Genomic DNA, 139,443 nt, shown 5'->3' on the forward strand with positions numbered 1-139,443 from the left:
AGAAATCGTCCCATCCCCAGACCTCATGTGTCCTGGGGTCCCAGGGCCCAGCTGTGAGGTCAGGAGGGAGGCGTTTCCTCAGGGACAACACTGCTCTTTCCTGCCAATGCTCCCGCTGAGGCAGAGCCCGGGAGGGGGGCAGGCACAGGGCAGAGAGAACTTGCTGTTTAGTCAAAATCCCAGAAAGGCAAACCCCAAGGCCACTTCCTGCTCCTGGAAACTGTTCAAGCTTGTCTTCAGGACTCGGGTGCAGAACCCGAGGGCATGACCAAACGTCTCTGAGAAGCAGAAGCTGAAGAACGAGAGCAGGCCTTGTGGACCTAGGGACCGAGTCAGAGGCCAGGACCCCGCTTCCCCTGCCGGTAGCTGCTGGAGGGACAAGAACAGTGGAGAGACCCGAAGCTCCCCAACCGCAAGCAGCTGCCAGTCCCACCTGGACGGCGTGCTGGCTTCTGCCTGCCGTGGGCGCAACTGAAGATCAGGACGGTCACCCCGGAGAAGGCCAAATGTGGGAGTCTTTCTTAGCCGGCCACTGTCTCACGCAACGCCCAGATGGCTTGCAGGAGGACAGCCCTGAGCCCAGGGTTGCAGGGGTTTCTATACCATAAGCAAAGCATGTCGGTACATCAATCATTAGTGTCTGTGGCCACGATTCAGAACTACAAGCTGACATCACGAGATCTGAAATCATAAGCAGAAAGGGAAGTGGGTCAAAACGACCTTCATCGGGTCCAAGTTAAAGAATGGTCACTAACATCTAGACAATCACTGTTGACAGGTACATTGATTAGGAAGAGTAGGAATTAAAAAGAGAACAATTTTACCTTATATAAGAATTGCCATTTTGTGTTGCCAAACCTGCTATGCTAAGCGACTGTTGATGGGTACAGAGGCGGGTGTCCCCCTGGGAGAAGCATTTCCTACAAGACACGGAGTCTCAGGGTAAAAGGGAGTCTGTTTGGTCATTGCCCAAAGAGCCTGGCCCACAGCACGCCAAGACCCCTGGTCACACCCAGGCAGCCTCTTTCCCCTTTCCCCAGGGCCACTTAAATCCCCCTTTACTGACCAATCAGGGACACCCATTCAAGCACGCCTCCTGTCTCCTGTCTGTCAACCTCGGATAAAACTCGTTGTTCCGAAATCTAGTGCCAGAGTGCATGAGGGCCAGGAGCCCTGGATCCGTGTCCCCAGCAGTCCCAGATAGCACCGCCAAGTGTCAATTCATGGCCCAGGAGCAGCAAGGGGCTCCTCAAAGAGCCAGCTGAGAGCATGGGGGGATACCCAGGCCTGTGCAACCCAGGATCTGTCCCGTCACCCCTCGGCAGTGTGACAGACGCGTGACCTAGACCAGCAAACGCAGAGCAGGCAACCGCTCCCTCCAGGCACAGACATGGATCCAGAGGTGGAGCCAGAGGTGGGCCATGGGGACGCTGATCTCTAGCCCTCCCAGGAGGCCAGAGGGCGGATGGCTGTCCCCCAAGCCCAGGTGCAGCCCCAGGACACAGGTGGAAATGTGAAGTCCAGGCAGGGGTGTTGTGGCCCTGCTGAGACAGATCCCGGTCAGGACTAGCGCAGCGGTTCTCCAGCTGTGCTCTGCGGACCGGCAGCAACCACATCATCCCAGGACGCGTGAGGGGTCCCCCTCTGGAGACGGCATGTAAGCGTGACCTCAGCCCAGCTCTCCACACTGGAGCGTTAGTGGGACACACCACTAGGGTCGGAAGAGCAGGGGAGAAAGGGAACCCAGGGCTCCCCACCTCGTCCCCCCGCACTGAGACACCTCACCAGGTCCTTTGTTTCCAAACATTTATTATGAGACAGGGTGTCCCTAAGTTGCTGGGGCTGGCCTCCAACTTGCAATCCTCCTGCCTCAGCCTCCCAAGTCACTGGGATTAAGACACAGCCCTGCACCTGGCCTTGGTTCTCTTTTCAAGCTGCTTGCAAGGCCTGCCGTGCCCAGCCTTCTTCTTGATGCTTAACTTCCTAAGGAACGCAGGGCCAAGACCTGTGCAGGCTGCCTGCCCCACGCCTCCCTCCAGACCTGGAATAGAGCGGACCCACCTCCACCGGCTGAACCTCAGCACCCATGCTGAACTCCCTCTGTGTGCAGCTCACCGTCTGCCCTTCAGCCTAAACCTCCAGCCAAATAAATGACGGAGGAACAGTGAGTTGGCATGACCTCATCGGCATGACCCCCGAGGAGCATATGTTGGGGCCTGGGGGTTGCTGGATAGTTTTACCCTGGCCACAGTGGGAGGAAGCCAAGCCAGTGTCTTCCGTGTAGATGGACCTTCTCCAAGCCTGACCTGAGAGTGTCAGCCGGCAAGGGAGTTGGGGGTGGGGCTCCCTGGGATTTTAACAGGCCAGAGAGAGGCCTTGCCTTGCCAGGTGTCCCTGAGAGCAGCAGCCACCCCGAACAGCCCCAGGACCCTCAGGGAGGGCAGAAGGCACCAAGGGCAGAGGTGGGGGTACCCTACAGCCTCAGCACCCCGTTGGGCTCTGGTCAGCTCCTGTGTCCCATGGCTGCTGGCTCTTTCCAGATTTGCTGTGACTCACAGCTGGCAATAGCCAATTAGGTACGGGAAGCTCGGTCTCAGGAGCCACCACGGCAGGAGGAAATGCAGCCGGGCCCCTGGCTGTGCGGGTGCCTGGCTGCGACCACCCTCTTGCTCCTCTCTGCTTGACCCAGGCAGCCCCGATCTGATCCCTGCCCATCCCAGCCAGGCCCAGGACCCTGCCCACCTCCTCACTGCCCCAGGCCCCCCGGGGTGGCGGTGGAGAGAAAAGAGTGAAGCAGGTAACGTGCCGGTCATGATGCAGCAGGCCATCAGCGCGGGCTGGGGCAGTCTGAAGTCTGGGCACCGGGTAAGGGGGTCCTGGAGCCCGGCCCTTGCTTCTGCGGACAACTCCTGGAGGGCTTGGGATAGCTTCTGTGCTCCCTGGGGCTGTCTTCCGACCAGCACTCTCGAGGTTTCGTGAGCAACGAGTTCATTCTCACAGTCTCCATTTTGTCCATCATGAATTCCTGGGAAGGAACATCCATCTCTCACCTGACAGGCCTCTGGCCCCTGGACATCACTTCCCAGGGACCGGAGCACTGTCCAAGTCTGACCCACATCTCCCATAACTCTCAAAAGGGCCCTTGCAAAAGACATGGTGCCAGTGCCTCTCAGCAAGTGAGCAAACTGAGGCTCAGAGAGGTTATGTGACTTGTCTGAATTTGCACAGCCTAGTAGCAGCAGAAATGCCTTCCTGAATATGGCCACCTGCCCCTTCTCATGGTTTCCTCTGAGATTCCCACCAGACTGTGCCATCTCCCTCTCTGGAGGAAATTCATTTCTCAAGACCAGATGAGAAACTACCTATCAATGCTAAGCGCTCTGGGCGACTTCATTAGTATTGGTTGAGTGACTGAGAGATTGGTCCCCAGGCCCGATGTGATAGTTACGGGAGACCCCTGGGGCTCCCTGACGTCACCATGTCATTTCTGCTGTTTTCTTGGAGAGAAAACCAAGTGAGTGCACTGTGGGTCTGTAGGTGAGCATGCCCTTACTCAGAAATGCCCTCCTGCTGCAGGAGGAAGCGGCCAGGGCAGCCAACCAGATAGACCAGCGTGGAAGTGCCCAGCCTCGGCAGCCTCTATTTGGCCTGCAGGACTCTGGTGGTGAGTCTCTCTTGGGGGACTCAGACCTGCTGGCTGCTGTCGACAGTGGGCACTTGAGAAGAGACCTGCCCGGAGGGGCCCAGGGCCAGGAATCCCGGGAGTGGCATCTCCGCCCAGCCTGCCTCAAAGGCTGAAGCAAGTCGCGGCTGAGGATGAAGCCAGAGCCGAGGAGGACCGGCAGGAGAGCGGAGGTCGGGTCCTGACGGTGCCCCGAGCCCTGGCACCAGGCTCGCAGCTCAGGCTGGGGGTGCGCCAGAGGGCCAGCCTCCTTGGCAGAGGACAAGGCTGGCGCTCCCCTGCTGCCCTTCAGAGCTGACTCCAAGGGCTGGGCCAGCGCCCCCTACGTTACCACAAAGCCACTGCATCAAAACAAGGCCATACTGACAAGAGAGACGTGCAGATCAACGGCACAGAGCTGACGTCCAGGAATGAGTCTCATGCACACGGTCGATTGCCTTGCCAGGGTTACAAGGCAGTTCAGCGGGGAAAGAATCGCTTTTTCCAAAGGTATCAGGACAAGTGACTAGCCTCGTGCAAAAGCTGGAGTGGGACCCCTCCCCACTCGGGTAAAAGTCAGCAAGCAGGCTGATGGGCTGGAACCGAGCTCGGGCCAGCCTCTCACTAGCAACAGGCGCGTCTCCTGACCTTGACTTGGGCACTGGCTTCTTAGACCCGACCCGCAGAGCACCGGTAAACACGGACCACCAAGTGAAGACGTTGGATTTCATCAAGATTTAAAACTTGTGTGCTTCAAAGAACAGCGGAAGGTCAGAAGATAGTCACAGAATGGGAGGGAGTAGTTTCAAATCACTCGTCTGCCAGTGTGTATAAGGAATTCTTATAACCAAGCTATAAAAAGACGAATAGCAATATATTTTTGTAATGGGCCAAGAATTTGAATAAACATTTCTCCAAACAAGAGACTCGTGGCCAATAAGCACATAAAAATTACAAGCTCAACGTCATCAGTCAATCAGGAAAATGCAAACCGAAACCACAGTGAGATTGCCCAACTACACAGCCGGCAATACCAAGGTCCACAGGGCGGAGAAATCGGGGCCTTTGGGCTTCTATCCCGGGTCATGGAGTTGCTCAGACACCTCAGCACTTCCTCAAAATATTAAATAGAGCAAAGATGGCAAGTCCCCTCCTGGGCATGCATCCAAGGGCACTAACAACAAACTAAAACCTGTCCGCTATTCAGAGCAGTACCAGCCCAAAGTGGGAATAGCTAAACATCCATCAAGTAATGAATGGACAAAAAAAGATGTGCACTGTCCACACAATGGAATATTACCCAGCCATAAAAAGTGATGAAGGGGCCATCCATGCTATGATGTGGCTGAACGGCAAGAGCAGTGTGCTAAGGGGAAGCCCCAGGTGTCGAGGGCATCTTCTGGGGGAGATGAAAGTGTTCTGGAATTTGCCACCATGATGATTGTGAGATTCAGACTATTTCGCTAACACTGAAGTGTATACTTCATTTGGTCCCTGCGGGGGCCACCAAGAGAAGAACCAGAGTGAACCTGGTTGAACTTGGCAGGTCCCTCAGTCCCCGGAACACCCCCTTCCCATGCACTCGTGTGTGTAAATACGCAACCCTACCTGGGTTCGTGTGTGCAAGTGTGCAGGCGTGTCTGCATGTTTCACAAGTATTGTTGGTGTGCAGAAGGCGACATCGATGTCTGGACACTGTGCGGACAGGGTGCGCCGGCGGCTGCACAGAGAGACCAGGCAGGACAGGAGCTCCTCTGCACCCCACCCCAACCCCTCCACCTGATGGTGCTCGAGTTCTCTGGGAGACTCCAGGAGGCCCCAAGGCCCTGTGCACCACGACCACGCAGCTGTGGAGGGAGGGCGGATGGGGGCCGGGGCAAAGGCCAGGACGGGTCAGCCTGCAGCCTGCGGGGTGGGGCAGTGGCCACTGCCGGCCTCACCTTAATCAGATCGAGCTTGGAGAAGAGGCCCCGGCTCTTGGGCGCCCTATGGGCTGCACGGCTGCACTGCTGGGCCATGTTGTCCACAGTCACTTGCAAGTAGTCGAGCACCTTGCTCTGCAGGGGGACAGGTGCTCAGTTCCTTCCCAGGGGCCCCTGTGCCCTGCCCCAGGCATGCAGGCCTGAGGAGTGTCCAGAGCCAGGAGCCTCCTCTGCCTCTCTGTATTTTGCTCCCGGGGCTTGGAAGAGTGTCTCCCCAGGGAGCCCCAAGGTCCTCCTCTCAGAGGAGACATCAGCAGGCCTCCCTGGGCCAGGCGGGGAGGCTGGCAGTGGGTGTGGAGGAACCCTAGCCCTCTAGCATCACGGTCAAGTGCAGCCTCGCCTCTGAGCTCAGAGAAAGAGGCAGCAGGATTCATAACCGCCCTGTCCAGCTGCCCTGCAGCCAGCCCTCAGGTGTGACAGGCACAGCTGGTCTAGATGTCCTGCGCGCACTCAGTGACTGTATCCTGCCAGGGGAGGGTGCCCGGCACAGCGCTCAGCCCAAGCCTGGGCCCCAGGCGGCCTCTCAGCAGTCCCTGAGGCCAGAAGGGTGCAGGCTGCTGGCTCTGGCTAAGGGGAGGACCCCGGGGCTCTAGAGGAAGCTAGTCCCTGTCCCTGAGGCTGGCAGAGGGCGGGGCAAACCCGGACACCCTGCCTGGCACCTGGTCAGGACTTTGGTCCTGTGCTAAGCATAGCCAGGTCATGACCAGAGAGACACTGGGATTACCCAAGACAGTGCACAGTGACTCACTTAAATGCCATGGTTAGCCAAAAACTATCATGTAAGGTTTGACTAAGCACCTGGCACAATTCCAGGTCCTGAGACAAGGCCAGCAGATCCCAGCCCTGTTTCTTTGCAGAGCTTGGTCCTTAACTATCTGTGTCCTTGGTTCCCCCTCTGTAAAGTAATATTGCCCCATCTTAGAGAAGTTGAGGAGACTTAAGTGGTGTGTGTGTGAGTGTGCGTGTGTGTCTGCGTGTAAGCGTGTGTCTTTTTGTGTGTCTGCCTTTGTGTCTGTATGTCTCTGTGTGTGTGTCCATGTTTCTTGGTGTCTCTGTGTGACGGTGTCTTTCTGTCTGTCTGTGCTGGGGTGATGCTGGTTGGGGAGGCGACAGTCCCCGCGTCCCCCAGGCCAGCAGACAGGACTCACACTGTAGCTCCGGGTGTGTGGGTGTGCGTCCAAGCCAGAGTCTTTCTGGCAGGTGACGTCGTGCTTCAGCAGCTGGCTCTTCCACTGCTTGCTGTGACACTTCTTCTGCAGCTGACACAGCTGGATCTTCAGGCTCTGTGACGAGAGGGCTGGGTCATGGTGGTGCAGCATCTGCCTGGCCACCCCCAGCTCTGCCCAACACGGTCTGAGAGGGGACGCAGGGAGGACCTGGGCAGTACAGGCCCCACGTCCCTCACTTGAGCCAGGGCTGGCAGGCTGTGTGCTCCCTCTGGGGACTGCTGGGCAGCACCGGACCTGTTGGGGCCCAGGCCTGGCCCAGAGGGACCCTGGGCTGTGAGCTGCGTAGACACAGGGCAGACACGAGGGGCTTTGCTTTTCTTGCCTCAGAGGTGAGAATAGCATGGCTGCAACTGAAGGCAAGAGCTGAGGCCCCCGCCCCCCAAAATTGAGGGATTCAGATACGGCATGTTTTCCTGCAGTGTTCTGAAGCAATTACAGTTAACAGGAAGGGACACAGGAACAGAACTTCAGCCTCGAAAGTGAGGACAGTGCATGACCCGGCACATGCATGACCTCCTCTCTCACCTCTCCCTCACCCAACAAGTGACAGCACCTGCCTGCAGGTGTGGAGTGAGGTTAAATGAGATAAAGCTCATGAGGTGCAGCTCTCGGTGCCCCTCACAGTGTCCCCCCTGTGAAGACATGGAATCTGTCTTCAAAGGGAAAAAAAAAGCTACCAAGTGGTGTAGTTTTGCAGTGCTGCCACCAGGGGGCAGACTCCCCAATCATCCTGCAGAGGCCCTTTTGGACACACCAGGCAACTGGTCACCCTTCCTCCTGTGGCAATGGCAGGATACCACCACGATGCCTTGCCTTTGCTGGGTGGGCTTCACCAAAATGTCTCCCCTCTTCTGGCAAAGGTTCCATTTAGTGCAAGACAAGGAAGGAAAAGGAGCGGGGAATGGTGCTTCTGAGCACTTCATGTGACACAGTTTGTGTTGGGTGCCTCACTAGAGGTATGTCGGCCCATTTGACACACATGGAAACTGAGGCTCAGACAGGGCATAAACAAATCATGCAGCTGGCCAGTGGTGGACTGGATTGAACCCCAGTCTGTCTGCGTCCAGAGCTCATGGCTTTTCTACCACACAGGAGGCCCTTGAAGCACAGCAGAGTGGCGAGGGACCCCAAGTCGGTCAGCAGAAAGGGAGAGAGAGGGAGACCAGGCCCAGGCCCAGGGTGCGCAGGAAACGGGCCCAGTGGCAGCTCCGGGCCTGAATGGCTTCAGGTAGCACTTACTGGCACAAGAGCCCTGTGGCCCTCCTCCAGGAACTCCAGGCTCTGGAGGATGGCCTGGTTCATCTGGGAGAAAGCCTCCAGGCACTTCTGGGCCTCCTGGCTGGCGGTGAAGAGTCTCCCGTAGTGTTCCACCATGGCCTCCACCAGGGCCTCCTCTGGCTCCTCCCGAAGGCCTGTGGAGACAGGGCGCTAGCAGGGCGGGCGGGATTTCTGCTGTTGCTGGTGCTCTGAGTTGAGAGGGGCCTGACTGCCGGGCCAGTCCGGCTCCTGGACAGCAGCAGCAGGCCAGTGGCACTCTGGTATCCTTGTCCATCCCTGCTCTTCCAGAGAAGTCTGGACATTGGCAAGGCCACACAGAGGCTGAGCGTGGGAGACAGGGACTGTCCCCGAGCAGAAACAGCAGACCGGGGGAGGCTGAGGACAGGGCTAGGAATTGTTGCCATCTTGGGCCAGCAGGTCTCCAGCCCCACTGGCCACTTACTCCGGGAGCTGAGTAGAGCTGAACTGCTGAACCCGGGAGGCCCCAGACCAGGAGGCCTTTCGAGCTGCACTGGGGGCTGGTTCTGCTTCCAGCTCCACCTCGACCTGCAGCCCTACGCGGGCTCTTGGCTTGGCACGAGGGGCCCCGTCCCAGCCCTTCTCCAGCAGCCCCTGCCAGCTCCTGCCCACGGGAGCGGCGCCCAAACCCGCCATTGCGCCCAGGGCCCCAGCCAGGGCTCTTTGCTGAATTCATTTGAGCCCCATGAGCAATCGCCTCCTCTGGGAAGCCTTTTCTGACCCTCAGGCAGGGTTAGGGCTCCCAGGGGCCCTGGCCAGTGCCTTCGTTACGGCACTGAGCACAGTGGCTGCGAAGACAGAAGAGTCACAGGCTGTGCCCCACCCACCCCTTCCTGGCTGGGTGACCTTGGGCAGATTACTTACTCTCTCTGAGCCTGGGTGGCACAGTAGCCCAAGGCAGTAAGGAGGTATAATGAAGATTTGCTAAAGAGCTTAGCACAGAGTAAATACTTAATGCATGTTAATAATTATTTTTTTATTTTTGATAATATTTAAAAAAGTAATAATAAAAAATTTCTCTCCCCTTTTCTAACGAGCTTCCTGCACTTGTAACTCTGGACTCTGGTATGAATTATGATAAGACAAAATAATAGTAAATCCCCTTTCAGACGCCCACTCTGGATTCACAATAGCAAAACCAAAAAGCCACAGACAGACAAAACACAGTCGTCCATCAGTATCCTGGGGGCAGGTGTCCAGAAACCCCTGGGACAGCAGGATGCTCAAGTACCTTATGTAAAATGAGGTGGCGTTCACCTGGCACCTGCCTGTCCTGCGTGTGCTTGAAGTCCGAATGCTACCTGAAGCAAGGTGAGCACTCCGTGACCAGGTGCTGTTCTGTATTGCTCGGGAATGACGACTCGGCTGGACAAGTCCGGCCCGGGACAGACCTGATCTGGGGTTGGCTGGAGCCGCCCACTGTGGTCATCGACACGGCTAAGGGTCTGGCTGTGGAGAGTGGGCCCTGGGCTCCAGGCCCAGGAGAACCAGTTTATTTGGTTGACATAACTATAGCTGTTTCATTAGCAGGAGAACCAGGTGTGAGGTGGGGCCAGGTCGGGACCAGGCAGTCCAACTCGGGGGCCCAGGCCCTGCTCAGTGGTGGTGGCCTTTGTGCAGATGAGCTGCTCAGAAAGTCCCGGGCCATGGAGACCTAGGAAGACACATACCTTTGGGGATTTCCTCAAGGACCTTCATCAGATAGTCTTCAAACACCTTGTGCTTCTCTACCTCTCTCTTCAGCTTCCTCTGCCTGCAGGGCCAGATGGGAGAACATGGCAAGGAGGCCATGGGTCCCGCAGGCCCCCTGCCAGGGCCACCTCTGTGGGTCTCCTGCTAGGTCCTGTGCTGGCTGGCCACTTCCTGCCTATCAGCCTCCCCTCCCATCTAACTGCTGAGCAAACTGGGCCACAAACAGGTCAAGGAGCGAAAAAGGGCTGCGGGGGGGGGGGGCGGGGGGGGGACCACCGCCTCTTTCTGGTGCTGGAGGCCACAGAGCCCCTCCTGGAGGTGGAGAGGTGGTGGCCAAGGCCCACCCAGGAGGCAGACCACCCCTCCTCTCTGGTGACCCTGGCCAGGTGCCCACTCTCTGTCCCGGGTTCTCCATCTGAAATGGGGGTAGGAGAGGAGCCCCCACAGCTGGCCAGGACCACATGGGGTGTGCGGTGGGCCCCCGTGCCCCGCTGTGTGGACTCTCAGAGGGACTCTAAGCAGGCAGTTGCCTACTCCGGGCCCTTTGAAGTCAGCACTTGAGGGCAGAGGGCAGGACAGGGCCCAGTATCTGCCCACAGGGGCTGTAGCAGCCTCTTGGAGTGACCCCAGTGACCCAAGCAAGCCCCTCTGCCTCTCTGGAGCCTGTCCTCTTATTTATGCAAATCCTGGGGAACATGGGGAGAGTCTTTCTCAAGGGAAAACGCCCCGCGGCCGGTGAGCTGGCCCTTCCTGGGGCCGCAGGCCCTTTGAGCTCCGATGCAGGGCTAGACCTCTGCCTCAGAAAGTGCTCACAGGCCCGTCCCTTGCCGTCTACTCTGGCTGTTACAGGAGGGGCAGGGCCCAGGGTCTCCACTCAGAGCCGGGTACCACCTCACAGACGGGCTTCCGAGGGGTCCAGCAGACCTGGATGGCCACCTCAGCCCCTCGTTCATGAGCAGGAGACTCAGCCCCGCAGGCGGGGACTGGCCAGGACCTGAGGTCAAGGGACTGTGGCCGCCCCTCTCATCTCTCCTGCCACAGGACTAATTTCAAGGCTCTGTGGGGCTGTCCCGCACGTCCCAGCCCCTGGGTGGCACTGGGGCTGGCCAGACAGGGACACGGCAGGCCCGGGACAGCGCGTACTTGTACTGTAGCTGGCAGAGTTCCTGCAGCAGCCCCTGCAGGTCCCCTTCCATGTCGCCAGGACTGCTTGGGCCAGCTCCCTGGCCTGTGTCCATGGCCACCAGCTTTGCCCCCTCACCCCCCGAGGCCATGCTGGAGGAAGGAGGCACGTGGGCTGCAGGAGGGGGAGTCGCGGGATCGGATGATCACAGCAGCGGCTCTCTTGTCATCTTCCTGACAGTCGTCTGCAGCCGGGTGAGCAATCCCACTTCAGAGGAAAGGAAAGGAGGCTCAGAGAGGGGCTGCACCCCAGCCAAGGTCACACAGCAGAACTAGGTTTGGATGCTGGGCTCACTGAATCTGGTTCAGGGCCTTTGGGATATGGGACTCAAGAGTGCTGCTCTGTGCGGCCCCATCACCCCAGATCCTCCAAGGGGTGCTGGGAAAGAGCCCTGGGGTGAGCGCAGGCCTGGCTCAGAGAGCAGCCTGCGTGGGGAGGGCCCTTTATCATGGCTCCACGCCCCCTCGCACCTACCCCTGGGGCAAGCTCCGAGGGTCTGCTCGGAGAGCTGGGCTGGGGACCGAGACCAACACCTCCAACAAGCCGCAGGCCAGAGGGGACGAGGGCGAGCCAGCAGGGTCTCAGCACAGCATGGCCAGCAGGTCCCAGGGGTGCAAGGGCGACTACCTGGCCAGCTGCTGGGCCAGCCCCAGTGCACAGGGAGCAGAGAGTGGGGAGGGCTGTGCCCAGCCTGTCCACCCCCTGGCATTGGACATGGCTTCCTGAGCACCAGGAGGAGGTAGGGCCCAGCCGACTCACCCACCGTCCCAAGCACACAGCCTCAGCCGGGTGTGACATCACAATGCTGGCTCTGTCCTCAGGACAGCCCTGTGTGTGGCCCTGTGTGGAGGGCCAGAGTCCGCACGTCCTGCGACCCCCGCCCCGCCCCGCCCTCCTGGCTCAGTTCCTTGGAGAGGCGTCTCCCCATGGGGGGCTCGGGCTCTGTGGCCTCTGTTTCAAGGCTGGTCACTATAGTCAAGGTGGAGGTCCTGATGGCCTTGTGGCAGCCCAAATCACACTGGCCTGGCCTGACACTCTCCCTCCCACCCGCTTCCGCCTGATTCTGGCGGCTGATGCTTGGGTGTTTCCCCAGCTCCCCGGCTCACTCGCTCCCCCAGGACTCAGGGCCCAGCCTGCAGGGGGCAGGCAGGAGGACTCATCTGGGACCTGCCCCTGCCTCAAGGGGATGGCCTTGTACCCACCGCTGGGGCTGCTGGGCCCATGCTAGGCGGCGAGGGAGGTGGGGAACGTGGGGTCCTCTCCTGCTCCAGAGCCCTGGAAGTAGCCAGTCGACGCAGTCTGGGTCACAGCTGCCCGCTTGGCTTGACTGGCAGCCTGTCCTGGGAGCCTGCACCCGGGTGCAGCTTTCCCAGAGCGAGTCCCGGGCTGCTCCCCAGGAACCAAGGATCCCTGTGCGGCAAAATCCACAGGCATCCACCACGGGCGGCCGGGGAGCCAGGCCCAGGGCTTCGCACGTTACCAGAGGGCAGCAGGAAGCTGGCAGAGGGCCGACCTGGTCGCACTGGTGCAAGCTCCCAGCTCAGGGCGGCTGGAGTCGAGGAGCCCAGTGGGCGGAGCGTGGGCAGGGTTCCAGCACATTCTGTGTGGGGTTGCTTTAATCCTCAGGACCCGCCCACAAGGTCGGAGATGGTATTTCACAAATGGAGAAACCAAGACTCAGAGAAGTTAAATAACTTGTCCGAGTTCCCACGGTTAGGGAATAGCTCAGTTGTCCATCCACGGAGTTGGGATCCAGAACCATCTGGGAAGTCGAGTTTCTAGGACTTGGAAATTGATCAACAGGGTCCCATCAACCATGATATAGAGCTGGGAGGCTGTTCTTGGGGACTCCATCAGCACCTCTGGGCATCAGGGTCTCCACCTGGGCAATAGACGTCTGACCCTCCTCTGGCCAGAAGCAGATGCTGGAGCAGCTGAGCAGCCACATCCCTTCCCAGGCCCCAAACCCCACAACTCACTGCCCAGAAGCTGAGGTCCCTACTGCGCTTGGCCCCTGAGAGCCATAGGCACGAGGCTGGGGTGTTGGCAGAACCACGTGCTTCCCAGGGAGGGTTTATTTTGGACTGAAGTGTCCCTCAACGCCCTCAGAGAGCGCACAGATGAGGCTAGGAGGGGGCGTTTCCCTCGGCAGCCCCTAGAGGGTGCCGGTCCTGCTTACCAGGGACGGCCTGTCATGGGTCAGCACCCCGGGCTCCGTACCTGGAGGGCACTGTCCTTCCGTTCTCAGGGAATGCCCAGGTGGGGCAGCATGGCTCCGTTCTGCAGATGAGAAAACTGACCATGGAGAACAGCTTGACCCGCCAGGGTTAGGACCTGGTAGCAGGGCCGCCACATCAGTGGTGGGACCCAGAGCAAAATGAAAACGCCAGGCTCTCCTTCCAAAACCGGGAATCGCAAGACGTGACAGCAGCGTGTAAAACCGACGTGAGCTCTTCCGAGCACAGACCTGCGTGCAGACCCTGCACGAGGATTTGACCCAGTCCAGGATTTCAGACCCGCTCATTTCACGCCGCCCGGCTCCTCCCAAGTCCCCTGAATTGCCTCAGGGACACTTCAGTGCCAGCTTCCCTCTCTTCCTCCTGCAGAGAGGCACGGCCAGCTACGAGGTCCCACAGCTGGGGAGGGCCGGGGTCTCGGACCTCTGCTCAGCCTCTATGCTCTGGGCCTTGGGTGATAAATCCAAGGCAAGTCTGGGAGTTTAGGAGCTGGGACAGAGCTGTCAGTCAATGGCAGTAAAACCAATGAAACCTGCCTTTCCAAAAGCCTGACCAAGCAGGGCTGGAATTTGCCTTTAGGGCCTGGATTATTAGGTGCATCAGGGGAAAGGACCAGATCACACTTCCCCTGCTCAGAATTCCAACCTCATCCTCTCTGCAATCCCAAATGTCCCCAAGAGAGACAGAGTCAGCTTGTCCCCAGCCAGAGAGATGCTCAGGATGCAGAGTAAGGCTGCAGCTGTGGAGTCAATGGGCTATCAGCTGTGTGACGTAAGGAAAAGCACACAGCCTCTCTGAGCCTCAGGTTGCTGAAAGGCAAAGTAGAGATACCAGCAGCCCCTGGGACTGCATGAGCCGCTCCTGCAGAAAGTCGTTTTATGAAGTGTGTGAGGGGCAGGTTGGGGGATGGGGAAGACAACTTGGCCTATTGATTCTGCCTAAATCTTGTTGAGTCTGGCATTTCTTGCCTCCTGCCCTGCTCACTGAGGTAGAATCTGGGCAATCCACCAGCCCTTCCCTCCATCCTTGATACAACAGAGCAAAACCAGGAGCAGCCGGCCCAGGTCCTGCTCCTCTGAGCTTCAGCCTGGCCCAGTCCTGGGCCCCAGCTCCCACGCTCATCCGGGACCAGGAGAGTTCCAGGTTCTGGAGCCGGGGGTCACCCAAGAAGGTCCTGGGATACTCCGAGGCCACCCTTGGCCCAGCTCTCCTGAGACACAGCCCTCGTGAGCAGGAGGATAGGGGCCCTGGCTACAGCCCACCGGGGGGATGGGCTTTCCAGGGTCCAGGAGAGTGCGTCGTGATTCTTCCCGTCTTGCCCCACCTCCCTGCAGCGTCTCAGAGGAAGCACCCTCCCTAGGAGGGAGTGGGCAGCTGTGAGGGCAAGACCAGACCTGGTTGTGAAACGGAATCTCGGAGACCTTATGGTAAGAGTCCAGTGCCTGCGGAGGGTCGGCGGCCCTCCCCTCGGCCTTCCTCCAGGCAGCCTCGCTACCAGGTCCCTCCCCTGTGCACTGTCAGAGACTGCCTGGGTCTGACTCCTCCTGAGGTGGGAGAGGCGTCTGTGGAGAGCCTTTCTCCTCCTGCGCAGGCCTTCAGCCGCAGAGATTAGGGATCGTTTTTAAAAAGGAGGAAAGAGCCCCAATGATCGGCTGGGTCTCCGCTGACCTCAAATAACCCATAAATATTGCAAGAAACTGTGGCTCAGCGCTCAGAAGTTTGGAGCGCTAACCTCCTCTGCGCCCGCCGGCGTAAAATAAAGCTTGGGTTCTCCTGCTTTCTGGGTGCCCCCTTGTCATTTCCATGACACAGGTAGGCTGACCTCAGGGGCTGGGCTGAGGGGCAGCCAGGGACATCACTGTTTCCTCCTGTCTCAGAGCCTTAACCCGAGGTCTGGGGGACAGAGGAACTGGGCCTGCAGACCTGGGGTTGAGCCCCGTCACCTTCCTCTCTGAATCTCGGTAATGCAAGTTGTCCCTGCAAGGCCTCCGTTTCTGCCTCCAGGATCTCTAGACTCCAGCCACCTCTCTCCACTGACCCACCATGGTCCAAACCGCCATCTCCCCACCCTTGACCCCCAGCAACGGGCCTTCCTGCGCTGGCCACCAGGGGGAGCACTTCTTAAAGAGAAACTCAAACCTCCCCATTTCCAGGCAGAAAACTAGTGATGGGCAGGTGACAGGTCAACCCCACCTGTGCAGGAGGAAAGGCGTACCTGTAGCACTCACCAGTCTCCATGGTGGGAATTCTCCCACTGCGCTGATTTCAAGCTCCTAACAGCTTAACAGTAAGGTGCCTGGAGGTGCAGCCCAGGTATCTCTGGGGCTGGTCTAAGCTGCTGAAGTGCCACTGGCCACTGCTTTAAATCACAAATGAAGCCAAATCCTGCTTAATGGGACTCTGAGTGGTCTGGCCCCGCCTTCCTATCCTGCTCACGTTGGACTTCCTGTCTCCTTTCCCTACCACAGGGCCTTTGCACCTGCGGTTCACTCTGACCACCTCACCCTGCTCCCGGCTCTTCACAGTGCTCTCTTCCTTTTAGATCTCAGCTCAGAAGCCGCCTCCTCAGAGCGACTCCCTAACCAATCACGGTCTCCCTCGCCACTCTGAGTCATCTCCCTCCCAGCTGGAATGTGATGTCCACAAGGGCCAGGACCAGGACTGATGGGTCCCTGCTGAAGTCCCAGTTTCTAGACTCGTACTGCACACAGCCGACACTCAATAGACGTGTGGTACAAGCCGAGGTTTGGAGGGACGCGGCTTTGGGCATGAGTCACGACGCCCCCTCCAGGGTAGCCGACGCGAGTCACAACCTCCTTGAGTCTCAGTTTGCTCGCCTGTGTGCTGGGGACACTTGTACCGTACGAGGGAGCGTGAGCACCTTGTGGTGACGTAGGCGAGAGGCTCAGGACGGCTGCGTCATTGCTGGGACCTCGGAGATGGAATGGCCTCCCTCCCTCCAAGGTGGCCTCGTCCGCCTTGGGCCAGTGCGCCCGCCGGGGCCTCTGCCTTCTCTGTTTGAGTCCAGACTCGCCCCTCACAGCACCCCCCAGCCCTGTCCAGCTGCTTCTCCATGTGGGGACTCGGCCAGGAGAGCCTCTGAGGTGTCACCTCGGAAAGAAGAGGCTCCTTTGGGGTCCCAGGTGTGGAGGGTCCATCGGGCAGACCTGCTGCTTCTGGGCCTTGGGATGGGGCAGCATGGCGTGGCGGCTGCCCACCGCTGGGCAAGGCTGCTGCCTTCGAGGTCAGGAGGAGAGCGAGAGAAGGAGGAGCCTGGGTCCCACACCCCGTTGGAGGCCTGCGTGACTCCAGAGGCCCCACCGCCCCTGGAGGGCCGCGCTGGGCCCAGCCTGGGAGCCTTTGGGGAACATTCCCGATCCAACAGTCCCGATCCGACAGCCTTGCCGCAGCTCTAGGTTCTGGCAGGAAAGGAGCACGAGGGCGGGCCCGTCACCTGCTCTTCAGTCACGAGCCCTCTGACCTCGCCTGAGCCCTAACCTCACCCAGCCTCCATTTCCGCCTCTACGAAACGAGGCTGAGGATGCAGGAGTCCTGCCTAGCCCTGGAGGAGGCGGCCGGCGACGCCTGCCGCTGCGGGGAGTGCTGACAGCCACGCAGACTGTTGCTTCCCAGACACGCATACCTGTGAAAAGGTTGCTTTGTAAATCAGACAAATGAGTAATAACAAAATAGGCCTGGGAGATAGCACAAGGCCTGGGTTCAATCCCCAGCACTGAAAAATACTACTACTACTAATAATAAATAGAGCAGTGACAACAATGACTGGAATAAAACAGCCAGCAGCACTACTCTTGCTTCGGGGTCCCTAGCAAGTAAGAAATGCGCTCCCTGAACGCAAGCTCTGTGGTACCACAATGGTCAATCTGATGAGACAGCAACTAAGTGACCGACGGGAGGGTAGCACACACAGCATGGACACACTGAACCAAGGGGTGACTGGTGTCCCAGGCTGATGGAGTGGATGGCCAGGGTCTCATCATGCTACTCAGAAGGACACGCAATTTAAAAAGTGTGAGATGCTTATTTCTGAAATTTTCTACTTGATATTTTAGGACCTTGCTGGCCACAAGTAACTGAAACTGGAAAGAGAAACTGCAGAAGTGGGAGGTACTGTGGCAGCTTCCTCTCCAGCTGTGGTGGACATTAAATTAGTCAATGTCCACAAAGCACTGAGCATCAGTTGCTATGATCTCTATTATTCCGCATCCCGCATCCAGCTCCTGTGGCTGTTCTTTGTCCACAGCCATTTCTGGTTTAGGCCAGGCCTCTCTTGCATGCTTTCCAGCCTAGCAGGGTAAAGGGCCAGTTCAGTCTGGGTCACCCACCCCGACTTCACCCCGTCCCTCGGAGCTGTCCCCTCATAGCCCACAAGAGGGCGACTTGGCACTTTCCAAAACTTCCCACAGGCATACCTGACCTGGGTGGTCCTCCGTCCACTGGGTTTGGAGGGAGAGGTCCCAAACACCTCCGGGGCAGGGGTGGGGACGACTGAAGTCTCCAGCTGGGGTGTCTCCGTCAGTTTCCTGGGTGGCCTGGACCCAGCCCTTTTTCTTATGTTTCCAGGGATCCCGATGTTCTTAAAAATGTTGGCCGAGCGGGAAAGTCAGTGAGGAGGGAGGGAACCAGGAGCGCGTGGTGCTGTGGAGCCACAGACGGAAGGGACCAAGGAGGTGGCCAGGTCCCAGGTGCCCTGTAAGTGACAATACTTCGCAGCTGTGCCTGTGAGCATGTCCTCATTCAGAGCATCAGGGACTGTGCAGATGTCATTGAGGTCACGAATCAGTGGACCTTGAAACCCTCCCCTGCTGGGGCCCTTTAAAGACAGCGTTTTCTCTGGTAAGATCATGCGGTGGGTGGAGGGATCTGAAGTGTGGGAGGGACTCCGCGCTGAAATGCCAGGGGTCGTGGGCAAAGTCCAAAGAATTCATTAGAGTTAAGACGGTCCCTGGCCAACGGTCAGCAAGAAAATGGGACCTCGGTTCCAGGGCTGCAAGGAACTGAGCCGGCAACACTGGGAAAGCTGGAAAGTGGCTTCTCCCCAGAGCCTGGAGCACAGCCTGGTCCTTGACCTTGGCCTCATGAGGCCCTAGAAGAGAACCCAGATGAGCCCTCCCAGATTCCTGACCTACAGCACGCCTGAGTAGGTCCAGGAGAGACCCCAGGAGACACAGGGAGCGTTCAAGGCCAGATCCTGGCCGCCCTCAGGACCCGTTGCATGAGAAGCAAGGTCAAGGTGAGTTTCAAGCCATCATTTGACTTGTCCCAACTCTGGCCAGGGGACTGTCAGCACTTGGATGAACCCAAGCGGCAGGGGCAGGAAGGCCAGCCGCAGGCTTCGCAGAGCATCCTGGGTGCCAAGAGCGTGTGTACAGAAGCCCCCGCCTCTGAGCAGCATTCGCCCTGGGGAGAGGCTTGGGACCCGGCACCTGGTACCCTGGGTGGCAGCACGCTCTGGCCCCAGCAGGTTCGTGGATGTCCCGGGCGTCACCCAGCAGCCTGCTGTCCTCGTCCAGTCTGTGCCTCTCATCCTGGGGCCCAGGCCACCAATGCCTCTGACCTGGGAGAGGGTTCTGGGTCCCAGCCGAGGTCCAGGGGCCAGATGGCCCTTTTGAGAGCTATCTGTTCTACCCCCCAGGATCTGCAGCTGCTGCCTGACTTCTCAATGACTGGAGGATGGGCCTGGTCCCCCCCAGCAAGGGGGCATTGGTGGTGTGTGCATTTGACCTTGCTGCTCTTTTCCCGAGCCACCCCCAGGCAGCCTGAGCACAGCAGTTTATGGAAACGTTTGCAGTACCTCACTGGCGCACAGGCGCACGGGGCCCTGCACTCAGAGGGCCCAGGTTTGGCCTCCCTCTGTCGCTGCCTTGAAACTCGGAATCGGTTTAGAGCCAGGGCCTGCAACTTCACTGTGCGCTGGTCTGCAGGTTCTGGAGGCGATCCTGACCTTGTGTCCTGGTCTCCAGCGTCTCAGCAGTGATTGTACCCATTTTCCAGACAGGAACCTTCGGGCGTCTCCGACCCAGGGACTGCTGCACCAGGCACAATATTCTGAATTCACCCTGGGGACTGGGCTGGAAGTCCTCCTTTTGGCCTTTCTAGGCCTCCACCCCACTGGTTTCTGCAAAGCAGGAATGACCCAGAGCTGCGCCCATCTCCCTTTATGTGTCGTCCATGCTGTGAGCCTCAGCGGGCAGGCCGTCTCTCGCCCCCAGCTGTATTCTCAGGACCAGCAGCAGCAAAGCCACAAATTCAGTGGTGAACAGAGAATGGACCAAGGGGAGAAAAGGAGAATCAACCTCGGTCTGGAACCGGAAGGCTCAGCCCCAGGATCCAACTCAGGTTTGTGGACTCCAAGACAAGCACTCACCCCGCGGCCACACAGTGGTCTCCTAGCTCTGTGACCCTGCTTCTGTGAGTCATGGAACAGGGGCGCAGGTGATGGACATGGCACAGGTTGGGAGTTGATGCTGGCCTTGACCTTCCTGGGACCAGTTGAGAGGGAATCATGGGTCCTCTGCATGAGATGACTATCACAGATCCTGGGGGTCCCTTTCATGTGCCCTCCCCACAACCACGGGGCTTCCACCGCAGTCCCTGCCGGCCTTGCCTGAGCCTCCTTTGCTGGGTATAGAGGCTGCGGTGCCAGGCCCAGCCCTCCACCACCAGCTGGAGCTTTGAGGCCCCAGCCCGGCCTCCTCAACGGGCAAGTCAGAGGCACTGGTTCAGGCCCTCCGTTGGCCTGACGCGCTCCTGTCAGCTGACTCTGCTTCCCCGTCTCACTTCTCTGTTCCTTTGCCATGTTTTGTGGGGTCCTGCTATGGTTTGGGTGTGACTTGTCTCCAGGTGTAGCTGTGGCAGAGGCTTGGTCCTCAGTGTGGCTGACTGAGGGGTGTAAGAGGTGAGGCCTTGTGGGGGTGCTGCCCTAGGAAGGGACTGACACAGTTCAGGGGACCCCAGTTAGTTCCATGGAGAGTGAGCTCTGGTAAATGACAAGCCTGGCCTTGCACCTCTCTCTGGCCTCTGTCGTGTCATGCAATCTCTCCCTTTTGAATGCTCTCCAGCTATAATGTCATCGGCCATGGAGTAACCCACCCAAAGGGCCCTCACCAGAGGCCAACCTACGGGCTTCCCAGTCTAGGACCTTCAGCCTACTAAACAACCTTGTTTTTTTTTTTTTTTTTTTTTTTTTGCGGTGCTGGGAATTGAACTCAGGGCCTTGTGCTTGCGAGGCAGGCACTCTACCATCTGAGCTATATCCCCAGCCCCTCCTTGTCTTTATAAGTCACTCAGCCTTGGGTATTTTGTTATAGCAATGGAAAATGTACTGATACAGATCTCTTCTTAAACGCACAATCAGAACTCAAATTCTCATCTCAGGGCCTGTTTCTGGGGGACCTACTCTGACACTGTCTACATTTCACCATCGTGACCTCACTTGGGGACTATCAGGACTGTCCTCCTCCTGGGACTTGTTACGCTGGGTGCTGTTAGTAGTGTCAGTTCCTGGGTTAGGAGCATGATTGAGTCTGCTGGCTGCCACCAGACCCATTGTCCCTTCTTCCTGGGAACACAGCTAGAAAAACTCTTGCAAGCTGTCTGGTTGGAGGTGGCCACTGCCCGCGTTCTGGCTGGCATGATGTGGGGGGTGGTGACTTCTACCTCTTCCAGGCCCAGGTGGTGGAAAGGCCCACATGCCATCTCCACCCTTTTTCCGCTTCCAGCTTAACATAGATGAAGACTGCAGCCTTGGGGGACACATTTATAATGGCAAAGTTGCCCACGGAGGCAGCCTGGACCCAAATCACCAAAGGGAGGAGAACCATTTGCTGATCGAAAACACTGGCTACACGCAGACCCTTCCAGAGGGAGGAAAACTCTGCTGTTTGAGCCTTGGGGTTCATTTGTCACAGCAGCAAGCTTTGGCCAATGCAGAGGGCAAGACACAGCACCTTGGTGCCTCCTCCTGCTCATTGTCTGAGTGTCCTGAGCACAGTCCCTTTAATCTCACTGCAGACTGCCTGACAGGAATCATTATCCCCATTTTATGGATGAGGAAACAGAGGCTTAAAGTCACATGGCTAGGAGGAAACAGAGAGGGAATTCAGCCTGACTCCAAAGCCAGTTTGCAGTACACATAAAGGCCCACATCTTCCTAATTCCCTCCCTAAACATCCTTATCCTGGATCCTAATCCCTTCACACCTCTGCCATGCCACTGCCAGTGGCCAGGACCTGCCTATGGACCTATCCCTGTGGCCCTGGGGGCATTTGGGGCTGATATCAGGAAGCTAGGGAGCTGCCTTGGTCAATCTCCTCCCCGCCTCTTCTTTAGACCATGGTTCCTGCTGCAGAGAAGACTCCCACTGTCCAACTGAGAAAGAAGCAGTTCAAACCCTTGTCTCTGTGGCTCTTCCCGTGGTCAAGGGCGGCTGAGAGGCATGTGAAGGCACCAATCAGGAGCCCTGAAAGGATTGTCCAATTGAGAAAGAAAACTAAGATGTGACTTTCAGATAAGCAGCAAGTAATTGTGTAGTTTAAGTGTATTCCATGCAATATTTGGGCATTACCTATACTATAAATAGTATTTGTTATTTATCCAAAATTTAAATTTAACTAGACATTCTATATTTTATCTGATAATCCTAGGTAAGACATGGCAGGCTTATGAAAAAGGCTGACCAAAGAGAATTTAAGGAAGGGCAGAGGAGTAGGCAGGGTCAAGGGCACCGAGAGAAAGGGGGCGGGGGGAAGGGTGACCTTGGAGCCTGTGAGAAGCTGCCCTGGGGCTGTAGTCGTGGGGGAACCTGTCAGATCCACGGCCCGAGCAGAGAAGGTAGAGCAAGAAATGCCCTGGCCTGTCCCCAGTCCTGCCACCAGAGCCTCCCATGGCCTGGGCGCAGGCAGCAAGCCTCAGCCAACACAGAGGGCATCCTGAGAACAAGCTCGGGCCACACCCCACGCAACCTGCTGGGCACAGAGGGCGGAGCCTGGGCCTGGCGGCACCTGGGGAGGCCAGCATGGCCTGGAAGGGGAAACCAGGCCTTCTTAATCCTCCTGGGCTCTGTCCCCCGATGCTACTTGGAGCACTTTCCCTGCCAGGTCAGGTGCAGACAGGAGGTGAGGTCAGAGTCCCAATGCCACACGCAGACCCAGGTTCTCAGCTGCCTCTGCCTAGCAAGAGGCAGAGCCAAGGCCCAGCAGGTACAGCCAGCTGTTGAGGGGGGCCTCTCGCCCCTCAAGGTCTTGCTCTGTGGCTGTCAGTGCATCAGGGTTTTGGGTCCTTCTGCATCCAAAACCTCTGCCAAGATTTCTACCAACTTCCAGGGTGGGTCTCCCCACCCGCGGCCCCTGCCCCGGGAGCTCGTCTCCACAGGCTTGTCCCACCCACGAGCTCCCAGACGCTCACCCAAGCCTCAGGTCCTGCTCTGCACCCGCCCGCTGAGACACCGTGCACCGGGCTGTGGAAATGAAAGAAGAGAGGCGACCAGTTCTGACCTGCTCAGGAGCTGTCCCTTGCCTCTCACGGGACAGGGCCCAGACCCCTGGCGACCCAGAGTGCCCGGGCACAGCAACCGCCTCCTTTCAAGCCCCGCGAGGCCGCGCCCCGCCCTCTGCGCTCTGGCCTGTTCTAACTCCTGGGGAGTTGCCACAGGCCTTGGCTTGTGGGCCTCGGCCTGGACCTGCACCCACTGTGCCCCTGACGAGGGCAGCCTCGCAGCTCTGAGCCTCCCAGTGCCCACTCCACTCCCGGCCAGGCCTCCGCCCCTCCCCCGACCTCCCGCTGCTCCCATCCTCCTCCTCCCTGTGCGCCTCACCCCTTCCTCCCTCCGCCACCCCCCACACTCCCTGCGCCTCTGCACTGGCTCCCCTTCCCCACTGGCTCCTGCTCCTCCTCCTCTGCTCGCTGCCTCCGTGGGCAGGGGCCATGCCTCGCAGCGACACACGGCCTGGCTCTTGTAGGGCTTAGGACGTCTCACTTGTGCCTTGAGGAAAAGATAATATAGTTACATTTATGGGGCACTTGCCTGGAGCAGCCTCTGCCCTGAACTTTTCCCTCATTTTAGTCCCATGGCACCCTGGCGGGGTCAGAGGCCGGTGCCGGGCCCGGACTCCTCTCTTGCAGTGAGAAGTTGGGTGCGGAAGCATGGAGCAGCCCACCCAGCAGCTCCTGGGCATGGCGGGCAGGTGCAGCCGGGTCCTGCACCCACGGTCCCACCAACCTCTCCCTGGGCCAGCCCCTCAGCACCAAGGGACAGGCATGTGGGGCACGGGTGGAGGGGCGAGGGAGAAATCAGGCTGTGGAAGGCATTTGGGGCTGACCCCAGAGTCTCAGAGTCCCCACAGAGGAGCTGGTCAACAGGAGCCTGTTTTTATTTTCCTGAGACCGGCCATTCCCTCTGGGGAAGCAGCAACCCTCGGCCAACAGGCACCTGGGTCAGAAACCAGGCCACTGGGCATCGAGGCCTGCAGATTATTCCAGGACGTGTGGCACAACAGACACTTGAGCCTGTTGGGCCAGAAATGACACTAAATATAGGGACAGAGGCCCTGAGGGCAGGGCAAAGTCTGCGAGGCCAGCTGGCCAGCTCAGAGGGCCCAGGACGGTCAAGCAACAGCACAGTCAGACTTGTCCCAGGAGTCCAGGCTGGCGGGGCCTCGCGGACGGCACCACATCCACCCCAGAGCACGCCCGGCTGTCGCGGGCGCTGGGCCTGGGTGCCTGGGTCACACGCTCTTCAGGGCCAGGCCAGGAGCTATGACGGTGCAGTTTGCGGGAGACAGCCGGTTTCAGTGGCACCAAGAAAGTCGGGAAGAAAGGGAGGAGAGGAAAGAGGGGAAGAAAGAAAAACATTTCAAAACCCGGCCCCGGGCTGGGGAGATAGCTCAGCTGGTAGAGAGCTTGCTTTGCAAGCACAAAGCCCTGAGTTCGATCCCCAGTACCGCAAAAAAAAACAAAAAAAAACAAAAAAAAAACAAAAAAAAAAAACCCGGCCCCGCGTTAATCAAGTGAACCCGGAAACGTGAGCCTCCATCTCCAGGATGGCCTGACCACCTCAAGCCCCCACCCTCCTCATCCAGTGGCAGCTCGCGCCAGGGTCCCTGAGCTTCCTAGAGGGCAGGGCTCACTGGCGTGGGCTCTGGACCAAGTGTGTGCACGAGCGTGCTGTGTGCATCAATGGTGGTTAGACACAAGCGCTAACCGGACCTGTGCAGCGAGCAGTTATTCCTGAAATTATGTGTGAAGGAGCTCGGATTCCAAGATTCACAGACTCTTCCAAAATAATCATCCCATTTTCAAATTCGTGTTTTTGAAAATATTTAGGTAGGCTGATTTGAATTCCAACTGATTTCCAGCTAGAATTCTACTCTCAGAAACCAAGGCTACACAGAAGCAGCTTACCGCGGTTCGGCTGGTTCCGGGGCACCGAGTTTGGAGTATATTCTGTGTTTTTTTATCAGCTCCTTGGTGCAATCTTCCCTCCATTTCTCAGGGATCAAGAGAGGGGAAAAGTTTGCATAGGTCACACGGAACTTTCCAGAAGGGCTCAGACCAGCACGCTGAGTCAGGCCCAAGGGCTTTCCTTGGTGCCTGTCGTGTGTGTGGCTGTCAGTTTTCAGGACCCACATGTGCACACATGGGCACGATCCAGTGGCTCACACACACACACCTGCAAACCTGCACCCAGGATAAGGTGGAGAATTCCATTTTTAGAAAATAAGGGATTTGATCTGATGCTCAAACCCTTTGTAAAATTGATTCATCCATCCGCTGTCCTGCCAGCAGGTATGGATCCCCACCCTGTGTTCCCCTGGGTGTGAGGCCAGGGCGTCCACAAGAACCACAGAGCACAGGTGCAGCAGCTGAGGTCCCTCGGCGTCCCCCTCTCCAGTCCAAAGGAGAACCCCCAGCCTTCGAGGTGATCGCCTTGGCTGGTCCTCTGTTGCTCTGACGGTGGAGGGAAGGTTCCCCTGCCGGCCACCTGCGGGGTTCATTTAGGAGGAGTCGGTGAATGCCCAGCCTGTAACACGGCAGCCCATCAGAAAGGCAGGCAGCCCACCTCTGAGCCCACCCTGTCCGTGTGGGAGGCAGCGTTGGCGCTGCCTGCAGAGGACCTCAAGCCGTGGCTGCCAGGCCTCACCAAACTCCTCGCTCTCCAGTCTCAGTTTCCCCTTCCTTGGGAAAAGAACAGCACGCGACCTGTGAGGCCCTCCAGCTCTTGGCTGCCCGCTCCCTCAGAGCTCCATGGGACGGAGGCCGGACGCTTGGGGTCTCACCACCACTGAGACTGGCCAGGTCCCGGGAGGGCCTCCATTCCTGTCTGGAACATCAGGATCTATTGTCTCCCTCTCGGATGGCCTGGCAAGAGCCCAGACACCAGAAGAGGGTGAGAAGTGAGCGCCCTGCCTGTCCCCACATTTGTGAGACAAAGGAGCCAGCCCTCCCTCAGGACCTCGGCTGGCCCCTGCCCTGTGTCCAGCCCTGCCTCGCACCCAGAGCCCTGTGCCCCTCAGTAGAGCAAGCCTCTGCCTTCCTTGGACGGACAGGTCTGGCTGACCCTCTGCAATGCCATGTCACTGGCCACTTAGGGTTCTCTAAGGAGCAAGGCCCAGGGCAAAAGCCTGAGAGCTGTTGCCCTTTGGTGGCTGTCCCTGCAGAGGTGCCAAAGGGGTAGCCGCCCTGTGTCTGGCGCAGGCTCCAGAGTGGCTGGGCAGGGCCCGCACCTTCCTTCCCCTCCCCCAGCTGCGTTTAGGGCCTGAGGAGGCAGGACGTCACAGCTCTGCCCAGAGGCCAGGTGCTGTCACATCCATCAGGAAGCGTAGGCCCAGCCCGCAGCGAGAAGGAGGCTGGGACTACCACATCCTGGGCTTGGGGCCTTTCCTCCTAGTTGAAGGACAATAGAAAGCTCCCGGCTCCGCTCTGAACATGTTTATGTTTCTGGAAAAACTGTTTGCAGCAGTTAACTTGGGCCTGTGAGCCACTCAGGGTTTAGTGTTGTTCCCAAGATTTCAAGGTGATTCTGGGATGGCAAGATGCAGCCTTGGAGGGACCAAGTGACTGGGCTGGCCACGGGAGCCAGCCGTCTCTGCGACAGTTCAGCCGCAGCCCAGGGGCTGTTGAGCACCCCTGAGTCCTGGCCAGTGGGAGGTATCTTTCCCTTCTGCAGGTGGCCCCAGTGAGCAAGAAGCATGAGGAAAGCATGTCGCTGCTGTGTCCCGCGGTCGGTTTGGAATCCCATTTAGGATTCAGAGACAGGTTGCAGCTGGCGTCCCACAAACAAGGGATGGGCTGGATCCCCAGACTCCAGGGCCTGTGGGGGCACTGGGGTGGCATGTAAGAGTCCTCTTCAGCAGAGTGACCCCACCCGCTCTGGGCTGGCCGAGCATGGCCACCAGGCCTGGACCATTTCCTGTTGGACACTCTCCAGGGGCAAGACCCTCCTGGGAGGAAGTGGAGGCTCATTTGGCGCTCCTGAGGTGTGCGGGCGGGTCTGCTGCAGATGGGTCCTGGCCCAAGGGGATCATGGGCAGGGACAAGGGCTCAATTAGACGCTTGGGAATTGGTGCAGCGGGGAGCAGGTTAGAGCAGGGGGCCGTGAGGTCAGCTGAGGTCAAGGCTGTACCTGTGCTTCCAGTCAGGGCTTAGGAAGGCGCCAGCCAGCTGAAAACAGCCCCCTGCCCCTGACCCCACAATTGGGTTTTCATCCATTTACCTATGGGTCCTGGGGACGGAACCAGGGGCGCTTTACCACTGAGCTATATCACCAGCCCTTTTAAGTTTTAATTTGGAGATAGGTCTTGCTAAGTTGCCCAGGCTGGTCTCGGACTTGTGATTCTCTGGTCTCAGCCTCCTGAGTCCTGAGGGACTACAGGAGTGTACCACCGTGCCTGGCTCAGATTCTTATGAGACCTCACCAGACCCCACCGCCTTAGCACACATGTGCGGTATTGGAGAGAATGGGCCAGGCTCAGAGAGGCCTTGGGGTGTCCAGGTGTGTGTGTGGGACCCCAGTGCCACCCTGAGCTAGCTGCATGACCCACCCCAGGCCAGGTCCTACCAGGCACTGCTGGGTGGCGAAGCCTCATCCCAGGTGCCCCACATCTGGGTGTGGAGTGCACGTGAGTGTGCAGGTCACGGTGCCACTTTGACCCTTGTGGATGGGGACACCAGCTTTCTCCAAGCTCGCCTCGGGCCCTGAGGTGCGGGGGCACTTGGCAAATAAGACCCTTACCAGAGCATGACAAGGTTCCTCTGGAAGATGCTTGCAAGGTCTCATCAGAAAACTGGGTCCTGCCAGGAAGCCATCTGCATATTCTGGGGTTTTCTGTGCCTGCTGTTTTTACTGACATATTATTCATTGCAGAGTCTCTCTCATGGAATAAATGCATTGGGGGATAAAGGGAACACAACTTTATTAAATGATTTATTCAGGTTCCAGACAAATGATACCTATGAGACTTGTGCAAAACAAAACTCTATGGGTCTTAGGGTGAAAAACATTCTTGAGCAACCGTGTCCTGTGTCTTTTTCTTGGGAACAGTGTTTTGACTCCCTTAGGATAATTTCTATTACAGATTTTTCCCAGGCTTCTAAGGCAAAAATAAAAACTCCTTTAGCTCATTAGTTACATCTAGTCCTGTAGAACATCAGCTGCCTCCCACAGCAGGAACTAAATAAGGATAAGCTTTTCAGATCAAAGGCAGGCCCCAGTTCCCCCAGAAAAGAAGACCTATTAAAAACATACACTTTGATCTCCCCTTATCTTCCACCAGGTGACTTGATATAATACATATCTAAGAAGACACTGGCCTAGAGAACCACAAAAACCAATATCAGACTACAAAGACTGAGTATCAGCTAGTCTATAACTTAAGTGGCAGTGTCAAATATAGGTCAAGGAGAAGTTAGACTTTAAATAATATTTCCACGTCTAAGCTATGTTCTGAAGGTGTCGGGTCAAAATAAGTTCATTATATTTGTTTAATGTTACTTAGGTTAGCAGAAATATGTTAGTTAATAAAGATAAGATATTACCAGATGGTGCCTGTTGGCTAAATGCCCAAATCCTTCTTCTGTTATCTATTATCTATGCCCTTGAAACTTCCCCCTTTATTCTTAGTAAGTTTGTAAAGGGTATAAAAATTGCTGGTGAATTCAGTAAACTTGTCAGCAACCTAACACTGACCTGAGTCTGTGTGGTTGCTGTCCATCGCCGACGCTGCGCCGTCTAATCACTCGGGGCTTTTGTATTTCAGGCCATCAAGGACCCCTGGACTCTGCTGCTTGGGCTGGTCCCTGGCACTGAGGCTTGGATTACTCCAGAGGGAAGGTGTGTTTTGAAGGCAGGAGGAGGAAGCGTCTTGCTGGTCCCCTTGTTTCCCACCTCCCTGCCCCCATAAGTGCCCCTTCCTCTTCCCAGGGCTTGGGACCTTTGTCTGCCCTCCCTCTCCAGAATACTGCCCAGGGCAACTGTTCCTCTTCATCTTAGTTACTTGAAACCAAAATAAACTGATATGGAGCGGCAGCCGGGGCTGGGAGCCAGGATGCCAGGGCCCAGGAGTGCTTGAGGTGTCGGAAAACGTCCCACCACTGGGGCAGCCACCCCAGGGCGTGGCGCTGACCTGCGGCCCAGCTCCCAGGACTGCCTGGGTGCCCTTCCTTCCAGTGCTCTTTCACTTCCTCCTTCCCGGAAGAGATGTCACTGCCATAGGAAATGGCGCAGGTCTTCATGCCCCCTTTTGGATCTTACGAGGGGTGGGTCTCCTAAGCTGCCTCCCTGGCATGAGCACACACGCATGTACACACGTGCACACACACACACACACACACACACACACACACACACACACACCTTTATTCATGGGAATTCAGATTAAAATAAACATATAACATGGAGGGACGTCTGGAAGGAGAGGCCTGGGGAGCGTGTGTGTGTGTGTGTGTGTGTGTGTGTGTGGCCAGCGGACCCTCTGGGATTGGCAGACGGCAGCCGTCCCTTTCCAACTCTGCCCACACAGGGGCTGTGTGAGCACAGGCACACCACTGTAGCTTACTGAGCACCTACTATGTGCCAGGCGGTACTGCAGGCAGTGAGCAGAGGGATGAAGTATTTAGCTTGGGAGAAACAGGCAATGAAAGCAGTGCAGATGGCTGTGTGATGGGGAAGGGCGCCCTGGGGGGACCACGGGGCAAAGTCAAGCTATGTGAGGCTGGAGAGCCGGGGGGAGGGATGCTACTCAGGGCCAGGGGAGATCACCCCTGGGCCTCCCGAGTCCTGTGGGCGTGCCCTTCGTGGCCACATCTTCCTGCTTCCCTGCAGCCTGGCCAGTTGTATGGCTTCTCTCTCTGCGTCTCTCCCCCTACTGCTCCTTTCTGACTCCACAAAACCTTCCCTGGAGGACAGTTCCTAGCACCACCTCTGAGCCTCGTGCCCAGTTGGGGACCCTGGAAAAGCTCCAGAGACTGCCGAGGCCAGGCCTCCTCGGATGTTCACTGGAATTTGTCATCGTGGATGTTCAAGTTAAAACTGTCCCTGGATACCACTGATGCCCATCCATTCTGATGGATGATGTGGGAAAGCGGGAAGACCAGGTGTGGTGGCCGAGGAGAAACTGGGACTCCGGTACCTGGCTGACCAGATGCAAGCGGGCACAACGCCTTCCTGAGCTGCTGAACCCCACACAGGTCACGGCCAAGCCCGCGGTCCCGCCCCAGGCGTGTGCGCGTGGGAGCGGAAGACGTGCTCTGGGGTGGATGTTCACAGCCTCGCCCTTGGGCATAGATGCCCTGTCTCAGGTTCATAGTGAGAATACTGCGCAGGAGTGGCAGAGAGCATCCGCAGCTCTGTGTGGCCTGTGGGAAGACCTCCCTGGGTCCTGCTGAACCAAAGAGGACACGGATTCCATTCATGAGTTCAAAACCATCAGCGCTCAGCAAGGATGGGGTGGCCCAGCCTGGGAGGCGGGACCAACAGGCAGCTTCCGGGGTGGCTGAAATACTCTTTTTGATTCAGAGCCTGGAGCGTCCCATTTATGAAAATATATTGAGCTATACTGTGGGCCTGTTAAACTTTTAATAAAAGATTTAAACATTCGTGCTGTTTGGCCTCGACTTAGATGAATTGGATCAGGATCTCGGGGGGGAGGCGCAGGCGTAGGTAAGCTTAATGCAATTCTAATGTGTACGTAGGGCTGGGCTCACCTAGTCAGCCCAGCCTGCTCATTTTGGAGATGAGCACCTGTAATTCAGAGAGGGAGGTGACGGCCTCAGGGACAGGACACGGATCCTAGCGCTGTGGCCCAGGCCTGGATCCTAGCACGGTTCTTCCTGTGGGCCACACTATTGGCCTTCCATGTTGAATTGGTGCCCAGAGACGGCCCCGCCTCCATCAGAGAGTACCTGAGCTTCAGGTACTAGTATCTGATGCTATGGGCCGTGGTTCCCACTGGCCTAGTTTTCAATGCATGAGTTATTTTGTACCTTAGTTGCTGAGTGACCTGAGAGAAGTCACAGCACCTCTCTGGGCCTCACCTGGGAAATGAGGGCACTGGACACCAGGAGAGCCTACAACCCCTTGAGTTTGGAAGGATCAAAACTAAGACGTAGTCTAAGATAAGCCTATGGTCTGAAAAATTCAGAACTTGGAAAAGATTTAGGACTGTATTCTTCCATAAACAGGCAAAAAAAAATGTATATTGAATCCTTTTTTTTTTCTCATGGAAATGAAGACAAGTGGGAATTTGAGGAAGCCCGGGGATCTCCCACACTACACCCCACTCAGGAGAGCAGTGTGGGAAAGAGCAACAGCTGTCTTCTCAGCAAATGTTGCATGAAGGGTCTGATTCTTGCGTATATCAAACGTCCCCAGTGCTCAGTGGCATCGAACAACCATTTTATTATGACTTCGTGGGGCAGGGACTTGGGAAGGGTCCTGCTGGGTGGTTTCTCTCTGGTCCACACGTCCTGGGGAAGCTGCAGGAGGGAGACCCACCGGGTAGGCTTCACTCAGACGTCAGCCCTGGAGCTTGCTGACCCCTCTTCTCACTGGTGCCTCAGCTGCCAGGGCCCAGCAGTCCTGCTTGGGCTTCCTCACAGCATGGCGGCCACATGTGGGTTATGACCTAGCCTTGGCAGTCTCAGCATCCCTTCCATGCATTCTGTTGTCAAGGAAATTGCTAAAGCCTGCCCAGATTCAAGGGGAAAGAAGGAACAGACTTGCTCTTAGCTGGGGCTGCCATGTGTATGTGGGGGGCGGGGGGGAGAGTGGTGGGCTGCCATCTTGGAGATCAACTACCAAGATACACTGATGCCTGTCTACTTTCCCCTTGATCCTTCACCCACTCCAGTCTTAGGGAGCTTGTTGCTACCAGTAAAGGTTGCAGGCCTGTCTCTTGACATCTTGAGAATTAATGAAAGAGCCCCAAGGGGGACCCTTGTGAGTGGTCCTTCTGGGTAGGAGCTGAGGCCTATGGTCTAGCCAGTAAATAAAATCCAATTGCTTTTTCTACGTTGCGATTGTTGAAAATTTTGAAACTGTAGAGAGAGCTATAACAACACAGTGCCTCCCTTCATGACATTAGTCTGTGCACAACTACATAAAAGGAGGTGGATTTGTGTGACCGTTTCCTTGTGTATTTCATTTTAATTGATAAACTCTGTGTGGTTTCCCCTCAGATTTTGTTTCAATATTATCGTTTTAGGAAATCCATATATAGTTTGGGGTACAGTTCTGATCTTGACTCACTGGGGGTTTGAGAGGCCACAGATGTGGGAAGGTTTGGCGTGCCATTGACTAGCACTTTTCCTTCACCGTGGAGTCCTGGATCTGGGGTGTGCTGAGCAGGGTCCAGGGTGGCCCTCCATACCCGGCAACACCTCTGAGTGTTCAGTCCCTCCTGCGCAAAGGCTCGGGTGGGGCATGGCCCAGTGAGGGAGGTGGGCTGGGAGTCGGGGCTTGGGGCTCAGGCGTTGGCTCTGCCCCAGTGACACGCTTGATGCCCTCATCTGGACACCGGACCTAGTACATCCATCCTGTCCCCTGATTGCAGATGTCACAGTCTCAGATGGGAAAGGGAAGGTGGAAGACCCCAACCAGGTTTGTTTGTTTGTTTATTTATCATATTTTGATTTTTTTATCCATTGTACACAAATGGGGTACAACTTCTCATTTCTCTGGTGTGCACGAAGTAGAGTCTTACCGTTTGTGGAATCATACGGGGAAGGAGAGATCATTGCCCGACAAGGTCTCAATCCCCATGCGCACACCTTGCAGGGATCCTTCCTGCTGCAAGTGCTGGCCCTGACTGAAACCCCAGCAAAATGCCCGTGAGCCCTAAGCAGGTGGACGCACAGCGGGACCTGGTTAGGCCAGATTCCTTGGTGTGGGGCAGGGGCAGAGGGCTCCCTGGTCGAGAGGAACCGTTCTGCCAGTCTGCAGGACACTGTGTATGTAGGGTGATCTTCTAGTAGGTTCTTGTCCTAACACAGAAACACAGAACCTCACCCCTGGGAAATTTTCCCATGCTGCCTTTCAGAGCTGCGACTGAAAGCATGGGGTTTATCTGAGGCATAAAGCATTCCGAGGGCTAAACCCTTGTGAATCAGTTGTGGGCTGTGACAAACTGCCCGAGCCTCAGTTTCCTCAGCTGTGAAATGGGGAAATGGCAGCACCTGCTTGGCAGGTTTTCACAATGGCAGCAGAACAAGGTTCTCTTCTCTTGGCAGTGTGTCCAGCCAAACCCCTGCCCTTCTGTCCACCCGTGGGCACTTCCTGTCCACTGAGACTCTCCTCCCAGAACTTGGGTTCTTGATCTTCCTTCCCTCCCTCCCTCCCTCCTTCCTTCCTTCCTTCCTTCCTTCCTTCCTTCCTTCCTTCCCTCCCTCCCTCCCTCTTTCCCTCCCTCCCTCCCTCCCTCCTTCCTTCCTTCCTTCTTTTTCTTTCTTCCCTCTCTATCTCACTCTCATTTTTTAACCAGAGATTGAATCCAGGGGAGCTTAGCCACTGAGCCACATCCCCAGCCCTTTTTTAGATTTGATTTAAAGACAGGGTCTTGCTGAGTTGCTTAAGGCCTTGCTAAGTTGCCGAGGCTGGTCTTGAACTTGTGATCCTCCTGCCTCTGTCTCCTGAGTTGCTGGGATTGCAAGTGTGCCCCGCTGCGCCCAGCTGGATTCTTGGTTTTTCAAAGGCTGAGCTCAGGTATAAGACAGGAAGGTTTGAAGACTGAGTTCCTCCAGCTCTCTTGGGTATGAGAAGCTTGTCTGGACTGAGTGGGCAAAGCAGGGGCGTCCTGCCAGGGGCCTGGGAGGCGACCTGGACCTACCTTCTCAGGTCAAATCTGCAGAGGGGGCTGGTGGTAGATGTCAAGCAGAGGAAATTGTGTCTCACCTCCAGCAAAGAGCCCAAGGAAGCAGCAGGACCCCAGGGAGACGTCTCCAGTCTACTAGAAAGTCTTACTGCCGAGGGGAGTCTCCAAAAGTAAGGAGCCCCTCCCTGCCCTGCCACAGCACATGGCCTGCAAGGATTGGGCTTGAGATCACCTTGGGACAGTCCCAGCTAGTGTGGTGCCCCGTGCAGCAGGTACCAGAGCAGCAGGGACGGATGGTGCCCTGCCCACCCTCAGCAGACCTTGGCTCCACCCTGGGCACCTGGCATCCACTGAGACTTATTTCCTTGTGGAATCCTGGCTGTGAGGGTCTAGGCAACCGAGTCCTCCTGAGTTTGGACTGAGGAATCGTGATGCCTGTCATAAGTCCACCGTCCTCCAAGGGGAAAGGGGCTTTGACAGGGAAGTCATTTTCCATTCGGAGGAACAGACCCCTCACAGCGTTTCCCGGCCCCCACTCTGGGGCCTGTGATCTGACATGCCTGTGGACGTGTGAGCGCCTGGCAGTGCCCAGGCACGTCCTGGATGCTCCCCGAGGGTGGACATGTGTGCACTCTGCCATCATCTGCCTCAGGGGCAGCAGTGTCCCTGGGCCTGGAGGGAGGGGCCCTTCCTCTGCGAGGTTCTGCCCAGAGCTGCCCACGTGCTTTACCTGTGTTGGCTGCTTAGTTGGTGCCCTGCCTCCAACCCCCTGCCCCCTCCCCAGTGTCCAGCAGTGGGACACCTGGCGCCTCCAAACACCAGGCTGCGCCATCTGCTGCGCGCTCAGCGCCGATCCTCGTTTCCCCAGAGGCCTTTGGTGCTGACTCCTGACTCCCCTTCGTGCAGCCGCCCCTGCGTCTCTTCCCCTCCTGCCTTCCTCCCTCCCTCCCTGCCTCTTCCCTCCTTCCCATTCCTGTGTCTCCTTCTCCTTCCTGCTTCTCTGGGTCTCACCCGCTGCTTCTCTCTCCTCTCTCGCTCCCTCCTGGGTCGTTCCAGAAACATACCCATATATGGCCTCCATGTCAAGGATCACAACTGGTGACATCACGTGAGGGCCAACGCTCCGAGATGCTCTCCCAAGTGAGTCCGGCTCTAATCCACCCGGCCGGCTCCTCCATGCAGCCTTCGAGCAGGAAATCTGAGATTGGGAACATCGTATAGTTTGGCTTGTCATCCATGGTCATGAGGTGGGCCCGAAATAAACTCCCTACTTCAAATGAGCACGTCACAGAGCTGCCTGGCACAGCAGCCAGAAGCGCCAGGCCCGGGCAGAGGGACAGAACCCAGAGCCTGTTCTGAATCCACACACTCAGGGACATTCTCGTCGTTGCCCCTGGCTCGATCAGTCCCTGTTTCCAAGCCTAACAGGTAATGTGTGCATCCAGCCTGCCCGTGCAGACCTGGCCAGCTCTCCCGCTGGCTGGGACTTCTTGTCGCTCTGTCTGCTCCTGTTCTCTGGAGTCCTGCAGCATGCTGGCGACTTTGGTTTGGGGTCTGGGGGACAGAGAACTGGCCATTTGCATGTGCTTATCCGTTCTTCTGGAGGAGGCTTGCTTAGCTTGTCACTCTGCTGTGCACGTCTAAAAATGGAAATGGAAAAGGAGTTGTCACTGATGCTTCTGCCGGGTCCATCGGTCTCTGGCAATAGCTGTCTGACTGATGTCTTTGGGGACTGTTTTGAGATTAGGTGAATAGATACTTCCACACAGGGGAGTCAAGCGGATGAGCATCCCCAGGGGGCTTGTGCCTGCACAGGAGTGTGGGTCATAGCTACCAAGATGCCGTGGGCTCTACCTGCAACTTCATGGGGTTCAGGAGAGGAAAGGGGGAGAAGTGTTCCCAGGTGAGGTTCAGTGGCTGTGGGGTAGCGAGCCAGCAGACTGCGTATGTGTGTACTCACACGCACACACGAGGGCACGTTTAAAGAGGTGATGTCCTTTGGAAGTACAGGTGGGACGTCATCAGGGTGGGGTGAAGGCCAGGGGTAGGAGCAGCTGGGGCACAGCAGACAGACGGGGACCTGGAGGATGGTGGAGGGGCACTGGGGCTGCTGAGAAAGGCGTCCCCAAGGTGAGAGGGGGCGGTAAAGTCCACAGGAGGCTGGAGGAGGTGCTCCTTCCAGGCCGAGCGAGAGGACAGAGCATATTCTAGAAGTTTTCTAGCAGAGGAGAGGTGGGTGGGATCTGAACTCGGGCCTCTCCTGCGGAAGGCAGGGGACAGGTTGGCATGAGGAGACGGGAGGGCGGGAACGCAGGGAAGTGACAGAGGCTGCTGGCTGGCCCCGTGCAGGGCAGGAGAGCCCTCCTCCCGGAAGGAAGAGCCCCTCTCATGAGGTGGGGGCTTCAGGGACTTCGAAGGGGTCCAGCCAGCTGGGACGAGCGGCACAGCCTCCTCCAGGGGCTGGCAGGGACCCCACAGAGCCACCCAGTCTGCTTCCTCTGTTCGTGCACAGACCGGCCAGGGCGAGGGACCTGGGTCGGGGGTCTTCTTCCTCCCTGGGGTGGGGACCACTGTCATAGTCCCAGCAGCGCCAGGAGCTGTTGCTGAGCACTTGAGATGACCAGGCAGGGGCCCAGGCACTTGTGCGAATCTTCTCGTTAACTCTTCCCGGGTCACTATGAGCTAGAGAGGATTGCTGCTCCCATTTTTCAGATTTGAAAACAGGTTATGAGAGGGCGAGACTTGCCTGAGGCTAGACAGCTACAAGGTGTTGGAGGCAGGACTCGAACCCTGGCCTCGGAGCCTCCAGGGCCTACATTCTAAGTCACCACCTCCTCTGGCCTCCCTGGGGACCAGGGCAGTGGGAATCAGCAGCTTCGTGCACCCAGCCAAAATATCCTTGGCACTACCAAAGCATCATAAGGTGCCCATATATCGTGCACAGGCAAGATCTAAAAGAGTGTTCCAGAAGGAGGCACAAAAATATCCCTGGGCCTGCCCAGCGGCCTTCCACTTCTGGGCTCCGAGGGCCTGAAAAGTCCAGGCTGCCTGGAGGCAGCGGCTGTCAGAGATCTCTGCGTCTCTAGGTCTCTGCTCAGCACCATTCACTGATTTTAGAATAATCATTGCTCAAGAATATAAGCGAAGTCCAAATCTCGGGGTCAAGAGGAACGTCTGGCGGAGGTGATGATGAAGTAGAAAACAGATTCCTAACTTGCCTGTCTGGGTTTCATTTTAAAGAAAGGAACACAGGACAGAGAAGGGTAGCAGGAGAGAGGAAGGAGGGAAAGAGGGAGAAGGAGAAGATTTAAATGTGCAGAGACGGGAAAATCTGAACCTAGAGGAGAGAAGGCAGAAGAAAGGAAGGAGGCCCCAGGTCTGGGGAGGGAGCTAGCTGACAAGACTCCAGCCAGGCCTGCGTTTGGGTGGCTGGGGGTGCCCCCCGCCGCGCCCGAGCCTGCACCCTCTGCTTCCAGAACCCCTGTGTCCTGCCGCCCAGGGGCCCAGATGAGGGTCCACAGCCTCGCAGTGCCCATGGGGCAGAACAAGTGGGCACCTCTGGAGGCTCAGAGGTGGACTGGCCAGCCCCACCCACCCATCCATCTCTGCCACCCCTGGCTGCTGGCACAGCTGGCAGAGACTGGCATTCCTAGAGCCCTGACAGAAACTGGGTCGGGGCCTGGAATGCTGTGTCCAGCACTGTATGTGTCTGAGCCACACTGCTGGGTCTGGCTGCAGGGAGGACAGGGGCTGGGACCCTGGCCAGTCCCTGCAGGGCCAGGAGGCAGGGGAAGGGCCCCCTCCACCCAGGAGGCTGAGATGAAGGTGACCCACAGGCCTGTTGCTCAACAGCGTGGGCCCAAAGAAATAGGATGGAAACTTGGCGCACATCCACGCTTTTCTCAGCTTCTGCCCGCGGGCCAGCCTGACTGGGCCTGTGGGTCTGCGCGGGACTCACGCTCCTCCTCAGAACAGAATGTTTGCCCCAGAGAAGACAGGAAGAGCTTTTGTTCCTGGTTTTTCTTCTTTCCCCCTCTCCCTCTCTTTCTGTGCAGCTTCCTCTGTTCCTCACAGTGGCCAATAAACAAATAAGCCACCAAGATGTGTTGTTAGGGTCCCGCACTCTGCAGAGAGACACCCAGATTTGGGTCAGCTAGGGGAAGCCAGGGGCACTCCATTCAGTGGGAGCCTTGGCCTCAGTTTCCCCTCCCGTGCCACGGGCAGGGTCTGGGTCGTGGCGGAGAGGGAGCCGAGCCAGGGTTGCCCAGGTTCAAGGCCAGCTGCGTGCTCTCTCTGTGCCTCAGTTTCCCACCATGCAAAGGGCAAAGAGGCCCTGCATGGGGAGGTCTGCAGTCTGAGCAGGTCCTCTGGGTCCTCCAGCAACTCCGGCCCAGCCTCAGAAGGCCCAGGAGCCTTCTGTCGGCCGCTGGGAGGGCACGCAGACTTTAGGTGTCGAACAACGGCTTCGGGCTCCCAGAGGCTGGGAGGCCCTGGGAGAGGCCTGTCAGCTCTGGCCCCTGCCAAGGCCGCCCGGGGCTTTGACCGGGGCCCTTCCAGGGGGCTGAGGGCTGGGGGGCTTGTGTTCCTTCCTGTCCCCCTCCAAGACCAGTCACTCCTTCTCCAGGGCAGAAATCCCCCAAGGGGCGAGATTTAGTCAGACCCCTTGCCATGTTCAGAGGGTCAGGTGAGAGAGGGGACGAGCAGCCAGAGGCGGACCCCTCTGCCCTTATGTCTGCTCCTCAGTCTCCCCAGCTGCACAATGGGGAGCCAGCACCCCGGTACCGAGAAGGTCAGAGGACTCTGCTCATGACTGGCTAGGACGCTGTCCAGGGACCCCAAGGACCAGCTTATTTTTTATTGTTTAGACTTTAAAGCAACAGAACCCAGGAAGGGGAAAGGATGCCTGGCTGTCTTACATCCACAAGTCCCATCTGGAAGGACCCCTCTGGATCCTGGGGCAGGTGGATCAGAAAAATGGTTTTGTTTTGTTTTGTTTTGTTTTAAGAGACAGGGTCTCACTGAGTTACTTAGTACCTTGCTTTTGCAGAGGCTAGCTTTGAACTTGAGATCATCCTGCCTCAGCCTCCTGAGCCGCCGGGATTACAGGCGTGTGTGTCCAGCAGAAAGATGGGTTTTGACAGAAGGAGAGGGCATTGGACAGAACAGGGCTGAGTGCCCCAGGGCCAAGCTAGTCTGTGAGGGTCCCCTCTTCCTCCTGTGTCCCCAGGCTCACCTGGCAGCCTGCTTCTTGGACGGCCTCTGGCTAGGGCTGTGCAACTTTGGAGAGACCCCGAAACTCCTGGAATTGATCTAGAGATAGCACGTATGCATGTGTACTATATATACCAGAATCTGTGAGACTTCGGGTCCAGGACTCCCCAGATGTCCAAATCTGAGGATGACCAAGTCTCTGCTGTGAAAGGTCAGGGTGTCTGCACAGGACCTGTGCACGTCCTCTGGATACTTCACACCATCTCCAGATGACTTACAATATCGCATTCGGTGTAAATGCGGGGCGTATAGTTGCTGTGCTGTCGTTTGCAGAATAGTAACAGGGAAAAGGTCGGTGCTCAGAGTCATGGAAGCAGGAATTTTTCCTGAATATTTCTGACCCCTGGTGGTTCAAACACACGGATACAGAACCCACGGATACAGAGGAGGACTGAATAAATATACACATACATACGTATTATATAAGGAATTAGGTTATATGAAGATGGTTCCAGCTGCAAACATATGCAAGAGCATCCGTTACCATATAGACACGTGTGTATACACTACACGTACCTCTTCGGTCTTCGATTTGACTCCAGCCTTCACTTAAATCTTAAAAAACAGCAGGAAGTTGCTGTTAGTTAGATGAGAGCTTAGACGAGAGTGACATCAGGGGCGACCTCCAGGCTCCTCCTTGCCACCTTCTCCCTGGGCGTGCCTCAGTTTCCCCATCTGCAGGATGGGAGCAACAATGCCTTCTCACGGATCCATGGCGTGAGCAGGCAAGTGAACTGCAGGCATGACTACCTGCTGCCTTCTCCTGTAGCAGGGAGGGTGGCCTGAGGGTGGCAGGTGGCTCAGAGCCATAGGTGCTGCCCGAGCACCAAGGTGAGCAGCCCTCCCCGGAGGCTCGCGCCCAAGATGGACAGGGAAGCCCTAAGCTGCCCCGCACACCTCCACGCCCTGTGCCGCTAAGGGATTAGGGGACACCTCAGCTTGTTTTCTGTGAGGGGAGCGAGGGAGAATCCCCCACCACCCTGAAAGCAGCTGGCGGGTGTGCAGCCTCCAGGCAGGAACGGGTGGCCCTGGCCACCTGCCTTCTGGGGTCAGAGCAGAGCCGCAGCATCCTGGCAGCCAGTACGGCCCGTCGGCACACTTCCCAGGGTGTCCCGAACCTGCTGTCCCTCGGGCAGCCAGTAGGTGGCAGAGCTGGGGCGAACTCCGGGCAGTGGGGCACCAGGCCTCACTGTCACCAGCCACCCCTGCCAGGGGAAGGACTGGGCCTCCGCAGGCGTGATTCCCATGGTGACCCTATTGTTTATTTACCGTCCATCCTGCAGTTACTAGACACCTGTGGTGTACCTGGCCTTGGGTAGGCCTGGGGTCAGGACAGATAGGTGGCTCTTTGCAAATTTCTGGATTCTAGAGGGAGGCAGGTCCCTTGCAGGCGGCCAGAGCCATGTGAGGCTCCCCTTGGAGACAGCTCGGGACACCTCCGCCTTCCTCTTTGGGCCCAGCTGAGGCCCTCAGCCTTTGGCTTCTTGGGCAGTCGCCCCTCTAGCATCCTCAGGGACGAAGTGAAGATCTTCGTAACTGCTTTCATGGGGGGCAGAGTCACAGGGGCTGGAGGGTGCAGGGACTCGGTGGCGAGCGCATGTGAGACGCCGGGCTGTGGCCGGAGGGGAGGCTCCTCCTCACGGACCTCTGCCACGCAGGCTGGTGGCACCTTCCAGGGACGCCACGAGGCCGTCTCCTGGGGCCAGCTGGAGCTGTTGCACAGGGCAGGTCACGAAGCAGCGTGTGGAGTCAGCGCTGGGCTCAGATTCCAGGTTCTCCGGTTATTTTTTGCAGGCCTCTTAGAATCTCGATTTCTCCATCTGTGAAATGGGCATCGTAGGAGAATCTGTTTCTTGGGAGGATGGGCTGGGATCCTGGGTGATACTTTGTCCCTCTTCTGGCCTCAGTTTCCCTCCTTTTTATGTTGCACAGTTCGATTTCTGAGGCCTCTGCCTGAGGCTGGGCTACCTTCCAGGCTGAGTCCTGGAGGGAGGCCAGGAGCCCCGAGGGACCCTCTGGGAGGCCGATTGGGATTAAAAATAGCCCTTTCCCAGGGCAAGCAGGAGGGCAGTGAGCGCTGCCTGGCCACTCTAGGGGCCGGCAGACGGGTGTTCAAGGGCTGGCCAGTCCAGAGCCGCCTGGGCAGGGAGACCAGGCCTCCCTGGGCCTCCAGGAGCTCCTCTCAACCTCGTGTGGCACCCCAAGTGTGGACTGCAGGGGCCCCACTTCCCAGGGGCGGGTAGCTCCCACGGGGCTCCTAGAATTCACGTGCCAGGTAGTCAGAGCAGCTCCTGGGCCCTCCACAGCCAGGGCTCTTCCAAGGGGCCTCAGTTTCCACATCTGTGAAATGGGCAGAGGAGCAAGGCCCCTGGCCGGCCCTGGCTGTGGGGCTCGGCTCCCAGGTAGGACCGTATGCGCGCTCATTGGGGACTGCAGGGGAGGAGGTGGTTCCCTGGAGGTCCTGCTAGAACCCAGGGCAGCGGGACGTGGCTGGAGGGGCGGAGCGGGAGTGAGAGCGGGCAGCCCCTCAGCAGGGAGGCGGCCCGCTCTGGTCCTCAGTCCGCCCTGCCCTGCAGGCTGCCCGATGGGGCTCCTGCGTCAGGGAGGCAGCGCTGTCCCCATGCCGCTCCCCTCGTGAGCACCCCCACACTCCTTTGCTCCCGCACGGTCCCTGGGCAGGCGGAAGCATCTCCTCTTCTTCCCCTGAACCAGGGGCCTGGAAAGGGAAGGTGACTTGCCCTAGGTCACGTAGCCAGGAAAGGGCAGAATTGAAAGTAGCCCTAGGGTTCCCACTACCCAAGCCCATAGTCCATCCACTGTCACCTGGTTCCATGTTCCCCTGTGTGAAGGACATGTCGAAAGGTCGCCTTTAGAACCAAAGGAGCGCTGGAAAACTTCTAGCCTCGAGTCTTTGTTTTGCAATGGGAAAGCTGAGGCCCAGAGAGGGACAGGAGGTTAGCCAAGGTCACACAGCACCCTAGCACTGTCATGGAGAGTATAACTTGGGTCCCCTACTCTTAGTCCATGTTCTTCCCTCTTGCCCTCTGCTTTTAACGGGCACCTTTGCATGGGAGCCCATGGTGCCATGTCAGGCACTGGACACCAACACTTCTGCTTAGGCCCTGCCCTACCCCGGAGAGGGTACCATCAGATCCCAGCTCTGGAGAGATCAGAGTGTCTTCCTGTGGCTGGGCAGAGCCCCCTCTCCAGCCCCCGAACTGACTCGGAACTTACAGCGACCTCAGCCTCAAGGAGTCAGGGAAGAGGCTGGGGCCAGGCCTGGGCCAGAGGCTGGGCGGCCCGCAGACTGCACAGGTGGCCCCAGCAGGGCTGGGGGTGGCAGAGTACAGGCTCCCGACCACCAGGCCATTTAACAAATGGAAAACTGAGGACCCCAAAGAGGAAGGGGGAGCTCGTGGCAGATGGAAGACATGAGCCCAGGTCTTCCGGGACCCAGCCTGGACGGTGTCCACAATGAACAAGAACTGTAGCTTTGACGTACTAATCAAGACCCAACATCAGGTACAAGGTGATTCTGAGGTCACGCTGCCCCTCGCCCACCTAGTGTGGAATGCAGTTGACCTGGAACAGTGGCTTCCAGCCCTGACGCACACCAGACCCTCAGAGACCCCAGACAAGGCTGGGCTGGCTGCACTTCCCAAGGCTTTGAGCACATTGGTCTGGGGAAGACCGGGGCCTCAGCTAGGACTCCTGAGAACCTCTCAGTCAGGCCTAAGAACCATCTGCTAAGAGGATTTCAACAGCACAAAACAGGACACTCAACCCGTATTGGCTTAACCCTCAGGGACCTTCCATCTTTATCTAATAAGTCGGCTGGGGTGGGCACCCCAGGACGGGCTCAGTAGCTCAATGATAGTGAAGAACCCAGAAGACCTGGCATTCATTCATCTGTCAGACTCGTTTACCTTTCTCTCTGCCAAGCTCATCGTATCAATCTATCATTCACTCTGTCAGACGCATGGTCACAAGAAGGCTGCCACTGCTCCAAGCATGAAGTCCTCCAGGGAAAAAGCAGGGACCGGGCGTGGGAGTCATCTTCTTCACTACCTCTCTCTCTTCCTTAAGGAAGAAAGTCCTTCCTGGGAACATCGAAGCAGAATTTCTATATATCTCTTTGAACAAAACTAGGCTACAAGCCCATTGCTAGACTAGGCAGTGGCCTAGAGCCTGGGATTGTCCCAGCTGTCTCGGAACGATCATGATTTATCCCCGAGACAGGGCGCGCTGTTGCCTGCACAAAGCCAGATCCCTGTCGGGGGGTGTGGCTGTAGGGTGGGCCATTGATGGGCTCCGCCCTGTGGTAATGAAGACATTTGCTCAGTCGTATCATGAACTCTAACCTCTAAGGAGGGCCCAGGGTCAAGTCCACACTAAGCTACAGACTGCAGCTCAGGAGAAAATGTCTGCTTTGCACAAGATTCCAGTAGGCTTCTCGGAAGAGGGGCGCTGGCTCTGGCCCCGAGAAGTGAGGAGCCCCAGGGAGGCAGAAAGGAGCTGGGCAGTTCTGGAAGGCCAGGGGAGGGCACCGAGCCAGGTTTTGAAGGGAAGGAAGCCCAGGCAAGAGCACAGGCTTTACTCTGTTGTGCAGAGGAGGGTCTTGGTGAGGCCTGGGCACTGGGGCAGGGAGGCCACAGTGGAGGCCGGGGAAGGGAAGGGAAGGCCTGAGCCATCAGGCAGAGGGGAGCCATACCAGGGAGGCCCTGCTCCCTCCTGCCATCTTGGGGTCTGCAGCCTCCTCGCTGTTGGGAAGAGCCGGGTGGCTGAGTGAGGGCTGTCATTTACTGGGACTTTACAGAGCGAGTGCCAATCTTGGGGTTGTTACTAGGATCAACCAAAAGAATTGCTCTGAGGGGCTCAGCAGGGGTCCCCAGCTCCCATGTGAGTGGCCTTCAGGGGGCTCCCTGACTCCAGCCCCCACCCTCCGCCTCTGCCTTCTGGATCTTTCTTAAGTGGTGGTTCCAGTCACCTGGTTCCAGGCTCTTCAAATAGCAACACGCTCACTGCACCGACAGGGACGGACCTCGGAGGCCCGGGCACCGCGGCTCTCTGGTTCTGTTTGCTCTCCTCTCCGTGGCTTGGCCCGGGCGCGGTGATGCTCTTCCACAGAGACACACAGCCTCCCACGCCGCGTGACCTCCCAGATGGAGGAGCGGCGGAGCCTGGCCTGCGGCCTCCAGGGTCCTGCCAGTCACTCCCGCCCTCGGAGCAGCATCTCCCGGGCACCCCGCTGTGGTGCCCTCCTGAGCCTGCGTGCCCTCCTGAGCCTGCGTGAACCGGGCCACAGAGCAGGTTCACTTTATCTGGCTTCTTTGGCCCCCGTTAGGCCAACATGGAGAGATCCACCGTGCGTGAGGGGGCAGTGAGCGCGCCCAGTACAAATCCACTCGCAGGCCGAGGTTGGCGTGGGTCCCCGGGCTCACTGGGAGTAGGGCTGTGTGGAGGCCCTGCCCCTGGTCCTCAGGTGAGCGCGTGTCCATAGTTCTTTGGGGCACACCACCGGAGGGGGACATGTAGGTGACAGGGCGCGGCTACGTGTGGTGCTCCTCCTGTGCTGCGGACCTGAGGCCCCAGCCGCTGGCTGTGCAGTCACCGGGGCTGGGATGGCTGCAGCCCAGGCCCCGCTGGATGGGCACCCTGGGCGGGTTGTGCCCAGGTTGTCCAGGGGCATCGCCTCCTTCTCCCGGTGATGGCCACAGACGCCACCGCCTGCGCTGTCCTCAGCTGCCCGCTTGCAGTGCCCTCAGGGCCGGAGCCAGGCCAGGGGCTCAACATCGGCGTGGAGGGAGGGGCCCTGCTGGAGGGAGGGGGAGCGCGGCTCCGCCGTCCAGTCCAAGCGCAGCCCTGGGATTTGGGGTATCTTTTTAAAGGCCTCATGTGATCCCAGTGCGCAGCCAGGGCTGAGAGCCGTGGACCCACGGTCACGCTGAAGTCAGCCAGGCAAAACAAGTCGGGCTTAGTCGAGTTCATCACGTTTCCTACAAGCGGTTGACTCAGCCAGCGCGGTTCTCTCGGAGGCGTTTTGTTCTAGAAGAGGGTCCCCGAACTTACTGGCAAACTGTTTCAATGACTGATTTTAACCATGCTGGGTAAGCTCTAGCCGTCAGCCCACCCTCCCCCAGGAAGAGAAGCAGAGTGCCCGGATAGGAGGTCGTTGGTACTTGGAAGGCCGGCGGGTACTTGTTGCTGGGTGAGCTCTGTGAGGCGGGATCGGGGCTGCTGGGATTATGGTCGTGTGTCCAGTACTGTGTCCCTAGAAGAGTGCTGGACTCGGAGAAATAGCACGATACTCGGCCGATCAGTTAACCTGTGCATGCCTAATGTCTCGACAGCCATCGGAAATAAAAGAAATGAGAGTGGGCGGATGGATGCTTGGATAGATATATGTATAGGTGCATGGAGGGAAGGATGGATGGAGAGATGGGCCAGTGGGTAGACAGACAGAAGGACGGATAATGGAGAGATGGGAGAGTGGGTGGATTGCTGGCTGACTGGATGATGGATGGTTGGAAGTTTAAATAAACAGGTGAATGGGAGGGTAGAAGGGTAAATGGGTGGATGAACAGAGGACTGAGCAGGAGGGAGCAGGATGGATGGATGGATGGATAGATGGACAGGGGGGTCAGTGGCTAGATGGTTGGATACATGGATGGACAGGTGGGTGAATGGGAGGATGGATGGGTATAGAAGTGGGTGGGTGGAGAAATGCACTGGAGGGTGAGTGAGCAGATGGACGTGTGGATGGACGGGTGAGTTGGTGAGCCAGTGGTTGGACGGGTGTTGGACGTGTAGACAGAGGTGCTCTGGTAGATCGTATTGCCAATGAGTGAATAAAACATGAACGTTTGATTGCCAGGGAGCAGCCTGGCCGTCCCTGTGGGCAAACAGAACTATCTTGTGAAATACCGGGTGACAGGACAGATGGTCTCCTTGCAGGGTTCTCCGATTTGCTGAGTCCTCTCCCGGTGGAGTCTCCTCCGGAGACCCGTGAGGGTGGAGGATGGCGACCGAGATCAGCGCTCCGGGCGGGCAGCGTGCCATCGGGAATGAGGAGTACAGCCTGTACAGTAGCCTGAGCGAGGAGGAGCTGGTGCAGATGGCCATCGAGCAGAGTCTGGCCGACAAGACGCGGGGCCCAACCCCTGCGGAGGCCACCGTGTCCACGCGTGCCAACCACCAGCCTGCCCATTTCTACCCCTGGACCAGGTGAGCGAGGTGACATGGACGAGAGGAACTGAGCCCACCAGGGAATCCATAAGTTCTTTCCAAACCACAGCATCCCAGTGTCTGGCATGCGTTTACGCCTTCGTGATTTGTATTTTTCACCTAAACTTACTGGGCTCTACCACTGCTAAGCACGTGTTGTGCAATTGTCCCTAGTGTCTGAGAGGGGCTGTTTCCAGGACCCCCATGAATATCCAGATCTGCGCATGACCCGGTCCCTTACATAAAATGACGTAATGTTTACATAAAACATGCAAATCCCTGTGTACACTTTAATTCCTCTCTAGACTACTCATAAACAGTTGGATGTAAGTGTGTGACAATCTTTGTCACACTGTATTATTCAGGACATAACCACAGGAAAAAATTGGCACATGTTCAGTACAGACGATTTTTTTCTTCATCTGAAGGAATGAGGAACCCGCGGAGCCCAGGGCCGGCCAGCCACGCTCAGCCTCACATAACGATCCTCTTAGGGATCCTCCTAAGGACCCTCTCCCGGCCATCTCTATCACACAGTCCCATTTTGCTGATAAGGAAACTGAGGCTCAGGCTGGCCCAGGTCGCGGGGGAGGGGTGGTGGTGTGGAGACAGGAACTGGCTGGCTGCAAAGTCCAGGCCGTGGCCCTGCACCACGGGCTCTCTGCTGGAATGAGTGGAGACCCTTGTGCCAAGTCTGGCCGGCATTTGCAGCCCGTTGGAGCACCTTCCTGGAAGGCACTTCCGGAAGCCTAGGGCGTCTGCCCACAGAGCAGCCTGCCTCCCTCTGGCTCCGCATCTCAGAGCTGCTCCCCATCCTGGTCTCTGGGCCCTCTGGGAACTGCACCACCAGTGAGATATGGGGTGAGCCACCACCACACTCCACAAGTGCCATTAAATATTCTAACAGCTGCATTAGACAAGTCAAGAGAGTCAGGCGCAGGAGTGCTTGCCTATAATCCCAGCAGCTGGGGAGGCTGAGGCAGGAGGATCCCAAGTTCAAGGCCCCAAGCAACTTAGCAAGATTCTGTCTCTAAATAAAAAATAAAAAAAAAAAAAAACCTGGGGATGTGGCTCAGTGGTTAAGCACCCCTGGGTTCCATCCCCAGCGTGTGGTGTGTATGTATATGTATGTATATATACATGAGAAACAAGTGAAATTAATATTTTTATGTCTAAAATACCATCATTTCCACATGTAACCAATTTAAAAATTTTGAATGAGATTTTTACCTTCTTTTTTTTTACCCCCCTGAAAAACCCAGTGTTATTTTACCCTCACAGCCCCTCTCAATTCAGCCAACCACACTGCTAGTAGCCGGGGGCCACTGATTGGACAGTGCACATCTCCCTCTTCGTAGAAGATAGGGGCCAGAGAGGTCATCAAGCACTTGACCTTCAAATGCTTTTAGAAAAGAAATTCGTAAACTGTAAAAAATGTTTTTCTCCCCTGGAGTCAAGGCGCAGTGTGTATCTGGGGGCGCTGGGGGATGGGAGCTGCGACAGTCACGTTGGCGGTACTCTAGGTGTGGGCCTCCAAGCTCACTGTCTCCAGCAGCCAAGTCCTATGTGACCTTGAGCAAGCCACTTTCCTCTCAGAACCTCTGCTTCCTTCTCTAATAACAGCAGCAGCAATAAATAGCCTTTATCCAAGGTCACAGATGTCGGGGGGTGAGGTAGGAGAAAGTTTGCCTCAGTCCCAACCCAAAGACACTTACCGGGGTTCTCCCCACAAGACTGGCCCTGGCGAGTCTGGTCCACCTCCACCAGACTGCCAGGCCAACCTGGATGCTGCTGCTGAGGGGCCCCTGCTAAGGAGGAAAGTGGCCGCCTGCTCAGGCAGCTGGAAGAGGGATAAGGATGTAGGTCGCCGAGCTGGCCCTGACCAGGGAACAGAAACCCAGGGCCAGGACGTGGTTCACATGCGGGGTTTAAGGAGGCCCCTGTTCCTGTTCTGGCCAGTTCAGCTGAAGTCAGCCCACAGGTTCCTCTTTCTCAGCAGGGGATCAGATAGTGATAGGGCCTGCTGCACAAAGCCACAGTTGCTTGAAGCCGCAGGTCCCCCTGGGTATCTGCAGCCTTCTCAGCCCTGGGGTGCTGAGAGTCATTAGAGCCTAGAGTGTTTCCAGCGGAAGGGTAAGGAAGCGGAGAGCCACGGGGGTACCCATGCAGCCTCCAGGGAAAAGCGTCTCACACAGAGGCTGGACCACTACCAAGGTCACCTAAGACCCAGGCCAAGTGGCACAGTGGAGCGGTTAGCGGCCTCCTCTCACTCGTCCTTGCAGGGTGGGGACTGACCCTGGGCCTTGCACATGCTAGGCAAGCGCTCTCTGAGCCACGTCCCCAGCCCATTTCCTCACTCTTGCTGGGACTGGAGTCTTCAGTTCTGCCCCTCTGCCTCTGGAAGATGGGGCCAGGGTCTGCTGGGCAGGAGACGTCCTTTAGTACGGTGGTGAACACCCTTCTCCTCCTGGCTCCAAAGGCACCAGTGCATTGAGCGCTTCCAGAACTCACGCAAGGGGGCGCCTCTGAGTGCATTCAACCCGTGACAGGTACCCGCAGCAGAGGCGGGAACTGAGCGGAAGTCTGTGGGGCCTTGAGGCTCAGACGCTGAACCAGAGGTGCTGGTTCTGCACCCTCCCCTCCTTATTACACTTGCCTCCCTCCCACAGAGGCTCAGGGTCACCACACTGTGCTCACACGTCCCCACAGGGCACGGCTGAGGGAGCAGGACCCGAGAGCCCTGCACCTCTACCCTGAATGGCAGGTTCCACCTGGTAGTTCAGAGCAAGTTCAGGAATGGACCATCACGACGTCCCCAGGGTCCCTCTCATCCTGCAAGTCTCAGACGAAATGTCACCTCCTCAGCGAGACCCGCCCAGGACTCCACTTCAAGAGGGTCCCCCACTCTCACTCCCTGTCCTGGCTGTCTCCCGAGCGGCCTGGGCTACAGCGCCCGTTCTTCTGTGAACCCGTGAACTCCTGGGGAGCAGGGACCTCACGTCCTCCTTCTTCCCTGTGAGGCCCGAGGCCTGACCCACGGCAAATGCCAATTAGCTGTCTGTGAGCAGATAAAGGAGTGGAGGAAGAGGCAGTGGGGAGAGGGGTGTTGGGAGGTTCAGATCCTCCCTCCATCACTTTCTGGCTGTGCAGCTTAGACAAGTTACTCTCCCTCTCTGAGCCCAGTGGACTTAGGCCTAAACTGGCAATACCAGAACGTTTTCTATACAAGAGTACTTTCAGTATTCTTTCTCCTCCTCCTCTTCCTCCTCCTCCCCTCCTCCCCCCTCCCCCTCCTCCCTTCCTCCTCCTCCTCTCCTTCTTCTCCCCTTCTTCCTCCCCCTCCTCCCCTCCTCTTCCTCCTCCTTCTCTTCTTCTTCTTCTTCCTCCTCCTCCTCCTTCTCCTCCTCTCCTTCTTCCCCCTCTTCTTCCTCCCCTTCCCCCTCCTCCTCTCCTCTTCTCTCCTCCTCCTCCCTCTCCTCCTCTCCTTCCTCCCCCTCCCCCCTCCTCCCCTCCTCTTCCTCCTCCTCCTCTTCTCCCCCTTCCTTCGTTCTGCAGTGCTGGGCCTCAAACCCAGGGCTCCACAGAGGCGGGTGCTTTGCCCTGAGCTGCGCCAGGTGCCGTGCAGCTCCTGAGAGCACGGCGCCACGTGTGGGCAGGAGTCTGGGGTCCTCCTCACCAGCAGCTTGATCTGACCTCCCCTGCCTCCATGAGTCCCTGGGGCATCAGCCGGTCCTGCCTCCACTGCGCAGGCCGACTGCCATCCTGGGACCGCGGCCACACTGTGACCTTCCCGGCCACATTGTGACCTTCCCAGCCATGCTGTGACCTTCCCAGCCACACTGTGACCTTCCCAGCCACGCTGTGACCTTCCCGGCCACACTGTGACCTTCCTGGTGTTCCCTTTTGTGCCCAGGCTCAGCATCACTGTGACACTCAACAGACACTTTAGGAGATCACTGCACCTTGAAGCCCATAAAGACTCTAGGAAGGTCATGACCATTCTGTGACCAAAACGTCAGCCGGCGGAATCTCTGGGATCCTAGAAAAGAAAGTCAGATCGGCACCCCACCCAAGTAGCGGCACCTGTTTAAGGTCACTTCCCAGTTGGCTTCGCCCTGCCACAGTGTGGCGGGACAAGGCCTGGAACACACATGGGGGACTTGCCAAGCTTAGGCCCCCGAGGGCTCCCTGAGAGGCAGGCCTAGCTCCCAACACGCACAGCGAGCAGGGCGCAGGCGCCACGCAGGCCCATGCAGAGGCCACCCAGGGGTCCAGGAAGCTGGGTCTTTGTGGTCTTTAAACGTCTTCATTTTATTTAAGGCCACATTTCTAAGAAAAAGGGGGAAACTATGAAGCAGGAACTTGCTTGGGCTGAGGTGCGCACAGCCACCAACCCAGTCAGACCACCCGCACTCCCCGCGTGCTCGCGTGGGCCAGGTGTGCGCCCGCACCTGCGTGGCTTCTGCACTGGGCCTGGAGGATGAAGGCCAGGGGCACATGGGGACCCAGCAGGGAGGCTCAGCCGGGGTGCTCGTCAGTGTCAGAGGGAGACGGGTCCCACCTGGGCCCCTTCCAGGTCATGACCCGCAGCCACATCCCGCCCACCCAGGCTAGGTTCCTCTCACCCCTGGTGACTCAGCCCCGTGGTTTACTCTGCTGGGAATTCCCCTGCCCTGGGGGAAGCGGGGCCTCCAGCCTTCGTCCAAAAGAGTTTGAAACCCCACTGGGGCCTGGACTCCCTTCCAGCCTGAGGTTCACAGGTCTGTGGCTCTGGGTAGCTCCTGCCTGGCCCCCAAACCAAGTTGATGCCCCCTGATTTTAGCACTTTCCAAACAAGCCTTCCTGTCTTGATCTCAGTCCTGTCCTGTAATTCTGTGCTCGTGTCTGTCCTGGTCTCCCGCCCTGCTGGCCTCTGATCCACAGAAAGATGTGACCTAGTGATCTGCATCCTTAGCCCAGATACAAGGCTTGGGACCAAGCCAGAGCAGGGAAATCTATGTTGAATGGGACTCAGTTTATCTGTTTCCTCATCTGCAAAATGGAAACAGTGTACCTGGGCCTCCATCAGAGATGGTGAGGACAGAACCGAGGCGAGCTTGGAAAGGGTCCTGCGTGGCGTCGGGGCTTCACCCTGCCTCCATCCACCTCCACTCCCTGCTGCCGGCCCCTCTTGCTATTGTTATTGGGTGGAGCGAGGTCCCAGTCTCAGGACAGCATGGTGGGGTTTTGCCGGTGCTTCTCATCCTGCTAAAAACACTCTAGCAATCGGAAGAGACTGGAGGCCATGCACACCCAGGAAGCCCAGGGCTTGTCAAGGGCACAGGGCTGCTGAATGCAGAGGCAGCCTGGCTCCGGGCTCTGTCACCTGCCCAGGCCAGCAGCAAGTGCAGGCAACAGCAGGCCCAGCAGCTCTCAGCCCTGTGGAGGGAGGCTGGGGGCCAGAGCCTACACCGGACTGTGGCCCTGGGTTTGCATGACACACTGAGCTTCTCTGCTGTCCTGCAAGTAGTGGGGACAGGAAGCCTCCATCTGGCCCTGCACCCCCACCCTGCACTCTGCACATGAGGAAACTGAGGCACAGGGAGGGGAGGGGCTGCATTCACAGTCAGGGTATGTCTGTGCCCAGCCATGGGGCAGTGGGGACAGGCAGGGACAGGCAGATGCTGGAGGAGGGGCAGCTTAGGGCCCAGCTGAGCCTGGTTCTGTCCACCTTGCTGATGTGCGTGACCCCAACCAGCTTCCTCCTCTGTGAAGGTGGCCACTGGGCACCCACCTCTAGGGTCAGTAAGAGAACCCGGCAAGGGTCCTGCTTGGCCTGCCGAGGGTGCTAAAGTAGAGAAGGAAGGTAGAGGAAAGGACGGGAGAGGAGGCTCTGCGGGGCCCCGGCTGGCCTCCCCTCTGCCCACGGGCTCCTTGGCATGTGGTCAGGCCCTGCTGAGGGGTCCACAGAATCTGCAGGTCCCATCCTGTCCTGGGGAGCGTGGGCCCTTCTCAGGGCCACCACCACAGTGCCCCAAGAGGAGCCAGTCACAGAAGTGATGCCCTCCCCAGCCCCTCAGGCAGCCCTCCCCCAGGTGTTCAGACAATACCCAGGCTGCCAGGACTGGCCCCCGGAAGGGGTGAGCAGGGGCCACTGTCCCGTTCTCACAACCCCAGGCCAACCCGGGTCAGGGAGTGGCTGTCACACCTTCCAGACCTCTGCCCTTCCGTCAGCCTGATGCGGTGGGGAAACTGAGGCTCCGAGAGGTGACCTGTGCTCGAGGGGACGGCTGGCTGGCTGGTGGAGCCCCTGCATTTCACACAGGTTCCCAGTGCAGGCTCGCCAGCCCTCCAGACGGGGGCTGCTTTTGCAGCCTTTATAGAGGGGAAGTAAGCCCCCGAGAAGGTGGACCTGTCCCAGGCCACCAGCTGCAGTTCCCAGGTTTGAACCTGTTCGGTCAGCCTCGGAGCCCCATCCCAGATGACCTCCTGTGGCCTCTGGGTGTCTAGCCCCTGACCCTGGCATGATCTTTTCCTGATGAGCCCACACATTGGGGTGAAGGGCACACCTGGCCTGACTTCTCAGCCTGGTCCCTCATCTGCCCACGAATCTCTTGCCCACATGCTCCATGGGGACCCGCCTGGCCAGCTCCCAAGCTCTTTTCAACCTAGGACCTGCGCCGACCACTTGTCACCTCCTCCGGGGTGAAGAACGTCACCTTGCTTCCTATCTGCCGCCCTCGTGGTTGGCTGGGGAGGGGGATGGCGGGAGGGGGGTGAGGTTAACCTCACTGTTGTCTTATATGGTCATTTAAATCTCCCAGGGCTTCTTCCAAGGGCCAAAAATAATCCGGAGACACAGCAGCTGTGTCCAGCACACAGAGAGGACCGGCCATCTGCTTTGGTTCAGAGCCCTGTGTCTGTCTGTCACTCAGCCTCCCGTCCGCGTCCTGCCTCCAGCCATGACCCGCTTCTCCTATGCAGAGTACTTTTCCCTCTTTCATTCCTGCTCTGCTCCCTCCAGGTCCTCAGCGCCTCCTGAGAGCCCCCCGGCCCAGGCCCCCATGGGTCTGTTCCAAGGGGTCATGCAGAAATACAACAGCCTCAAGACCTCCCAGCTGGCGTAAGTGCCCCCGCCTGGCCCTCAGACCAGCGCCAAGCTCGCGCCTCCAACTGGGGTGGCAGGGAAGGTGGGGAGGGGTGCAGGTCTGAAGCCCCAGGAAGGCACAGGACACCCTGGCACCTCCAGGCAAACCCCATGGGAACCTGCTGCTCCTTCTGAGCTGGGCTCGGTGGCCACAGGCTGCTGTCCTCCAGGAACTGGCCCCCTGACTGTGCTTGGGATGGATCTTCCTGAGACACCCCCAGAATGGGACGTGGGCTGGAGGAGCCGGCAGGGCTCTGAATCTGGGGCCCCAGCAGGAGGGGGACCGGGGAGATGACCTCAGAACCAGAGTCCCAGAGGAGCAGGGAGGGGGAGCCCAGGAGTCAGCCGCACCTTCTGTCTGTCACCCCGTCTCACCTTCCGCCGTCACCTCCGGGGTCCGTCTGAGCACATCCCAAGCACCCGGAGCCGCAGCTTCTGTTTGCTTTGCTGTCTTCCTTCACGTGCCAGGTGCTGAAATCCAGAACTCGTCTGAGCCGCAGGGGGGTACTGTTGGCCTGGCCCTGGGCCCTGGACTGGAGGGGTCCTCGGAAGGTCGATAGCTTGTCTTCTTGCCCTCTGCGCACCCCTAGTAGAAGCCCCTTAAAGCAAAAGAGAGGCACCAGCACTGGTACCCACATTTCTGGGCTCAGAGGAGGCAGCTGGCCAGCGGGCAGCTTCTGCTCCCGAGCCTCTCCGGGCCGGCCACCCGCCGCTCCCCGGTGCCCTGGGAGGGTTTGGCAGTTTGGAAAAGAGAAACCCAGCTCTGTTCTCCAGCACAATTGCCACTTCCTGCCTGTCTGCCAGAGAGGGGCTGTCCCTTCTGAGTTCTCCCTCTCTGGAGGACAGTGTTGGGAAGACAAAGTGACCTCTGGGGTCCAGTCCAGCTTGCTAGTCTCTGGTGACCTCACATCCCAGCAGCTGCCCCACTCAGGCAGGGGCCTTATCTGAGCTCACAGAGGGGCCCTCCGTGTCTGTCACTGAGGGCTCGAAGGACCTCGACTGCCCCTGGAGAGACCCGTGAGACCCGCGCTGGGCAGCAGGTCCTGGGGCTCGCTGTGCCCCTTCACTGAGGCCAGGAGACCAGCTGGCCCTCCCTTTCACTTCAGGGAGCCACACACCCCACTGGGACTTCTCCTGAGGCCAAGGGGGCGCTGCTCTGTCCTCACCTAGGTGGACTCATCAGGTGGCAGTGACAGTGTGGATGGGGACTCAGGACTTACCCATCCTGAAGTCAGCTTCCCACTGTCCTTGCTGGGTCTCTAGCTCAGCCAGGGCTTGAGGCGATTCATAATGCAGAGGCTGAGAGGGGCTCCTGAGGGAGGAGCTCCAGGAGGGGCAGGGCGGGCGCTGGAGACCCCACCCTCAGAGCCCATTGGGCGTGGCGGGCATGGAGGCCCAAGGCTGGCCTCCCGCCTCACCTGCTCCATCTGGGGAATGGGGCTGTTTATACAGAACCTTCCCCAGAAGAGGAAGGGGGTCACGCCATGGTGGCCCTCACTAAGTGACCAAGTGAGTGAGTGAACAGGTGACCTCAATAAGCCAAGCAGGTGTTCCCCCCTCAGCCCTGGGATCTTTGTGAAGATCCTAGAAGTATTAGTTTCTCAGCAGCTAGATGTAGGAAGGAGGGTAAGGACAGGAGCCAGCAGAGGCCATGAAGACCTCAGGGCTGCACACTGCGCCTTCTCGGAGGCACTGGCAGCTTAGAAAGGCCCTGCGGTGCCAGGGCTTGGTGGACAGGGCGGTGCATTCAGTGGCTGCAGCCCTCCAGGGCTCATCCCTGGAGGCCGGCACTCTGCTGTGTCCTCTTGGTAGAAGGGGTCTTGGTTAAAAACTAGCTTCGGCCATAGAAAGCACAGGGGCAGAGGGGACCCCTGATTCCCCTGCAGCGCTGGGCTGCAGGGACTCAGCCCCTGTCCCAGAACCAGCTGGGACCACAGGGACGGAGGGACCCTGCACTCAGCCCTGCCTCTGGCTGTGTCTGAGGACTGCTGCTTCCTGCTCTTGCAGGCCTGAGGACCCCGTGCTGAAGGCCATCAGGGAAGGCGACGAGGAGGGCCTGCAGGCCATGATCAAGGATGGGAAGAACCTGGCGGAGCCCAACAAGGAAGGCTGGCTGCCACTGCACGAGGCTGCCTACTACGGCCAGCTGGGCTGCCTGAAGGTCCTGCAGCGAGGTGAGGGGGATCGGCCACCAGAGGTGAGAAAGGGAGGGGCCGCGGCAGCCCCACCCACCCCCGCTGCCCTCTCGCCAGGCCTCCCAAGACCCGGGAGCCTGATTCCTAGAAAAGGAATGAGGGAGGACTGACTTTGGGGAGAGCCTCTGCCAGCGTGTTCCAGAATGTTCAGGGGCTGATTTGGTATGGAAAACACTGCAGCTGTGCCCCTGCTCTGCCAAGCCTGCCTCTTACCAACTGTGCCTCTCAGCCACTCTCACCTCCTCTCTGAGCCCATCTTTCTCCTGAGCCAGATTCAGAGGGGGTCATACCTGCAGGCAGGTGTCACCTCTGCCCTCAAGCAGCCCAGACCCCCGAAAGCCCACCACACTCAGAGAGACGCTGCAGGAGAAGTTGGGTTTCCCATGACAGCAGGTGGGAGCGCAGGAAGGACAGGCCTATTGCAGTGGGGAGGGGGCCTTCACCCAGGGAAGGCTTCCCAGAGGAGGTGGCGTCTGAGCACACTTCATGACCAGGCGGCAGGAGCCGTCCTGAGGTCATTTGGGGTCCATGAATTTCAGGATGCCGTGTGCACCTGTCCCTGGAAGGCAGGAAACTGGGGAGGCTGTGCTGTGAGGGTGCCTGCCCTCTCATGAGCTCCCCATCTCCCTCCCCAGCATACCCTGGGGCCCTGGACCAGCGCACCCTGCAGGAGGAGACAGCCCTGTACCTGGCCACGTGCAGGGCACACCTAGACTGCGTCCTCTCGCTGCTCCAGGCCGGGGCAGAGCCTGACATTTCCAACAAGTCCCGAGAGACACCGCTCTACAAAGGTAAGCCTCAGGTGGCCAGAAGCTGGGTGGACAGCCACGCCGCACGCTTCCCGAGGGCGCGGCCCCTCAGCGTCCACTCTGAAGGGGGCAGGCCTCTCTGGGCTGCATCGTTTACGCAAGTGAACATTCAAGGGCTTGGAGTGGAGAAGATAGGGAGTTGGAGCCTGTGTGTTTGCCCAGGAACAGGCTCCAACCCAGCAGGGGCAACAAAGATGGGGCAGGAGGCGTGTGGGGGAGGGGGTGAGGGGGAGGGGAGGGGGGGGACCAGAGGAGGGGCTGCCTGAGCTGAACCTGAACAGGTGGAGACTGCTGGCTGGCCAAGCAGGGGCCAGCTCAGGCAGAGACAGGGCAGTATGAGGAGAGGGCCTCCAGGATGTGTGCTCAAGAAAAATAAATCCTCTGGGCACAGAGTCATGAAGCGAGTTGCCCAGATCACACAGCCAGCAAGGGGTGGATCTGGGACTTCAGCTCAGGGAGCGGGTGCCAACGATGTGCTCTGAGCGCCCCCATTCCGGAGCATCTAGCACTCAGGGACGCACTTACACAATCAGCTGGTCTTGCAGGACTGACGGGCCCTGTGCATTGAGAAGTGCAGACCTGGACTTCCCACATGCTGGCATGAGGCTCTGGGAACGTTCTGTGGGCGGCAGGGAACTAGGTAGGGGGCAACTGGCTCTGCTGCAGACCCACAGTGGAGGGTCCTTCCTGGGGCCTGTGGGACCTAGGTGGGCTCCATCGCTGTCACCAGGAGCTGGGAAGTCACAGGCAGAAGCTTGCCCCGTCCTGCCCTAGGCCAGCCCCTCACTAGCGCCTCAAGGGCCCCCTGGCCCTCCCGGCATCTTCCCAGGAAGCCCTGGCCATCTGTCTATGAAGGGAAACCGAGGCTGAGAGGCAGGCAGCACGGTACTTCCTGAACACTCAACAGGCAGCCCCCGTTCCCCTCTCCAGCTCTGACCCAGGGCGGCCTCAGCCATCAGTGTGGACAAGCACGGGGCGACCCCAGCATCGCCCACTGCTCCATGGTGAGAACTGTGGCCAGAGCCACGGGGGTGTGTGGAGTCCAAAGACAGGAGCGGCTTCAGAGGAAGGTTCAGACAGGCTGAGGAAGACACACGTCACCCCAAACTAAACGAGGGACTTTGAGGGCAAGGCTGGAGCAGGAACAGGACACTGGCCAGTCCTCATCTAGAAAGGTTCTCCTAGCCTTGGGGATGTGGGGGACCTATGCAGGTAACTCTGGAAGGGGAGATGAGTTAGGGACACCCTGAAATATTCTAGGGCACAGATTCCAGACCTGACTTCCTGGGTTTAATTCTGCCGCTTACTGTCTGTGTGACCTAGTACAAGTCACTTACCCTCTCTGTGCCTCCCCTTCCTCATGGGTGAAGGGGACAATATTGCATTTCGTAAGCGTAACCGAGAGGATTGAGCTAGTTAATCGTGAATATGCCCCAGGCTTCATTGCCAAGGTCAGCGTTCCTTTTAGTTGTACGTCCTGGGTTCAGGGCAGGGACTGGGATTTAGCACAGATGTGGCGGATCGCGGTTGACGAACTGCTGGTGAATGAATGAGCGAGTGGACACACTCGCTGGCCGGGTCCTGCCTGGGGCCCATGGCTGTCTTGCTCCTCCTGGGGAACAGCCTGCGAGCGCAAGAACGCAGAGGCGGTGAGGATCCTGGTGCGGCACAACGCAGACACCAACCACCGCTGCAACCGCGGCTGGACGGCGCTGCACGAGTCGGTCTCCCGCAACGACCTGGAGGTCATGGAGATCCTGGTGGGCGGAGGGGCCAAGGTGGAGTCCAAGAACGCCTACGGCATCACACCGCTGTTCGTGGCCGCGCAGAGTGGGCAGCTGGAGGCCCTGAGGTTCCTGGCCAAGCACGGTGAGTGGCCCAGGCTCCTGCTGGGAAGGACCCCGGGAGGAGCGGGAGTGGAGACGAGGTGGACGTCATCCAGCGGGCACGCCCGGCCCGCGGCCGTGTCCTGGGAGGGTGGTGTTAGGAAGGACTCTGAGGCTGAGTCTAAGTCCCGTGGGGTCCGCTGGTGATATCCGCAGTCGGGCACAGCACGGAGGGGTGACACTTGCCACCTTGGCCTGGCGCACCCGCCCTGTGTTACAAACGAGGACTCTGGCCTAGAAAGGGGAGGTGGATTACCTGGAGTCACGTGGCCAGATTAGTTGTAGAACTAGGCAGATTCTGGGACTCCTGACTCTCTGCTCTTTCCACCATATCACGCTTTCAGGCCAGAAAAGAACTTCAGACAACACTGAGGTCACCTTCTCGTTTTGCAGGTGATGAAGCCAAGGACCAGGATGGGAAAATGGTTTGTCTCAGGCCACACAGCAAATTAGAGGCAGAGCTGGGATTTGAACCCAGGTCCTCTGACCTCTTTACCTTAGTGAGAGAAAACTCGTAGAGAGAGAAACTAAAACAATCCGCCCACGTCGGGAAGGCCCCAAGACCTTGGCCAAGGCTCTTTTGGCCATGAGAATTGCATTCCCATCTCCCCAAGGACACCTGTGCAGTCTTCTCTCCAAGGGTCAAAATCCTCCCCGAGGGCCCTCGACAGAGAGGCCGGAGGCTCTGCAGACCCTGCAGCTGGCCTGGAATGTTTGCTGGGCACCTGCTGGGCACTCTGCTTAGCAAGGACAAAGAATAGGTCCCTGGAGGTTCTCCCCAAGGGCCCCCTGCCCCGCCCATGAGCTCCACAGTGTCCTGTTCCATTTAAGACGCAGGAGAGTGGGCATGAAGAGGTTAAATGACGGTCCCCAGGTCCCAGTCAGAGCCTGGATTCTGACCCGAGTCCATCTGACGCTCCGCTTAGACTCACCACAGCACAGCAGCAGCCTGCGAGGGTTGTCACCGGCCGAGTCCAGGGGAGGTCCCCTCCTCAGCACGCGCCTGAGCGGTCGGGAAAACAGACGTCAGGCACTTCCCCAGAGCCAGGGACGAATCTGGACAGACCAATGTGAGAACAAAGGGACGCAGGCAGGGTCCTCGAAGCCCAGACCAAGAGGCCGGGCAAAGGGCAGGGTGCTCAGTGCGGGAGGGCGAGCCTGCTAACTCCAAACATCTGCCCAGGTGTCCTGCTGACAGAGCACAGGGTCTGTCCCCTCAGTGGGCTGAGTACATGTCTCATTCCAAATATTTTTCTTGTGCGAGCAGGCGGCTTCGCCGGCAAGGTCCAGGCCTTCCAGGGTGCCTGGCTTTGAGGGCCCGACAGCACACTAGCGTGGCCTGTGGGCTCTCCCTCAGCAGGGAGGACAAAATCAGCCTCTGCTTGGGACCCTCGTCCTGGACGGTGGGCATTTCTGGGCACCTCCTCTGTGCCAGATCTGTGCTGCAAGCTAGATTTACATGAACGAATTTACCTCCTGCAGTGACCAGAGAGATGGGGATTTTTATTCCTGGTCCATGGATGGTAAACTGAGGCTCCCAAAGGCTCCCTGAGGCCACAGAGCTTGGAGACCTTGACACAGAAACTCAAGCTGGTCCTCGTCTGTCACCAAAGCCTGCCCTCTTTCCACTGGATCACAAAAGGGCCCCACTATCATTGAAAACAAAGTCACCAGAAAGCCTGAGATAAGCAGAGCGTGCGGGGAGGCAGCTGTGGCTCACACAGGCCTCTGATCTCAGCCCCCGACTGGTCACAGCCCTCGCAGGGCCACCTCCTTCCGGAACATGGAGAGACTGACAAACCCTCTTTTTGCCAAGAAATCATGCGCATCGCAGTTCTGCCCCTCACCCCAGGAGATGCAGAGGGTGTGGGAGGTTGCGCTGAAGGCAGACGCGCCCGCCCAGTCCCCACTCCTGCCAGCAGGGCTCAGTGATTTCTTTGGAAGAGAGAGAAAGTCATTTCTCTCTTATTTCTGGCAGAGAAAAAACAAATATCAATAAAGTCATTAGGGATTCCCTTTCTGAGAAGCTCTGCTCAGCGGGACGGGAGGCCTCTCTCAGGGCAGAGCCAGGGCCTCTTAGGCAGAGGGAGGGTTACGAGGATGGACTCTGCCTAGGACCACCAGGTTCAAGTTCAGCCCGCGTGTCTGAGCCAGGTGGGGGCAGAGTGCCTGGATTCCCTGCCCTGGAGCATTCCTGCCTCTAACGCGGAACTAAGACCAGGCATTGAGCTCCTATCCCACGGTAGATTCAGAGAGGTGCTCAGTCCATGCACCCTTGAGGCCGCAGTCTGCTCTGCCAGGCCTCCGCCAGGCTGGCAGTCGGGAAGTTGCCCAGGGGTCCCGGGGTGGTCCAGAGTCCACTCCTTCTCCCTGCCGTGGTCGTGGCTTTGGCATAGCAGCATCGCGTGCGGTGGGCACCACGTTGACCCACGGTCGCCCTGATCACTCCAGATCTGCTTCCCTTTCACCAGGCGCTGACATCAACACGCAGGCAAGCGACAGCGCGTCGGCCCTGTACGAGGCCTGCAAGAACGAGCACGAGGAGGTGGTGGAGTTCCTGCTGTCCCAGGGCGCCGACGCCAACAAGGCCAACAAGGACGGGCTGCTCCCGCTGCACATCGCTGCCAAGAAGGGCAGCTACAGGTCAGCCAGTCCTGCGCCCCCGCCCGGCGCACGTGCTGGGAAGGCCACCGGGGAGGCCGGGAGGGGTTGCCCGCTTCCAGGGCCCACCCAGAGGACGGGGGCAGGAGAGGGGGTGTGGAGGGCACCCTTCCGGCAGAAGGAGGAAACCTCTGCCGATTGGCAGGCAGGCAGCAAACACCTGGAACAGCTGCCGCAGTGGCAAGGGCACCGCGCCGCTCCGCCAGGCCCGGCATCGGAAGCTGCTTTGATGCTTTCAGCCACTTGGCGAGATGGACACTGTCACCATCTCTGCTTCTCAGATGAGGAAGCCAAGACAGAGAGGAGTGACTTGCTCGAGGTCACACAGCTGGCAGGTGGCAGGAAGTCACCTGCTCCAAACGTCATGTCCACAGGAATTCCTCCCAGAGGGCCGGTACCGTCTGAACTAGTGAATATTTCTGGGGGATGCAGAGGTGCCCTGCCAGGCAGTTAGCAAGCATGCAGGCAGTGCCTCCTACCACCCCCGTGGTACCGAGGCCACTTTCTGTGCCATGGGCGCAGAGACCAAGGTGAGGGAAGCTTACACTCTCAGGGAGCAATTTGGCAGGAGGGAAGGTGGACACACACTCACGCACACGCACACCCATGCACGTGCACACACATGCACAGATTCATGACATAATGCGGGAACTTGCAGAGCTAAGCTGCTGGGGTCCTCGTGGACAGAGGCCGTCATGGCTGAGCTGAGGTGTGCCGAGGTGCGGCCTGTGCTGGCTCCCGTGAGCCTACTGTGCGAACCTCTTCCCAATCCACGTTCATCAGTCTCGCATTGGTAGCTAAAATCGGCCACAGTGGGAGTTTTTACCCCAGAGTTGTTGACGGAGGCTATAGATCAGCTCCTTCTCCCTGTGTCCCCCGCCCCAGCCCACCAAACAGCCAGTTGTTGAGCATTTACCCACAATGCTCTGTGTTGGGAAAGCTGGGGAGTTCCCCAGGGGGAGTGTGCTTCCCATGTGGGCCTCAAAACTGCCTCTGGGAGGCAGGTCCACCTCCATTCCCGTTTTATAAGTCAAGAGACTGAGGCCTGGGTGGGCAAGGGACTTGCCCCAGCCACAGCCAGGGCTGGGACTGAAGCCCACAGGTGAGGCGACTTCCATGACCGGTGTTTCCTCAGCGGAGGCCCTTCACGGCCTTCCTTCCTGACTTTAGACACATGCTCATTGCTAAATATTTTTCTTTAATTAAATTGTTTACTTAAATGAATTTATTTTAAAAGCAAACATTTATCATACTAATATAGTGGTAAAATGATCAGTTTACAAGCAATAAAAAAAATATTTCCACCTGAAGGCCCATCTTGTGGGGCCAGGTGGCTTTGGGCAACACACCCGGGTCTTACAGGCAGGGAGAAGAAAGAGAAGAACAGAGTGTGTGTGGAGGAGGTATTTACTGACTTCAGGAAGGCCAAGGCGGGTGGGAGCAGGGGTCGGGCGCCCCAGAGGCAGAAACAAAGACGCCATGAGGCGGGGCTGACCCTTGGAGCCCCGTACCTTCCCCGCAGGCCACCTGCATACCTGACCCCTGTTTTGAAGGCTGCCCAACAAAGGGTTAAAGCTGGTGCCCAGCAGCCTCTGCCACCTGGCAGGGCCCGCGGCCAGCCAGCCCGGGCTTCACACCACACCCGGGCATGCAGTATTAAAGGCCCTCTCCACAGCCACCTCCCATAGGCTGCTTGGGGATTTGATGTGACATTCCATAGGCATTCCACAGCCAGCCACCTGCCAAAACCCCCTGCCGTGTCTCACCCATTGCCGGAATGCAGAGCCAGGGCCTGGGGCTGTCCGCCAGATATGCCTGCTCTTCACACACTTAACAGGAGGGTGTGACACTCGGCTGAGGAAGAAGCTTTAAGACCCCAAGGTCCTAGTCACCTCACAGGTGAACTTTTTCCTGTTTCTTACTTCTAGTTTGGCAAAGACAGCTTATGGAATTAAAGATCAACACCAAAGACAGATTTATTAAGAAACCGTGTTAGACAAAAGCAGATCCCCTAAGGATACCCCAAAAGCCATGGTTCTCCGGAGTAGATGCACAGGGGTCTCCTGCGTCTCTGCCAACCCTGACGCCTGGGCCCCATCCTCAGAGGTACTGGGGTAGCCAGTCTGGCCTTCAGCTGGGACTTTGGGGTTTCCCAAAGCTGCCTAGCTAGTCTTCCTTTGCAGCCTGGGGAGAGAACCAGGATCTTTGCATCTCTTTTACGGCCAATACAAACTATAAACTCTCATTTGAGGCCTTGCTCTGACCTCTTGCTTTTAAATATTCTTTCTTTCATACCCACTGGCCGACTGTCATGGCAGCTCAGCAGTGTTGGTGGCAGAACCACCTGGGGGTGGCTGCTTCCCACAGGAAAGTCAAGTTCACCTGTCAAACTCACAGTGAGTGCTGACAACGGTCAGACCACATGACCTGGTGACCCAGAGCCCTTGCCGGGCTTGATGCAGCAGGGTTGGGGCTGCCTTTGGGATCCCAGCCCCCAATGCCTCCTGAATGCCTACTGTGCGCTGATCACACAGTGTGTCAGATCTTGCTGTGCCCCCCCCAGATTAGCCTTGGCGGAACAGGTTATTAAATTGTTTTGTGAGCTGGGCGTTGCAACGCCACCTTGCTGGGTTGTTAGGAAGAATCCATACTTGGCTCTCAGGGTCATTTTAGGGTTAAGCAAGGTAAATGTGTAAAGCTGTCAGAAGAAACGCTCAGCAGTACGACGATCACAACTATTGGGAGAGTGAAGTGTTCACAGCCTGAGGGGCTCGAGAAAAGGTAGCTGCAGCTGTCACCATTGGCACCGCCATCATTTTTCTTGTGGTCAAGTGCCCATCTGTTAAAAGCGAGGTTCAGAGAGGTTAAGTGACATGGGTGGGTTGGCCCAGTGCTGAGAGGCAGAGCTGGCTGGACCACCCACGCCCTGATTCTGGGCCTCATGCTTTCCGCACTGCCCAAGCTGGACCCCACCCTACTAAAAACAGCCTGCTTAGACCCAAAGCCATTCCCTGCTCCTGGGCTGGACTCAGGCAAGACACAGAGCCCGGGACAGGCAGCCTGTGAAGGCTGCAGCCTTGGGCAGCTAGAACTCTTGGCAAGGATCAGGGCCGGGGGCCAGGAGAATGGGGTTCTGTTGGGGGGGGGCAGTCACAGAACAAGGCCTGGTTGTCTGGACTGCAGATCAGAGCGCCCAGCAGCAGAGCTGCTGCACCTGACCTCTTGGATACAGCCGGAGCAGGGCTGTTCTGGGCTCAGGCCTTTGCTGACAAAGCTGAGCTGGGAGGTGCAGTCAGGCCAGGCCTCCCAGACACCTAGCATTCCATGGGCCATGGTCGCCACGTTTCTCTCCATTAAGGTAGCATTTGAGTGACAGCATGCTAATCCTAGGACTTGCCCCTGGGAAAGGTAGGCTGACCCCAGGCTGATACTTGGGGTCATCCCTTACTTTCCTGCCCTCTGTGATTCACAAAGCGGGCTGGGGGACAGGACTGGCCATGCACAGTGGGCTGCCCACGGAGGCCCTCTCCACAGTGAGGAGGGCACCGTGGAAAGGCCCAGCTGCCAGACACCTCCATTCTGCCCTGGTTTGCCCTCCACCTTCTGCCCAACCTTCGCCCCCACCACCGTGCCTAGGCCTAGCTTCACCCTCCAGGAAATGGAGGGCTGCCGATCCTACCAGGAACCGCACGTTTACCTCCTGGCTGGCGAAGTCCTGCAGAAGCACACGACAATCAGATGATTCACTGTGTTGTTGCGACAAGGCTTCTAGGACTCAAGGTGGCATCCCAGCACCTTCCCACATTCCCGCCACCTCCCCTTGGTTCTGCAGGGCTTGCTGGGGACCAGCCAAGGCCTGCTGGGGATCGCAGCGCAGCGGGCCAGCAGCCCCAGGGGCAGCAGCCCCAGGAGCAGCCCCTGTCCCTGCTCGTCCTGGGCCTGAGCCTGTTACAGCTGTTATGGAGCATTTGTTGGCCATGGCCATGGTCCAGGGCGAGGCCCTGGCCCTGCCTTTGACCAGCACCTCTGCAGAGCAAGGTCAGGTCCCCAAAGTCTGCACAAATAAAAATTAGGAGGCAATTAGCCCCCCAGGGTGTGTGAATTTTCTTTTGAGGTTTTAGAGGCAGATTTTAGCCAAACACAGTGTCACTGGCAATAATAATACTTTCCACTGAGATCCCAGCAGGAGGCTGCTGGCATCGGATATCCAGGAAGCCAGAGGGATTCCTGTGCCAGGAGTAGGAGAGGCGTGGGAACCAGCCTGGCGGCACCTGCTCCCCCCGCCACCACCACCTCCCTGGAACCGCATGCAGGGCTATGAGGTCACCTATCAGCAGGGACTGGACAGATTAGGGTCTGGAATCGTGCGGGTGGCAGGTGCTTGTTCTAGGAGGGAGTAGGGTTTAAGGGAAGAGTGCCAAGTCAAGGGGCCCTGGGGTTGAGCCCCGAGAGCTGTTGCATGACATTTATTAAGCTCTCTGAGTCACATCTGTTCAAAAGAAGGCCACAGTCTGCTCTGGCCACCCCACAGGGCTTCAGTGAAGGCAAATGAGGCAGACAAGTTAACTGTTTGTGAAGATCAAAACCTGTGATATATCAGCTGTCAGTTTGATTGCTCTACCAGAAGTAGGGCAGTGGTTAAGAGTGTGTGGCCTCAGAGATCAGACAGCCTGGGTTCGAAGTCTGGGCCCATCACTACCTGGCTGTGTAACCTTGGGGAAGTCACATACCCTCTCTGGGCTTCCATCTCCTTCTCTTTAAAATGAGGATTAAAAGTAGTGCCACCTCGAAGGGCTATTGGGAAAACTTCATAGTTAAAGGAGGCAGAGGCTAAGATCAGTGCCTGAGTCCCAGTGCAGGGAGCACCAGCCTCAGCAGGGACCCCGTTGGCTCCCCAGGTCAAAGGCAAGCAGGGAGAAACTAGGCGTTGAATCTCCTAGTAGAGCAGGGAAGGATCTCGGCACACAGCTGGCTAACCAGCCTGGGACAGGAGAGGTCGGGACCAGATCAAGGTGTTCTCTCCTGCCCCTAGGACCCCTTAGCTTCACCAGGGCCCTGGGGCAACAAGACAGGGATGCAGGACAGTTCAACCTGGAGCCGGAGGAGGGCACAAGTCCCGGTTTGCCTCCTCTGTATGGTCCCCTGAACCTCTCTGAGTCTTGACTTTCCTCATTTGCAGAGCGGGAATGAGGAGACAAGCTCCGCGCCCCGCGACACACAGGAACTTTCCCATTAGGCTCTGCTGCCTCCTGCAGGGCGCAGCCTGGATAGTCACTAGGTTTGGGGGCTTCCAGTCAATTCCTCCAGATTATTGAGCCAGGAATGGGCAACCTCTGTCCTTCAGCCCGACACAAGTCAGTGGGAGATTCCTGAAGCCAGTCTAGCCTGGCTGAGATTTTTTAAGAACCCAGACTTAGGAGATCAAGGGTTCTGGGTTTGAAGTCCAGCTCCGCCCCCTCCTAGCTGTGAATTTGAGAAGGTGGTTGAAGCTCTCTGAGCCTCAGTTTCCTTATCTGTAAAATGGGGACAGCGAGAGACCAACCCCTTTCCTGCAAAGTGGTAGTCATGAACCTGACTGCCACTCGGTGCCCACTGCTGGCGGGATTGCCCCCACCAGCCGGCCACCCAATGACCCACACATGCCCTGCCCTGCCTGCCTGCAGAATCGTGCAAATGCTGCTGCCAGTGACAAGCCGAACGCGCGTGCGCCGGAGCGGCATCAGCCCGCTGCACCTGGCGGCAGAGCGAAACCACGACGTGGTGCTGGAGGCTTTGCTGGATGCGCGCTTCGACGTGAACGCGCCACTGGCACCCGAGCGCGCGCGCCTCTACGAGGATCGACGCAGCTCCGCGCTCTACTTCGCGGTGGTCAACAATAACGTGTATGCCACCGAACTGCTGCTGCTGGCCGGCGCCGACCCCAACCGCGACATCATCAACCCACTGCTGGTGGCCATCCGCCATGGCTGCCTGCGCACCATGCAGCTGCTGCTGGACCACGGCGCCAACATCGACGCCTACATCACCACGCACCCCACCTCCTTCCCCGCCACCATCATGTTCGCCATGAAGTGCCTGTCGCTGCTCAAGTTCCTCATGGACCTCGGCTGCAATGGCGAGCCCTGCTTCTCCTGCCTGTACGGCAACGGGCCGCACCCGCCCGCCCCTGCGCGCTCCGGCAGGTTCTATGAGGCGCCCACGGACAAGGAGCCCAGCGTGGTCCAGGTGCGCAGGCATCGAGGGCGGGGGTGGCCTGCAGGTCCCCGCACTTTGGAGGTGGTGGAGCCAGGTGTCAGCGGTGTAGACTCATGTTTAACACACTTTGGTGGGAGTGCGGACAGGGGCGGCAGAGCTGGGAGGCCAGTGAGCTTGGGAGGCAGCCTGGGTTTGTGATCAGCGCGCTTTGGTGATGGTGGGGACTAGTGGTTACACGCTTTGGAGGAAGCGTAGACTTGTAGTTAGCACACTTGAGAGGCGGTGGGTTGGATGGTTAGCACCTTCAGGGGCAGCAGAACTTACTTGGTGGGTCACCTGAATGATGAAGTCCTTATTTAGTTCTGCTGTGCTGGGAAAGTTAAGGAAACAGCAGTGGAGCTTGGATGTTAGCGGGCAGGACCCAGAAGGGTGCAGCCCAGCAGGGTGGTGGAAGGTTAGGAGGGGAGAAAGGCCGTGTCCCAAAGGCAGGCGCTGTCCGTGGCAAGGCTTAGCACTCTGTCTGTAAAATGAAAAGGAAGTGAGCAGCCACTCCCTTGTAATGGCTAATGGCCAGCATTTGTGGGCTGCCTCCTGGCCTCAGGGTCCCTACTGAAGACGTGCTCCCTTTCAGTTCTGCGAGGTCCTGTCTGCGCCCGAGGTGAGCCGCTGGGCGGGGCCCATCATCGACGTCCTCCTGGACTACGTGGGCAACGTGCAGCTCTGCTCGCGGCTGAAGGAGCACATCGACAGCTTCGAGGACTGGGCCATCATCAAGGAGAAGGCAGGTAGGGGCCGTTGCTGCCACTGCTGGCAGGTCCCCTGCCCAGTGCCGAGGCCCAGCCTCAGGGAATGTGACTGCCACCAACGGGTAGTGCCAGTCACCTGGCACCTGGCACCTGCAGTACGTCATCGGTGCTTCCTTAGGTGGTCAGTGAGGAAACCAAGCCTCAGAGAGATGTCACCTGGGCCAAAGTCACCACTAGGTAGCAGCAGGGCTGGGATTCAAACCCAGGTCTGGCCAACCTCCCTCCGTGCTGTCTGAAGCATTCTGGCCTTCCGAGGAGTACTGTGGAGCCTGTCGTCCACATTCTGGCCCCGAGAGGCCATGTGACGGATGGAAGAGAGGATGGGTGGGGCGTGTCAAAGTGGGTGGCGCACATGAGCACTGGGCCCCTTGCCAGAAAGGCTGCTTGGAAGCAGCAGCCTGGTGGCCCCAGATGCTGCATTCCCGTGGCTTCTCACTGGGGCCAGTGCTGCTGGCCCACAGATCACCTGTGGCACAGGCCTGGCCATGGAGGCAGACCCCTCAGCCCCGAGCCTGCCTTACCAGCGACAAGCAGGGATTGTGGCCAGGGTTCATCCCACCCAAACAGAGGAGGTTGGGCTGCTCACAGCCCAGCCCAGTCCCTCCCAGCCCTGGCACAGGGAAGCTGGGTTTGGCCACTGTCCAGCTCATGTGTACAGTGTAGATGGGTCAGCCTGCCTCCTCAGACCAGGGAGGCCAGACTCCTTCTTAGGCAGGATGGACTCACCTGGGCAGGTGAGGTGTCACAAGCAGTGTTGCTAATGCTACAGGGACAGCCACATCATCTGCACAGAGGAGTTCCAGCTACCCCAGGGCTGTCTTGGGCTCTGAGAGGTTCAGTCCTCCCTCTGGCCAGGTGCCTGTCAATCAGGTAACACAGTCTGACCTCCAGCAGGCTATGTCCCCTGTATAACTGCTGCAAGGTCCCTGACACTACTCCCCAGGTTCCTCCTTGGTCCTCGCCCCTCCTTGAACCCAAACTGACTGTAGTGTTTTTTGTTAGCAGAGCTGCCTGGAAAGCACCTGAGTTGATGTCTCTGATAAAGCTAGTGGGGCAGCGCAAGGGAGGGTGCCATCTACCCAGCCGCTCACCAGGCACAGCTCTGATGTTCAACAGACCTTCCCTAACTGTTGAGTAACTGGCAGCTGGCACCACGACCCCTGGCCACTAGAGGGTGGAGCGGTCTGTGTCTAGACGCAGGCCCCACTGGCTGTGTCCCCTCCTGCTGCCCTCCTGCCTTCCCCAGGGAGGGGCAGTGTCTCAGAACTAAGCCACACCCGGGACACGTGGGAGACCTTTGGTGCACGTTCATCCACGGGGGACCTCACAACTCTAAACCAGCACCTCTTTGCTTCAGGACCACCCTCCCTGCAAAATGCTCCCCGCCTGCTTTTGCGTTGGAGCTTCTGATGCTGACTTATTATTCTGGAAAGGAGGGTGGAAGCGGTTCACTCTCGGGGCTCCTCCATGTTCTGTACCCCCAGTGCCTTTTCTTCCCTCCCCAGGAAGGCAGGCTCCATCCTGTGGAGAGCGGAGGGCACTGGGTGGGCCAGATAGACCTCGGTGGTGCTTGGCACCTGGCTGGGCCGCACTCAGCCACAGCCACCTCCCACTCTCCCTGCCTGTCACACCCCACACCCCACACCCCCACGGCTGGCCATGGCTCTGGGCTGGCACCTGCTGTCTTCCCTACTTGGAATGCCCTCTCCTCCTTCCCCACCTGGCCACCTGATGTGGAACCCTCCCCGCGACTCCTGGGCCACCCACGGGCCTGGTGGGGTGAAGGGGCCCAGCGAGTGCTTGCTAATGATGCAGTAACATTCTTTGATTTGACAAACACCTTCCCCGTGCCCAAATAAATAAATGACCCATTACTAGGTGCATGGTCCCTTCCCGGCCTCTCCCCACCCTGCCTCCCAGCTGAGAACTTGCTGCAGGAGACCTTCCAGGGAGCCTGGGGGGCAGCTGAACTCTGTGTGGGGGCACCTAAGAGGTCAAGCTCTCTAACACCTCTGCAGTGGCTATTTGGGGGTCCAGGTTGTATGAAGAGGAAGGAGCACAAGACAAGGGAGATGCCAGCATTGGTCCCAGAGCGTCCCAGGCAAGGCCCGGAACCTCACCAAGCCTCAGTTTCCTCAATGGGTGCAGCAGTGCTCACCCTCCTGGCTTCCTGGGGCAGTGCTGACCCATGCAGGTGACAGTGGGAAGGTGCCTTGCCAGGTCTCTTCAGTTGCAGGGACTGGGGGTCAGAGGCAGACACCCAAGCCCTCAGCCGTGCCAGCCGAGGCCCTCCCCTAGGCCTGGGTCACGGACGCACAGCTGTGTCCATCCCACCTGGCATCTCTTTCCCTCCTTTTTCCAGAACCCCCAAGACCTCTGGCTCACCTTTGCCGGCTGCGGGTTCGAAAGGCTATTGGCAAGTACCGTATCAGACTCCTGGACACGTTGCCGCTGCCCGGAAGACTGATCAGATACCTGAAGTATGAGAATACACAGTAACGGGCCTGCGAGGCAGGAGTGGCCCCTCGCGCGTTTTCTCCAAGTCTCAGGACAGTGGTGACCCCACATCCAGGGGCATCTGGGGCAGGACAAGGCTGCAGGCTGCCTCCCTCTCGGCTGGGGCAGTGGCTGTGACTGCCGGGTCTGTGCCCAAGCTCTGCCCAGAGCAGAGAGCACAGTACCCGAGTCAGAGAAGAATCATTTGTCTCCAAACCGTTGAGTAGAGCCCAGACCTTCTCTGCCATCGGCCATGAGTGGCAGGCTCCGTCCTGGAGCCAGGACAGAACCTGAGGTGGTCTGGGGAAGGCGGGGGTCCCGGGAGCCCCTGGCCTCCACCTGGACTGTGCTGGAGGACTCCTAGGCACAGGTTTGCCTCTCTGGGATGGTTTGACCCCGCTTCAGAGCATTCCCCATGCCCCCACACACTCTGTGAAACCCCCCCATTTGACCTTGACCTCTGACCTTTCTCCCTTAGGGGGCCAGGACCAGGGCAGGGGACCCTCGGTCTGGAGGGCTTCACTGAGTACAATAAACACTGCACATTTGACACCCTGTCCAGCAACGTCCCTTTCATCAGACTCCCCTGAGGCCTGCAGTCCCCAGCCCTGCTCCGGGCAGTGCTGGGGACAGGACACATGGACTCTGAACATGCGACCCAGTGAGGTGTGTCTTTCACTGACCAGCTGACCCATGGTCCAGCTGGTCTTCCTGTCCTGTTCAGTCACCATGGAAATGGAGCTTCATCAGGCGCAGGGTGTCTGTGCCTGCAGGTCTCCTGACCCTGGGGCTTTGACTCTCCTGCTCCCCTATTTTGTGACAGAAGTTGAGAAAGGAAAACACACCCATGGCGGGTGCTGCAGCCGATGAGCCGGAGGGCGGGCTCAGCCCTCACAAAGCCCCCTGGGAGCGCGCAGCCCGCTCTCCTGTGGCCTGTGGGGCCGGCCAGACAGGCACTGCCATCCGGTTTTTGGGCAAGAAAACTGAGGCCCACCACTGGCCATTGTCCTGGGGGTTTCTCATGGATCTCTGGGCTGCCCTGCTTCCGTAGGAGGAGTTCCAGTAGCTCCCCAGCGTCCTCTGCACCTGTGATGGAATCCTCCCGACTCTGGGCCACTGCAGCCACCCCAGAGCCAGAGAACGGCCCAGGCTGGTATCTGGAGAGGACTTCAGCAAGGCCAGGGGTAGTTCTTGGCCTCTGGAAAGGAAGCTGCTAGGCCCGTGGGCCAGCACCGGCCAGCCCAGTTTGGCTAGCTCCCCTGGGCCATGGTTTCCTCATCTGAACAGTGAGCCATGATGGCCCCTGGTGGCCTCGCTGGCTCTGACACAGAGGTGTCCACGGAGTCGGTAAATCCAGTGTCTGTGAAGAGAAGCGCACTTCACAGCCATGGGTCAGATGGGGCCCAGCCACGTCTTGCTCAGGCCCTCGTGGTACTGGTAGGAGATAGGCCCAGGTGGGCAGGGGGCTTGCCTGGGTACACACGGCAAGTCCCTGGGGCCCCAGCTTTCTGGGTGGCTGCGACCCCATGCTCCCTTGCTGGAGGAGACGCTGGCATCTCCCCCACTGGGGATCTCAGTAAGGCTCAGCTCACGGGAACCCGGATGGGAAGAGGCCTTACTGACCCACCGCCAGAGGAGGACGTTTAACCTCAGATGACTGTTGCTCAGATGACCAGAAGGGGGACAGGTGGGGGCGAGGCAGTCACAGCCAGGCTGTCGCTGGGCTGAGGTGCTGCACTGCGGGGACTATCCTGTCCCAGAGAATCCTGATAGGCAGGAGCCCTGAGCCTGCCCGCTGAGAGGCCCAGGTCCTGGTGGACAGGGCACTGGTCTGGATGAGGCTGCAGTAACTGGGTGGGATGGTGGGGCCTGGTGCTCAGCCACCGAACTCAGTGTAGTCCCCGATTGGAGGAGTTTGGTCCCCTGGGCCGGGATACACCAGGGTCACCTTTGTCCATGCACGGGTAATAGCTCTAGTCAGTGTCTCCCCAAGGACCCTGCCCCTTCCTCCCCTGCTCCCCATGGTCCATCGGCCAAGGCCTGGCCTGGGGCCTGCTCCAGGGACGTCCCGAGCTCCACATTTTGGCCTTCTCTCCCTCAGAAGAGCTCACAGCCATGCCCCCTGCAGAAGCTGCCAATCCCCGCCACGCCACCTGGCTCAGGAGGGTTTTCAGCCTCAGAGAGGCCACACAGCGTCACAGAACGCTGACCACCCTGGAAGACAGGCAGCAATTCCGCCGAGCAGGACCATGCTGAGCCTGCTGCTGGGGCTTCGGGGCTGAGCAGGCAGGAGCCGCTGGCTGGCCCCGACTCACTCACGCACAGTTTCCCCAGATGGACGCTGGTGTGTCCCCAGCTTCTTTTCATGCGGGGGCTCACGGCGCCATGGGCTGCTGTCCAGTCCTGTCTCAGAAATGAAGCTTCCTGACTTTCGAATGCACAAACCTGCAGGGATCCCCTGGGAAAGTTGAGCCCCAGCGGGGACCATCTGGCAGGAGTGAGCTCGGGCACTCTGGGGAGTGTGGCTGGTTGCATGGTCACTATGGCAAGGCCCACAGACACCACCAGTGAAGTGTGAGGGGGACTTGTGGTCACTATGGCTTCTAAGGATCTGTGTAGTGCAGTGTACCAGGCCTGTGATCCATCTTATTTTTTGGATGAGGACATTTCAACACTGAGAGATTGAGTAACTTGCCCAATATCACACAGCTGGTAGGTGGCAGGGTTGGAATGCAAGCATTTGACCCCTTGCTGTACGGTGAGGGGTGGTGACCGAGGCACAGACAGGCTTCAGAAGGAATGATGACACATGGGGACAAAGGAAAGCACATGGCTCATCCTGGCCCCTTCGCCTTCTTTGAGACCAGGTGGTCTGGGGCTAAGGGTCCAGGCTGAGGACTTCCCACCTCCCACATGCCAGATAATTACTCAGAGAAACTCGGCCCCTGTCTTGGCAGTACCTATAGCTCTGAAGTCTTCTGAGGCCATCAGATATAAACCACCAGGACCCCTGCTTCCCAGTGACTCAGCTACCCCACCACAAGCCTCCTGGAGGAAAGCCAGGCAGAGACGGAAGGGCCCTATGCAGGCCCTATTCCTGGAGCGTGCTGGCCAGATACTCGGAAACCATTTGGGGGCCCCTGACCTAGTCCCGGGTGCTGCAGACAAGGAGTTGAAGCCGGCCGGGCTTAGCTCATCCCGATCATACTGCCGAGATGCCACCGTCGCCTCTGGACCCGGCACCCCGCTGGTTTTGAGGACCCCGTTTTGATCAACTGAAAGCCCCGTATCCTGAAGGCCCAGGTCCGCCCACCACAGGATGGTGGCCAGGGCAGTAGAGTGGTCCTGGGCCATGAGCAGGGGGCTCTGCCACTCGAGCCCTGTCAGCCAGGGCCACCTGGCGCCACTGGTGGCCCCTCTGTGCTGGCCCAGGCAGAAGCCATGCGGCCCATGGACAGGTGACCATGGAGAGCCATCAGCAGGTACCTGAGGCATTTGCTAGAGTTTACCACCTTGCTGTTTGTTTGGGGGTTTGCTGGTTTTTGTTTTTGGGGTTTTTTGCTGTGGACTTGGAACAAGAGACGGTGCTCCCCAACAGGTCAGTTTTGTCACATCACCTGTTTTGTCCACAAGGGGCTCTGCTGTCGGCCCGATTTCTCTGGCCGTGAGATGGGCACACAGAGGCCTGCTGGGTGGGTTCCTGCCCCTGCGCCCTGCCTCCTTTGCACTGATCTGCAGCCCCAGGGCCCATCCCCAGACTCTGCGGCGGAGGCTTTGTGCTGCTCCAGCCTCCCAGCTGCTGGCCTCCACGGGCAGCCCTCCACCCCGGCACAGCCAGGGCTTCCCAGGCCTGGGGAGCCCTGAGCTCACAACACCCACGATGTGGAGACTGCAGAAGAGACGCCTTTATTCTTTCAACCTTCCTAATATTTACAAAGAACAAACAACAACAACTGAGGTTGGCTCGCAGTGGGAGGCAGCTGGACAGGTGTGTAACTGGCATCTGGGACGCCGGTGGGCAAGGGCCCGTGGTCAGCGCGGGGTCACGGGATGATCTGCTGGGCTGAACCGGGAGGGGCCAGCCGAGCCTGCCCCACAGCTGCCAGGGCTGCGGGGCCTGGCTGGTGACTGCCTGAGAAGCCCCAACCCAGTGCTGCCCTTCCCCACGCACACAAAGGGGAGGGCTGTTGGAATGCCAAGAGGCCACGCCACTGCCCAGCCCCTCCTCCCGAGGAGAGCTCGCTGGGGCCCCTGGTATCGGAGGCGGGGCCAAGTCCCTCCCAGCCCAGCTAGAGGTAGCCGAAGACGTTGAAGACGGGTGGGGGCACGGCCGGCTTAGTGGGGATGGGCTTCAGAACCACGGGTCTGTGCACCTTCTGCCCCGGGCCTTCCGCGTCCTTGCAGAAGTGAGCCAGCTCCCCGGGCGGAGCCGGGCTCTTCCTCCACAGGCACAGACCAGGGACCTGGCTGGGAGGCAGGGCCCCTGGAGGGCCTGGGTAGATGGGCTGTCCATGGTACTGGAAGGGGCAGCAGCTCCAGGCATCCACACGGCCCACCAGGGAGACCCCGGGCATCTTGAGGGGCTCCTTGTCAGCCAGCACCCTTGGGGACATGGGCACCGGGGCCGTCTCCGGCCCCAAGGACTCCAGGCCCTTGCAACTTTTCTTACTCTCATAGGGAGGTCCCTCCCTGGGGCCCAGTCCCCCCTCCAGCCCCACAGGATAGCTGTGGGTGGGCCTCGGCTCTTCCCAGAAGGAAGCGGGCAGCTGTCTTTTCCTCATGGGCACCTGGCCAGGCTTGGCAGCGTCTGGACTCTGCCCCTGGAGGGTCTGCTCCTCCCTGAAGGGGTTCCCCAGAGCCTTCTCCTTGCAGCCTCCACCCCCACCAGGGTTGGCGTCGGGACCAGAATGGAGGGGCAGCCTCCCGGGCCGGTCTTCAGGCCCCCTTTTCAGGTGGGGCTCAGCGGCCCTGCCGGGAAGGCCCCTCGGGAGCCGCGAGTACTTCTGGGAGAAGCGCTTGAGCTGCTTCTGCAGGTACTTGCGGTGGTCCACAGAGCGGCGGCAGGGCGCGGACTTGTCCAGGGCCGCCTTGATGTCGCTGGAGGCCAGGTTCACGAAGTTCAGCAACATCTTCACGTCACTGTCCGACGCCATCACCAGGGGGCCACTGCCTGGGGCTTTCCATGAAGAGAGTGGACTCTGCTGGCGGCTGGTGGCTCCAAGGAGGGGCACAGAGCTGACCTGGGGGACAGGACAGGCCGTTGGAGTCTCTCTAAGCAGCCGCACCCAACCTTGCCCACAGGCCACCCACGCCGGACGCAGAGTGTCCCTGCTCCGGCACCCCTCTGCCCGCAGCAGAGCCCTAGGCAATGGCACACGGTTCCAAAGGCTAAGCATTTCTTGAGCTTCTGGGATGGGATGGGCACTAATGGGCTCAGTGAGCCCTTCGGAGTCTGCTGCCCTCTTCTTGCATCTGAAGTTCAGAGAGGTCAAGCCACTTGCCCAAGGTGACCAGCTACAAGTGGCACCACTGGGGCGTCTGTCCCGCCTGCCGAACTCCCCCACCACCCGCTGCCAAAGAGCTGCGCTCGCCATCCTGTGAGGGTTTGCTGGTGCAGGGAGGGCGAGCGCCGCACTTTAAAGAAGGCCAAGCCCCCTCCCTCCCTGGGGTGGCCGCCCCCTCCCACCACCCCGCCCCCTCCTCAGGCCCACGCTCCACCCCCAACTCTCACGCAGGACCAGGCAGGACCCCTGTCTGGCACGTAATCGAGACCTGCCTTGCGGGCTCATCTCAGGCTGCGGGCAGCAGGGGCTCCCCCGCAGAAGCATCTGCAGCGATTTCATGCCTGCGGCCACCACCCACGCGCTGCGCCCCTCCCCCAGGCCCCCGCCTGCCCCACGCCCCCACCCCGTCGGGCCAGAGCCGCTGGGCCTCCACACTGACCGAAGGTGCGGACCGGGCCCGCCAAGGCGGCCCGGCAGGTTCCCCCGCAGACCTGGGGCAGGCCAGGCGGCCAGAGCTCTGCTCTGCGAGGGCGAGATGTGCAGCCCTTGAGGGGCTGAATGGAGGACAACTCCGGAGCCGGGGCCCCAGGCCAATCAGGAGCGCCTCTCCAGATACAAAGCATCCCAATCAGGCGGCGGCGCCCCGTTCCCACATTCTTTGCCGTCACAAATTGTCACCATGGGGACCATCACAAAAAAGACAGCTCCCGAAAGCAATCATTTCCCGGTGAATTTCTCCCCTCCAGCCCTGCTCAGCTCGGCCTCCGCGCCCCTCCTCCCCTTGACCTCGGTCCCCTGGTTTCTCGAGGGGGCTGTGTGTGCGAGTGTGTGTGCGTGCATGTGGATGTCCAGGCCGAGGCGGGCCAGGCTGGAGACGGCCGCAGAGCTCCCCCAAAGGCTGCAGCTGCCATGCTCCAGTGCAGACAGACAATCGGACAGGGTAAGCCGGGCGGGCCGCCTTCCCCGCTGTCCTTGAGTGTTGAGTGGCTCGCTCTCAGTCTCCGTCTTTGTCTCCCGCCCCCTCCGCCACCCTTGCCCCAGGATCCCCGGGACGGGGCCCGGGAGGGCCTGTGGGGTCCACGGGGCACCGACGGGAAGGTGGCCGGGACGGACCCTGACGGGCGCTGGCATATCCATGGGAAGGGAGCCGGAGCCCTCAGGAATCTTGTCTTTATGTTTGCCTCCTCAATTGAGCGACACAAAGCCTCAATTGCCCATTCAGTGCGGCCCGACAAAAGGCTGGCGTGCACGGTCTCCTTGCGTTTGTAGTCAAACAGTTAGGGACTTAAATCGAGTCGTCATGATGGAGAAAGAGGTGGACAAAGCCCATAGAATTGCCATCAGCAAACATTTTCCTGTGTCATATTAGCCAGTCTCCATGGCTCCCCCTGGCCTGGGGACAATGGCACAAGTTTGCACACTTGGCTACTGTCACCGTGCCAACGCCGGCAGGGCTGCAAGCAGGGCCACTGGTTTGGAGCAAGCAAGGGAGCCCAGAGCTGGCATTGGCCCTGCCCACCAACTGGCCAGAGGGAAGGTGAGGCTGATGGCGAGGGCGGCTGCCTGGGAAATGCTGATGGGCAGGGCCCCCTGCCAACCTGGCTGCGGACCCTCACACCTCCTGGCCCCTCTCCCTGCGCTCTGCCTCCTCTTCCCCCTCTCCCTCTCCTGTCCCCTTGGTCAGCAGCAGGGCTGGCGGCCTGCACAGTAGCCCACGCCCCTGTGCCACACGCAAACGCCAAGCTCTCCCGGCCCAGGCTGGGGCATGGGCAGGGCAGGTTGGGAGCCCTACCTCTGCGCAGGCGCCGGGGCCTGACCACTCCTGCTGGCCAATGTGCGGCTGCTGTAGGGACAAGGCACCTGCCTCTGCTGGCCTGCAGCAGCCCCGTGCTGAGAATCTGCATGCCAGGGCAGGACGGGCACCCGACAGGGACACTCTGCACTGTCGGCTGTAGCTGCCCTGCACAGCTGCCTCCGTCCACGGCCGCCGTGCTCTGCGCAGGGTGAGCCTGTGGCGATCGAGGCCCCAGAGGCCAGGGGCACGTTTCCACAGTACCCTTTCTGTTCAGACCTCTCCGGAGCTTGTTCCTCCAAGAGCATCAGCAGGTCCCCAGCCCCGGCTCGGATTGGGGCTTCCCGTGAGGTCCAGGCACTGAGGCTGAGCCCAGCCCTGCCTGGCTTTCTCGCCTCCCCACCTGGGCAGGGGGCTCACGGGAGTCTTTCAAGTCCTGCCCAGCCTGTGCCCGGGCTGGCCCTCCTCCAGGACGTTCACAGAGCAGTAAAGGCACGAAGCAAGCAGTGGCCCCTCGCCCTTGGAACAGGGAGCCTGCTTAGCCGTGCAAGCAGAAATTCCCCAGGACGGGGGGAGCGCGTCACCACGTGCATGGGACATGCGTGGCCATACTTGTCAAGTGTCACCAGGCAGAGGGGTTCCTCAGCTCTGCTGCGACTTTGTCACGACTGGCGGTGCTTCACGTCTCGGCCACCAAATTCTTCTTTAGGATAGAGGAGGACAAGAAGGAGAGAGGAGCGGGAGGCAGGAGACTGGCGTGCTGGACAGCTCCTGGGTGCCAGCGGGAGCGTTTGAGGGACCGTGGACCGTCCCCCGGGGCAGCTCTGGACTCAACGTCATCGTTGCCTTTCACAAACCAGGAAAGGCAGTGGGGTTACTCGTCCAAGGCCTCCCAGAGAGGAGCGCGAGACGCCGCTGGTGCTGGGGACAGAGCGTCCACAGAGGTCCTGGGCTCAGCGCCGTCTGTCAACGTCAGCGTGACGCTCAACTTCCAGCTGTGGGTGATTCATCCACAGAGGGGACTGGAGGCAGCTGTGGCCTGAGGGCAGCAGCTGAAAACCTGGTCCAAGGGCCTGCACTGACCAGTCCACTCCCCACGCCTCAGGCTAGTCTCCAGGGCCAGCCTCCAGCTGGGCAGGAGAAGTCTGTTCCAGGTGTTCCCTTAGCCCACAGGGACAGGTGGAAAGACAGCAGGAGTAATCATTTTGCCTCACTCTGGAGTGCCCTGCAGAGTTGTCCTCCATTCTGGCCTGTGTCTGGTAGGCAGGAAATTGCTTTCCCTCTTACAGTGGATGACATACCCAGAGACAAGCTTCAAACCTCTCATGCCAGGCCCAAGTCAGCCAACTGTATCCCCGGCCTTCTTTGAGGCCCTGTGCAAACTCCCCTTCTCCAGAAAGCCTCTCCACCTGCTCCCAGTATTACTAATGATCCCACTCCCATGTCTACAAAGATGAAGTCTAACCTCCTTAGCTACATACAGAAGGCCCTTAGTAATCTGACCTCCTATGAAGGCAGCCACTGCTTTTTATTAAAATTTATTGTGAATTAACATTTATCCTGTGAACTAGAAACACCTGCTTTCTATCCAGCCAGGTGAGCCCCACAAGAGGAGGGAGATTCTCTGGGGCTGCAGATTTGCCTGTATCTTCAGTGACAATATCAGCACAGAGCAGGTCTTGGTGGGAGACGCTTGAGGTTGCTGCAATCGTACGTGGGGATGAATTGCCCGTGTTCCTTCAGTCAGGGTGGGTGCCTCGCAGGCCGGCAAGGCGCGGGGCGGGGCTCTCTGAGGCTCTGTGAGAGCCAAGTGGTCTGTGCCAGTGTGAACTGAACTGGACTCCGGGACTCGGGTGGCCGGCCTCTTCCCTTCTCTGGCCAGCGGGATTCCCTGCTGTGGATCTCGACTTCCGGCTCTGTGCTCCTGGGACACCCGAACGTAGGAGGGCAAAATCAGCTTGACCCCCCCATTGGCTCACCCCTGGAACGAAGAGGGAAACCCAGGCACACGTTGCTAGGAACTGTCAGCTGCTGCCAGCAAGACCCGAGCCCTCGGGACCTTCGTAAGATGCTCACTGACGACTGCCAGTCCATCCCCTGCCGACCCCTCCCAGGGCCTTTGCTAACCCAGTGCACGGGCACAGCCCCACCCTCCAGAGTGCAGCCTGACCAGCCAGGCTGCACAGGGACAGGTCGCAGACAGCACAGGACGGTTTACGTAACCCCTTACATAATGGCAGTGTCCACTGAGGACCGCCTGAGGCGTGTGTCACTTGTAATCAGAGTGGACGTTGGGACAGGAGCATCAAGTCAAAGTGAACCCTCCTGGCACTGGGCCAAGGGCTTCCTGCTCTGGCAGCCACACCTCCCGGCGGGGTTGTGCCCAAAGCGCTGCTGGGGACCTCGTGATGCCCTGGGACGTCAGCCTGGCCCGGTCCCTGCAGCCGTCCGCACCTTCAGCTCCCCTGCTGAAGCGATTTTGGCCACAAGTCCTCACTGTGACGCCAGGGCTGGCTTTGGAGAGGAGATCCTTCGCCTCTGCCCCCGCCTGGCTGTGTGGGCCAGCCACTCGCCTCAGTTTCCTGCTGGAAGACGTTGTGGATTCCCAGCCTCCGAGTGGCACGCGGGGAGGTTTATGTGGAGTTGGCGCATCACACGTAAGGGTCTCCAACTGGACAAACGATGTCCCCTGGTAAAAGCTGGGGCAGACACTGGGCTGGGACTGGGGCTCAGTGGAGGAGCACTTGCCTGGCCGTGTGAGGCACTGGGTTCCACCCTCCACACCGTATAAAAGTGAATAAACCACATAAGGGTATTGTGTCCACCTACTACTAAAAAAAGAATTTAGGAAAACAAACTGGGGCAGAGTCACTGTGACCTTACTTACACTCCTGGGTCTGATGAGAGGGGTCCAAAGACCAAAGCCTCCAGGGAGACAGGTGGGGTGGACTTGCTCGCCACCCAGAGCCTGCTTCTGTGTGGCAGACCTGCTCAGGGCAAGCATTCCACTTCGTGAGGAGGAGGGTGGCTGTGGGGCTTTGTGGGTGCTCTTGATTATGGCGAGTGTGTCCCGCGTTCCTGATTGGTAGGGCTTTACCATGCATGGGGGTCAAATGACCTTTCTGCCTCAACTGATATGATCATATCCGGGGGTTTTGTTGTTTTTAGCCTATTTAAAATTTTTGTTGTGTCAAAATATACATGCCAGCCTCAGATGTACTGCTTCAGCCATTTTAAGGGTATTGTTCAATGCACTGAGGACATTCCTATGACTGGGCAGTCACCGTCCACCTCCAGACCCTCCTCACCATCCCCATGAGGCAGCAGCACCTCATTTCAATGGCCTCCCTCTGCCACCGCTCCACATTCCTGTCGGCCAGTCTGGGTCCTTCATGTAAGTGGAATCACTCAGTGTTTGTCCTCGCGTCTGGCTTCTCACATCGCATCTTCAAGACTCCAGCGTGTGGCAGGACTTCCCACCTTTTAAAGGCCAGGTGACCTCCCATTGCACGCTTGGGCACCTGCTGAGGGAGGTCGGTGCCTTCCTTTGGCTGCCCATTGATGGCACTGCCCGTTTCCAGACATTGAACCAGCCCTGCATTCCTGTCCTTCCTTTGGCTGCCCATTGATGGCACTGCCCGTTTCCAGACATTGAACCAGCCCTGCATTCCTGTCACAAACCCCCACCTGCTGAATTCGATGTGCTGATCTTTTGTTGAAGACGTTGTCTGTGCTTCCCACCTTCAGGAGAAGCATTGGTCTGTAGCTTTCTCTTATCGTCTTGTCTACCCTTGGTCTCTGGTAGCACTGCCCGCCCCAGATGCACTGGAAAGGGCTCCCTTCTCTTGTTTTCCAGAAGAAATTGTGCAGAAGCTGTGCCAATTCTTCTGTGTGCTTAGTAGAATTCTCTTAGTGAAACCACCTGGGCCTGGAGATTTTTTTCTCAGGAGGTTTTAAATTACAAGTTTGACATTTTAAAAAAATTATTGCAGTATTCAGGTTATTTATTTCATATTTCATATTGGATGTGTCTGCTTGTGGTCTTGGAGGAATTGATTCATTTTATCTAAGTTATTGAACTTACGTTTACAGAATTGTTCATGGTATTTCCTTGGTTTTTCTCCCTTCCTTTCCTTCCTTCCTTCCTGCTGGGCATAAACCCAGGGCCTCATGCATGCTAGGCAACTCCACCCCTGAGCTGCATCCCAGTCCTTTCTTCTTTTTATTTTAAGACCAGGTCTCACTAAGGTGACCAGGCTGCCCTTGAACTTGGGTCCTCCTGCCTCAGCCCCCTGAGTTGCTGGGATCGTGGGCATGCACCACAGTGCCTGGCCACCTCAATGCCTCCCAATGTCTGCCAGACCTATAGTGACATCCATTTCATTTCTGATTTGTTATGCGTGTCTTTTCTGTCAGTTTTCCTTGAAGTTTATTAATATTTCATTGTTTCAAAGAACCAGCTCTTTTCCCATTTTTTCCCATTGTTTTTCTGTTTTCTGTTTCAGTGATTTCTGCCTTATCTTTTTTCTTTCCCTTTCTTTTGCTTTGGGTTTATTTTCCTTTACTTTCTGGCTTCTTGAGATAGGGGCTTCATTATTGAGACCCTTCTTGTTGGATGTAGGCATTTTTGGGGGGTGGGGTGGTACCGGGGATTGAACACAGGGGCACTTGACCACTGAGCCACATCCCCAGCCTATTTTGTATTTTATTTAGAGATGGGGTCTCACTGAGTTGCTTAGCACCTTGCTGTGCAGAGGCTGGCTTTGAACTCACAAGCCTCCTGCCTCAGCCTCCCAAGCCTCTGGGATGACAGGTGTGTGACACTATATCCACTCAACGTAGGTATTTTCAGTGCTATGATATTTCCTCTCAGCACTGCTTTAGCTGCATCTCAAAATGTTCACAATGTTTTTTTCACATTTTCACATTGTCAGTACATTTCGAAGTTTCCTTTGAGATATCCTCTATGATACATGGATTATTTATACCTGAACTTTTTAAATTTCCAAGTGTCCAGAGTTTCTCGGGCTATCTTTTATTTCTAGTTTGATTACGTTATGGTCAAGAATTCAGCATTTATTTTTTGAGGTGTCAAGGGCCAAATCCAGGGCTCAAAGTGCTCTACCAAGTCACTAGGCAAGTTCTCTACTATAGAGCTACTCTCCCTTTTAAAATTTTGAGACAGGGTCTCTACAAGTTGGCCAGGCCGGCTTTGCACTTGTGATCCTCCTGCCTCAGCCTCCTGAGTAGTTGGCTGTTTTTTCAAATGTTCACTTAGAAAGTGTGTTCTGCTGTTGATGTGTCTGTAGGTGTTGATTTGATCCTACTGGTGGATGGAACTGTTTAGTGTGCTCATCTCCTTCCTGATTTTCTGTCAATTGCTGAGAAAGGAGTGTAGAAGCCCCCCTGGTATAATTGGGGGGCTCTATTTCTCCTGTCATGGATCAATTTTGCTTGTACTCCATAGCCTCTGTTCGGGGACAGAGTAGAAGGTAAGATGAGCATATTAAGGAAAACGGGGAGAGGGAGGCCCCTGGAGGGCAGGGTGTGGAAGAGTCGGGTGCGGCACGCCATGGCAAGTGGCTGGCGCTGTCTGGCTCTCTGACTCTGCACGGGTCACCCAATCTCACTGAGCTCCAGCGTCTCCCTCTGTGAAATGACAAGAGCCACGTGGGACCCTTCTGAGGAGCAGACAGTGCTCAGTGGCTATTCCAAAGCACCTACTGCGTGCAGCACGTACTTCAAGGTCCTGTGGATGTCCAGGTGCGGAGGCCAACTGTGCAAGCAGCCTGGTAAAGAGCTCACCAGCCTCTTACTACTGTCAGATAATGTCCCCCAAATTCATCTGTACTAACTCCTTCATGGCGGGGTGGCTATTGCTATTATCCCCACTTTACAGGTGAGGACACTGAGGCTCAGACTAAGTGACTTGCCCCAAAATCAGTGAGGCTGGAGCCCAACTCATGGCGGCTGTGTTTTTGTGATTATTCATCCAGGACCGTGAGCTCCGAGCCTGATTCCCCACCTTCAGGGGGGCCAGTGTGGTCACCGCAGGTTAAGAGATCACTGTGAGAAGAGGACACGGGACCTGGAGAGACCCAGGCCTCCCCATCTTCGCTTTTCTGCTGGGCTGGATCTAAAGGCTGCCTGGCTGAAGCCATCCTAGGTGTGTGTCCCCCAACCCCTTGTGAAGAGGGGCTGATGTGACAAGGGACATGGCGGTTATGTCTTTGTGCCCCTGTGGAGTTTCCCAGGTGGACCACGCCCCACATGGGTGCCACTGCCCTGCTCCTCTCTCCCAGCCCTGCGAGCCCGTCACCTTGACCGTATCCTCCAGGGCCTCTCCGACACGGCTCTCTCCCACTTGGCGCTGGCCAGGAATGAAAAGTCAGTTTAATCTCAACTGTCACCTCGGAATTGATTGGTGATGGCTGGCAGGTGCCTGTGGAAAGATTCCGAGGCTCCGGATTGGCTCGAGTTGAGGATGCTCTGGTGGACTAGTGATGTCTGCCCTGGGGCCCGCTGTGTTCTGTGTGTCCCTGAATCCGGTGTGAAATCACAGGGTGCACAGCCTGGTATTTCAATACCCAACCCCTGTGATTTCAATCAAGAGGACAGAGCCCCAGAGAAGGGCAATGACTTATCCAGGTACGTGTTCCCTTGAGCAGGACCCAGTCTCTCTCCTCCTAGGCCAGGGGTCATGGCTCAATGTTAACGTCGCAGACATTTACGAACAAGCTCTGACTCCATGCCAGTCGTTCACCGTGTCTTACAGGTCTGATCATTTTATCCTCACGATACCCTCTATCCTAACAGTCCCCCATTTGGCAGAGGAGGAAACTGAGGCTCAGGAAGGTGGAGTAACCTCACAGAAAGTGAGAGGCCAAGCGGAGGTTCAGTGCACTCTCCCGACTCCAGACCCTGGGGTCTTTCTAACATGCTGCTTGGTCTCAGGGGCAAAAGGTGGCACTGTTGACAACACAGCCTGGGAGAAGGCGCCACGCGGAGGCAGAGTCAGGCGTCGTGGGGAGGGGTGACTCCGGGGTGCGGTGCCCGGGCAGGGCCACTGCTGGGCGTGGGCGAGCTGAGGGCAGGGAGGAAGTCGAGTCCCTCCTGCTTGATCACGAACTGACTTGAGGCACAAACGCAGCAGGACAGGGTGAAACGGCGGCTGGCTGGAGTCGTTTCGGAAGCTCCAAGGCCAGTGGCAGAACAGCCCATAAATGGCAAGGGCATCCTCAGGGCCACCGTCGCCCACCCCCTGGCCACACCTGCCCTCAGCTGCATGGTGCAGACACACGGCCTGGGCGTCAGCAGGGCCCTGGCTCCTGGGAATGGGATCCCCGTAGGTGAGGGGCAGGGCCCTGCCTGGGCCAAGAGCTGCGTCCCTGTCATCCCGCGAAGTCCTCAATCAACAAAACAGACAGATACATTAAACCTTCCAAGGGGATGTCGTGCTTCCCCTTCGACAGGTTAGGAAACTCAGGATCAGGGTAATGGAAGAACTCAGTCTGTCTACACCACTGAGCCCTCCAGAGGAGGTGGGTCTGGTGGACACTGTCCCCTCTGGCCTCCCAGATTCGCAGCTGCCTGGCCCTCTCCAGTGGTACCCTGGAGCCTCCTCTTCATGGTTTAACATTTATTTCTGGACCTCTGGTCACAACTCCAGGTGTACCCCAAATACAGCCTGTAACGCTTTTTAAAAAGCCTCTGAATGTGTAGACTTGCCATGGGAAAGGGGCATCTGCAAAACTGGCCCAAGACCAGCTTGCCCGCTCACGTATGGGTGCTCCTTCCTGGGCTCCCCAGCGAGGCCCTGCTCCAGGGGCAAGGGGGCTGGAAGCCACCATGACCCTGAATGCAGGAGCCGCCTCCCCTCCCCCGGCACCCTGGCTGAGCTCGCCCAAGCTGCCGCCAGCCCCTCAGGTGGCATGCCCCTCAGAGCCTGCTGACAGCGGCAGGGGTAACACACACCTCAGACTGCCTGGGGGCCCTTGCCCCTGGGGGCTTCATTGGAGTCATCTGTGAAGTGGGAGCAATTCTGGTCACTCTGACGGGCTCACTGAGGCCATAGAGAGAAAGATGGGTCCCAAGGATGCGCTGGGTCTGATCAGGCTGGAAGACTGTCCATGGGGCGGGCAGTGAGAAGAGCCATCACCCTTGCCCACTCCTCCCTCAGAAGCTGGTCCTCTCAGCAGCCGCTCACCAGCCCCACTTCACAGATGAGGAAACTGAGGCACAGGGAGGTGAAGTGACTTGTCCAGGGTCACACAGATAGTAACTGGCAGAGCCAGGGTACGGCCAACTTCTGGGCTAGGTTTTGATTCCTCCCAAAGAGATGCTGCCTTTTCAGCTATTTAATGTATTTAGACATAGTGACCCCACAGCACCCTGGTTCAAGAAGAGTTGAGCCATTCAGTAAAGGGCCCTCTGCTCGCTGGCACCGCCAGCCCCGTGGGCACCAGGACACGAGCCCAGGTTGATCCAGCCCTGTGGGCACCAGGACATGAGCCCAGGTTACTCAGCCCCCAACACCCTCGCATGCCGGCATGTTGCAGGGTGGAAAGGCGTGGGAAGGAGATGTCATGGGTCAGACGCGCAGGAGGGAGGCAAGTGCAGGAATCCATAGGCTTGGGCAAGGTGGTCGGTGACTCCTTCCCTGAAAAGGGGGATCCTGGAAGAGGGGCTCCTGCCAGCCCATCCAGTGACCGTCAGATAAGCTGGGTGGCCTAGTTGGACTGTGCTGTGGTGACAATGACATGCCCCTTGCTAAGCACTTTTATGTCACACAGTCCCTGCAGTTCGTCATCTCCTAGGCCCTGATTCCCCATCAGAATCGACCTGTCACCATCCTTCCCATTTCTTCCAGATGGGAGTGAATCTTGTAAGATGGCTCCCTACTCCTGTGTCAGGGCCAGGGCTGGGGTCCCCAGGCATCTTCCCAGGGAACTTCCAGCAGCAAAGCCTCATGGGAAGCGGCAGGGCGGGACGGGTGGGGCAGGGCTGGGAGCTGAGTGTCTGCCATCTTGGCAGCCTCTCCCACAGCGCAGCAGACAGGCCACATGCCTCCAGAGGAGTGAGCTCCCTGGCTCTAGATGCAGTCAAGCAGGACCTGAACTACCACTTGGAGGGAAGACAGGGATATGGATTCAAGCACTGGACCAAGCATCGGGGACATCAACTCTGAGCACTTGGAATCAAAGGTCCTATGTGCTGCCTAGAACTAGGAGATTCCTGGAAGTGCCCAAATGGACAAGGGTCCATTTGACCCTCATTGACTCTCAGTTCCATTTTGCCCAGAAGCCGTTACCTATGGCTTGGTGACCACATGGACCGGCCAGTTCCTTTTCCGTCAGCATATCTCCTGAGGCACATTTCCAAGCGGAAAAGCCAGATTCCTGCAAGGTCAGGGCTGATGGCCTGCAGGGGTTCCGCCAGCCCACACTTGATCTTCGGAGGACACTGAGAGCTCAAATATCAGGAAGGACGCTGGCCAGTCCAGACAGGAATGCAGAGCCAGTCTCTGCAGCAACCAGCCCAGAAGGCTGGACCACGCGCCTACAGCAATGGCCCGAGCTGTCCGTCACCACCAGCTCCCTATCGGGTGCTCCTGTGCCCAACTCAGCAGCAACCACAAAGACGCGAGAGGCCCTACTTCTCGTCCTCCCACCACCAGCTCTGCCGGCCAACGGCCCCTGCCTGGGCTCCCCAGCCACATCTCTTCCTCCCCATGAAGCTTCCCCTTCCCCTGCAGCCTTTGAGTCTTCCCTGAACTCATCTGAGCTGTCTTCGTTTATTCTCTGGGTCCCCAGGCGGGCAGAACCCAGCTTCCCTGGCGGCCTCGGTGCAGCTTTCCTGCCCTGACGCCCTCTCCTGGAACCAGGTGGGCTGACTCCTCGCCCTCTTGCCCACTCGGGGTCCCAGCACACTTCCAGCTCAGCACCCACCGCGAGGTGGAAGCAGATCCGGGGTCCTCTGAGGCTCCTCCCCTGGCCTGGATGGACAGAGTCTCTTCTACTCCATTTCTGTTTGTTAGAAGGAAAAGTGAGGGTGTCACCTGGAAACCAGGTCAACGGGCACGGCAGGACCCCTTCTCTGTGTCCCTCACTCTGCGGGAAGCTGGCTGCCATGCTGGCCGCACCAGCCACCCCGAAGGGAGGACCACTGAAGCAGAACTGAGAGGACTTAGGCCAACGGCTAGGGAAGATTTGAGGTCTCCTGTCAGCTGCTGGGTGGTGGCCCGTCCTGGAGACAGACCCTTCAGTCCCAGGCAGCATCTTAGCTACCATCTCATGGAGACTTGGAGCCAGTTACCTCGCTCAGCCACTTGCAGTTTCCTGGCCCACAGTTACTGCGTGAAATAATAAATGCTCATTTCAAGATGTGTAATAACATGCGGCAATAGATAACTAAAGTGACACTCTTGGTGTTGATTGGCCTTCCTGTGTAAGATTCATGACATCTGAGTAGGGGCTTCTAGGAAGAAGGCGCCAGTAGCTCAGAGCTCAGCAATGTTTTGATGGAGGGGTGAGTAGATGGATGGATGGATGGATGGATTGAAAGTTGGGTGGATAGGTAGTAGATGGATGGATGGAGGGATGAGTAGATGGATGGATGGATGGATTGAAAGGTGGGTGGGTAGGTGGTGGCTGGATGAATGGGTGGGTGGATAGATGGATAGATAGGTGGGTGGATGGGTAGATGGATGGAAAGGTGGATGGGTAGATGAATGGAAAGATGGGTGGATAGGTGGTGGATGGATGGCTGGTTGGTTTGTTGGTGGTTGGATGGATATCTATTCAAAAGCTTCTGAACTGCTCAGAAGCAGTAAGCTTGGTGTGAATGGGTGCAAGGTTAATACTCAACATTTCTGTTGAGCATGTGTTATTGTGTGGATGTGAGGTGTCCCCCAAAAGCTCACATGTGAGACAATGCAAGAAGGTTCAGAGGAGAAATGATGGGGTTGTCAAAGTCTTAACCCAATCAGTGAATTAATCTCCTTATAGGGATTAACCAAGCGGTAACTGAAGTGGTGGGTGTGGCTGGAGGTGGGAACTGGGGCGTGGCTTTGGGGTACATATTTTGTATCTGCAGAGTGGAGGCCTCTTTCTCTCAGCTTCCTGATCATTGTGTGAGCTGCTTCCCTCTGCCACACTCTTCTGCCATGATGTTCTGCCTCACCAGAGAAATGGAGCCGGCCTTCTAGGAACTAAGACCTCTGAAACTATGAGCCCTCAAATAAACTTTTCCTCCTCTACAATTGTTCTGATGGGGTCCTTTAGTCACAGCAGCGAAAAAGCTGACGAAAACAGCATGTTTCCATCTTGCCTTTCCTGTGCTCCTAAGTGGCTGAGAACCAGAGAACGTCCTGATGGCTAATTGAGAGGTGGCCATAATTCCTTCTCCTGCAATGACTGCTTTTTTTCTGTGAAGTTGCTCCAGGTCTGAATGTCGACCCCAACGTCTGCTGAGAATCTCTCCAGCAGACAGCAAATGGGGGACACCGGTAAGGGACCTCAGAGACCATGAGAAGCTCCAGGGGCTAGGGCAGAAAAGAGCTCTGGAGTCACAGACCTGTCTTCAAGTCCCAGTACTCCCCTCACCACGTGACCTCCCTGAGCCTCAGCTTCTTCCACTGGTCCCTGGAGGAGGCTAGGGTGGCAGAAGCAGTGCCCCCCCCCCCCCCCGGGGTTGGCCTGAGTCAGCACTTCCGTTTGTGAGCCGCGTTCATCTCATCTGACTTCTCGTTCATCAGATGAGGAGACAGGCTGAGAGTGGGAATGGCTTGCTCAAAGCAACTGATGCTGCTGAGTATCGGCGACAAGTTCTGCTCCCTCAAATGTTGAAGTCTGAACATGAGGAAGCAGCCCAGGCCGGCCAATAGAGCAGGTTTTATTTAAAGTAGTGACACAGACTTCCCCCCTGGGACGGGGAGGGGGCGGTGGCTGGTGTCCTGGTATCCCCAGGAGTGAGCTGCCCTGCCCCTAGCATACGGTTTAGACTCCATCATTCTCCCGCCCTCTCTCCCCGCATCCCTCTCCTTCCTGCCCACAGGACTAGGCCCAGAGGTGCTGGTGGGGTGGCCAGAAGGTGGGAAGCAGATGCGCGGGGGTGGGGCCCATGGAGTGATCCAGGCAGGAAGCAGCCCAGGGGCGTGAATGAGCAACTCCCGCCTGCAGCCTTTTGGGAGGGACAGGATAGGCAGGTAACCTTGGTGACCAAAGGGCTCTGGAGACACTGACATTCCAATGTTCCCGGAGAGGTCGGTCTCCAACTTCCCGAATCCAAACTGGCCTCCATTTCCTCACTTCACCCCCACCACCTATCTATCCTAACTGCCTGGCTTTAATTCTGGTTTCACAACCTGAAGAATCAGTGGCATTTCAGTACTAGAATCTTGGCCCCAAGACCAGTACTCTTCCCCTCTGTCCTGAACCCACTTTCTGCACCCCTGACTTGGAGAGAAGGATGCAGGATTCTCTTGTGAGCGCTCAGCCTTGGCCTTGAATGGCCACAAGAGGGCGCCCCTGGGATCGCTCGGGGTCCCCATGCTGCGGGGCAGAGGCTTCCCATCTCTCTGAGGACTCCGCAGGCAGCCCATCCTAGCCGACCTAGAATTCTGACCAGTCCCCTCCCACCCCAGCACTTCCAAGATACTCCAGATCGGCCCTCATTCTCCTTCCTACCTCTGTCCTCCACCCCACCCCTTGATCGTTGATCCTCTTCTCTGAGCGGAGCCGGGGTCCTCAGATGCCCACCTTGCTTTTGCCAGGCAGGGTCTCAGGGCTGCAGCACGCTCCTGTCCTCTGCCTGCAGCATTCCGTGGACATTCTTGGCTTCCTCAGCTTCCTCTCCCTCTCCACCCTTTCCACAAATACCTGCTGCACACCTGCTGGGTGGGAGGGACTCGGCTGGGAGATGAGGCGGTGGGGGAGGGGAGCCAGCAACCCCTGCCTGGGAGGAGGGGGATGGGGAGCAGGAACTGGTCACTGCAGGGCCCATTGCGTTGTTGGGAAGTAGGAAGGGCTGTGGGTGGGAGCCCCGGGGACAGCTGCTGCACCTGAGCCAGTCCTGAAGGCTACAAAGCAGTCAGCCAGGTAGAAAAGGGCTATAGGCTCCCAGGAAGCCAAGAGGGGGACCCATGGCACTGGGGCAGGGGACCAGTCCCCCTTCTGTAAATGGGAATGATGCTCTCTACTCAGCTTCCCTCCTTGGAATAAGTGATACCGCCGTTTACTGGTGACGAGTTCTGCTCCTTCTAACGTTGAAGTCTGAACACTAGAGAAGCAGCCAAGGCAAGCAGATTAAGCAGGTTTTATTTAAAGGTAATAATACAGACTTCTCCCGGCAGGAAGAAGGGGGCCATGGCTGATGTTCTAAAGTCCCAAGAAGTGAGCGCACGCTACATCTTTTATAGGTTAAGATCTCTTGTTCTCCAGTTCTGTCCCCCCTTATCTCTCTCTCCTTCCTGCCGACGTGACTAGGCCTGGTTTTGCATTAACTGAGAAGCCATGGGCAGGGGGAGGGCCAAGGTGATTCAGGCAGGCAAGGGCCCCGGGGCATTAGTTAGCAGCTCCTTGTTTGCAGCCCTTGATAAAGGCAGGTAAATGTGGTGATCAATGGGCTCTGGAGGTCCTTGACACTCCATTCTCCCAGGGCAGTCTCCAACTTCCAGAGGCAGATGGCTTCATGGCTTCATTTCCTCCATTTGACCCGATGCCCTATTTCTACACTAACTCCCTGTCCTTACCTCTGGCTGCTGAAGGACACCCCAGGCCCATGGACTTCCTAGAGGAAGTGTCTTGGCACCGGTGCTTTTGTCTTGGCCTGGGATCCAGGCACGGGTTCCTGTTCTCCACACCACGTGCCCTCCCCTGACCTTCTTAGAGATGCATGTTCAAGGCCACTCAGGTTCCTGGGTCTCCAGTGAGCGTCCCCAGGAAGCGCCCGGGGCTGATCTGCCAGTCCTGCGTCCTTATTCCTAGTCTGGTTAAGTCATTTAAGGTCCTCCTGGAAGGGCTATAGAGTAAAATAACAAAATAGAAAAAAGCACTGAGGGTCCTGCCTGGGCTCTTAGAAGATGAACATCTCCAAAAACCGTCTCAGGTGGCTGAGTGCCCCTCCCGGCCCTGCCCCCATGTGCTGGGGAGCCGCCCAGGAGACGGCTGCAGCCAGGGAGTGAGGCCCGGGAGTGAGGCCTGCGTGCGCCTGGGCAGTGCCTCTCCCTGCCTCTCCCTGCCTCTCCCTGCCTCTCCCTGTGTGTACACACAAGCCATTTCTGAGTTTCATTCTCTAAATAGCCTCTTCCTGCTTTGGGTAGGGGTAGGGGCTGGGATAGGAGGCGAGCCCCCAGCATGGGCCTCGCTGGGCCCAGGGGCCCAGTGGACTCTTCCCGACAGCTCACAGGGACATCTATGCCCAGAGCCTGGGTTTCATACAAGACAAAGCTCTGAGCTTCCTGCTCTCCGGGCCAGAAGGTCAAGTGTGAATCCTTCACTTCTCCCACCGCTGCTTCTCCAGCAAGGGGGGCAGAACGGGCTGCTTCCCCAAGAACCGCCTGGCATCTCAGTAGGACGAGAAACCCAGCCAGAAGCAAACTGATATGGAAACTTCTCTGGGGTCTCTGGCTGGGCTTCCCAAGCTCTTCTCCCCTCCCTGGGGCCTGCAGAAGGGCCTGGGCTCTGAGTCCAGGGTCAAGGGCTTCAGGGCAGACCCTTCCTCCTTGGCCAAGGAAAAGGAGTGTGGCTTCCAGCTGCTGCTCCTGCCATGCCAGCCCCCAAAACCTCTTTCTCCCAAGACTCCTGGGACACCCTTTTTAAGTCTGGAAACACCCAGTTCTGGGAAGAGGGGAGAATAGCAACCGTAGGGTCACTCGAGGTGGGCTGGCCCCCGTCTTTGAGGGTGTTCTGACAGTATCTCTTCAAATGTGAAGCAGATAAGCCCCCAGCCAGCAGTTCCACTTCTGTGAGTCAGTGCTACAGAAATAATTGCACACACGCACCAAGAATTGTGCAGGAGGATCTTTGCCGAGATGTTGCTTGCAACTGAAAAAAAAAAAAAAAAAGAATTAAATTAAAGGCCACCAAGCCAAATGCATTTTTTTTCCAGATTCACTGAGGTATAAACAACAATCCCATAGTGCGGTAGTGCCAGGGTTGGGGACACTCTGCCACTACTGGAGAGAAGGGCGTAAACCCACAGGTGCCTCAAGATGGATGCTTCGTGAAAAAAAAAAGACATAATTATGTGTCTAGCATGACCCCATTAGTGTCAAACAAAAAGGGGGTGCAAAATACAGTCGAAGGGCACTCTGGAAAGGGTCCGCACCCACTGGCACAGCAGAGGTGTCTGAGAGGGTGGAATGATGGAAGGAAATTCCATTTTAGTCCATAAACTTTTACATTGTTTGAGCCTTCTCTCAAGAGCATATTTTTATGTACTGTTTTGGGGTCTCGTTCTCAGGCACCCATGACACAACAGTCTGCTCAGAACCTCTGCAGTAGGTTGAAACTAAAATGTCCCTCAACAAACATTTCCTGCCTAGGATCCTGCCCTGAGCGGCTCTGCACGGGGGGGCTGGGGACAGATGGGACATTGTCCCACCCCCAGGGAGTGCAGGGTCCTCCGCAGGGAGAGGCAGATGGACAGGCGAGGACTGTAGCATGTAGCAGAAGCTGTGAAAATATTCTCATAGGGACCACAAAAGTGGCAGGGCCAGTTCCCCTGGGCCAGTCAGGGGAGGCTTCCTGGAGGAAGCGGCACTTGATTGAGTCAAAGATGAATGGCGTGTAGTAGAGGGACCAGTGGGAGCAGAGGGGGGATTTGGAAGGAACGCTCCAGGAGGGCTTTGAGGGACCCCCGAGGGAGGTGGGGGATGATGGGGTGGGGCAGGGAAGAGCAGAGGCAGAACTTCCCTCCGCCTTCTCCGTTCTCAGCAGATGTTCGTGCCAGAAGCCAGCAGAGGGCACTGTGGCCTCTCCAAATGGCAGGGCCTGGAGGCTGCGGAGCTGTGGGGGCAGCTGGTCTACAGGCCTCCCGCTGGGTGTCACCGCCCCCCCCCCCCCCCCCCCCCCCCCCCGCTCCCTCAGCATAGCACAGGATCTCAGCGGGTCCACACGGTCAGCAGTGAGTGTGTGGCCATGCCTCGCTCCGCAGGATAGTGACCGCCACGGGAATGTCAGCGACTCGAGGCAGACAGAGGCTGTGGCGGCAGGGAATGAGCGACTGCAGCCGGGACGATGCCCCAGGGGACAGTCGGGGCTGGACCAGCGTCAGCTCGGGTGCCGCACTGGGGCTCCCCTCTCCCTGAAAGCCCGAATGTCTCCTCCCATAGCGTCCTAGCAAAGTGTCACATCCTGTCCCATGTCCCCTCCACCCCAGGCCCCTGGTGAAGCAGGTGGAAAAGAACAAAAGTCAGCCTGGCCCTGCCCTGGGCCACGTGTGTCTAAAACACTCGAGGCGGGTGGGGAGGAACCCGATCACGAGAAACAGCCCCAGACGCCCCAGACTCCCCAGACGCCCGCGAGCCGGGGCCGGGAGCCTGTCCCGGGAAGGTGCGCCCTGCAGACCAGGTGGCTGGGCACGTCGGCACCGCAGCAAGACCGACAGGTGCTCGTCACGGCGCCAGCTTCTTAGAAGATTCTCCCCACACCTTGTTTTACAGACGGGGACATTGAGGTGCAGACACGGGGGCCACTCCAGGGTCAGCCAGCCAGCTGGGACAGGGCCTGTCCTCCCAGGGTCTGCAAGGCAGGGCTTGGCTCCTCGCAGCCCACAGGGGAGGCTGGGTCATTAGCACAGCAGCAGCTCAAACTTGCTGAGCACCTACTGTGTGCAGGGTGGAGGGCGGGCAGCTCGGGTGTCAGCTGGTCACTCCTGCATGGGCCACCCAGGGACAGGCCCAGTGGAAGGACTGAGTCCCAGAGCTGGATGGCTCAGGCTTTTCACCTTCCCTGCCTCCTTGCCCAGCCTGGGGGGATCCCAAGTTCAAGAGTAGGCGCAGAGCGCGGGCCACCCCTGGAAGACGCCTCCTAGTCTCTTGGACATTTGGGGAGAGGGGCAGGGCTGGGCACAGTGAGCCGTTGGGATGGCAGCTCTGAGGGATGGGCTAGTGGCAATTCTGGGAGGGGAGAGATCCTACAAGGGGCTGAAGGAGGCCTCGTAGGAACAGGCACACAGTGGCCAGTGTGGCAGCAGGAGTTGAGGCTGGAGGAGGCCAGGCCCTGTCCTCCCAGCTACAAGCCCTGCCTTCTGTTAGCCTGGCCTGGACACTTGGCCTCTGCAGGGGCTCTGATGTGGTCTGAAGGAACCCGGAAGCTGCCATGCTCGGGACCTGGCAGTCCCCACCTCACCGGGGTCTGGGTCTGGGGATCTCTGAGACTGGCCCCGAGCTCCGGACCTGTCCCAGGCACAGACTGAAGGGACACATGGGACTCTGCATCTGTCCCTGAGCTTCAGGAAACACGGACCCTCAGGCTGCTCCCTCCTCCCAATGGGACCTGCCCACATCACAGTACTACAGCTTTGGAGGAGAACGGGCACCCAGAGGCAGCCCAGAGGGCCGTGTAAGCACAGGGCAGCCCCCCGGGGCTCACCTCCTGAGTTGAGGCCTCGGAGCTTGTCCATCCTGTGTCCTGAGTGACAGCAGCTATTTTCAGCTTCTCCATCAGGGACATCTCTGACTTGATGAGAAGCCCTGGTCTCCCTGACCCCTGCAGAGGACATGACTGAGCACAGATGGATGACAGACAGGTGGCCGGGCCACTTCTGGGTCACATGTGGCCTGAGCAATGGGCCTAAGGTCCTGACCTTAGGATCCCTACACACGCACTTCCTGAAGCTCCTTCCCCTAAGGACGTGCAGGAAGAGACAGACAGGGTCTCCCTCTCTCCCATCCCAGCCTCCCAGTCCCCCACTGCAGGCAGCCACCGCTTCCAGTCCCTGGTGTCTCCTTCCAGATCTGGGCAGCTCAGTGGGTTGGACGCCACTGGCCACCACTGTCCTGCTTTGCCACTTACTTCCGCGGGCAGCCGTCGTGGTCGGTACAGGAGCACTCGTCTCGTTTATCAGCTGCGCGCACAAGCTCTTGACCAGCACCCCGCCTCGCCTCTCCCGCTCCTAGATTCAGAACCATGATCCCGAGCTGCCGCTCACACCACTGCCTTGGCCTTTAAACACCCTGGTGACGTGCCTTTCTTCAGGAGAAACTCACCAGTGAATCACAACTTACTACGCTAGCAACTTAAAGCACCAAAGCGTGTGTGAGTCATTCTTTCTGAGTGAGTGCGGCAGATTCACAGTCCTTGCTCTCACAACACCAAACTCTTTAGGCATCTTTCTGGTTGCCTGTGATGGAAACCCAGTCCCAGACTGTCTTAAGAAGTAGGATCTGTCAGCTCTCATAAGCTGAGAAGTCCAACATGGAGTCCATTGCAGGCATGGCTGTCCCCAGGGTTCAGGGTCATCAGGACCAGCCTGCTCCCTGTAAAGGGCCAGACAGCAAATGCTCTAGATTTTGTGGGTTCTGCTCCTCTTTTCTTTCCCTCCTCCCTGCCCCTTCTCCTTCACAACCTCTGAAAAACATGAAAACCATTCTTAGGTCATGGGTCAGGAAAAAGCGAGCCCACAGGCCTGACTGCGGTCCCCGCACTGGGGCCTGGCTGTCTCCGCAGAACCAAGCTCCGCCCAGCAATGACACCTACCACCTCCTCACAGAGCCACCCTGAGCCACGCTGAACTTGGCTGTCTGCCGAGAAGAAAAGGAAGTGGATTTTTGGTGAGCAGAGTCTGTCTGGCACTATCTCACCGGACCTACCAGGTCACACGAGTGCCATTTCACGGGTCGGGGTGCATCAGGTTGTTTTGGCTATATTCATTTCCGGGCCAAAACAAAGACCCACAAACAGTGACTTAATGCAACGGGTGCTTCCTGTCTCACAGCTCTGGAGGCCAGAAGCCTGCAATTGAGGTCGGCAGGCTGTGCTCCTCTTAGCTCTGGGGTAATCCCTTGCCCCTCCTGGCTGCTGTTCGGGGTGGAAATCCTTGGCATTCCTTGGCCTGTGGCAGCATTGCTCTGATCCTGCCTGGACTTTACCTGCCTTCTTCCAGGGGTATCTTGTGTCCCAGTCACCTCTGTCTTATGAAGGACTTGGTGCCTGCGTCGTAAAGAGATTACATCTGCGATGACCGTGTTTCCCAACAAGAACACTTCTGCAGGAACTGGGGCTTGGGACTTCTGCGTGCCTTTGGGAGGGACGCAATCCACCCCCAGCTCACACAGCCGTCCAGTCTCTCCACGTGCCAAGCTGGCCGCACACCCTGCCGGAGGTCCCTGCCTGCCCCGGGGAGCTGCTGCTGTCCCAGAGGGAGCTGATCCTCGGCGGTGAGCACCCTGTCCCCAGACCAGCCAAAGCTGATTGACGGTGTCTCAAGTGAAGCAGCTCGATTCACAATCATTAACGAGTGTTTATTCAGCACCGCCAGGCTAGGTGCCAAGAATAGAAAAGCGATCCCAGCCCGAGGGGAGAAGAGAGGAGTAACTGCTTCCTAATGTGATAAGCAGCGTGGTGGGAGCAGACAAGCACAGAGGGCCACCAAGCCGGAGGCGGGTCTGGGCCCAGCGGAAACACAGCAAGGCCATCACTCGGTCAGCCACGAAGGCCTGGGGCTGCACAGGCCAAGAGGGAAGGAAGCAAGGATGGACAGATGGAGGCAAGGAAGAGGGTCCTGGGTGTTCAGAACAGCAGAACAGCCAGAGGACGGGGCTGGTCCTAGCATTTATTTCTTGTTTTTGGTACCAGGTATTGAACCCAGGGGCGCTTAACCACTGAGCCATGTCCCCAGCCCCTTTTATATTTTACTTAGAGACTGGGTCTTGCTGAGTTGCTTAGGGCCTCACTAAGATGTTGAGGCTGGCTTTGAACTTACCATCCTCCTGCCTCAGCCTCAAGCTGCTGGGATTCCAGGCATGTGCCACCGCACCTGGGCCTAATTCGACGTTTTTTAACAACCAAGAGGAGAATGATTTTTCTTTAAAACAGGAAAGAAACTCTGGTAGCAAGAATGGCAGTCGTGAATCCATACTGCAGTCCCGTATGAGCAGAGGTTGATCCTGAGCAGTGGGGACACGGGTGGGTGCTGTCACCCCACAAACAAGAACGGGGATGCAGGCCAGGCCAGAGCTCCGAGGGCTGCGGGCCTGGGAAGGGGTGGGGCCCAGGGTGACCCCAGCGGCCTTGGCTCCTGGAACTCTTGGGCTGGCCCTCCTGGGTGGAGGGCGCAGCCGCCCTGTGCCACGCTCTCTGCCCCGAGTCTCCAGAAAGAAGCCTGTCGGTGCCTTGTGTCTGCACCTGGTGTTTACCACACTGGGGAATCCCGGGAACGGAGAAGGAACTGGGCAAAGTTTGTCTGCGGCGAGCCCCAGGAGAGGAGGAGGAGGTGCCGGCGTGGCCTGCGGGCCGCCCACCTGCTCTTAACCCAGAGGCCACGTCAGGCCCGGGAAGTGGGAGCCCGGGTAACAGCCCCCAGGCTCAACGTGCCTTCACCTGAGCATCTTCAAAAACCACCTGGCGGACACCAGGGTCCAGGAGAGGACAGGATGCTTCGTGTTGTCCTCTCTCTCCCCAGGAAGTGAGGGAGGCACCCTTCCGAGGCTGAGGGGTCGGGACTTCCCCTCAGACCCAGAAACTCATGCTTGGGAGAGAACAACCTGAGCTGCATCAGGGGCGTCCTTGCTGGTGGCAGATTTTCAAAGTCCAGAGGCCTTTTCCCTGACAGGCAGGACTCAGGCGCAGAGAGGCAGAGCAGGCCTGACTCGCAGACTCGACTTCCAAACCCGACTCAGAAGGAGGATCCCTAAAATCGTGGTGCCTCTGTGGACCTGACCTGTCAGCGGGGTAAATGGAGGGGCCCTGGCCCCCTGGGTCCACACCTGCAGTTCCCAGAGTCGCCACCAGGTGGCCCAGGCATCACTAACTGGGCACTGGGGCCAGTCTCCCCTTCCAGGGCCTGCGGGGTGGGGGTCCTGCTCCCCCTCCCCCACTGCCAGTGTAATCAGAGCAGCAGTGACCACTCAGGCCTTAAAATGTCACGGGTGCTGGACAGAGGGCAGATGGGTCTTTTCAGATCCAACATATCCTGACTGCAGCCTGGAGAAAGTCACCTCCTCCTCCCGGCGTCCCTCCACCCACCAAGAATGGCCGCCTGCTTCACAGAGCTGGGCAGCCACGCAGGTCCCGGCTGGAGCCACCCACCCCTCCCTCCCCTGCAACAGTCGAGGCTCACAGAGCAGGTGAGCCCTCGTCTGCCCAGAGGCATTCCAACCTCACCAAAACCACCTCCCCACAAAGGCAGAAGCAGTGTCACCTGCCCGGCCTGCTGGGCACTCACAGGCTGCTGAGAGGCAGGTGCAAGCGGACACAACCCTGCGTGGGCAGTACTGACCGCAGCGGGCCCGGTGCACCTGGAGGCCAGCCCACCAGGAGACACAGAACAAGGCCACTGTACCAGTGTCACGCACTGAAGGCCTGGCACCTGTCCTTCAGGGTATTCCCACACACATCATTCTCACCCCTACAACAGGCTTTCTAGACGGTTCTGGGTGGAGTTGGAGGAACCACGTGGAGAGCCAGGTCCAGCCCGTGGGGATATGTCCTCTTTTGACCGCTGTGGGACAGAGAAAAGGGCTGAGGCCCGTGGACAAGGGGCTTTGAGTGGGCCTCGAAGGGAGAGGGCCTAGCAGGTGGGGACGGGGGTGAGGGGCTGGGGAAGCTGAGCAGCGTGTGGACAGGACGAAGCCTGCAAACCAGCCACTGCTGCAGACCTGTGCGTGCAGCTGGCCAGCAGGACAGGAGCAGCCACGGCACCAGGACCAGGAGGGCCTCTGAAGCCTCTCTGGGCCGTTTGGAGTCTGCATAGAGACCCAGAGGGCCTCGGGGCTACTCGGCTGTCGAGGGGCGTGGTGACTCTGTCCACTAAGAAAGAGTAGCCCGCGGCCATGGAGGCGACGCAGACTAGACCCACCACGAGGCTACACGCCGCCAGTCGCTTGGATGCTGCTTTACGTTTGTCAGAAGAGCCGTGGGTTCAGATTTAGGTTCTGAGGAGCTGTGAGCATCACAGGCTCCTTTGAAGACACCAAAAGGAAAATATAAGCAAAGCTGTCCCCCAACGTCTTCGCTATTAGAGTCCAGCTCTCCTGGACCACGTGTCCCTAAGTCACCTCAGTCCCCCTCTGTCCTGGAGGAGCAGGATATGAGCCACCAGGACGCTGGCAGAGTCACACCTGTGAAGGAACCTTCCGCGGCTGTCTCTGGGTTGTTTGTTTGCTTGTTTTCCCAAGCCACTGCCAACTTGCCGTGACTTTTCGTGGTCCCGTGGGGGCAATGACAATTTTACCATGGCTATTGTCTGTCAGCATCAACGATAAAATGTGCCTGTGTGTTAGAATAAAAGAAATAAGGGTTTAATTATGTTGACTTTAGGCAAGTCATTTAGCCTCTCCGGGCCTTAGTGTCTTCGTTTGTAAAAAACAAAATATGTTTATTGGACTGGATCTACAGATTCAGTGTGATACCAGTGACTTATATTGTGGGTATCAACAAACTGGTTCTGAGGGGTTTCAGTCACTTCCCATTACTATAAGGAAATGCCTGAGCTAACTTATAAAGAAAAAAGGTTCGTCACAGTTTTAGAGGTTCTAGTTCAAACTTGGGCAGATCCACTGCTGTGGGCCTCTGGTGGATGGGCCAGATGGCAAGAGTGGGGGGCACTTTTGGGGACCTTCAAATCCAGGCTACAGCATAGTCCATGGGGAAGGCAAAATATCCAGAATTGACCAGATGATGATGAAGAAGAATCAGGCCAGAGGACAGACTGGACCCAACTCCTTGACCACTCTGAGGCTGACAAGGACTCAGAGGGGAATATTCCACAAGACTGGTAACTTCCCGGCCTTTTCTACAGAGGCAGAACCTCTAGGGAAAGCTCCACACCCGAACTCCAGCAGGTGGATGGGCAGGTCCTCAGTGATCCCCGGAGAAGCCATTCGGAGAACCCAGAGAACGTCAGCAACGGGGGGGACGACCCCACAGCGAAACCGTCACGTGTTTCTCGTCCTTCACAAGGGAGAGCGAACCAAATAGTTGGTGGCCTGTGCAGTAAGGGACTCCCGGGGAGAGGCTGGCGGGCACGGGTGTGCAACGCACCGCAGACAACGAGGCCCGTAACCGCTGGCCAGCTTCAGGCATGAGTGGACGGAGAAAACAGCCCCCCAGTATTTCAAAACCAAGGATTGCTCAAGAGGCTGACATTTTAGTATTTTTCATGCCTTTTTATGTTGGGTTTTTGTGATTAGAAGCAGCATCGATTAAAGATTTTTATTTAAAACCTAACCACACACACAATGGCAAGCCTCCTGGACCAGGCCCGGGGACCCTGGGCTTGGGGATGAGTTTCTGGATACGGTGCTGAAAGCGTGAGCCGCACATCGCAAGCTGGACTTCATCCAAGTTACAGATGGCCCAGGGCCGGGCTCAGCGGCAGAACGCTCGCCCGGCACATGTGAGGCCCTGGGCTCACTCGCAGCACCACAGGAAAATGAGTAAGTAAAGTAAAGGTACCGTGTCCATCTATAACTATAAAAAAACCAAAGCAAAAACTGCTCAGCTAAAAGCAACAGGCACTGCTAAGAGAAGGAAAGGTGAGCGACGACTGGAGAAGGTATCTGCCGAAAGGCACCTCTGAGCAAAGGACTCCCCGCACGGAGGCGCGGCCCAGGTAAGAAGAGGTCAGAGACCACAGGCCATCTCTCCAAGGACGCACAGCAACAGCCCCGTGGGACAGGCTCCGCATCGCGTCGCCAGGGAAAGGCAAATCAGGATGGGGAGGAGGACGGCCGCCAGGCCCCTGCCAGAGCCCACGTGCCGCAACGGACACGTCCCTGCCTGCCGGCAGGAAGCACAGGAAACTGCCACCTGGAAGACAGCTTGACCGTTTGTTGCAAAGCTAGAAACACAGTTCACCCTATGACCCGGCAACAGGGGCCCCAGGTCGTCGCTCAGATGGGACAAAGACATGTCCACCTGGACACCTACCAGTGAGTGCCCGCAGCAGCCTGCAGCGGCCAGGAGGGCCTGATGGTGAACAGGTAATGCACTGGACCCGTCTGCGCCCTGGGATCACGTCCCACAGTGAGAAGGCGTCAGCTGTCAGGCCGTGAGGAGGCTGGGAGCTCCTGAAACGCAGGCTCTTGGGGAGAAATCAGTCAGCAAACTGCCTCCTCCGATTCCAAGCACCGGACGTCATGGAAAAGGGGAAACTGCAGGGACATTAAGACGCTGGTGACCACCCAGGCCCAAGGCAGGGGATGAAGAGGTGGGCGGGGAGGCGTGTGACCAGTCTGTCCCCGCTAAGCGAAGAGCCCATGACCCTGGCTCATAAAAGCCCGGGGTGCACAGCGCCCAGCGCGACTCCTCTTGCAAAGCGTGGCCTTCACCTCGGGACTGTCGATGGACCTTAGCCCACCCCGCACTCCTGCAAGACCCTGAGCTGGTGGCGAGGGGCACGTGGGAACTCCACAGACCACCTCCTCAATTTCCTGTCAACTAAAGCTTGCCCACAACGTGATGCCTGCCTCCCTGTGGACGTCCAGGGCCATCTGAGCTGTGGCAAGCACGGGGGACAGGACTGAAGCATAAGAGGTGATGGACAGACGCCCTCTGCCGTGGGCGCTGCCACGGCTATTGAGCCCCGTGGTCTTCGGCTGCTCTGTCGCGAAAGCCAGAGAAGCCTGGCTGCCTCGGGGGTCAGAGAGCTGGGGTGCAGCCGTGGCTATTGGGCTCTGGAGGCTGATGTGGGTTTCTTCATGTTGCTGGGCTGTTTCCTGGGGTGGTTTGGGGGACAGTGTGACTGTGACGGTCACAGGTGGAGTGCTTGGGTTTGTCGGAATCCTGGTGGTGCCCAGCACGGTGATCTGACCGCGACGGCCCTGTGCAGGGCAGAGGCGGGCCCTCTCTGCCAGGCGGAGGCCGATGAACACGGATCAGGAGCCTGCGTAGCTAGGGTCTGGACTCCCCCCAGCCCTGAGTTGGCTGGCCTCAAGGACTATGAGGAAACATGAGGTGATCGCCCCGTGAAGAGAAAAGTCTTCTTCGGTCCCCAGTCCTGGGGGTTTCCGTCCAAGGTCAGGTGGTCCCGTGGCTCTGGGCCTGCCATGAAGTGGCTGGACCAGAGTGGTGGGGAGCCCGGGTCAGAGCAGGTCACTGTCTGAGCCAGGAGCAGAGACACTGAAAGACAGAGCTCCACAGCCCCTGGGGGGCACAGCCCCAAAGACCTGGCAGCCTCCTGCAGGCTCCGCCTCTTAAAGGTCCAAGGACGTCCTCACACCACCAACCTGGGACCAAGCCTCTGACGCATGGACTGTCCGGCCTAGACGCCCTTGCGCCTGGGGGACTTCCCCGGGAGCATTCCGGTGTGGCAGATGTCTGCAGCCCTGCCCCTGCCCAGTGAGCCTCAGCCACGTGACATGCAGCTCTTCCCATAAGGAGGCCTCAAAGGACTGCACCGGCCCCTGCCTTGGTGGAAGTGCCCATGTGCCAGAGCTGAGCCGAGGTCTCAGGAAGCCCTGGCTGCCTCCACTCTCTCCCAGGCCCCTCTTGCACCATCAGCGACCCCACAGAGCAGAGATATCCTGTGGAGGCTGCTTTACACCAGCTGGGCCTCCCCAGCTCTCCTGAACCAGCAGAGATGGCCCGATCAACGGTTCACTGCTGTGGAGGAGGGACATCATGGCAGCTGCCATAAGATTCTGAGCTCTGGGGCTGTTGATGCAGCCTAACTGACTCATTCAGACACATTCGCTTTCTCTCAACTTGGCCGTGTCCGTGCATTCCCCTTGCATGGTCATGATCACATGCAGTCGGAGAGGCTACTAATTTTTACTCAATTCTACAGCCAAAGCATGTTTCCATGTAAGCACAGGTTTTTATAAAATCGTCATCTTAATAATAATTAAGTAGTGGTTAAAACCAGGGGTCTGCAAACCAGGGCCCGCGGGCCTCCAGCCTGTCACCACCCGTTTTTATAAATAAAGTTTTATGGACACAGCCACAGGCATTCACACCTCGTCCAGAGCCGCTCTTTCACCACATCCAAGGACTGGCCCAGCTGTGACACTGGCGATGTGGTTCTCAGTTGAAAATATTTGCTATCAGGCCCTTTTCAGCAGCACTTGCCAATCTCTGTCTTAAATGTGTTTTTGCCAAATAGCTTTTCAGAACAGGTTGTGTTCGTTTACATGACCTTCAGCATCAGGGAAAAGCATCTACTTTGCTGTTAAAAAAAAAAACAAAAAAAACCCCAGCATTCAGAGAATGCTTTCATTGCACATTTTAAAGATGAGAAAAAATCGTATCTCCTTGAAGTTATTGAATTAGTAGTGAGCCTGGGTATTTTTTCTACTTTTTGTACTTCCTAAATCACTTCTGTTGTGGATGCTCATTTATATTTCTTGCTCATTTATTACTGAAGGGTTGCTTTTTATTCACTTTGTTTTATTTTGTTTCATCTAGAAACTTCTGTCTGTTTTTGTTTGTTTTGGTTTCATACTGGGGGTGGAACCCAGGGGTGCTCCACCAGTGATCTGCATCCCCAGCCCTTTCTATTTTTGTTTTCCAACAGGGTCTTGCTAAGTGGCTGAGGCTGCAACCCTCCTGCCTCAGTCTCCAGAGATGCTGGTATTATACGCGTGGGCTACTGCTTCCTTTTATGTAGGCTCCTTACACAAAATACAGACCCATTTCTGTCACCTTCGCACACATCCCGAGGCATTTCTGTCACTTATTGATTGGGCGGCTTTGGGAAAATCCCTGTCTCCTTCAGCTTCCTAAGTGAGTTTCCTCGTCTGTAGGACTGAAATAAGTTATTTTTTTCATGATGTTCTTCTGAAAACTTTATGAAGACTGAATAGCATTAAACAGGTGAAATCTACATTGGCATTATTACTATTATCCACGTAAATAAGCTAGCCCAAATTAGGCATCAAATGCATGCTGCCTGACTGGTAGGGTGACACAGAGCATTGGATTTCAAACCATACTGATGTACTCTAGCATAAAACTCAGTTGTTAGAGAGAGGGAACCTGCTAGAAAAAGGTCTAAGCAAAGTGGGAAGATCTATTGGCTCAAGTGAAGTTCAGGATTTCAGGCATAATTGGATCCAGGAGTCCCAACCATGTTGTTAGGACTGCTTTCTCTCTCTCCCCACTTTCTCTCTCTCTCTCCCCCTCCCTCCCTGCCTTACTATCAGAAAGTTCTCTGCTGTGGACCACTGCAGAAGATCCTGAGTGATCTCCAGACACCCCAGCAAAACCTAGACAAAGAGCCGACTTAAGATTCAACACTTCTAGGAAAAGTTCCACGGTTGGACTCTTTGGCCCCACCTGGTGATTCAGGTCCTTCCTGAATCAATCACTGTGACACTGGCTGATTGGCCAATGGTGGATGGAAGTCTCATCTCAGAATGGGTGAGGGTGAGTCCCCAGAGGACAATCAGACAAAGGGGTCAAGACTCAGATGCCCAGCAGGTGCCTGGGGGGGGGGTAAGGACCCTGCTCCCCCACTTTAGCCAGGCGACCTTCCTGCTTACCTGTTTCACACACTGGCTCAAGACCCCCGGGGGTTACATTCTAAACCCACAGAGGCTGGATGCAGGCCACGGCCTCCCCGCCTCGTCTCCATCCATCTCTCTGTGGCCAGTGTTTCCTGCTGGGAGAGGAGCATGGGGTCTGGTCACAGAGTGGTGGGCCCTGGAGGACACTTCCTGGCGGGTCAGGCAGGCCTCTGTAAGGAGGTGATATTCCAGCGCTAAGGTCCTCAAGAAGGGCCCCTGGGAAAAGGGCCCTGCCACGTGCGTCTGAGGGACAGAAGAACCTGGTTCCAGCACAGTCAGCGGTGGGGCAGGCGTGTGGTGTGGGAAGGGGCCTTGCATGGAGGTCACAGGCCAGGCCCAATACAAGGAGAAAGTGTGGCCTCGCAGAGAGAGCCAGCACATTCTCTGAGACTGTGCAAGGCCTGGCTCGGGAGGCAGCCAGGAAAAGCTGCAGCAGAGAGTTCCAGTTCCAGCTCGCCGGGAAGCCCTTGGGCAGGCAGTGGTGTCTGGCTACAGAATCAGCAGCCTGCAGGCAGTGAGCTCTCTGTCCCCAGAGGTATGGAAGCAGCACGCTGGCAGAACAGGCCGGAGCCCCAGGAGTCGATGACTTTGTGAAATTAGCAGAGAAAAACAACCAAACTTGACAATGATGCTTAACAAAGCGCATGGTGGTGAAGGACCCACTTGAAACATTTTAGCAGTGCCCGCTGAGGTCAGGCAGTCTCTGGGACTGATTTATTTACATACAAAAACGAGACACTTTCCGACAGCCTCCAGACGGCCCCTGGGGCGAGGCTCTCATTGGACAGCACCTGCCCAGCCAGAGGCTGGCCCTCCTCCCACAGCCTGCAGGGGGCTGATTGCTCACCCAGGGGAGGCTGAGGGCCACCCCGCAGGCCAGTGTTCCAGAGTCACTTCTCCAAAATAAACCTCGAATAAGCCTTTTAGTGTGCGGTGCGGCTGCGCATGAAATACAGTCCACATTTTTATTCCAAGAATGCAAATGAGCCCCTGGGGTCTGGGAGAGGCAGAAATACCCTGACCCAGAGGGCTGTTTCTGAAAGGTTCGAGTTGGGCCACGCAAGGGTCACTTTCTCAAACCAGGCCTGGGGACACTGAGGCTGGAGAGGCAGCAGGAGGACAGAGCTGCCAAGGAAGCTCCCCATGAGGACGTCCTCTGTCGGTTTGCTGCCAGCAAGCAGCCTGGAAGGACAGGTTCCGCAGATCATTCTGGAACACTCCACACCACAGTCGGCCAGCACCTTCCGCTGAGTGCGCGGGCGCTAAAGGCTGTGGGCGGGGCCCTGCCTCTGGCTCAGAAACCTGGACAGTGACCCCATACCAAGGCCACCCCATCCTGGGGGCCCTTCTCGCCCCTTTCCCCTCGTCAGGGGCTGCTCCCTCCTCTGGGCTCCAGCCCCAGCCCTTGTCTGATACACATCAAGTGCTCAAAGCCTGTGACCCTGAACTAGTCAGGGAGGACCCTTCCCCACTCCCACCTGGTGCTACCTGCCAGGGGTACCTGCAGAAGCAGCCCGGAGAGAGGTCTTGACCGTCCCCTGAGCCCCCGGTCCACTGGGAAAGACCCGGGAATGGGTTTTTAAGTCTCCCATGGACAACCAGAAGTTGGGGGGCAGGCTGGAGGGGGTCCCCAGGCTTCAGAGTCCCAGCCAGCGCTGCTCGCCTGCAGCCAGATGCTGTTCTCACCCAGAGACAAGCGCCCCGCTACTCCCGGTGCTACGAGGCCACCTTGGCATCTGGAGTCTGGTTCCCGTCTGTCCCTGGGGACCTGCTCTAGGTCCTGGAAACAACGCCCGGACCCCAGGGGCGGCAGCTGGCGTGGAGTAGCCCAAGGACACACGGCGCAGCAGCGGGGGGCCTGGCCGGCCCTGCGGCCTCGACTTCCCTCCTCTCCCGCTGGGCAGTGCCTACTTCCTGTCCTCTGAGGATGACCAGTCTGCCACGAGAAGGCCAGGGAACTGGTCGTGGCCTCCTGGGTGGGCAGTTTGGCACCAGGGGAGTTCTAGTTAGTGTGGTGGAATTTTCTGGGGGAGGAAACGGTTTTCCATCCCCCACCTCCTCCAAGCACAGCGTCTGCCCAGGCCGAGGCACATGGCGCGTTCCTGAATCCATTCATCATCCCTGTCACCATTGCTCTGAGCCCTGCTTCCTGACAATCACAGCGACCGCTGATGCAGGGCACAGTCCACAGGCCAGGGCCAGGCCCAGGGCGCCCGTCGCACAACACCCTGCGAGGTGGGCATGCTGTCCCACCACAGAGGAGACCTGGCACAGAGAGGCCCAGTGGCCAGCGCAAGGCCACCTGCCCAAGATGAGGCTTACCCAGGACTCTGATTTCAAAGCACGGCCCTGGGGACCAAAGCAAATGGTCTCTGCAGAGCACAGGGCAGGCCTGGGAGGTGTCGAAGCCCACCCTTCACCCCCTCCCTCCTCCATCCCTTTCTGCCAACACCATGATTCCAAGCCAATGGGCTGGTTGGATTCCACCCCCAGTGCTGTGGCTGGAGCCAGGCGCACTTTAGCCTGGAGCCTCGGTTTTCTCATCTGTAAAATAGGGCAGTGAATCCCGTTGGCAAGTTCTCACGCGGGAGCCCTGTTCCAAAATAAGCAACAGTCTCCTCTCTTAGATGAGAAATGCTTTTAGAAATAAACGTTGTCAGATATTGATAGAATCCTTTGCTGGTTCTTTTCCTATTACAAGTTCTATTTTGCCAAATCTTTCAGCTCGCAAGCACTTAAATTATCTTTGGAATGTTTATAAGTCTTTGTAAGCTACGAGGTGTCTTCACTGACTATCCCAACAGGACAATGGGACAGATGGGAAAACAAGATCAGAGAGGCTAAGTGACATCCCGAGGTCACACAGCAGGAAGGAGGCTTCAACATAGGTCTTCTGTGTTGCAGGGTGAGCTCTGTGGTCCACTGAGTTCTGAGCAGTACCAGCTGCTCCCTCAGGTCAGGAAAGGCACCCCCAACCCATATCAACGACTGACTTTGCCATGTCTCAGAGTGCAGTACTGAGCTAACCTGGGCAGAGTTCTCCACAGTCTGACTGTGGGCCTGTGCAGCGTCTGCCCCAGGAAGAAAGGCCTCAGTGGGACCCTATTCATGTTGGGCAAAGACTGGAGTCACTGAGGCCTTCCTGCTGGGGAGGGGACTCACACGCTCAACCGACCTGAATTCAGTACCATCTGCTTGTGTCGGGGCCACCCCACCTCTGGTTGGCCGCTCCTGAGACACAGCCCTCACCCCCTTTTGAGATCAACCTTGATGGGGGCTCAGGTGTAATAGTGAGAGGCTGGGGGCCGGGCCGGGCCCAGGGCCCATTCTGAAGATGAGGAAGCGGAGACTGGGACCTTAAAGGGTGGGTAGTGAGGGGCAGGGGAGAAGAGAGGAAGAGGGAGGCTTAGCAGGCCGTGGGAGGGCCAGGTCCAACTGGGGCTGCTGAGCAAGCCCTGGAGCCTGCCTGGAGGAGGTGTCCTTAATCAGATCCAAATTTTTATTTATAGTCGTTTCCTTTCCTTAAAGGGAATTTAAATTGTTTCCTGTCCTTAAAGGGACTCCCTGCCCACAGCTTCCCCGGGGACCCATGTGGACCCGCTCTGCACAGGACCTTCTCTGGTCATCCCAGCAGCCTGGGCTCTGCCCTTCCAGTGGCAGAGGGAGGGGAGAAGGACAGGAAAGGAATTTTCCCAGAGAAAAGGCCCCGAGGGTCAGGCATCTCTATTTGGCTGCCCAGAATTAAGCCCTCCATCTGCCCTTTGCCTCTCTCCATGGGCAGGACCCCTAGTCCTTCCATGGACCCCTCCCCAGTCAAACTGCCAGGGAGTCATGGCTACCCTGCATCCTGTCCTGCCTGTGGCACACACCCCTGTGCACCCCACAGCCTGCACCCTGCACCCCACAGCCCTGCTTCACCCCTGTGCACCCTGCAACTCTGCACCCCACAGCCTGCACCCTGCACCCCACTGCCCTGCTTCATCCCGTGCACCCCACAGCTTTGCACCCCGCAGTCTGCACCCTGCATCCCACTGCCCTGCTTCACCCCTGTGCACCCCCCAGCTTTGCACCCCGCAGTCTGCACCCCGTACCCCCACAGCCCTGCTTCACCCCCATGCAACCCGCAACTCTGTACCCCTGCAGCCATGCTTCACCCCCGTGCACCCCACAGCTCTGCACCCCACAGCCTGTACCTGCACCCCCGCAGCCCTGTTTCACCCCCATGCATCCGCAACTCTGTACCCCACAGCCTGCACCCCATACCCCTGCAGCTCTGCACACCTGTGTCCCTCTGAACCCTGCTTCACCCCGCCTACCCCTGGGTTCTGCAGTCTGTCCTCAGACAAGCGACTCTCCCTGTCTAGACACATCGTCCTTATCTGCAGAAAGGGAACCTCCCTCTCCTACCTTGGTCAGTGGGCAAGATAAGATGGTGGCTATGAACTTGTTTTGTTTAAGATGCACGGACACCAGGGCTATGGCTTCAAGGCCAGATGTGAAGGCAACTGAGCAGTCACGAGAACCCGCCAAGGCGCGACAGGCGGCACGGACAGGGCAGCTCCACTGCTTCGCGGAGGTGGTTTTCGACGTTCCTGAGCACCCACGTCTGCTGGGCCAGCGCTGGGACCCAGGCAGGTGGCTTCCAGGATGGCAGGACAGAGCCTCACAGGCAGAGCTGGTAGAGTCGGGGAAGAGGGTGACGGGCTCCCGAGGTGGCCACAGCGGGGAAGGAGCAAGGTGTCCACACCAGCACTTGCCGGCCACCTCCTTAGGTCACTTCCCTACTGAGCCTCAGTTTTCTGAAATTGAAAATAAGGAGACAGTGCCAGACCAAGGTGCGTGTCATTAGTGTCCCCTCTTCCCACCCAGCTTCTGAGGGAAGCACCACCCCGGGTGGCACTCGACTCCCAAGCCCTCTGCTCCCTCCCGTGGGAGCTGGCCTGGGGACCCAGCTCTGGCCTGTCCTTCCTCACCACCCCCAGGGCTCCAGTGCCATCTCTCCAGACCCTCTTCAGGGAGGCTAATGCTGGTCTCCAAGCAGGCGTCCCCCTCTGCGCCCCCACAAATGCTCAGCCATGAGCCTCGGCATGTGGGCTTACTTGTCAGCTCACCCCAGAGCGCTTAAGGGAGAAGAGACGAGTCACCTTTGAGTCTCCAACACCACGCTCGGGGGCTGGCCTGGAGCAGGTGTCCAGCAGGCCGGCACCCACGAGTGAGGAGACGCCCCCTCAGCCCTGCGGGGACATGTCTGCTTTGTCCTGCTACCTCCTCATCCAGGCAAGGCTAGGAACTGTTTCACAGAACTCCCTTCTGCTGTGGGTGACACTGGGGCTCCCCCACTTCTGAAGTCTTCGTACCTCAGAAGGTACTTATTCCTCTGGGAATAAGGTCCTTGCAGATGTGATTAGTTAAATGAAGACGGTCTTATCCTCGAAGAGGTGGGTCCCTAATCCAGTTTAAATGACGTCCTTATTAAAAGGGGAAACTTCTACACACAATAGATGCGCTTCGTCATTTCAACACAGGCACAGAAAATGCACATGAAGATGAAGGTGGAGATCAGGGGAAGCCAGAGGTCGCCCACAACCCGCCCCTCCAGTACCGTCCCACGAGGCCTTGGTCTGTTTCGTGCTACTTCAACAAGACATCTGGAACTGGGTGACTTATTAGGAACATGAATTTATCTCTCACAGTTCCGGAGGCTGGAAGCCCAAGGTGTTGGCAGGTCCCGTGGTCTGGGGAGGGCTGCTCGTCTCTCCCAAGATGGCGCCTGCAGCTGCATCCTTAGAGGGCAGGAGCGCTGGGCCCTCAGGGGGCACAAGGCAGAAGGGCAAGAGGAACCAACTCTCCTCAAGCCCTTTATGAGAGCCCTCAGGACCCAGTAGCCTCCCAGAGACCAGAGTGTCCAATGCCACCCGGTTGGTGACTAGATTCTGATAGATTTTGGAAGAGACTCAACGTTCAACCATAGCAGATCATAAATTTGTTATTGAAGTCACCCAGTTGGGGCACTTTGCTGTGGCAGTCCTATCAAATGTCCCTTCTCTGTTAGATATTGCTCATGCAAGGAACTCCTGTGCCGTCAGAAGGCAGCCCTTGTTCTCACGAGGCCAGGAGGGCTGGCGTGGGCCTCTGCCCAGAGCTCCATGCTCCATGGCGGCGCCAGCTCAGTGCTTAGGGCACACCGCCATCTTCACGCGAGATGGACCTACTTTAGACGCACACTAGGGAGCGTGGAGGGTATTCAGAGCTCCCTCCACCAGGAAGCTGCGTCCGCACCTGCTCCTCCTGCCTGTGCAGCTGACCTTCACACTGCTACAGTGCGTCCTGACTGAGCCTCTTTTTATTGACTGGGTGATGCCAGGGTCCAAATCCCAGCTCTCCATATACCAGCCCTGAGGAGCCCTGCAGGGTTGCACTGGCGTTGGGCAAGTCACTCACCCTGAACTCGTCCTGATTTTCTTATTTGTAATATAGGAAAACACTAGAAACTGTCTCGGAGGAGTGTGAAAAAAATTCATATATATAAAATGTTTGGCACAAGGCCTGGCAGGTCATGAACTCTCAGTAAATATTCACTGTGGTTATTGTTATTATCGAGCTATTTCAAGTGTCTGTATCTCATCTGCACAGGATTCTAAACTCCTGAAGGGCACAGAGCTTAGTACAGCTGGGATAAGCAGTGGAGCCTCCTTAAATATTCATGGAATGAATAAATTCATTAAAGTAAATTTCATAATTAATATATGAGGGAATGGGTAAGAATGATAGTACCAATACTACAAATAACAATGTTATCAAAATGTTATCGATCGCTTGTGGAGTACTTAATATGAACTCGGACTCAGTCCAAGCACTTTATGTGAATGACCTCACTGAGTTGTCACAACAATTACTGATGAGCTGGTGGTACTTGCAATGAGGAAACTGAGGTATGCAGAGGGTGAGCAGTGCCAGTGCTCTGGGCTCCTAGGAGTGAAGCTGCCATCATACCCCAGGTTTTTCTGATGTAAGAACTCAAGCTCTTCATAACTGGGTGTCTGGATCAGCTGGTTCTTCTTCTGAGAAGTAATTGAATTTTGTTCATCATCGTTTTCCTAGTGCCAGGCAGAGGATTTCACATAAAGTAGGCCCTCAGGGAAAGGTTTATTGGGTGTATTTAGATGGATAGATGGATGGGTGGATGAATGGAAGGATGAACGGATAGGTGGATGGATGAATGAATGAATAGTAGGATGGGTGGGTGGGTGGGTGGATAAATGGATGAATGGATGGATGGATGGATGAATGGATGACTAGGAGGATATGTGGGTGGGTGGGTGAGTGGGTGGGTGGGTGGATGGATGGATGGATAGATGAATGGATGGATGGATGGATGGATGGATGAATAGGAGGATGGGTGGGTGGATGGATAGGTGGGTGAATGGATGGATGGATGGATGGATGGATGGATGGATGGATGGATGAATGGATGACTAGGAGGATATGTGGGTGGGTGGGTGAGTGGGTGGGTGGGTGGATGGATGGATGGATAGATGAATGGATGGATGGATGGATGGATGGATGGATGGATGGATGGATGGATGGATGGATAGATGAATGGATGGATGGATGGATGGATGGATGGATGGATGGATGGATGGATGGACAGAAGGATGAATGAATGAATAGAAGGATGGGTGGGTGGGTGGATGAATAGGTGGGTGGATGGATAGATGGATGGATGGATGGATGGGTAGACAGATGAATGGTAAGCAGTTGGGGTGTCAGTTGGCGGGTAGACGGAGGTTTGAATGGATGTGTCTCTGGGAGACTGGCACGGGAAATGAATGAATGTCTGGATGGAAGGGTGGGTGAATGGGTGGGTATGTGAGTGCACAGGAGAAAGAGTAAGTGGAAGAATGGGAAGGTGGGTGAGTGGATGAAAAGTAAAAGAACACTCTCCTGTGTTCCCCTGCAGAGTAGTCCTTGAAGGATCCTGAGACAGGAAAATGCTGGAAACAGATGTGCATGTGGAGATAAAACATGCTGAAAAATCGTTGCTGGCAGTGCTGTTCCTGGAAGGGAGACAGTGGGGAAGCCACATCTGGGTTACAGGAAGAGGCGTCCCCTTGTTCAGCAGCTTCTACTCTGAAAGGACTGGGGCTCCACCATGCAGGCACTAATTGGATTTCATTAAAGGGAAATAGGTCTCCTAGCATTGGAAGAACTGGCTTATTAATCTAACACATGCTCTACCAGTGCGGGTGTGGAGGAGCAACCAGCCCCAGCCCACCTGGGCCAAGATCAGAGGTGGGATGCATCCTGAGCGCCTGCTGCATGCCAGCACTTGAACTGCTGGTATCATCGCTGACTCTGGTCCAACCTTGACTTCCAGAAACTCATAGTCTCAGCAAAACCTTGGAGCCCCTCATCCCACAAAATACCACAGCTGTCTGCTTATTGCTGGTTAGGTCTGCTTGGTCACTTGATCCCTGATAACATCAAAGGTCCCTGGAAGCTCTGAGTGACATTCCTGCTTGCATCCCAGGCTGAGGGGGCCAGAAGTGACCATGGTGTGTCAGTGCAAGAGGTCCTGTGTACCCCGCAGTGGAAGATCAGAGCTCTGCTCTGGGGAATGAAAGACTGCAAATTCTTCCAGTGTTGGTTTCCTTGGCAAGGCATTAAAAAAAAAAGAAGAAAGAAAAGAAAAGAAAACACCAAAGCCTGAGAGCAAAGAAAATCCTATTTGGTGACTTTGCAACTGGGCCTGAGATGGGCCTGCTCGCTTCCCGTATCGACTGGAAAGGACATGTGTCTTCATGACCCGTGGCTGTGAGGAAGCGATGCCCTCCCTGCCCACACCTTCCCCTGCCCCTCCAGCAGCCCTAACCTCTCAGAAAGGACGTAGGCCAAGAGGGTTTTGCTTGTCCCTGGTTAATGGAGGCCTGGGGACATGAGAGGAGAAATTCACAGCATTTTTGGGTGGAATTATTCTGATGAGGAGGCTGGTTCGCCTCAAGACAGGACTCCAAGTACTGCTCACTTGGTGCTTCTTGGTTTTGAGCCACCTTTCCAAGAGTTATTCCATGGAATCTTCATGATGACTCTGGACTCTTGGCAGGGTAGGCATTGCTACCCACTCACCCATCCCCTTTTTCTAGACAGGAAACAGGATCTGAGAGAAATGTGACATGGGATGTCGTCGGATTAGAATCTGGTGTCTCCATGCCAGTCAGCCGGGATGTATCAATGGCAGGAGTCCAGGGAGCTGGCGGGAAGACCTGGTTGAGTCCACTACAGAAGGCTCTGGGGCTCTAGCCATGCAGCATCTGCTCGGGCCATTCCCTCCACCAGGAGCAGTCGCCCTGTCTCCTAGTTGGACTCCTACTTATCTTTCAGAGCCCCACCTAAATGTGACCTGCTAGACAAAAATTTCGGGCTACTGGCCAGCAAGCTAGTTTGTGATCCCTGGGCTCTCAAAGCTCCTGGATCGTCACTCTGGTTTGCCATATATCTTCCTTCTTGGATTCTGAACTTTTTGGAGACAGAATTTCCATCTTTTATCTCTGTAGCTCCAAACCCTAGCATGGGGCCTGTAGAAGACACACACATTAATGTTGACTGTTTCAATCAATCCATTAAATCATTGACTCCCAAGTATTAATTAGCTGCAAAGCAGACTTGTTCTTCTCTTGTTCACTTATGCAATTATTTTTAATTAGCCAAGAAACATGATTACATTTTTGCAGTAGGCAGTTCAGACACTACAGATGAATCAAAACTCCCTCCCACCCCAACCCCTCACCCTGTCCACCCCCGTGGCTCCATCCCTTCTCCTGCAGGGAGCCCTGTGGCCAGGTTAGGATGTCTCCTTCCAGACCTTTGGCTACATGGAACTGGAAGGCTGTGTGTTTTTGTGTCTTTTTACACCACTGCCTCTCTGTTGCACATCTTATTCTGCAATTTACTTTCATCAAAAAACGAGCTCTCCCAGGCTTCCTCTCCGTCATTCTCGGGGTGACCCTAGCCCTTTTTAGTTGCTGATCTGGACATGGCCATCCCGTCCTAGGCGGGCACCTTCTCTTTCTTGCGGGCATCTCAGGCTATTTCTTGTCTCCTGCTGACAGATGTACCCAGCCTGGGCTCTGGCCACACCGATGGCCTGAGGGAGCTCAGGCAAGTCCTTGAGACCAGGACCATTTCTCCAGCACTCTTGTTTGGCTCGTTGACCATGCAACACCTCCGGAGCTGTGCGCCAACTCACCAGCAGGAAAGCACTTAGCTCTCAAGGAAGTCACTTCCTAGTGAGAAGAGCAGGGCTGGCTGCAGACCCTCCGGACCCTCAGATTTGTCTTCTACAGATTTGGTGCTGGTAGCCCTTCCCTCCTAGGGCTCTCGTGAAGATGAAAGGAAGCATCCAGGAGCCTGGGCACCGTGGGTCTCTGGAATCCACGCTGGCCTTTGAGGCTGGTCGGCCAGCCCACCTGAGCCCCCTTCTTGTCCTGTTCCACTGTACCCACTTGTCCCCACTGCCCCTCCTGACAACTTGTGACAGCTGAAAAATAGTTCTCTGGTGTGTTTGGAAACATGAACTTTGTGCTTCTTATGTAAGACAGGGTTGGAAATTTACCTGCCACCAAAGTCGCTGACAGCCAGTGTTCTAGGATCCAGACAGATTTGCAGCAGGGCCAGCTTGCTCCCTGCAGCTCCTCCTGGCACCTTGGAGCAGAGGCTGGAGGGAAAGAGGACAGGTCAGCCAAGGAGCATAACCTGCCACCACTCCAATGCAACCTGAGCTTCGGGGAGCCTGCACAGGTGGCCTCTGATGCCACCCAGAAGCTGCCTGGTCAAAGTCAGCCAAGAGGACCTGAACCAGGAGCAGGACAGAAGAAATGGCACATAGGGGCCACTCCTGGAAGGGTTCCAGGCTGCACGGTGGGCTTGGCCTCTGTCGACGTGGCCCATTCACTCACAGAATGACCCTGGGCAGGTCACTTCACCTCTCTGGTATGGTCTTCTCACCTGTGAAATGGATTAGAAGGGCCCTCTCCCTGAATCCTGGCAGCAGTGACTGCAGAAGTTCCTGGAGACGTCTATCACCTCAGACAGATGCCAGCTCTACGAGGACACTAGCAAAAGGCACAGGCGGAATGACATCCCTCAAAACATCCAGGTAAAGGAAGCAGGGCCTCAGGCGGAAGCTGGGGAAGGGAGCGAGTGGACGAACAAGAGGAGGAGAGGGAGACAGGCAGGAGGCAAAGGCAGCAGGTCGCCGCAGAAGCCATCTCCACTCTGCTCTCCTGTCATTGTGCTCCTGTCAGTCATAGCCTGGTGTGGCCCGGGCTGGTCCCTGGTGGAAGTCAGCGGGGCTCGGGCACAGCCCCGAGTCCTGCGGCGGGGCTGGCCCCACTTCCCTCTGGCGACACCTCCCACCCAGGACTTGGAAGAACACCCAGTGACTGCGGCACTGTCGTCCTCTGGCTGGCTCCCTCTTCCAGTGGAAAAGTTCCCTCCACTCAGTCCCACTTCCTGTGACCCACACGGAGCAGTGCCCGCCGGCAGCCACCCTGACCCGCAGGAGCCCAGGAACCCCACCCCAGCCTGGGCTCTAGGCAGCACTGTCCAGAGGAGCAGGGGAAGAGAAAGAAAGAGACAGACAGACAGACAGACAGAAAGAGGGAGCAGGGCCACAGCACAGAGCAGACTTCCCAACAGCAAGTGCCACTGATTTCATTCCACAGGATGTCAGCAAGGTGTTGTTTGGGAGGTGGGGGTGTCTCTTCAGAACCAGAAAAGGCAAGGTGGAAAGAACAGGGCGGGGCGGGACCTTCCCAGGGCTTGGACAGGCCGACAGGCCGGGGGAAGAGGTGTCATCGTGAACCTTCAGTGTGACCGTCATCAGCCAGACACAGTACTCTCCAGGGACTTAGCAAGCTCACAGTCATTTGGAAATTCCAGACAGGGATTCTGAGGGAAATGAGGCTTAGCGACGCAGGGAGCAGCAGCCAGACAGAGGGACCTGGAGAGACAGACCTGGAGAGAGCTGGGGGGCAGTCAGAGCAGAGTCGTGCTCAGTGGAAAGAGGCAGGGAGACGTCGCCCAGAGGCCAACGGGGGCAGAACCACAGCATGAGGAACACCTGGGGGCAGAGCACTCAGGGGCGAGGCCGTGACTGCAGTGGCACCTGGGGTCAGAAGCCAGCAGGGCTCCCTTGCTGTGAAGTGCAGACTCCGCAGACTCCAGCTCCTCCTGAACTTGGCTCAAACACACCTCCCCTCAGCTCAAAAGGCGGCTGCCAAATCCAGAGGACAATGTCCCCTGGGAAAGACACTTGGTGTGCCACACAAACAAGTTAAGTAAGGCTCTGAGGAAGGCCTGGGAGTCTATCACCAGCCAGCGGGCACTGCAGGGTCCGCAGGCAGTCACAGCCGCAGCAGGTCCCGCTTCTGGAGGACAGGGCTGAAATGAAGCTCCAAGAGCGTCAGAGCTGTTTTTAAATGACTGGCCATTACTTTCATGGTTTTGTAGCAGCTGTGGAGATGGAAGGTCACCTGGGTGACTTCGGAGGCTGTATTGCACTAGCGTTAACTGACTCAACCCAACGGCTGCCTCCTTCCTAGGCCTTGGATCGGCGCCTGCTCCCAGAGCATCCCTGGGGACTTCGCAGGAAACGCTCAAGTTGCCTCCTGCGCAGACCTATTTGTCTCCGTGTTCCTAGCAGCCCAGCCTGTCTCGGTTTCTGCTCCTGGAAAGACGTCCCGGAAGATTCATAGCGGCCCAACAGCTGTTCCTCTCCTTGGGACTGGACCGCTCCACTCGCTTCCCTGCCCCTCTCCCGGGAGGCCTTTGGCAAGCACACATCTGAGTGGACTCGCCTCTACCCAGAGGCCTCCTGTGGACGACTCCCACTCCCCACGCCACACTGTCCACCTGCGCCCCAGGCCCAGGGGTGAATTCCTCATCGCCCCAGCTGTGCGCTCTTACATATCCACCGGACCAGGGTCTGCAGGTTCCCCATGAACTCTGGATCTTTCCTCTGCACTGCTGAACATTCTGGTGAAACATCCTCACCCTGTGACCTGCTCGCATTCAAAATTTTACCCACCAGACTCCTGATCTGCCATCGGCAGTCTCCATTCACATGTCCCACATGTCCCCAGAGGCTCACCCTGGAGGGGCCTTTGCATCCTGCCTCCTTCCCATCTCCTCTTTGGGGAAATGGAACTCAAACAGCAGGAGAATTCCCAAGCCTCCAGTCCCGTGGAGGCAGCTCCCCACCCAGCGTGTCCCCGCAGTACTCCCAGGGACCTAGCCCCCACCCAGTGTGTCCCCGCAGTACTCCCAGGGACCTAGCCCCCACCCAGCGTGTCCCCGCAGTACTCCCAGGGACCTAGCCCCCACCCAGTGTGTCCCTGCAGTACTCCCAGGGACCTAGCAAGCACAGACTAAAACCCACTATCTCCTCCCTCCCTGCCTCTCGTCCTGCAACCCCAGTCTGCATTAATGGCACAAGCAGACTCCCAGGTTCCAGTTCAGGGAGCTGAGTCCTCCGGGTTCCCCCGCACCCCAGAGGTGGTCAGTTCTGCTTCAGAAACTTCTGTGCCTGTGCCTGTCCCTTCTCCCACCACCACTTGGCAGTAGCCAAATTGCTTAGGTTTGCCATCTCTGGCTTGGCCTGTGCCCAGGACTCCAGCAGCCTTCCTGCCTGCAGCCTCTTCCCTCTCCCATCTACATCCCTGCCTCTGAAAAGCAGTCCTTCCAGGGCTTGGTTGGAGGACCTGATGAGACCTACTCCCCTGAACTTGCCCCCACCCTTGGGGACCTACCCTAGGGTCATCTTGTACACTCTTGTTCCGCCGTCTCTCTGCCAACCTGGCCCTTGGGCACCTTCGGGTCTTTGTAGGAGCAGTTCCCTTTGCCCCAGCTTGGCTTCTGTCTCACTTGGTTTCTGTTTCTCTGTTAGAAGAATATTATGCTGGATATTATACCAAAATGCATTTGTGTGTTTCTCTTCCGACAGTCTGGAATCCACGTGGGTTATCAGCCCAGAGCCAGGCACAGGTCAAGCTCATAAACATTTACTGAGTGAATGCAAGCATAGGTGGATGGGCGGAGGGATGGGTGAGCGAATGGAAGGATGGGTGGATGGATGGAGGGATGGGAGGGTGGATGGAGGGATGGGCATATGTATGAATGTATGGATGGATGGATGGAGAGATGGGAGGGTGGATGGAGGGATGGGCATATGTATGAATGTATGGATGGATGGATGAAGAGATGGGAGGGTGGATGGACAGATAGGACAGGATGGTGGATGTGTGTGTGTGTGTGTGTGTGTGTGTGTGTGTGTGTGTATGGAGGGAGGAAGGGATGGGTGGGTGGATGGTTGGATGGATGATAGATGGATGGAGGGAGGGATGGACAGATGGGAAGGTGGAAGGAGGGAGGGAGGGAGGGAGGGAGGGGTGGGTAGATGATGGATGGATGGAGGACAGATGGGAGGGTGGATGGAGGGAAGGGTGGGTGGACGGATGGATTCATGAGTGGCAGGCTGCATGGTGAGGCATGCCAGATGGCAGCTATGGCCAGTCCCCAGCCCTGCAGCTGCTGGGAGGTATAAGGCACTGTGGCTTGGCTGCAAATTCCATCTCCCAGCTCTGAGCCTGCCTCAGTTTCTTCCAGTTAATAACAATCTAAGCAAGGGTTCTGAGTTTGGAGTCTGTGGACTCCTAAGTGGTCTGTGGACAGAATTCAGGGACATCTATGAACTTGGATGGGAAGAACTACACCACAGGTAACAGGTCACTATAATGTTTACAGGACTTTGACATCAAGAAAATTCACCAGTTTTCTATAGTAGTTGTTTTCAAAATCTTCCTGCACAACTATTTCTGAAGATCATTTATCTTCATCATTGTTTTGATATCATGATTGTTATTAGCTACTGCTAGGTACTCCTATTACCGTTGCCCTATCTTATCACTAATGTACCGAAAAAGGGGCACTTACATTACTATAGCCAGATTTTTTTAGAAATAGTATTTTGAAGCAGATGGCTGACTCTCCCTCCCTGGGAACATGCCTTCAGGGAAAGGATGCTGACTTACCCTGAGGCCACTCCTCAGCACTGGGCACCTGGTGACCCGTGGCTGAGCAGGTACAGAGGCCCCAGCCTTGCCTCAGCGGAACATTCTGGCACATCCCGGCTCCTGCACCAGGGAGGCTGAGCCCTTGTACCTGCCTTGGCCTTCGACGTCTCTCAGCCCACCCTGCTGCAAGACAAAGGAGGTGGCTTGCTGAGGGGTCTCAAAGCTGAGCCCCGGAGCCAGCTGAAGACAAGCTGACCTCAAACTTGCAGGAGCACAAGCCTCTCTGTGACTCAGGAGCTCGACAAGCCATGGACACCTGACCATGATCCAAGGATGCCTATGGCCTCTTAGGATGCTGTTGTCAACATACACAATAAAACACTGAGAATTGCTATTTTGGCTGTGGATTAGCTGCCAATAGATAGGGCTCCCACGTCACAGGGGACTCTGGCAAATTGGCCGGAAAGTAGGAGTGATGAGCTCTATCAGGCTCAAGAGTGAGACTTCGTGGGTGACAGTAACTGTCCATATGTCCCTTTTATTCTTCAGTAACTCCGTCATCACTGCCCCCCAAGCTTCAGCTTGGAAGTACAGCTCTTTGGCCACAGCCTGTGTGAATCTACTTGGGGTTCCATAGCAAAGCAACCTAGACTCAGGGGCTTCAACAGCAGAGGGTTATTTCTTTGCAGCTCTGGAGTCTGGAAGTTCAAGGTCAAGGTGTTGGCAGGTAAGTTTTTTCGGAGGCCTCTCTCCTTGCTTGGAGATGGCATCTTCTCCCTGTGATCTCACAGGGACTCCCCTCTCTGTGTGTCTGTACCTTAGTCTCTTAAAAGGACAGTCACTGGATGCAGCCATATCCTAAAGATCTCTTTTAACTTAAATACCTCTTTAAGGACACTATCCAAATACAGTTCCATTCTGAGGCACCGGGGTGGGAATTCAACACAAGGGTAGAGGACACAACTCAGCCCATAATAAGCCTTCATTTCCTGGCGTCCCTTGCTGTGTGGCGTGGTCATGGGATTAAGGACAGTCCCGCCAGACACGCGTGGAAGAGCTGCGTAGGCTTCCTGGTCAATTCCCTGCAACAAGCACTTACTTCTTTGACTTTCTCCTTCCCAGTGGCTGGAACAGCTCCACTGGACAGATGGGAGCCAAGGGTTGGGTCTAGATTCCCAGACCTAGGGGAGTGTCACGTTCATGGAGAAGTCTGTGGGCCACGCTGGACTGTCACTGTCAAAACACCAAATCTGTAGCACACGGCAATGGTGTTCATTTTACCCCATGCTACCTGCAGACCAGCCAGGCATCAGCTGATGGAGCTGGGCTCAGGGTGGCTGGCCCTGCTGCTCTGCTCTGAGTCTGCTTCCCAACCTCTCATCTCCCTTGAACCGCCATGCCGTGGTGCACACCTTTAATCCCAGTACGGGAGCCGCTGCGGCAGGAGGATCGCAAGTTTGAGGTTAGCTTGGTCAACTTAGCGAGATCCTGTCTCAAAGCGAAATTTAAGAAAAGGCTGGGGATGTGGCTCAGTGGTAGGGCACTTGCCTTCCATGCTCAATACTCATGTTCAATCCCCAGCGCTACCAAAAAAATAAATAAATAAAATAGATGAAAAGTCAAAAGCACATACACAAAAGGCAAATAATCCCCCTTGAAGCAGCAGGCTAGCTGGGGACCGCTCCTCAAGACACACAGAAAGGGAACAAAGTGCCTGGCAGAAACAGGCAGGGCCTCCTGAGGCCTGGTCTCCCTGGGACATCGTCACTTCTACCCACGTGCCCTGGACTAGGGCAAGCCATCAAGATGGGTCCACCTGCAGGTAGATACCTACTGTGAGAAAGATGTCTCTACCTCACATAAGCCACTGCATGGGGGACGCTTTGTTTCAGGAGTGCAGGAGCCCTGGTGGAAGACCCAGTTTCAACCCATCAGAGAGAGCAGCAGCAGAACCGCTGTCCAGAGGCAGAAGCTGAACTCCATCCTTACGCCCACCCAGCCAGCCAGGGCCAGGTACAGGGGGCCAGGCCAAGAAGGTCAGAAGCCCAGGAATGGCATGAAGAACCCAGGCAGCCGGGCCTATTTGTCCTGGGAGACACCAGAGGACAGCCAGTCATGTGGGCAGACGGCACTTTGGCCCCAAGAGAATAGCCACCCACAGCTTGCAGAGAAGAGCACTTGGAGCACTTGTCCTCAGCCATATCTGAGAGCCAAGCCCCTGGCAGGAAGTGACGTCTCAGCCTGAAGGCACACACAGAACGCCAGCACTCACCTTTTGCTTGAGAGACAACAAAGGAGCAACCTGGACATTCATGAGATATTCCTTTTCTTAAGCTTGTCTTGAAAATGCCATTTTAAAAGAGATCCAACAAGTTAATGCAGTGTCCGCTCTTAAGGACTAGTTGGCCCCCAGAGGGCTGGCATGTCCCTGTTCTCCCATGTAGATGCCTCTGCCTGTGGCTACACTCAAGGCTAAGAAGAGGGACTTAGAGGCCAAACCGTGCGGCCTCCAATCCGGTGCTACCTCTTACCAGCGAGATCACCTGATGGAAGTTAGTTGATCTCTTTTGTTCTTTTTTTTTTTTTTTTATTGTAAACAAATGGGATACATGTTGTTTCTCTGTTTGTACATGGCGTAAAGGCATACCATTTGTGTAATCATAAATTTACATAGAGTAATGTTGTTTGATTCATTCTGTTATTTTTTCCCTTCCCCCCACCCCTCCCACCCCTCTTTACCCTCTATACAGTACTTCCTTCCTCCATACTTGCCCCCCTCCCTAACCCTAACTCTAACCCTAACACTAACCCTTCCCTCTCCCCCATTATGTGTCATCCTCCACTTATTAGCGATATCATTCGTCCTTTGGCTTTTTGAGATTGGCTTATCTCACTTAGCATGATATTCTCCAATTTCATCCATTTGCCTGCAAATGCCATAATTTTATCATTCTTTATGGCTGAGTAATATTCCATTGTATATATATACCACAGTTTCTTTATCCACTCATCAATTGAAGGGCATCTAGGTTGGTTCCACAGTCTGGCTATTGTGAATTGAGCAGCTATGAACATTGATGTGGCTGTGTCTCTGTAGTATGCTGATTTTAAGTCCTTTGGGTATAGGCCAAAGAGTGGGATAGCTGGGTCAAATGGCGGGTCCATTCCAAGTTTTCTAAGGAATCTCCACACTGCTTTCCAGAGTGGCTGCACTAATTTGCAGCCCCACCAGCAATGTATGAGTGTACCTTTCTCCCCACATCCTCGCCAACACCTGTTGTTGCTCGTATTCTTGATAATCGCCATTCTAATTGGGGTGAGATGGAATCTTAGGGTGGTTTTGATTTGCATTTCTCTTATTACTAGAGATGTTGAACATTTTTTCATATGTTTGTTGATTGCTTGTAGATCTTCTTCTGTGAAGTGTCTATTCATTTCCTTAGCCCATTTGCCGACTGGATTATTTGAATTCTTGGAGTAAAGTTTTTTGAGTTCTTTATAGATTCTGGAGATTAGCGCTCTATCTGAAGTATGATTGGCAAAGATATTCTCCCATTCTGTAGGCTCTTTCTTCGCATTGCTGATAGTTTCCTTTGCTGAGAGAAAGCTTCTATCTTTTGTTCTTTTGTGACCCTATTTGCCTCTCGGGATTCAGCAAATAAATGAATGTGATACGCTTAGAATAATATCTAGCACATAGTAAGGTTTCATTTATTTACTTTTTAATGGTGCCGGGGATGGAGCCCAGGGCCTCACACATGCACTAAGCAAGCACTTTACCGCTGACCCACATCTCCAATCCCACGCTGCTGCTTTTATGCCCTCTGGCCTCCAAGCCTTGGTCCAGGATGTACCCCTAAAGACAACCAAGAGGGAAACCTAAGCAGCAAACGTTTGGATTCTAAAACGCTGGAGAAGGACAGCTGATGCAGGAGATCTGAGAAGGAGCAATCCTCAGTCAGCAGTAGAGGAAGCCAAGAAGTAGCCCAGTTTACCCAGATGACTCTCCCAAAGACCAGAGAAAGCACTGGCAGCCCAACTCCAGGCTGGGTGAAGGTGGGCTCAGAGAAGAGGGGGGTCTGCCCATCTCGGTCGGCAAAGGGGGAAGGTTTGTTCTCCAGAGAATAAAACAGAAGGTCACAGGGCTGGGGGCTGTGGAGGGGGCACAGGAGTGGAATAAGGGTTGCATAATAAAGGGTGAGACCCCTGGATGGGACGCCCGCCTGGTTTCCAGGTCCCTGGCCACTACCATTTGACTTCTAGGTGAGGGACAGGATCTGAAGAGCTGAGAGCAAACACCTAGAAGTGCAGTTATCTGGGTCCCTGGACGAAATAAGGCGACCCATCAAGGTGGTGGACAAGGCCTGCCCCAGAACAGGCTCCAACCTGCTTGTCAGCTCCCCCCATGTGCGAGCCACCAGTCAGGGCTTGCTGGACATTTGGCAGAGGCCAAAACAAACAGAAAAGGGTAAATTGGAGACAATAGGACTATAGGAGGAAATTAAAGCTTTTAAACTCTTAATATCTTCAGAGCTATGAGAGGGTGGTGGTACAATGCAAAAATTCCTTGAGTTAGAGGTCGTGGTTAGAATTGTGTCCCCAAAAGATGTGGGCAAGCCCTGCCTTAGTACCTTTGAACATGACCTTATTTGGAAATGCGGTCAGGTGGACATCATCAAGATAAGGTCATGCTGGACGAGGCGGACCCTGATCCAATGCCTGGTGGCTGCATTAGAAGAGAGAAATGCAGACCAACGCAGAAGCCAAGTGAAGACACCCTGCGAAGAGGGGACGTGGTCTGCCCAGGAGTCCAGGCACACCAAGGACCACCAGCTGCGCAAGAGCTAGCAGCGAGGCATGGAGCCCACTCTCCCTCGGAGGCCCCAGGAGGAACCAGCCCCACCCACACCTCCAGAACTGTGAGAATAAATTCCTCTTGCTTTAAGCCACCCAGTTGTGGTGCTTTGTTGTGACAACCTTAGGAAATGAACACAGAAGGCACTATTATTCTTATCCTCATCTTATGGCTGGGAGAATGTAGCTAAGTGACTCCCCGAGGTCACGTAGCTCAGGGTGGGGAGGCAGGGCTGGGTCCAGGCCTTCTGGCTGGTGCCCTTGCTTTAACCACCAGGAGGGGCTTGCTTCCTGAAGAAGCAAGAAGGAAGAACACTTGGCAATTAAAACACAAGACAGCCCTAAAGAAGGAAGAGAAAGTACAGTTGAGATCTCCCAGGAAGTGAAGAGAAAACCCAAAAGTAAAAATAAGAAAATTAGAGGGTCAGTATCCAAATCACAGAAGAGAAAAAGGAGCAGAAAAGACAGAAAGAGAATAATGGAAAAGGAAGGAGGGAAGGTCACAAGTTTCCGCAGAAGGGGAGTGAGCACCCCGCACGTGGAGGAGAACCACCCCACAGCAAGACCCAGCACCTCCTTGTACAAGGCCAGGATGCAGCTTTTTGGCAGAAGATGCCCAGAAAAGCTTCAAAAGGAGAAAGGATGGGAAATTCCTGCGTTAGCTTTCTCAGTAGCAACAATGGAATCCGTGAGATAATGGAGAGATGCTTTCAAGATTCTGAGGGAACTTATTTGCATTGTAAAAAATTGTAGCTAGTAGACTGTGGATTAGATTTCTTTCTAGGCTTAATCTCAGAAGTGCAAGGTCTCCACGTGGCTACCCCTGGTGGTGGCCAGTCTCCAAGATGGCGCCGCGTTGCTGGTTCCTTGGTATTCACCCCTTCCCACAATGCCTGGGGATTGGTCCATGAAAAGCGCAGCAGAACTGATGTAAGTTTCCTCCAGGACAAACTTGAAAAAGACGGTGTGGCTTCCGACTCTCTTCTCTCTTGGTTCACTTGCTCTGTGGGAAGCTGGCTGCTGTGTCATGAGGCCACTCACGCAGCCCTGAGGAGAGGCCCATGTGAGGAGGACCTGAGATGACTTCTGCCAACAGCCAGCAAAGCACTGAAGTCTCCTGCCCACAGCCAGGCCCCCAGCTGCCTGCGGCTCTGCCTGAGGAGACACTGGGCACCCGAGCCACCCTGGACTCCTGAAATGCGGACCCTGGGAGACAAGCTGCCTCTTTCGGGGGTGATTTGTTATGCAGCGGAGAAAACTAATACACCTCCCATGCATCCAGCAAAGCAGCAGGGCAAGAAAGAGATCCAGGAAGCAGGGTCCAGCAGGGAAGGGCGGGTTGAAGGACCACCTCCATGCTGGTGAAGGGAGACCCTGGGGATGGCCTGAGTGAAGCAGGTCTGGAGAGCGGCCAGCAGTCCAGAGCAGCAGCCAACAAGTCTGAACCAGCATGAAGGCGCCAGAGAAGCTTCCAGAAGGTTAAAGCCGATGTGATAGCCAATGTGTCTGAACACATGGAAAGGCATTGAAGGAATACATTATTTATTAGTGGTTTTTAATCTAAATCTGTTTTCTAATTTTTAGTGACACAGGACAGTTGAACGTATTTGGGCAGAAGATGCATACATAAGGTGTACCCTGTTCTCTCGGTCCCCGCTCTCGGGTCGCACACTAGTACACAAACACGAGGCTCGGGAGGTGGGACACGCCCCCACCGGCTTCCTGGGCCCGCCCGACTTCGCCCCTTGTTGGGGCCGCTCTATTTGTTACTCCCCGCCTCGGCCTCCCTTGTTTGGGGAATGCATTATCGACAGGTACAGAGAAGAGGACTGAAATGTTAAAAAAAAAAAAAAAAAAAAAAAAAAACTCAAAGCAACTTCATTTTAGGGAAAATAAAACATTCTGCAGTCGAGGGAAATATTATAGCACCCTACCTGGCTTGGCTGTGGGGAGCCCAGCGCGGCCACAGCAACGCGGATTCTGATTAAGGAGGCCAAAAAAAAACCTTTTCTGGAACAGATGCCAAAGAGGACGAGAAGCCAATGAAGGTGGGGTCGGCAGCACCGGGTGCAGGTGAGAGGGAAGAAGGGAGGAAGGGAGGGAGGGAGGGGGACAAGGGCAGGGCTGCAGACCACACGCCTCCAGTTCTGGTTTTCTCAAGGCGGCTGTGGTTTGCTGCTATGGCTGCTGCTGTTTTAAAGTCTCCAAGTGAAAGGACTGCTCCAGGCTCTGACGAAGCCAGATGCCTGCAAGGCCTGTCACCACCCACAGACAGACACCAGTGCACCTGGGCTCCCCCCCACCCCGCCCCTGCCATTGGAAGCTGGGTGTCCTTGAGCGCTGCAGACGCTCTCTGAGCCTCAGTCTTCCCTTCCATAAAATGGTCAGTCGGACCTGAAGCATGTCATAGGATGGGGTTGGCCCCAAAGTTTGCAGAAGCAAAAACACAAGCACAGAGAAATCAAGCAATGTGTTCAGGGGCACACAGCATAGTCAGCTCATTCTTCTTTTGAAGTCAGGTTCTTCAGAAAAACAGAACCAACAGGGGTGTGGGGGGTTGTGGAGAGAGGCGGGGAGAGATCTTAAGGAAATCTTAAGTTCTAGAATGGTCTGCTGTATGGTGCTGCATGGCATGGCCTGCCTGCCCTCCACAGCTGTGCCCAGGAAGGAGCAAGGGAAGCAGAAAAAGTTCTCCGAGGCGGGGGGAACACCACCCCATGATGTCTGATGCTGGATGTTTCTGGGCGAGATGTGAGCCCAGCAGGAACCTGACATGACGCGAGATCCGTCCAGATTGAGGATTCTACGTCCTTCAGTTAGATGTGATGAAGATGCTGAGATGAGAAGATACCCACACACGCAGCCTGCGTTTCTGAGATGCCAACAGAAGGCCCACCAGTGAGATGCCGTCCCAGGTGAGACACCCCAGGGCCGCAGGGCAGGTGGGTGGCCACCCAGGCCTGGTCTTGAGGCTGGATGCTGGGCACACAGCAGCCTCCCTCCTCTCTCAACTGTTTGAAAATTTCATCATAAAAATTAAAAATAAATGTAAAATACATTTATGAATAAATAACAAAATAACCTCTCAGGGAAACCGCCTGCGGGTCTGTGGAGTCAAAGGAGACGGGTGCTAAAAATAGCAGAGAGATTTATTTGACTTCTCCACCTGTCACCTTTGATCATTTACCATGTCCTCGCTCTCTCGGTGCCCTGGATGGAGCTCACCTCCAGGAGAGGAAGGTGCCCCGGCCCAGGGACCTGCGCCCTTCCCTGCCCCCCCCACATCTCAGGTTCTTCATAGGACGTCAAGTGTCATAGTGGCAAACTCCCTAGGGGGTCCTTGCTAGGGTCAGAGACCACTCTAGGACTAAAATCACTTTTTATAAGGGCTTTTCTTTCCTTGTTCAAAACTGAGACACACTCAGTGTAGAAAAGTCAAAAACAAATATTAAAACCAAGAAAATGAAAATCACGGTACTGTCCCTCAACATCACTGAGGTCATTATTTTTGCATATGACCTCACGGGGGCCCTGCTGGTGCTCACCGTGCTTTTATAAGATGTACAAAAGCAGGCTCGAGCTATGCGCGATTTCCTTGTTTAACTCAGCTCGTCGCCAGCGTCTTGCCTGTGGCACTCCCCACCTGGATACTGTCTCTCATTGAAAACACTTCTGTTTTCCATCACGTGACTCTGCGATCACCTAATTAACCAGCTCATGGTATTAGTTTCCCGGGCTGCTGTAACAAACACCACGCGCTGATGGCTTTAAACAGAATGAATGTCCCCTCTTACAGATTGGGAAGCCGAAGTCCTAAATTATGGTTTGGTTCCTCCCTAGGCACTTAGAGGGAGAGTCTGCTACCGCTCCCTCCCTCCCAGCTGCTGGGGCTGCTGGCCGTGCCTGGCTGGTGGCTGTACCACTCCAATCTCTGTGCCACATGTGGAGCCCTCCCTGTGTCTGTGTCTCTTCTCTTCTGGGGAGGACACCTGTCGATTGGACTAAGGGTCTACACCGCTCCAGTATGACCCATCTTAACCAGTTACATTCACTCTTTTTTTTTTTTTTTAAGTTGTTGATGGACCTTTAGTTTTTGTTTTTATGTGGTGCTGAGGATCGAACCCAGTGCCTCACACATGCTAGGCAAGCGCTCTACCACTGAGCTACAACCCAGCCCCCAATTACATCCACTCTTAATTCCAAGTAAGTTCACATTCCGCGGTTTGGGGAGTTACCACTTCAACATGTCTTGTGGGGGACACAAATCAACCCCAAATACTCACACTGATGGGCTTTTAGTTGTCCTAGATTGGAGATTGACGATGCTGGTGTTGAGAAAATGAGAAACAGAGATGCTGAGCTAACCCAGGTGAAAACTGCAGGAAACCCCGATGACCTTGGGATTTGGGGCCCAAAGGGAAGAAGTGGAGCTGCCAGAGCTGTGTGTGGAGGAGTGGGACTACTGTCTTCATCTATTTTCTGCTGCTACAACAAAATGCCTGAGACTGGGGTAATTATGAAGAACTGAGGTTTATTTGACACAGTTCTGGAGGCCAAAAGTCTAAAACATGACTCCAGCATCTGCCCAGCGTCTGAGGAGGGTCTTCGTGAAGCGTTGTGACCTGGTGGAGGACATCACCTGGTGAGACAGCAAGCTGCCGGCTCGGTTCCTCTTTCTCGTCCCATATAGCCATCATGAGGGCCCCGCCCTCAACTATCATGATCGTGTGTCTCTGGGATTAAGTTTCTTTTCTGGAATGCGCTCCATGCAATGAATTTTCCTCTTAGTACCGCTTTCATAGTGCCCCAGAGATTTTGATATGTAGTATCATCATTCTCATTGGCCTCTAAGAATTTTTTAATCTCTTCCCTGATGTTTATCCATGTTTCATTCAATAGCATATTATTTAGTCTCCAAGTGTTGGAGTAATTTCCTTTTTTTACTTTGTCATTGGTTTCTACTCTCAGTCCATTATGATCTGATAGAACACAAGGCAGTATCTCTATTTTTTTGCATTTCCTAAGGGCTGCTTTGTGGCATAACATATGGTCTATTTTCGAGAAGGTTCCATGTGCTGCTGAGAAGAAAGTGTATCCGCTCGTTGATGGATGGAATATTCTATATATGTCTATTAAGTCTAAGTTTTTGATTGTGTTATTGAGTTCTATGGTTTCTTTGGTTGGATTTTGTTTGGAAGATCTATCTAGTGGTGACAGTGGTGCGTTAAAGTCGCCCAGAATTATTGTGTTGTGGTGTATGTGATTCTTGAAGTTGAGAAGGATTTGTTTGATGTACAGGGATGCACCACTGTTTGGGGCATAAATATTTACTATCGTTATGTCTTCCTGATTTATGTTTCCCTTAAGCAGTATGAAATGTCCTTTTTATCCCTTCTGACTAACTTCGGCTTGAAGTCCACTTTATCTGATGTAAGGATGGAAACCTCCGCTTTTTTACTGGGTCCATGTGTGTGGTAGGTTTTTTCCCATCCTTTCACCTTTAGTCTGTGGATATCTTTTTCTATGAGATGAGTCTCTTGCAGGCAGCATATTGTTGGGTCTTTCTTTTTAATCCATTCTGCCAGTCTGTGTCTTTTGATTGATGAGTTTAGGCCATTAACGTTCAGGGTTATTATTGAGAAATGATTTGTATTCCCAGTCATTTGGCTTATTTTTGGTTTTTTAAGTTGGCTTGGTTTCTCCTTTGAGTGGTTTTTCTCTAAGGTAGTTCCTCCCTCTGCTGACCTGCATTGTTGTTTTCCATTTCCTCCTCATGGAATATTTTGTTGAGAATATTCTGTAGTGCAGGCTTTCTATTTGTAAATTCTTTCAACTTTTGTTTATCATGGAAGGATTTTATTTCATCTTCAAATCTGAAGGTTAGTTTTGCTGGGTATAGGATTCTTGGTTGGCAACCATGTTCTTTCAGAGCTTGAAATATGTTGGTCCAGGCCCTTCTAGCTTTTAGAGTCTGGGTTGAGAAGTTGGCTGCTGTCTGTATTGGTCTCTCCCTATATGTAATCTGATGCTTTTCTCTCGCGGCCTTCAAAATCCTAGCTTTATTTTGAATGTTAGGCATTTTCATTATAATGTGTCTTGGTGTGGATCTGTTGTGATTCTGTGCATTTGGTGTTCTGTAAGCCTCTTGTATTTGATTTTCCATTTCATTCTTCAGGCTTGGGAAATTTTCTGATATTATTTCATTGAATAGGTTGTTCATTCCTTTGGTTTGTATCTCTGTGCCTTCCTCAATCCCAATAATTCTTAAATTTGGTCTTTTCATGATGTCCCATAGTTCTTGGAGATTCTGTTCATGATTTCTTACCATCTTCTCTGTTTGGGCGACTTTATTTTCAAGATTAAATATTTTGTCTTCATTGTCTGAGGTTCTGTCTTCCAAGTGGTCTAGTCTGTTGGTGATGCTTTCCATTGAGTTTTTTATTTGGTTTATTGTTTCCTTCATTTCAATGATTTCTGTTTGTTTTTTTTAGAGAATCTCTATCTCTTTGTTGAAATGATCTTTTGCTTCCTGCAGTTGCTTTTTCAACTGCTTATTGGTATTATCATTCATTGCCTGCATTTGCTCTCTTATCTCATCCTTTGCTTCATGAATCATTTTAATCATGTATAATCTGAAGTCATTTTCTGACATTTCTTCTATCATACTGTCACTGGTTTCTATTAATATAGAATCTAGATTTGTTTGGATCATTTTCTTCCCTTGTTTTTTCATGTTGTTCATGTATCTTCCCCTCTAGCGCTGCAGATCTGGGGTATTGCAGATTTCCCCCTATAGGCTTATAGTGGCCCTATAGGTTTCCAAAACCCTTTCTTTAAGGGGAGATCAATATTAGCAGTGCCCAAATCAAACACTATGCAATCCTAGATCAAAGAGCCCCTATGGGGACAATAACATCATGTAAATAAGGGAGAAAGTGACTCTGAGGGAACAGGTAAACAGAAAGAAAAGAAAGCAAGAAACGTAAAGAAATAAAAACTTAATTTTTTTTTTAAAAAAGGAGAAAAAAGAAAATCTACTGTATAACAGTCATATACTAATGAAACCTCCCAGTGTTCAGTAGCCTGATGTATGAGAGCTACCTGACAATGAGCTTCAAGCCTCCAGCAGGAGTCTCAGGATGGGATTTGCCCCACCTGAAGATCGGAGCTCCGGCTTCCAGGATTATCCAAGATGGCTGCTCTGGCTTCCAAATGTTTTGACAAATGGGGAGCTGCAGCTCAGGGGTGGACATGGTCAGCTGGAGATCCTGGAGACAGGATGCAGTTGGTCCGGCAGTGGTCCTGGAGGTCGGGTGTGTTTGGTGTGGTTTTGGGATCCAGGAGGCCGGGTGCAATCAGTTGGCCTGGGTTCCCGGTGATAGGGCGCAGTCAGTTGGTCTGGGGGTCCTGGCAGCAGAGCAGTCAGTTGATGTGAGGGCCCCAGAGGCAGGGAGTGATCGGTCGGGCTGAGGGATCCTGGAGACGGGACTCAGTCAGTCCGGCCAGGGGTCCTACGGGGCCTGGCTGTTGTCTCAAAATGGGGGCAGCCACGTGTAATCAAACCTGCAGGTACTGTAACCGTGAACTTCCAGGCAGCAGCAGGCAGCTGGTTCTCCACTGGCAGTCTGCGGTCAATCTGCTGGCAGCATTTCCTGGTGCCTAGGACACAGGACTGTCCCTAGGGATCTTCAGCACCCGCACAGTAGAGCAAAATGTAACTCCAAAGGATGAGAGTGAAGCCTGGAGCCCAATGGCAAAAATGTGGGATTAAGTTTCTAAGGCACCAGTTCTGGGGGATGAACTTCACACCTGGTCCTGAGGATCATGCTTGGACCCACGGGGTGACGCTGAGTCAGAGCTTGACCTCTCAGAGGGCACTGGGGCAGGTGCTGGGACCTCTGAGCGGGCCCACCCTGAGCGCCGTGAGCCTGGCGCTTAGACCTCGGGCTCGTGCCGGGAACCCAGAGGGTCCAGAGAGTGCCTTCTCCCCCGCCCCTCGCAGCCTCTCCGCTGCCCACCCAGCAGTCAGCAAATGTCCGGGAGACACAGCTGCAGACTCCAGCCCAGCCGACACCAGAGGAGTCCTGGTGGCGGGCCCTGGGTTGGGGCCAGGAGAAGAGAAGTAAAGGAGTCAAGATGTCCCAAAGGCACGTGGTGGTACGCGTTATTTTGTTGTCACCCAGAAAGAGTCTCTCAATTTACATCTCCACCAGCAGGCACACAGTGCCTCATTCCAAACCTCGACGCACTGAAGACTATCATTTAAAACTTTGTTCCCAATTTGACAGGAAAAAATCAGACCTTGTCTTCCTTGGCCTTTCGTTGATTTTCTTCTTACTCATGTTGAATATGCTTCTTGTGCTTTTTGGCCATTGTATTTATTACTTGTTTTGTGACTTGTTGAAATACAAAACTAAGATAATTAAAATGTCACATTTTATGTCCTCTGCCCATTTTATTACAATAGCTGCCTTTTCCTTATCAATTCATGGCACTACTTTATGCATTAAAGATATTAATTCTCACTTGACAATACACACTGCAAACAATATTTACTTACTGTGGTTTGACATTTAGTTTTATTTATAGTGTTTTTGATGTCAGGCTGCTCAATTTATAAGTGGTCAAATCCATTAATCTTTTCTATTATGTATTTTCCTTTGGCTTCATGCTTAGAAAGCTCTTCCTCAGGCTAAGGCTACATAAATATTTATATTTTATGTTTTCTTTATGGTTTTGAGATTTTTAACACTAATTTTTCTACATTGCAATGTTGACATGAACTTTCTTTGGCAGTCTGGTGTAAAGTGAGGAGTTACAGAATAATCAAATCTCTTTCTCTCTCTCTCTCTCTCTCTCTCTCTCTATATATATATATATATATATATATTTTTTTTTTTTTTTTTTTTTTTTTTTTTTGGTACTGGGGATTGAACCCAGGGTTGCTTAAACACTAAGCCACATCCCTGAGCCTTTTAATTTTATTTTAGTTTTTATTTTGAGACAGATTCTCACTAAGTTGCTGAGGCTGGCTTTGAACTCCCGATCCTCCTGTCTCAGCCTCCCAAATCCCTGGGATTACAGGTGTGCACCACCATCCGGTTCCTCTGTAATTTTTACTGCCCTCTTTATCCTCTATTATATTCAGAGGATAGATTCAGAGATACATGGACACGTGGAGAGCTGGGTCTACATATTTGTATCAGTATCTGTCTCTTTTTGGACTCCTTCTTTCATTCCTTTAATTTGTCCTTACCACAGTGTAAACTCCATGAAAGTTGCCTTGATTCTACCAGTGCCTGTGAGTGGTCTGGTCATTGTTGAACGATCAAGTGGACTTTTTTATTGTTCCAAAACATGCTTTGTTTTTCTAAGATGGGTTTATTGAATTATAATTTATATATACATAATTTACATTCATAGTTATATCGTACTATAATTTAAATTACACATAATTTAATGATTGAGTTATGATTGACAGCCAAATGATCCCTTTTTAGCATCTGGTTTAATGAGTTTGACAAGTCCATACAGTCGGGAGTAGTTCCATCACCTTTGAAGGGCTTTATCAAGCCTTTCTTTTTAATTATTTTTATTTTACACTGTGGTTAAAAAGCAAATAACATAAAATTTGCCGTCTCAGTCATTTCTAAATGCACAGGTCAATAGCGTGCAGTGCATTCACACAGTCGAGAAGTGACCTGGGCAACTTTCTCTTCTTGCAAATCTGACATTATGCTACTGAGTAATTCCCTTCCCCGCGCCCCAGCCCCTGCCAGACACCGGTTTGCTTTCCATTTCTTCAGGTCTCATGCTTTAGATGCTTCCTATAAATGGGACCCTACAGCTCGGTCAGCCCTCCGGATCCATGGGTTCACCAACCGGGGATTCAACCAAACATGGGTTGCAAACACAGGAGGAAACGAAGCCTCTACTGAGCTTGCCCTGACTCTTCTTTCTTGTCATTCTCTAGTCAATATGCCGTGACTGCTGTTGACACAGGACTCACCTCGTATCAGGTATTACAGGTAGTCCAGAGGAGACCCCGAGTACACAGGAGGATGTGTGCAGATCACACGCAAGTACCCTGACACTTTGCATGAAGAATTGGGGCATCTGGAGACCCAGAGCCAGTCTCTCATGGATACGGAGCGAAGCCCGTGCTCACCTTGCCCCGACTGTGTCTCACCTCATGATATCATAATGTTCCACAGATTTCCCTTCCTTTTTAAGGTTGAAAACTATCCCATTGTACCTCTCAAGCCCTTTTGCATTCCTCTCGTACCCCACGCCCGGTCCTGATCTGTTTTCTGTCTCTGTATTTCTGCCTTTTCCAGAATGTCTCTCTCGTAAGTGGCATCTCTCGAGTCTCTCTTCTTTTACTCAGTAGTGCATCTGAGGCTCGCCCACATCGTATTGAGTGCGGCTGGTTTGCTTTGTTGTTAGTGTTGAGTGATATTCATTATATGAATGTGTCACAGTTTATCCATTTCCCAGCTGATCAATAGGGGTTATTCCAGTTTTTATGATTATAGCTCTGTAATGCACTTTTATGGTAAAGCCATCTAGTAAGCAGCTCTAGTGGCCCCTTTCCATTACTCTAATGAAACTCCTGAGGATAGATGCTTTATTAAGAAAAGAGGTTTATTTAGCTCACAGTGATGGCTGAAAGTCCAAACAGTACGGCGCTGGCTCTGGCAAAAGGCCCCTCTGGCTACATCACATCCTGGCAGATGGTGTCATGGCAGGAGCACATGGAGAGGGAGAGATCACATGGCAAGACCGGAAGCCAAGAGCCCAGGGAGAGGCCAGGCTTGCTTTTCATAACTACCCCTCAAGAACTAGCCAAGTCCTACCAGAGCTACATCAAATCTTTCCCAGGGCAGCACCTTCAGCCTCCAGATTACTTGCCCCTGGGCTCCACCACCTCCCAATGGAGCCACAGTGAGGCCCAAGCTCAACACAAGTCCTTGGGGGACAAACATACATAGACCACATCCAAACCAGGGCAGCCACTAAATCTGTGCCGGGGCAGCCAGCTCTAGAGGAAAACCAGGTGGCTCTAGAGTATGAAAATAGGGCTTCCCTCTGGGAGTGAGAGGCAGGGAGCAACTTCTAGTAGATTAGGAGACTGGGTGATGTCCGAGGACTCCTGGGAACAGTCCTGCCAGTCAAAGGCGGTGGGGTGGGCCTGGCACAAGGCACCAGGGCGTGGGCTCTGGGGTCTGGGAGTCCCAGGGTGGATCTCCCTCTGTCCCTTCCTCACTGCACAGACTGGGACAAGGAGCCTTGGTCTCACGTTTGTAAAATGTCATGGCCTGAATGTTCTGTCCCCCCAAATTCACTCGCGAAGTCCTCGCCCCGGAGGTCAGGGCCTCAGGAGGTGATAATGTGGCGGTGATGTCTCTCGAGTGGGATCAGTGCCCTGTGGAGGGGACTCCAGAGAGCCGCCTGCCCCTTCCACCCTGTGAGCACAGAGCAAGAAGGCGCCATCTACGGACCTGGAAGCAGCCCTCACCAGACGCTGAATCCACTGCTACCCAGATGGCAGGCTTCTCAGTCTCCAGAACCGTGAGAAATAAAGGTGCCGCAACAGCCACCCGTTTGCGGGCTGGGTATCGGAGCCCGGGAAGCACACCCGTCTGTGGAGCCCTGGGCTCTGCCATCGGCCCAAGGAAGATGCTCAGCACACGGACTCTGAGTCTGGCTCTTGAACAAGAAAGCCACGCAGGAATTGATTCAGCTGTTTTTGCTGAAGAACGTGCCCAGAACACACAGGGCTCGGGGATGGGGCAGTCCCGGACACTCCTGCCTTCGAGAGCAGACCTGTGTCCCTCCTCTTGAATCCAGGGCCCTTGCATCGGCTCCAGCCAAGACAGGAGGGCAGCCATGATGCCGCATGTCCCCAAAGACCACGTGACTGTGTGCTGTCTCTCCGAGCCCCAAGCCACCAGCAGTTAACTACCCTGAGCCTGAAGCCACAGCGCTGGCGAGATCACCTGTGTGTCCCTGAGACCCCACACGAGTCCAGACAGGCCCTTCGGTCCAGTCACCAGCGGGTTAAGACCCTGGACTCCAGCCCCTGGCCATCAGAGTCCCTCCACCCCTGGGTCTTCCCAGCTAAGGCTGCTGATTCTGTGGACACTGGCCTTCCCCTCCCTGCCCTGTCCCCACTCCCGAGTCACAGAACTTGTGCATGCAAAAAGACGGTGGGTATTTTCAGGCCCAAAGTTTTGGGCTATTTGGCTCCATAGCAATTGATGACCAGGAAGGTATTCTAGAAGGAATTCAGAGGGGGGGAAAAAAGGCAACCAAGCCAGTGGTCCCTCCGTCACTGGTGACACCCCCCACCCCCACCCACCCATAAGATCACCCGTGGGGTTGGGAGAACTCATGGGCTTTTCTGTTTTCTCCGTGAGATACCCCCAAGAATGCATGATTTTGCCATCTCTGCTCTTGCGCCTACTGAAAACCAGTGGGTGACAGATTTAGCCATGATGGCTAGGAGAAATTATTCCAGGCCTTGTAGAAATCTGATCAATTTCCATAAACCCATAATTCCACTTTCCAGCTTGTACATCCGTCTCTTGTCACTTGGATGCTTAGGAGTTAAGCAGACCTTCACTTCCAGACTTAGCCGTCCAGTGGAAGGATCATGGGCCGAGTCTCAGCCCAGGGCCTAAATCCCAGCTCTGCTTGATAACCTGGCCCCTGCGAGCGTGGCTTTCTGTGTCTGGACTCTCCTTGGCGCAGTTGCTGGGGAGGCAGGATGAGATGCTGTGTGGGAAGGGTCTGGCACAGTGTGACTCAGTACATCCACCCAGATACTGTTCTTAATGGCTCTTCCCGCCTCCAACCAAAGGAGCAAACTGCACTGGGGAGCGTCCTGGCTCCAGGCGTTGACCCTCACTGAGCCCCACCCTGGGGGCTGACTCAGCCACCTCCAGCCACAGCGATGCCCAGGTGGAAGCTGCTGGCACCAGCTGGCTCTCCCCTCAGCCCACCCTCTCCCCTTGCTCGGCTCCTGCCACCCAGGCTCAGACTTGAGAGGCTGGAGGGAACTGACTGGGGCAGGCAGGGGAGGCATCGGCAAAGGACGAGCAGGGTCCCTGAAGGCGGCAGGCCTGCCCCATCAATTCTCAGGAGGGAAGGGAAGACAGGAGCTTGGGACATTACAGCCCCATCAGGCCGCCATCACCTCCCGCAGCTCATGGAAGTGATGGACGGCCCTTCAGCCCTGGTTTTAGAGATTAAACGCAAGGAAGGATGACTCCCTTGGATTTCAGCCCAAGCTGCGGACAGCCCTGGGTGCCAGAAACCATGACGGATTGAGTGCCCAGAGCACAGAAAGAAAGCGTGACTCTCCATACATCACCCGAGGAAGTCAGAGCTGGGCCCAGGAGGCATGTGGTCCCTTTGTCTCCAGCTCAGGACAGACCCCTGTGCTCCCCGGGGGCCTGGGGCTCTGGTTCTGGGACTTGAGTTTCTGGAAGGCAAGGGAAGATCTGTTCGGCACCTGTTAGGTATTTGGCAAACGAGAGGGATAAGAGCACGAACTAATGAGTTCTCGTTCTCTTTCTAGCTGTGACCTCCATGAGCCCAGTGACCCATTAGAGTCGGAGTCTCCATCTGTGAAATGGGACTGGGGATGTCCTCCACCAGGGGCTATTGAAATGACAGCAGCTGGTGAATATTTCAAGGTGCCCAGGTAAGGGAGAGGTGGCCAGGAGAACCAGGTCATGAGCCAAAGTCCAGAGGACAAGACAAGAAGTCCAGGCAGGCAGGGGCTGCGCCACGGGGCAGTCTTAAGCTGTTCCGGGCGAGGACAGCTCTGCTCTGACTCACTGTTTTCATGCTGTGCTGACTTCTCTCCACTGTGCCATCTGCCTCAGAGGGACCATGCAGAGACGGTGACGTGCACTGAGCAAGTCTCAGTGGCATAGGAATGGTGCTCCAGCAGGGGATATTTGGCCAGGAGTGGCCCGAAGTTGTCACGGAGGAAGGGGCATCTGCAGCCATCTGGGACAGGCTTCCGGGCACGCTGTGGGGCAGGAACTGGGCATGGTGCAATTTTCCTGGAGACTTCAACAGACCAGGTCTGAGGGTCTCACGCTTCATCATCAGGGCAGTGCGGAGCCATGGAAGGTTCTGGAACAGAAGAGAGATCTCTTAAAAGAAATCCTTACCTTTGTTAAGCAACTGTTGTCTCAACATCACCAGGAAAAGGGATCAGCAGTTCAACATCAGTGCCCAGAGCAGAAAAGGGGGACACAATGGCCAGG

General features: G+C 56.3%; 3 protein-coding genes across 5 annotated transcripts; 1 reads left to right on the forward strand and 2 right to left on the reverse strand.

Annotated features, from left to right (window-relative positions):
• Window positions 1-2,651: 2,651 nt before the first annotated feature.
• On the reverse strand, window positions 2,652-11,309 carry CCDC197 (coiled-coil domain containing 197). 3 transcript variants are annotated; one of them, XM_079127690.1, is made up of 7 exons: window positions 11,004-11,309; window positions 9,839-9,921; window positions 8,112-8,284; window positions 6,792-6,926; window positions 5,602-5,718; window positions 5,270-5,356; window positions 5,081-5,155 (listed from the first exon to the last, which is right to left on the reverse strand). In XM_079127690.1, exons 1-7 carry the CDS (start codon window positions 11,132-11,134, stop codon window positions 5,117-5,119), a joined length of 765 nt encoding a protein of 254 aa, XP_078983816.1. In that variant the 5' UTR covers window positions 11,135-11,309; the 3' UTR covers window positions 5,081-5,116. The 3 variants fall into 3 exon arrangements, with proteins under 3 accessions (XP_078983815.1, XP_078983817.1, XP_078983816.1); XM_079127689.1 differs by lacking the exons at window positions 5,081-5,155; window positions 5,270-5,356 and adding an exon at window positions 2,652-3,025; XM_079127691.1 differs by lacking the exons at window positions 5,081-5,155; window positions 5,270-5,356 and adding an exon at window positions 4,267-4,771.
• A 23,502-nt stretch (window positions 11,310-34,811) lies between these two features.
• ASB2 (ankyrin repeat and SOCS box containing 2) lies at window positions 34,812-70,823 on the forward strand. Its single transcript, XM_079126716.1, has 10 exons — window positions 34,812-35,032; window positions 45,830-46,099; window positions 53,103-53,201; window positions 55,233-55,399; window positions 56,056-56,211; window positions 57,853-58,098; window positions 60,587-60,758; window positions 66,440-67,001; window positions 67,603-67,756; window positions 70,140-70,823. The coding sequence occupies exons 2-10, from the start codon at window positions 45,894-45,896 to the stop codon at window positions 70,274-70,276; spliced, it is 1,899 nt and encodes a 632-aa protein (XP_078982842.1). The 5' UTR covers window positions 34,812-35,032; window positions 45,830-45,893; the 3' UTR covers window positions 70,277-70,823.
• A 2,009-nt stretch (window positions 70,824-72,832) lies between these two features.
• Window positions 72,833-79,538, reverse strand: FAM181A (family with sequence similarity 181 member A). The gene is made up of 2 exons (XM_079128532.1): window positions 76,217-79,538; window positions 72,833-75,513 (listed from the first exon to the last, which is right to left on the reverse strand). Exon 2 carries the CDS (start codon window positions 75,424-75,426, stop codon window positions 74,563-74,565), a length of 864 nt encoding a protein of 287 aa, XP_078984658.1. The 5' UTR covers window positions 75,427-75,513; window positions 76,217-79,538; the 3' UTR covers window positions 72,833-74,562.
• Between the last annotated feature and the right edge of the window lie 59,905 nt (window positions 79,539-139,443).

Source organism: Sciurus vulgaris (genome assembly GCF_902686455.1).
Source record: "Sciurus vulgaris genome assembly, chromosome: 2".
Classification (NCBI taxonomy): Eukaryota; Metazoa; Chordata; class Mammalia; order Rodentia; family Sciuridae; genus Sciurus; species Sciurus vulgaris.

Bases quoted from the DNA above. Each gene is read 5' to 3' on its own strand.
- CCDC197 (XM_079127689.1), bottom strand. From the start codon at position 11,134: ATGGCCTCGGGGGGTGAGGGGGCAAAGCTGGTGGCCATGGACACAGGC. The intron at 8,285-9,838 runs GTATGTGTCTTC...CTGTCTCCACAG, and splicing joins CCTTGAGGAAATCCCCAAAG to GCCTTCGGGAGGAGCCAGAG. The intron at 6,927-8,111 runs GTAAGTGCTACC...CTCTCGTCACAG, and splicing joins GCCACAGGGCTCTTGTGCCA to AGCCTGAAGATCCAGCTGTG.
- ASB2 (XM_079126716.1), top strand. From the start codon at position 45,894: ATGGCGACCGAGATCAGCGCTCCGGGCGGGCAGCGTGCCATCGGGAAT. The intron at 56,212-57,852 runs GTAAGCCTCAGG...CCTGGGGAACAG, and splicing joins AGAGACACCGCTCTACAAAG to CCTGCGAGCGCAAGAACGCA. The intron at 67,757-70,139 runs GTAGGGGCCGTT...TCCTTTTTCCAG, and splicing joins CATCATCAAGGAGAAGGCAG to AACCCCCAAGACCTCTGGCT.
- FAM181A (XM_079128532.1), bottom strand. From the start codon at position 75,426: ATGGCGTCGGACAGTGACGTGAAGATGTTGCTGAACTTCGTGAACCTG.